The sequence below is a fragment of the Cheilinus undulatus genome, linkage group 4, assembly GCF_018320785.1.
Source record: "Cheilinus undulatus linkage group 4, ASM1832078v1, whole genome shotgun sequence".
In the NCBI taxonomy this organism is placed as follows: Eukaryota; Metazoa; Chordata; class Actinopteri; order Labriformes; family Labridae; genus Cheilinus; species Cheilinus undulatus.
This window is the reverse complement of record NC_054868.1, coordinates 19,376,902-19,521,080: the sequence shown is the minus strand read 5'-3', so window position 1 is coordinate 19,521,080 and position 144,179 is coordinate 19,376,902. Positions and strand designations below refer to the sequence as shown.

Here is a 144,179-nt window from a genome sequence, read left to right as displayed (position 1 = left end):
CAGGATCTCTGGAGCCCAGTCAAAGTGACCACCAGGTTCTTGGTCACCTCTCTTACTAAGGCCCTTCTCCCATGGTTCCTCAGTTTGGCTGGGTGACCAGCTCTTGGAAGAGTTCTGGTTGTGCCAAACTTCTTCAACTTAATCTCTGAGAATTTTGGAGACCGTAGTGCTCTTTGGAACCCTCAATGCAGCAATTTCTTTTTTTTTTTTTTTAGCTTTTCCCAGATCTGTGCAACTTGCACAGATCTTGCAACAAATCCTGTCTCTGAGCTCTGCAGGCAGTTCCTTCATGGCTTTTGCTCTGATATACATTTTCAGCTGTGAGGCCTTCTATGAAGGGGTGTGTTTCTTTCCAGATCATATCAAATCAATTTAATTTACCACAGCTGAACTCCAACCAAGCAGTAAAAACATCTCAGTACAGATCCAGAGAAATGGGAGGCACCTGAGATAAATTTAAAGTGTTGTTGCATAGAATCTGAACACTAATGTCGTTGTTGAGTTTTTATTTTTCATACATTTGCAAACATTTCTAAAATTCTGTTTTCACTTGGTCGTGATGGAGTACTGAGTGTAATATGATAAAATAAAAAAAGGAATGTTTTGACTGTAGTATCAGGCTACTACACAACAACTTTCTGAATGCACTGTAGATTAGTTCCAGATGCTGAGGTCTAGCACTATAGATAGATAAAACCATAGATAGACTCTGCTCTGTGAGCTATAAGAAGTGCAAAAGCATTATCATGAAGTCACCATGATGCAAAAGCAGCATTAAATAAAGGAAGGCAATGATTATAGCATGATCAAGACACAATAGCAACATATGGAGCAACAATTAGCCAAAAAAACAGTAACCAAATTTTATCAGTAGCATTATGAGCTAAAACGATTCAGTAACTACATTATAAAAAGACCAAGAATAGCAGAGATGGTATTCTCAGGATATGTACTATTAAAAAAATTTTGCAACAGAAGAAATCCCAGACCCCAAGGACAAATACTTCTAACTTTGTTGACAGCTTGAATTGAAAACTGCAGCGTTGCATTTTCATCTTCTTCCTGAAAGATTTTCATTAAATTCCCACCTGTACAAAGGTCCTGTTTGTCATCTATGTCCTTTGACTTTTCCTCCACCAGGAGAGGAACATCTGACTTATTTTTTGCATTTTTTTGAGGAACTTTATGTGATGGCTTTTTAATTTTGTTGATGTCTGTATGCAGCATCTTGAATCCCTTATACTTTTCATCTAATTGAATCAAAATGTTATTTCATTCAGTGCTTTTGGTTTGTGACAACCTCATAAAACCTAACGTATTCTTCATTCCTTTCATTCTGTTCATCTGGCTTAACCGCTAATGAGAGTCATTATTGGGTTTTTGAGTTGGTTGAATGGATCAGAATGGGAGATAAATGGGTGTAATGTAGAAAATGTGATTTGGAGAGGATTAGCTAGCATCATGACGTCCAGAGCATTTTAATCAACATTCAAGCTAATAACACTGAAAGAGCAATCTGCAAAAGACTTTTTGTCATCATTTTGGCATTATGCCTTAATCCAGTTAATTTTTCATGTGGTTAGATAAAAAAGAAAAATGAATAAGGTTGAAGGAGTAACTAACGAGAATGAGCAGCAGGAAACAACAAAACTGAGAGACTGTGATTTCAGAGATTAGTTTTTATTCTACTGCAGCTGTGTCCCTGAAACCTTTTCTCTATTCAGAAGTTAAATTGTACAGTACCTATAAGAAATACTCCACATCTTGGATGTTTTGCCTTTTTATTGATTTTTCAATAAGTCAATCACTGTCAGTATTATTTACCTTTTTTGACAAAAAACCCCCTCTTGAATGTCAAAGTGTCCAAGGTCCAGTCACTTGTCACTATAAAGACAAAAGAACACTCCAAACACCTCAAAGAAAAAGTAAATGGAAATTGTAAGTCAGGAAATAAATACAAAAAATTCCAAGACACTGAGCAACCCCTGGAGTTAAGTAAATCCATCATGAAAAAATGGAAGGAATATGGCGCATGTGTAATTAAGGGATGTGCGCGGTTAAACAGTTTAATTAGTTTATCAAATTGGCCAGTGCAAGATTTATGAGTCAGTTAAACTAATTACTTATATTTTTTCATAAACACAGGATTGAAATTCTGGTCTGTAATTCTCTTTTAAACTGTTGTTGGTGGACTACCAGTTCCATCTTTTACCTCACTTGTGTTGGATCTTAGTGTGGATAATAAGTGAGTTATTTTGAGAAAAAGCTGTTAACAGGCAGACAGACTGCTGACACAGAGCAATCACGAGCTTAAAATCATTAAGATCACAGCACTGGTCCAACATTTGCCCACTTTACTCCTCTCTAGTTTCATCTAAAAGACTCAGAATTCTTCTGTGACACTCTGTCATCATTTAAGAATAACAAAATTGCCTTGAACTGTGGCTTTTTAATTGTTTAGGCTTTTTGTTTTAATGGCTTTTTGGCTGACCGCTGAGGGCAGCCCTACATATGGCAATGTGTGTGTCTGAGTTTGTCTGTTCGTCGTTAAGTAACTGAGTGAGTGATGCTTTTGTATGAGCCATATACTACAGAGTTGCGTTTGCCTGGACTGAATGCTGTCACTAATGGCTGCCTCCACTCACTAGGCTCGAGTTAACATCATTTATGTATGGCTCATCCATACAGAGTTGCTCTATGGGCAGGGTTTACTCATGCTGAAAGCCCTGTAATGACTGCCTCCACTGCTCTAAATACTCAGATATAGCTTCAGCCTCTGTTTCACCAGAACTGGGCCACATTTATGTATGACAAAGAATAAAACAACCCTATAAGCTTGTCATGTTGGGAAAGATGTATTTACTCCTCTGCTGAGCTGCTTTGGCATCATTATAGTTGAGGGGGAAAAAGGAACTTGTTGTGTGAATGCTTGTGGACTACCTGAACGTTAGCTCGGCTTTAGCCAGAACAACACATTTCTGCATCACAGCTAGCGTTGACAGCAACACAGGAAGCTTTTTGCGGCAAAAACCCCCCAAAGATGCCGCTTTTCTGCTCCCCCCTGCTTTGGCACAACAATGTGATAGTTCTGGGGGTTGGGTTGGTTGTTATATACAGCTAATGAGTTGTTGTGTCCCAGCTAGTGGCTAGCAGGCCTGTCATTAGTGACTGAGCCGCAGCAGAGCTTCTGTCTGAACAAGACAACGTAATGCAACAGGCAAAGCTAGCAGACTGCCACTGCTAGGCTAACAGTAGCCTCACTTTAAAGCATTCAAACTCCGCAATTGTCCCCAAAAACAGTAATCAGAGGGCACAATCAGATGATCCTATGCTGTCAGAGCATAACACAGCAGTGTGGGGCTGATATGTTATGAGTTTGGAGAGAAAAGTACTAATGAAGCCGCAGGCTATGTATAGCATGGCTATTCACGTGTACTAACACGGAGTCTGCAGCACCAGAGAGTGGTGTTTAACACCAGCGTATTTGACAGAAGCAAAGCTGGAATGAGGATCAAACAAATCCACTGTGGTCAAAACAACTAAGGGTGGTCATTAAAGGGAAACAGTATGTCCCGAGGAAAACATAGGAGATCCACGAGCAGGTAATAACGGTCTCCAAAGGTGTCATGGCCGCCGCTACTTGGACATAAAACGTAATTGTAAAAACAACCCAAAAACACCTCAGATCCCGGTGCTGCACCGTAATCAGGTGTACAAAATCACAATCTATACTGGTCCAGCTAATAATGGCCACTTACGGGGCACCAATCAGAGGAGGCGCCATGGAGAAATGGAGCAGTGAAAAGTTGAAGACTGGGACAGCTGCCCAGAAAAAAGACGTGCAGGACGAGGTGACGTCACTAGTCTCACTGACGCCCTCTGGGCGCGTAAACTACTAACAATCATGACAAAATCACTGCCAGAACACACATTTCAGTCAGGCATTTCACCAAGCATCCCAGATAGTTGCAGTCAGCCACATACTAGGTTTCTACCTAGTCTTGTTATCACATTGTTACCGCTGTTTTCTAAGCTACTGCCATTCAATCTAAGGTCTTGTTTTCCCCCAAATGGGAGCACGGTCACATTAAGTGCAAGTGACATTGCAGTGCTCTTATCAATTAGTGATGGGATTTCCAGCTCTTTTTAGTGATCTGGGTCATTTGGCTCAACTTACCAAGAAGAGCTGGCTCTTTGGGCTTTTCATCTGGGTCCCACTTTGGCTTCATTTGACCTACTAAATTTGGCAACACCATGACATATGACTGTCGGTTCTTAGTATATGGTGTGCCTGTGGTAGAGTAGTGTGTATCAAAGATCATCCCTACTAATCAATCACATAACACACAGACACACAACATATCTAAAATCATAAATAGTATTATTGATATAAACGGCTCTCAAATGTGATCCAGATCTTATCATTCACATAAAAGAGTCAGCTCTTTGAATTGACTCGTTCACAAATGATCCATCACCAGAAGCTTTATTTGTTAAGAGGCTTATGGTTAGCTCCACTTCTTTGACTGCATCAAGATTAATAAAATGTTGGGTGAACGAAGACAAATTTTCAAGATGACCGCCATTGTTTTGCTTCAAAATTGTGTACAGTCATGCTTCCATTTTCATTTTCCCAAAAACTTTCATCTCCTGCACAGCTAGTGGGAATGAAAGAAGTTTTAAGGTAAGTGACTTATGGAGAAAATGAGAGTCTAGCTTTAACATTATGCATCGCAATAAGTAACTCTGTCCCTCTTATTTGTATGCATGCACCAGAAGTTACCCTTGGAGACTGAAAATGGAAGGAGTTTTTTGAGACAAACATGGATTTTTATCAAAAGTTTCTGTGCCATTATTGAATTTTACAGAGTATTGGAGAAAAGATGCATAAAGTGGTAAAGCTTCCCAGCCCTTGTATATAATACTATACTCGCTATACTCCCAAAATGCTTGGAATTCATCTGTGAAATTACAATCATGGTTACATAGCTAATACACATTACTGAGTATTGTCCTTAATGTAAGAAAACCAAGTAAGTCGCAGAGAAAGGTGGAGCTGATCCATCTGTCCCTGAGTGGCTTTAACTCCTTTAAGAAGGAGAGCGATGGACTTAAGAGAGATGAAAAATATAGAGGAGAGAATTGTCTAACCTGCAGCAGCTGTGGGATATAAACCTGCTCTGTGCTGGCTCTTTGTCTCCTTCATTAATTATGTTGATTCAGCTCATTGGCAGACTCAAATCTCCACAGACTCTCATTATATGCCTGTGAATCTTAACATGGCCTCAGACCTCGGAGCATTACTAATGTACAGTCAACACTGACAGAAAAGTTGAAGGGTAATAATTCTGTATCAGAGCTGATGGGGAAAAGTCACAAGAGAGCCAAACACAGACTGCACAAACACAGGCTCATGTATGTCTAAATGAGTTTATTAGAGGGAACCTGATGACTAATTGTACACACATGATAATTAGCCCCATTATTTTCCTCCCACACATGCTACAGAGGCGACACAACTTCTCCCACTACTAATGTGTAACACATTATATCCTTTGTAAAACTCTGGTTACAGAAAAGACACACCTTTATTCATCAGATTTGTGTAATTTAATGAAAGAAATCAGCAACTACTTATTCTTGACAGCAGGTGTATTTCTGAATTATACATGTTTCTCATCTTGGTGGGATTCAAACTGCATAAACACGACAGTACTCTCTGTCCATTTAGATTCACACCCAGTGGAATGCACAGACTTTTTCAAGGGCAGGGGCGAAAAGAAAAAAAAGGGCACATACAGTGCGTTCTCGCCACCGAAGAGGGCACTAAGTTTTGCGTGTTATCGAGGGCACTTTATTTTTATTTTATTTTATTTAACCTTTATTTAACCAGATGAAAAAACCCATTGAGATCGAGATCTCTCTTACAAGGGCGACCTGGCCAAGAAGTCAGCAGCACACGTCATAATAAATACATTTCAATGACAGAGTACAAAAATAAGTTGAATTAGACAATAAATTGGAAAGTGCATAGGTAAATTGCAGATAAAGTGCTGGGAGAATAACTCACAGTAACAAATTTATAAACACAGGCACTGTTCCGTGATCTCGTGTTGTCTGTCATTTAAGACAGAACGAAAAGCCCCAAGTGAAATGAGTTCAGACAATTTCATCTAAGACTGGAAAATATTCCATGCAGAGGGAGCAGCAAAACAGAATGCTCTTTTCCCTAGTTCAGTCCTAGATAAATAGAAAGGAACCAAGCCAAGAAGAGCCTTATAAATCAGAGTCATCCAGTGAGTGTACCTGTGAGCACTCAGAGAAGGCCATCCAGATTTGGCATAGAGCTTGCAGTGATGAGTGAGACGACTACACCCAGTGACAAACCTCAGAGCACAGTGGTAAACAGTATTCAAGGACTGAAGACATTTGGCTGAAGCTGTACAGAACATCACCATAATCCAGCAACGGTAGAAAGGTTGCGGATACAAGACATTTTCGAGCTCTGAGGGAAAAGCAGGATTTATTTCTGTGGTAGAAACCTACTTTCACTCTGAGTTTAGTGACCAAGTTGGCGATGTGTGCTTTGAATGAAAGCTCCTCGATAAGAAAACCCAGATACCTACAGGTAGACACTAGTTCAATGGGAACACCTTGCAAAGTTAAGATAGAAGGAATGCTCCCTGACAACTCACTTTTAGTTGAAAATAGCATAAGTTTTGTTTTGTCTGCATTTAGAACTAATTTGAATTTCTGCAGAAGAGATTGAACAACATTAAAAGCATACTGCAAGAACTCAAAAGCCTGAATTATCAATGTTGAACAACAATAAATTACAGTACCGTCTGCATAAAAATGATATGAGGCATTCGACAAGTTATTACACAGGTTATTAATATAAACAGAGAATAAAATAGGTCCTAAGACCGAACCTTGAGGCACCCCTTTTGAAGACCTCCAGAAAGGAAGAGGTAACACCAGCTATCTGGACACATTGGGATCTACCATCCAGATAGTTTGCAAACCAGGAAGCTGCTTGGTTTGACAAGCCAATATTCTTAAGTACACTTAACAGCAAACCATGGTCTACAGTGTCAAATGCCTTGGATAAATCTATAAAAAGAGCTACACAGTATTTCTTACTGTCCAGAGCCTGGATAAAATCATTTAGGACCTTGAGGGCAGCCGTGACAGTGCTGTTCTTTTTCCTAAAACCAGACTGAAAAGATGACAAAATATTATTTGAATCTAAAAACTCCTTCAGTTGATCACTGACTAACCTTTCAAACACTTTAGCCAGCATACATAATTTGGAAATTGGCCTATATTATTCACTTTCGGGGGTTCACCTCCTTTTAGTAGTAGAAGTACAAAGGCAGCCTTCCATATTTTTGGATTTTATTAGACATCAGACTTAGGTTAAAAATCTGAGAAAGTGGCTCTGCAGTAAAGTTGGCAGACAGCTTAAGAAAAAAAGGATCAAGTTTGTCAGGGCCAGCTGCTTTTCTGGAGTCTGGATTCCTAAGGGCTCTCTGAACCTCAGAGGCAGACACAAGTGAAAAATTAAACTTCCAACCATCAGATATGTTGACAATCTGTTTATCACTATCTGAGGCAGAGTTTGTCAGATCAGGATCAGGATTCAAAGACTCAAACAAGGAACCTGCTGAGATAAAATGTTCATTGAAGTAATTTAACATCTCAGACTTTCCGTCAAAATACAAGAATCCCGTATTAAAAAATTTGGGATTTCACCATTTGACATGGTACCAATGGAAGTTTTCACAACCTGCCAAAAGTTTCTCGGGTCATTTAGATTTTTGGCGGTTTCTGAGAGATAAAACTCGGCTTTGGCTCTTTTGATCAAAGAAGTACACAGATTACGAAGTTGGCGAAATTTAAGCCAGTCCACTTCGGTTTTACTTTTCCTAGCCTTCGCCCAGGCAGCATCTCTGTCTCTGAGGAGATTTCTGATCTCGGCTGAAAACCAGGGGCTGCTGCGCCCTTTGACCCTAAATTTACGGACTGGCGCATGTTTATTTATTAGCTTGGTAAATTCATCAAAGAAGTATGACCAGGCCAGCTCTATGCCATTAATGAGAGAAACTCTGCTCCATTCGATAAGAGCCAAATCGTGGAAAAAGCCTGCTCATTAAAGGGTTTGAAGTCTCTTTTTAGCAATAGCTGAGGCCTGGTCTTGGGAATTTTGGTATTCCTTACCGCTACTACGGCACAGTGATCACTCAGATCATTTGCAAAAACACCCACATTTAAAAACTTGTGGGGCGCCGACAGACCTACAGCCAGTTCTGAGGGAGCCGTGGGCCAAGTGAGGGTAGTTGCTCTGGATGAGCACAGAGGTGGGCGGGGCACTTCTTCAGGTACACCGCCAAGTGTATTGATTACAGTTCCAGATGGTCGAAGAAGGAACAGCACTGGTGTTGAATTCATTGTTACTGTCTCAGCTTAGGATAGACGTATGTTTAAAGTTTGAGAAATGTTGGGAATGAACAGCCGGGAGAGACAGGGTCACCTGAGGAGGTACGCTGAGACGCGCAGCTGACAGCAGGTTCACTGGGAGTCGGTCACCACGACGTAAGATGGCTATGGCTAGCAGCTAGCAACTAGCTCAACAACTAGCTGCCACCGGCTAACTCACAGCCAAACAGCCCAAGGCTAACAGCTAACCAGCCATTAGCAGCAGGTCATCCAGTGGGGATTAGGGCCACAAAGCCGTACAGACCATGGCCAGCCGGCAGCAACCGGTCAGCGATGGCGGCCTCCAGTACAGCCGCACTGCAGGGTTCCTAGAGCATCGACAGGGATCCACATCACTGGACCACTGTCCACAAGAACTGTGTAGATTCAACGTTGGACTGTGAAGAACACAGAAATAAATAAATAAATCCCCAGGGGGTCTGGGGGTCTTCCCCCAGAACATTTTCAATTAAGTAGATGCCATTTCCTGTATTTTAGTGCATTTTAACACCATATTAGCACCAGATAATCCAAACTGGTTCTGTGAGATATAGTTCTGGCTCAGTATAGAACAAAAAAGGGCCCAACATAAAAGTCATTTCAACAGTAGTGTTTTGCCAACCTGGAGGGCACTTAAGCACGGGTTTATACCTCCCAAGAGGGCAGTTTATCATGTTTTAACCAGCCAAAAGGCAATTAAGTGGTTTTTTTAATTCACCCAAGAGGGCAGTTTAGTGTGTTTTGCCAATGAGGAGGATACTTAAACATGCCTTTTTGCCACCCAAGTGGGCAGTTTATCATGTTTTAACCAGCTAAGGGGGCAGTTTAGTGTGTTTTGCCAACCAGGAGGGCACTTTAGCCCACATTTTGGCTCTCGAGGGCACTTCACCATGCATTTTGCCTCCCAAGAGGCCACTTAAGTGTGTGTTTTGCCTCCCAAGAGGCCACTTAAGTGTGTGTTTTGCCTCCCAAGAGGGCACTTAAGTGTGTGTTTTGCCAACCAGAAGGGCACTTTAGCACGCTTTTTTTAACAATTGAGCCACAACGGGGGGCGACCGACCCCTTGCCCCCCCCCCGTGCACACCAATATTCACACCAAACATTTGTTCATTTGTGTTCTTGTTGCCAGCCTCAGGATTGCACCTTGAGAACGGCTGAGAACAAAGACAGGAAGTCACACAGTTGCTTGTGTAGCTTGTTCTGTTTATTAACAATAATATAAATATTGTAAATATTCTCATATACAAATTAGTTCTTGAGTCCTTTGTTTAACAATAGTGCAAAATCACTATCAACTCACTGTTAAGGTAAGTATTTCTTAGTAGACCACAAAACAAAACAAAAGCTTTCAGACAGTGAATTCACTACTAACTTATCAATGCACCTTTAATAAAACCTTCCTATTAACAACAGATCTTATATAATACAGGCTACAACAGTGTTAATCACCTTTCAGTAATAATTGTTGCTAAACTTATCCCTAACAACACATCCTTGAGCCAATGTGACATTTACTACTTCATTTTATCATTTATTCACTTTAGCAATAACTTACTGTAGCTTCTACACATTACTTAGACACATTCATGAACAGTATGCTAGCTATGCACTTGAGTTTACATTGCAATATGGCTACAGCTTCTAGCACTAAGCTAACATATAAGCTTGAAAAAAAAACAGAGTGGCTAATGTAATCTTAAACTCACATTTAACAACATTCTACAATCACCTAGTCACTTGACATTTCTCACATAGTTTATGAATTAACCTGCTGGTATTCTGCACATTTTAAGTGTGCTTTAATATGCTTTTAACAGTTTACTTACCTGAGAACAAAGATAGCCAGTGACACAATTGCTTGTGTAGCTTGTTCTGACGTTTTCATTGCTTCCTACAAAGACCTGTTGTCACTGTGTGTGCAGAGCACCATTTCCTGGACAAACTGAGTATAGCACATAAGCTCAGCAGATATTGGTTAATTCAGTGAATCTTCCTTTTATAAAATACACATGAATTTACACAAACAACAACTTTAACATTTTTAAAGACTTTTTAACGAACTTGTTGATTTAAATAAAATGCAATTTCAAGACCTGTACATTCTCATAGCTGGATGCATTTATTCAAAGTTGATTTGGGAGCACATCCATTCAAGTTCAAACCCAAACAATACCTTCACCTTCAAATGACCCAGCTTCTGTACATGAAAGCAACCTACCCTAACCCGCAATTTCCGCATAGGACGACTGCACTGCGCACTGAAGTGCAGCAGGTTTGACCTCTCAATGACCCTTTGCTCTCGCTGCAGGATGAGACGTAATATTAATATAATGAAGATTTATAACCTGGAGTCCATGCATTGTGTTTTATTTTGAAAGAAACGAATATTCTACACTTGTGACTTCCTGTTTGGAGCTTTCTGATCAACAAGCATTGACAGGGTTTGGCAGCAGGCGGTGCTGAAAATAGACCTGCAGTGTACCTTGTACAAAGCTGAGCAGAATGGCACTCCAGAGGCACGCGCTGCCAGACTGGAACACCGGCTGTGGAAATGCTCGATAGACTAGAGAGGGAGCGATGTGCTCCACAGTATGATTCCCCGTTGGATCCCGGCGTGGTCGCTGGTTGTGGAAATCGGTGGTAACACAACTCAGTGGCAACTACACAGAGACAACTGTTACTGATGCTGAAATTACACATGAAAACTGCAAAGAGAACAGGAGAAAATGGAAGGACAGAGTAAATTGTGAAGTTCTAATGTCCTTAAAGGGATATTTCAGGATTTTTGAACTTGGGTTGTATGAGGTACTTGGCTATAGTAGTGGCATTAGCCTCTAGTGATTTCTGTGATTTTTACGAGCTCAGAGAGATCCGGGGCATAGTGGCTATAAACGGGAACATTCTATCCGCATATGTAGTTTAATGAGTTTTACGAAAATGGGCCAAGAAAATATGTTGGCTCGCTGTGTGGAAAACATACAAAGTGCTTCATTTCTCCCAAAAAAACCCTCTGTGTCAGGCACTATTTTGCGACGCAGCTTTCGGCATTTTGTCTCTTTCTGCCTCCGTGCACTGATCCTCTGATCAGCTGTGTGGGTCTGCGGGCTTCTACAGGGATATTAACACCACACCAAGCTTAAACAAAGATAATATGAGCAATTTCGACTTGAGTGGTGATGATGTGCTGTGTGTTGTGGATATGAAAGAATATCTGTATGACTGAAGGGAGTACACTGAAGAAGAACTTATACAGATGGCGAGTCAGCGGGCTGAAAGAGAGAGCAGAGAAACTTTATTTGAAAGTTTTGAGCAGGAGAGTTCCCAAGTTACCTGATGGTGTATGTTTGAAAAATGTGAACCCATGCTCAGGACCTCTCTAGAGATGTTTAACCTGGTTCAAGTAGGGCTCTGACTGGGCCACCCTAGGACGTTGACAGAGTTGTCCCAAAGCCACTCCTTTGTTATTCTGGCTGTGAAATTAGGGTCATTGTCCTGTTAGAAGATGAACCTTCACCCTGGTACAAGGTCCAGAGTGCTCTGGAGCAGGTCATCATCAAGGATTCTCTGTACTTTGCAGCATTCATCTTTCCCTCGACCCTGACTAGTCTCCCGGTTCCCACTGCTGAAAAACACCCCCATGGCATGATGCTGCCATCACCATGCTTCACTGCAAGGATGGTATTTGCCAGGTGATGAGCAGGCCTGGTTTCCTCCAGACATAATGCTTGTCATTCAGGCCAAAGAGATTAATCATTGTTTCATCAGAGGAGAGAATTTTGTTTCTCATAGTCTGAGAGTCCTTCAGGTGCTTTTTGGCAAACTCCAGGTGGGCTGTTATGTGCCTTTTACTGAGGAGTGGCTTCTGCCCTTCTACCCCGATCGCTTAGATTGGCTGGGCGGCCAGGTAGAGTCCTGGTGGTTCCAAGCTTCTTCCATTTACGTATGATGGAGGTCACTGTGCTGATTGGGACTTCAATGCTGCAGAAATGTTTTAACTATGGGACATTATAAAGACGGGGATGTGCCTTTCCAAATCAAGCAAAGTTAACTATTTCATTATATCTTCAGTTTTCACCGTTGTCTCAGACAGAACACCAGCTCCGATCTGTTCCAAATTTTGCTTTTAAATATGGAATTTTCCCGTCCCACAGACACTGGCACAAGCTGCAGTGATGAGGACTGAAACATAACAAACACTCACAGTTGGGACACATTTTCACTTCATCAGACTTGTGAGGATTTTCCAGTGTTTACATTCCCTCCCCTGAACTGAACTGTAAGCACTGATTCCCTTGGATTAACCTTGACCCTGAACACACACAAACAAACACAAGCATGCACAAACACAAATGAAAGCAGGCTAAATGGGGATGATTAAAGAGGTGGCTGACCGTAAGCCAGCCAAACTGTTTGTCATTAATGAAACATTGCAGAGTCTCTGTGGACATTTTTCTCCAAAATGTGCTACTGTTTATACAGACGACAGCATGAGAGGAGATAAGAGCAGTGATTGAACATCTCAAAGGCGTGCTGGGAATCCAGTGATGGCCAACATTTGGTATAATTTATACTAAATCAGATTGTCTGTTCCAAGATAATTTCAGTTTGAGTCTTACTCTGAATTAAATTCAAGCAGCTTTGAAGTATTTTTCTACTTCCAGGCTGCAAAATGGAGAGTATGAACTTTGACCAAAATCATGATGAAAGGCAGCTTAAACTTATAAATCAAAATCTATTAAGTTCTCTGAAAAGGCATTGTGTTTCCCCCTGATAATGATGTTTACTTTAAATAACCAACATGACAGGATTTTTCCCTTTTGTGTAAAGTGGAGCGATACGGTGAAGATATCATGTTACACTGTTTTTGGCCAGATCATGATTTTACTAACCTTGCAAAGCAGATGGATACGCCTGTTTCCATGTTTCTCACTGGCAAATCCATCTTGCAAAGCTCCCTTCTGAACCGTTTGGGCCCGGTTAGAAAGTGACAGGACCAATCAGCGGCGAGGAGCAGTACTTTGGGCGCGGCGGAGTCGTGACGTCAGCAAGCAGCAACAAGAGGCCTGTGCAGTTATGGCAGGAGAGCTTAGTGTGGACGCTGCTAAAGCGCCAGTTTTATCAGAACTTGATGACATTTCTTCTTCAAAATAAGAAGAAAGAACAGCAGTGAGTTGTTTTCTTTTTCAAAAATGACAAAAGTCAAGTACTTACATGTCTATTGTCGCCATGTTTCGCATTATTCCTCCGTAGCTGTGCACACGCAGCTTGATAGCGGCATGTGTTTTGTTGCTCTGATTGGCCCATAAAGATGTGACAGACAGAACAGTCATCCAATTACCCTCCTTTTTTTTTTTTTATTTACAAAGGCTCTGCCCTTTTCCAAATGCTGTATATGGAAGGTTTTCCAGATGGATGAGTGAAACAAATCCATCTGGCATGTCAGGTTATGATTGTACCACAGTTCTGTTAAATTGTGATGTTGTTTAACATGTAAACATATAAATACATCAGATATTTTCTTTCATCTTCAGCAACAACCTCTTGGTCATGCATGAAATATTTGAATATTTCCAATTTTATAGCTTGCAACATCATTTAGGGGTGTCTGGAGATTTTTCCCCAAATTTTAAGCACTAGATATTTTCATAGGCTATTCTAAGGAGGACAAGGGCCAATGCAGACACAGGGTTGAGACAAAAGTATTTTTGTCAAATTCTGAGGAAAAAAGTGAGAATTCCAAAATTTAAGACTAGAAACTAAAATTGAGACCGAACTCCAAATCAGAATTCAGAAGTCTGTGGGGAAAAAAAATCAGAGAAGAAAGTCAGAAATTCAGAAAGAGTAAAATTTCAAAAATTGAAGTCGGAATTTGGACAAAAAAAAGGCCAAATTCTGAAGTGATGTCAGAATGTTGAGATAAAAGAAAGAATTCTAAAATAACATCAGAATTTTGAGATTAGAGTGATAATTTTGAGGAAAAAATGTCACATTTTTAATGTTGGGAAAATGGTTCTGAGCTTGTAGCCTTTTTCTAGTCATCTGACTATTCAAAGTGCTTTTACACTGCAGGTCACATCTACCCCTTCACACCGCATAACTCCACATTCACACACTGATGGTAGAGTATGCTATGGAGGATTGGCCATCAGTATTCAAATGCATCCATACATTTTGACATGCCACTGAGGAAGCAGTGCAACTTGGGGTAAAGTGTCTTGCCCAAGGACACGTCGACATGAGACTGCAGGAGCTGGGGATGGAACCCACAACCTTCCCGCTGTGGGACAACAGACTCTACTGAGCTACAGTTGCCCAATATTGAAGTCAGAGTCCTGAAATAAAGAATTTCAAGTCAAATTTCAGAATCATGAGACAAGTGTAATAATTTTAAAAAGTCAGAATATTAAGATTAAAGTCAGAAGTTTACCATAAAGGTCAATTCTGGGATTTAAATCAGAATTCTGAGATAAAAGACAGACTACTGAAATACGGTCAGAATTTTTAAATAAAGGTCAGAAATTTTAGAATCAAACAAAAATTCTGAAATAAAGTCAGAATTTTCAGTATCCCCTGCTCTGCTTCTAATTGGCTAGGTCTTGTCAGTGCTTTTATAGAGTGGTGCAGTCATGGCATCATTTTGTAGGCGAAACCCCTAAATTAGCGTTGCATGGGTTCCCTCGGCAATGTGCCTATGAGATTTTTTAATAAGTTTTTGGATAGCTGCTGAAAATAGGATCTGTGTCCCATAAAAGTTTATAAAATTTACTGGTTTTGTTCATAAAGATAATCTTCATAAATTAATAAAATAAGCATCATAATTGGGTTGTAAGTAAAGTAAAAAGCTAACACCATGCTATATTGAACTACGACATGGTTGACTGAATTTAAAGTCATCACCCGAGGAAACGAGTGAGAGGTGGCTCAGTTGCCACACTCGGGGTGATGGCATATAGATGTCCTGCCAAACACGAAAGTCCTAGTTAGCTGCCCTTTAGCAACCGCCTCCATGAAGACGTGAAAAGATACGCAATTCAAAGGTAGGGCACTTTTCAGATGATTTTTATGCTGTAGAACAAAAACATCCAGACAAGGAAACCGGAAGTGCTAAAATGCTCTAGCTTCCATATTTAAGGACTCATTTCTGCACCACTCTGTTGCTTTGGTTGGGTAAGAATATCAGGCTAAACCAATCAGAGGCAGACTTGGGTAGGTCATATTTTGTCAATGGAGTTCACAGCTTTCCATCAGCTTTCTTTCCTCATCATAACTTCCTGAAGACCCTTACTACCTGAAGTCAAGCAGCAGAAGTTTCTGGTCAATGTGCACATGTAAAAGGCCTCTTTTTAGATGCACAGAATATGCAAGAGCAGTCTAACACGGGCTGTTTATTCTTTGCTGGATGTTGGGCAAATGGGTGCACACAGCAAATTAACTATTTAGAATTAAATGCAAAATTACTTTAAGTACTTGTTTATGTCAAATTTATTATAATAACAACCACCTGCTCCAAGCCTTGATGTAGAATTTACAGTCATAATTTCTGTCCAGACAGAATTTAAAGAGGCCACAGGTCAGGCATAAAGTAAAACTTTAAGTGACTATGAGATATTGCTTGCTTTTCCCTCTGCTTTCTATTGGTCTGTAGTGAAATCAGTGCACTTTAATGAGATGCTAAAGGGACTTAATAAAACATATTTGCCAGCTACAGCTAATGGAGAACATGCTGTGGCAGAGAGCAGAGCAGCTCAAATGCTTTATCAAGTTAAATCAGGCTCCTCCTCGTACGATTCAACATTTTTCTAAAGTTTACTAGAACGTAACTGCTGTGAAAAAATCCACATAATATCTTATTCATCTTTCTTCCTCTACTCACAGCAGCCCTCTTTTTCTCTCTCCCTCAACAGGAGCCCTGATTCTTACGTGAGCTGATGCAAGGCCTGAAGCGATTTCTGTGTTATTAATGTGCTTTTAAAGGCAAGTCTATTCCTCCTTCACACACTGTCATTAGGTTGTTCAGTGGTCATTTCAATAAATGTTTATATGTCAAGTCGTTCTGGTGTCCTTCCCTCGCTTGCTAATTAAAATTCAGACTCTGTAGTCAGGTACATACGTTTAAAAGAATGATGTGAGGTTCATCTAGTCGTACAAGGATGTTACAGACACAGAGACACTTACTTTGATAAAATGGTACAGGGCAAGGTGGAGGAGAAATCATTGTACTGACAGGAGGCAGGAGCCGCACTTTGCTGGCAGATGATCTGACAAGTCGTTAGCGGTTATGGAAGTCTGAGCCAAGTGTGGAGGAACTCAGCATCTGTCTCTGTCTGCTTATATTGCTGTTACACATATTAGGACTTCATGAGCCTTCAGTCATCTGCATTCTGTATCAGACGCTCAGTCTGCAGTGCCCATGCTGTTGAGGTACACTTAAAACTGTGTTTGATGGCTCCTCTGGGATTTTCAGACTCTGGAAAACACAAACAGTGGGAAAGTTCAGCCAGAGAACCCACAACAGAGTCCAAGTGTTACGAATGCAACTGCAATTTTGGGTCTACAGTTCAAACTACTTCACAGAGCACTCAGACAGCTAAAAGCTAGATTTGTCTCTCTTTATCTCTCAAAGGCTTCGCTTTTGTCAGCGCAGGGGGATGACAAATGAAGACCACCATCTTCCCTATATTTTTTAGTATTTATGAGAAAAGCAGGATGTAAGAGAAGGATTATAAATGAACCAAACAGATCTCCTGTTGCTGCCAAAGTAGACTGGTTCCTGAACTGTTCCTCGTTTCTCCTCCTTGGTCTCAGTCAGGCCTCATTCTGCAGATCCAGTGGCTCTCCTTAAATTAGTTTGTCTTATTTCACATGTTTACAATCTCAATTTTCCTTCCAGGAAATTCAGCCTTTAACTGCCAAATGTTGTCCTTTATCTAGACTGTGTGTGCGGTCTGTCCTTTCAAGGCCTTCATACTTGAGGCTGTGTTGCTCATTTCTTTGTTGCTAGGCTGACGGGGCTCACTGCCCACCAGAACATACTCTTACATGTATATACACCTTTTTCAAGTGGATTACTTAAATGTATTGCATGTCTGTTCATCCTATGGGAGAGGGATCCCTCTGTTTCATTCTCCCTCCATATTTGTCCTATCACACTTTTTTTTCCTAAAATTTTTATTAAGTGTTGATCGATTATAATTTTGCTTTATCCTCTAATTATTCTGTCACTTTTCTGCTAGTCATCTGCCAAATATTCCCATCAGCTTCAGCTGTATTATCATGTAATTTGTTGTTTAGAAAGTGACAGCTGCTGATAACAAGCTGGATGGTTGTTCTCCTCTTTAGTCCTCGGGACACAGCATCCTTGGCTTTCAAATGGAATTTAAAATTTGATTCATCTGACCACAGAACAGTTTTCCATTACACACATTTCTCTGAGCTTTGGCCCAGAGAAGACAGCAGCCTTTCTGGATCACTTGCTTCCTCTTCTTTACAGCTTTAACTTGCATTTGTGGTTGGCACAGTGATTTGTGTTGGCAGAAAATGGAAGTGTTCCTGAACCCCTGCAGTGATTTCTGGTACAGAGGTGAGGAGAGGAGAAAAGAAGAGAGGACATTCTTGACACACTTTTTAAAAAAAAAAACTGTCATTGTTAAAAAGTAAGTTATCAGTTCAATCTGTCAATCACTGCTGGAGTCATCCCTCAGGTCTGAAAAAGTGCTCAAGCTGTTCCTTTACATAACAGTGATGACAAAAATGATTTTTATAATTACCGACTGATCTCAAAAATGTCCTGGGGGCTTGAGAAACCTAGAATGAAAAGTGTGTTTTATTGTTTTCTTCTTCTAAGTAATTAGTGTCATTATTGAATCAAGAGCATCTAAATTAATGGTCAATAGACTGAAATTTGTATCAAATAGAGTAACATACCATGCTGTTAGAAAGAATACATGTCAGTCTTGAAGGCTTTATGCTTGCAGTGAGTCTGGCCCTTGTAGAAGAAAGGGAGAAAGAAGATATGGAGGATGGCAAAGAAAGCAGGAATAGAGAACAAGATGAGGATGTTGTAGGAGAAGAAAGCAGGAATAGAGAACAAGATGAGGATGTTGTAGGAGAAGAAAGCAGGAATAGAGAACAAGATGAGGATGTTAGAGGAGAAGAAAGCAGGAATAGAGAAAAAGATGAGAATGTTAGAGGAGAAGAAAGCAGGAGTAGAGAACAAGATGAGGATGATGAAGGAGAAAAACAGGAACAGAGAGAATGATTTGGACATTCGAGGAGTAGACAGCCAGCAAGATAAGGAAGAGGAGAAAGCAGGAACCAAAGCTGGGATACAGAGCAAGATGAGGATGATAGATGAGGGTTTGTGCAGAGGAGGAGCTGTTTGTTAGGGTTGTGAAGAGCAGGAGATTACAGAAGATGGAGGTGAAGAAAGTGAGAGCATTATAGATTCATTTTTGCCTGTTAACCCAGGATTATGGTCAGAGAAGCTTGCTAAAAAGAGAGGGATGTTTGTTTGCAGAATGGCTAAAGAACATCAGTGTAAGGTGCTTAAAGAACTATAAAGGGTAAAGAAGTATTGTAAGCATTTTCCTAATTTGGGGGTTAGATAGCTAAAACGGTTTCTTTTGTCTCATATGTTGGGAATAGGCTACTAGACATAAACTAAGGTGAAGGAAATAATACAAGTAAATTTAATTTAACCAAAGTAAAAAAAAACTGCTCCAAAATACATTTAAATGCATAGATATTCGTACAAGGACACATTTTTTGCTTGGCTAGCTGGGGGACCTTATTTTATTTCTGGGGGGCCAAAATCCCTAGCTTTGCCCCTGTCTCTGGTTACCCTCTTGTATTATAGATGCTTCCTGAGTTTCCTTTTTACCAAACAAAATGATTGGTAAATACAAAAGCCTTTTATGTCAGATACACAAATCAAGATGTAGGTGTTTTGGGCTGTCAGTATCGCTCCAAGATGATCAGATGAGAAAGGTTCAATTCTGGAGCACTACATCGCCATCACTTCTTCCTAGGGGTGTAACGAAATAAAAAAACGGCTAAATAGAGGCGCAATGAGATTTGGCCCTCACGCTTGCCATAGCAGCTTACACGCTGCAGTGTTTACAATATGGAGGATGACGTGAAGATAGTAGATGCTCCGTCAACTCATAAGTCGGTTGTGTGGAGTTATTTTGGCTTTTCAGCAATGAGGTAAGAAATGGTGATAAGACTGTGGACCAAACTAAGACTATCTGCAAACTCTGTCGGTACAGTATGGCTTACATCGCATCGAGCACTACGAACATGACCTACCATTTACAACGCTATCACTAGTTCTTTTTTATTATTTCTTAAACATTAAAGTTTTGAAAGCTTTTGTCTTATGGCCTTTATACTTTCAGCTCAAAATGCACAAACCAAAATCAAATCTCTTAGCTTTTAAGAATTATAAAAATTCTGTTTTTAGCAAGTAGATCACTGCCCTCCTGAGACTGAAACTACAGCAAAAAGAAATGATCTAACAAACAAACAAAAAACACCTGAGTCAGGCAGGCCACAAAACCTGGTCTTTTTGTTTTTCAGTCTTTTCCTAACTATGTGCACAAAACAAGCAAGTATTTTGCCATCTTATGCCATTATCCTGTGCAGAATGTTAGAATAAAATGTTAACTTAAGACTAGTGCAAAATACAAACATAAAATTCTGTCTCTCCAGAGGTAAATGCAAAAAAAAAAATGTTTTTGATCCTCCCTTATGTAGAATTACAAACATACAAAGTTATTGCTGCCTGTCTTCAGTACAAAATAAAATGCTCTTTGAAAAAATTAATTATTTGTAGTTTTTTCCTTATTCAGACTACAATGCAAGATACAAACATAAAATCTCAATCTCTTCACTAAAAAATAATAAAAAAGAATTAGTGAGATTTGTAAATTTGTTTTTTTATTCTTTCCTAGTGAAGCAAAACACTTCCACACACTGTCTCCAACTTTTGAAGTCAAATTGTTTTTCCCTAACCCTAACCCTCAACAAAAATTCATTACACAGATCTTGGGTAATTTTTTTTTTTTCATTTTTTATATTTTATCGTGAGTTTTTCATATTGTGAGCCTTTATTGTATTTCATATCGTATCATGAGTTGACTATTTCGTTACACCCTTACTTCTTCCTCACAAACCAGTCAAGAATGGGAAGAGGCAGGACTTCAGACATTAACCTTATCAACGACTGTGAAGGTGAAAGAATCCTGGTCCTTTTATGGGAGCTCATGCACATAGACTTGTATTTCAGTGGTAGGTTTTCAGGTCTAGGTGCTTCTCATGATGATATCATGATATGAATCTTTAACATTGTTTCTCTTGTTTTCTTTGTTAAATTGCCTCAAATGAGAGCAGAAGACTTGGTGGTCAGGGAAGCATAAGGACAGCGAGACAATTTTTGTAACCTAGCAACAGATTCACAGAAGAGATTCGCCCTGAAGTTGAGGTTGTGGGTGTTGCCAACATGAAACACCAAACCGGACACAGGTCCCAAGGGAAGTATTACACAATATTTGATTCATATTCAATGCTGCCTAGTGCTCATGAGAATTTTACACAACATCAAAACCCCGCCCATCCAAACACAGCAAACACACAACACTCTCACGCATTCCTCTAGAACAGACCAGAACAGTGTTTTTTCCTCTCCCTTCATCTTTGTTGGACTGTTTTGAACCTCGGACAGACCTGCCTGTTTTAGACTCAAGTACTTTCCACAATACAGCTGTCAGAGCTGATGGATTTTTACTCGGCTGCCATGCCAGTTTCAGAGGTGTTTTCCTAGAAGCCTAAAATAATTCCTCCTGCTTTCATGTGCCGCGTCCATACGACTTTCTCTCCAGTTGGAACTCACTGGACATCAGGAGCTATGACAACAGAAACAGTCATTCAGAAAATCTGCCAGTGAAGGCTTATTCACACACAAATGCACACTGCATTCAGCCTTTAAATTTTTAATCATTCAATATTAAATCCTGTATATTTAATCATCCATTCAGTAAGCAGTAAGACCTTTGCTGTGAAGATGGCACTCAGTACTGCTCCATCTATTTTCAATCACAGCTTCACCCTCTGCATTCACACCTACCCTGAGATTATGCGACTGAATTTTTGCTGCACTTATATAGTTGAGGGTGAGAATCTAGAGCCTCAATAGACTAAAAGAACATTGCTGGCCCTAATTTCTTTTGGTATGATGAGTGGTCTCAGGGATTCACACTGAGAACCACATGGCACCTGATCACTCCGCCCACATTCAGAAGTGATTTGGGACACACTGTCTACATTGATCTTGCACATATGTATGCCCTGAGCCACAATCAGAACATTTACATGGTGTGAAAAAGATGATCTGACTTTTAAAAACATATAAGCATGTGAGCCCTAGTGAAATCATACTGGGCTGAATTTCTGGTGAACACACCAGGAGTATGTGCTTGGAGTTCAGTTTACTCATAAATGGATTCACCTTAATTGGCCCTGAACTGACCTAAGCATTACGTGACTTCTCAACAGACCTGGATTTGACCTTTAGAAAGCATTAATGTTTAGGGTGTCACAATTGATCAAATTAACCACCATTAAACAAGGTCTACAATTTGTGCAAGAATCTTGGTGGGTTCTTGAGCAAGAACTATGAATCTTTTGAGAAGAGAAGTGAGCTGTAAAGTTGACCACGTTTTCATCCTTCAGCATACTACTGTTCAGTGATGCTGAAGTCAGTAGTACATGGTTTAGTACCATCTTAGCCTAACATCAGCTGTTTAATCCTGCAGGTGGCATTCATGCTTCAAATCAGTGACAGACAAATGACACTGAAGCTCCAAATCTTGTGTCAGTCTAATGAACGGCCGTGTTTTGATACTTTTTGTCAGAGCTTGTGTCAAATGACTACTGTCACGTGACTGATGCCATTCAAAGCTTGAAGCGTCACTGGCGTCACTGCCGCTTCACTCCCTTTGACAGCTTCAAAATTTTGTTTCCTGCATGTAATGCCTCAACGGTGAATGTAAAAGAAAAACATCATTCTGCAGCGTTGGACCACTTGAATCTGATTTTACTTTATGATAAGGTTGTAGAATTTTTTTTCCAGGGCTAGAGAAATCATCTGCCAGAGAAACAATCAAGCCCAGTGATGAAATGCTGTTCTAGATAGAATTAAGTAAAGAAATAAAATGTTATAAAAAAGACTGTTCACAAGCATGTTCTATTTTGTGTCCCAGTCATTCACAAGTGACTGATAAATCCAAGAACCACTGTGATCCCCTGAATGCCAGCAACAGAAAAATGTATTAATATACTGGGACAAAGCCAATTAATGATGGCTGAATATGTTAAATCTCCTGACATTGTAGGCAATTCTGTGATTTAATGGTTACGTCTACTGGGGCAAAACAGACTTTTCTTTCAAGAGGCGGGTTTGAATCCTGCTTTATGCAGATAGCTTTATCTTAGCACTTTATTTTATCGCAAAGAAAATATAGATATATTAATGGCTGTAGATGGCATGGAATGGTTGTATGTAGGATGAATTCAATGAAGGGAACTCGGCATTATATTTTTTTTGCATAGATTTGAGATTAAAACAGTGAGATGTGCCAATGCTTCAGTTCCTCTACTGAACTTCTGTTATTTTAGTATGCTATCTGATGTCACTGTTTTTATCGAGAATGAAACCCCAAAGCTTCATGAAGCTTCATCGGCCAATCACTACTTCAAATTATATGAAAAAATGTGTTACTGTCTTACACTTTTTCACCACAGATTTTATTTTAACTTTCCTTTAATTCAAAAGCTGTCAGAGGAACCTGCATGATGCTGACTTATTTTAATGTATTCAACCAGGAAAACTTTATTGAGACTAAGAATCTCATTCACAGCAGTATCCTGGCCTAGCAGCAGCACACTTGACAGAGTTACAGACATAAAAACAATTACAAACACAGATCAGGCAGTCCTGGGTCATAGAGCAGAAAGTCATCAGTCAAAACATCTAACCTGATTCATCTCCCTCCAATTTTTTGATCTACTTTTAAATAGATTTAAAGAGACCAGCTCCCCTTGAGACAAAGTCTCCCGCAGAAGATTTCAGCCTGCAGAAGCAACGTACCATTCAAAACACCTTTCACCCATTTCAAGTTGTTCTCTGAGAACAGATAGCAAAAGAGAGTGTGACTGAGTTACAGAGTAAAGATGGCCGCTTCAGCAATGAATAAAATCACACAAGTGCTCAGTTTGTGGAGCAGCTGCTCATATGCAGAGGCAATAGTCTTCAACACACTGGTCGTGGGATTGGTTCCCAGTCCTGGCCCATGTTTGGTTTATGTCTTCCCCCACTGTCTTTCCCTATTTTTCCTGTCTTTTTTTGGCTTTCATAACCAATAAAGGCAAAACGACCAAAAATAATCATTAAAAAAATACACACAAGTCTGAGGGAAGCAGGTTCACTATAACCTTAGAGGGAAGGCTAGACTGAAACTTTACCTTTGAGTTTTGAGACTATGTGTTTGCATTAAAGATTGGTATGTAAAGCTTAATCCCACATTTGGAGTTGGTCCTGACGAGACCAATCAATCAATCTTTGATTTAGTCCCAGCATCATTTTTCACATCTGCTCTTCTTTGGCTGCTGTCCAGATTTTTGCTGTGAAATGTAAGCTTAGTCTCTTTATTCCACATATGTTATGGGGGGGGGGGGGGGGGGGAATTTACAGAGGATGTATGCATGATTTTTGAACACTTTAACATGTTTTCAGGGACTCTCCTTTTACGTAACGTATTTTCCACAATCCTCTCTGGGGACATGCAACATCACAGATGCCCATCTGGAGCAGGAGCCGGTCCCAGTAGTTACAAAAACATGACAGGCCCTAAATTATTGTGTTTCCTGCAGGGGTAGAGTTAGGAAAAAACATTAGTTTTGCTCAAGATGTGGAATTTTTAGTGTTGTTTGTTTATAAATGTGAAGAAATCAATGCCTTTTGCCGATAATGCAATTCCTGATAAATATATATATGCACTTCTTGTAAAACAGCCTCCTATTTATGTGTTTAAATAACATCAACTGTCCAGAACAAGCAGAGTTAATTATTTTATGTGCCAATGTTTCAGAAATGAAGGTTGCTACATTTTTAGTGTTCAAGAGAAAGAAAGATTCAGCTTCTAACACTGATGGTGGGTGCCTATGAGCCTTTGCACACAAAAGAGGATAATATGAGACTGAAAGGATTGTTTTTATAGATAGCTCATGATTTCTTAAAACACTTGTCAACCTAAATTAAATTCTATGACAGTGTTGTTTAATTGAACATAGGAACACATCCATTTACTATGATTAATGCTGGGAATTTTTGCCTTTTCATTAAAAAAGCTGCTTCAATCAAAATAGATTTTTAACTTGCCAAACAAATGAGTAAAAAAAGAATCAATGCAGATCAAAGTTTATTTTGAATCTGGGGGTCACGCCTAGTAACTTCTGGAAGCAATCTGTGGCAGATTCTTTTTAAAATGTAGAAATTAATGGGGTTGGCATTTTCAGCATGAGAAGTCACCTTGTTTGGATTTGGTAGTCAGAGCTGTACTAACCAATCACCATCAGAAGACTTTGGCTTGTGCAGGAATAACAGTCCTAGTAGCCAGCAATGGTAAACAGAATGTGATTCATGCTTGAACATCCACCATAGGTAGTCTTACAATGATTTATCTGTCTCTATTAACACATAACCTCTTGAAAGTGCAGTAAGCAAATCAGTGTATAACAAACATTTTTAGGCTACTTGAGCCACAAATCTGCTTGGTGCTTTGCCATAAAAGTAGTAGTAGCTTTCAGATTCCCAGGTTAGTAATTCATCAGAAATGACTTTTGAATTACTGACAATGATGACTGCTGTTGGGCGGTGGAGGGAACACTTTAAGGAACTTCTTAATCCAGCTGAGTCTCCTGATCTTAGGGAAGGCTCAACTATATTGTTGGCAGAGGTCACTGAGGTAGTCAAAAAGCTCCCTGGGGGAAAGTCACCAGGTGTAGATGAGATCCACCCTGAGATGCTGAAGGCTTTGGACGATGTTGGGCTGACAATGCTGACACACCTTTTCAATGCTGCATGGAGGTCAAGGCCAGTACCTGTGGCAGACTGCAATGGTGGTTCCCCTATTTGAAAAGGGAACCAGACAGATTACTCTACAGGGTGCTGGAAAGGAGGCTCCAGCCGAGTGTCAAACCTCAGATTCAGGAGGAACAATGCAGATTCCGACTTGGCCATGGGACAGTGGAGCAGCTCCTTACCCTTGGAGGACTTCTTGAGGGATCATAGGAGTCAGGCTATCCAGTCTACATGCGTTTTATGGCTTTGGAGAAGGTTTATGATTGTGTATCTAGTGGGGTAATGTGGTGGGTTCTGTAGGAATATTGGTTCCTGGGGCGGCTGTGGCGAGGCATCAGGTCCCTGTATAACCAGAGAGTTGTGTCTGCATTCTCAGCACAGTTGGATACATTACTGGTGCACGTTGGCCTCAGCCAGGGCTGTCCCTTGCCCCCTCACTGGAAAGTACAATTCAAATAAAATAACCCTTGTATCGGTTTGTTAAAATTGTGTTCAAATCCAGTCAATTATAAATATTGAATGAATTCATATTAGGGCTGTCAAGATTAATTGCATTAATAATAATAATTAATCAAGTTCCACAATTATGGCACTTTTTTAACGTTGCAATTAATCGCAGACTTTATTCTCCCTTTCAGCACTCTTTGGCTAAGCCACTGGAGCGTCTCCCTGCAGCCACAGTGATGTAAAATAAGTCTACTACTGCTCCTTAATCTCACATTTCACTTTAAAAAATGTACAGCTCAGTGGAAAAGTCTAAAGTCATCTGCACCTCGTTATACTAAACATTTCCCTTTATTTCCTTTTCAATTCCTAACAGGTTCCTTTATCCATGGTTAATGTTAAGATCTGATCTACCTATAAAAGCAGGTCTCTATCCAAACAGGAATGAAATTTTGCTTACATTAAAACAGTAGAAAAATCCAAAATGGTCCAAAACCGGTTTGTAGTACAAAGTATGAAAGTATGAAAAAAAGATGTGATTGACTGCAGAAACTCTGAGATTAAATTAGCAAGAAATTAAAATGTTACTCTTTCGACAACTCTAATTTATAAATATGAAGCACTTATTTGTCACTTCCTTATTTAAACCACCCATACTACCTGTGTGACACAGCCTGCAGCTGTCACATGCTGCCCACACCACCAGTCTCAACGAGCATCGTTAAAGCTCTATTTTCTCTGCAGCACACCTATCTTTATCCCACACCTGTCTTTATGTACAGTGAAACAGCAGGTAACTCCCCAGAGGATCACTGTGAACCTTCCTCCCTCTCTGTACTGTCTGCGTGCTGCCCTGCAGAGAGCTGCCTCCACCAGGTTCTACCATCTTTTCCATGTGAATATCAGCAAGAGAAAGGAAAATGTATTTATGTAGACTAGTGCATAATTCATCCACCGACAACTTGGGATGCTCTGCAACAACACACAGATGAGTCATTGTAGATTCATAATGCATTATCACAAGTAGAAACATGATTGTTATGAACAGGTAGTGCACTGATTTGATTTACAAACACTAAAATCTGAAAATGAGAGATATGCAACCACATATTTTTGTCAAATTTTGTTTGGATAAAGCTGAACAGCCTGTCTTTAAAGGCAGATATCCCCGGTTGTGGAAAGTCTGGTAGCGATGACTAATAACTGTGACACTTTAGTCTCCCTCTCTCATATGTTTAAGTGACACATAAACTGACACTTCTGTGCTGACGCAGTTTGGTTTAATTGGATTCACAGACACATTTAAGACAACATTTTGGCTTTCATATAAAACAATAAGCAGTCTGTCATGGTGTCATTAGCTTTGGCCCCTCATGACAGCAGCAACATTTGAAAATAAAGAACAGGTACATTCATATTTTTGTGAAACAAGAGTCTTTTCTCCTGATAAGAAGTCATGTTAAGATTCATCACTGAGTCACCTGGACTGCAAGCAAAAAACACAAAACAACACATTCTCCACCCAATCATTTTTTTCTGTACATTATTTTTCTTTTATCAGTATTTACAGTGTTCAGTGCTGGCACTTCAAACAGAATATTTGTTTAGCATCCAAAATCAAAGCTCCTCAGATAATTGTGTGACTGAAATACATCATAACTTGAAAGTACCAACAGTTACCTTAATTCAGATATTCAAAACCATTCGTCCCTGCTTTAACTTGTTAAATATTTAATTCCAAAATAAACCATGTTCCTTTATTGTTGTTTTTTTTGTCTAGAAATATACAGCCTGATCAAACCTACAGGTGGATTCATAAATAGTTAACATGCTGTTCATTTTGACGAGACAGACTCTGAAACAAACATGACTGGAATGAAAAAGGATGTTTCTAACTTGCACGTACTTCAGATTGTGTAGAAGATGACTTTGTTTTATGCATTTGTTCCTATTTTTCATAAAACTATCTGACTGAAAAAAGTGGTACAGATTGGAGCGAACTGCAGTCGGTAATTCAAATTTATACAAATAAACCAAAAATGATATTCATAGAACTGTTTCAATTAATCAGCATCTTGGCAGAGACATTTTTGGAGTCTGTATGAGCACAAATTCAGAACAGTCATAACTTTAAATGAAAATATCATCAACAGATAGATTAATTGTTTCCAAACACACGGTAACTACAAAAAGTATTTTACCCGTTTTCTGATAAATCAATCATCGTCAGTATGAGTTGGCTTTTTTGACAAAAAAAAAAAAAAAGAGAAAAAACCTTTAATGTCAAAGTGAAAACAGATTTCTAAAAAGTAATGTCAATTAAAATAAAAAATAATATGTAAGGTAATTTAAGTGAATGCATAAGTATTCAACCCCTTTAAAGCGACAACTTCAGTCAACAGAGGTCCAGCCAAATGGTGCTATTATTCTCACAAATAGTGAAATGGGGATCACCTGAGTGATTGTACTATAAAGACACCTGTATCTGGCAGGCCCAGTCACTGGTTAATCAGTATTTCTGGCTACTGTTACACCATGAAGACAAAAGAACACTCCAAACAACTCACAGAATTATAATATTGAATAGCATAAGTCAGGGGATGGAAAATTAAAAAAAAACATCAAAGAACTAAACATCCCCTAGAGTACAGTTAAATCTATCATTAAGAAATGGAAGGAATATGGCACGAGTGTAAATCTGCCTAGATTAGGCCATCCTCACAAACTGACCCCCTGTGCAAGGAGACTAGTAAGAGAGGCCACCAAGACACCTGTGACTACTCTGAAGGAGATACAAGCTTTAGCAGCTGAGATGACATGTGAGAGACTCTGCATGCAACAACTGTTGCTTCCAACAGTCAAAGCTTTATGGGAGAGTAGCAAAGAAAAAGTCACTGTTACAGAAAACTCATAGTAAATCTGGACTAGAGTCCACTAGCTGGCATGTGGGGAAACTCCTTGGTGAAGTGGAATTAAGTTCTCTAGTCTGATGAGACCAAAATGATGCTTTTTGGCCAAGCACGAAGGTGGCAGCATCATGCTGTAGGGATGCTAATCAGCAGCCGGCCCTGGAAGCCTTGCAAAGGTAGAGGGTAAAATAAGTGCGGCATAATATAGGAAAATCCTGGAGGAGAATCTTATTCAGTCTACAAGAGAACTACGACTTGGGAGAAGATTTGTTTCCTGCAAGACAATGACCAGAAGCATAAAGCGAGAGCTACACAGAAAAGGTTTAAAGACAAGGTGAATGTTCTGGAGTGGCTGAGTAAAAGCCCAGACCTCAATGCAATAGAGAATTTGGGGCTGGAATTGAAAAGGGCTGCTCACACCTGATCACTGTGCAGCCTCACAGAGCTTGAGCATATTACATTTTTTTTTTTACTTGACTGTCATTACTTTGTAGAAATCTCTTTTCACTTTGACATTAAAGAGGTTTTTTTGTAATTTGTCAAAAAGCCAAAATATATTTACCATGATTGACTTATAAATCAATGAAAGGATAAAATACCCAAGGCTCATAGAGATATCTGTCCATTGACCTATATTTTAAAGAGTTGGGAAAGGCTCGTGCTGATGTGCTTTCACATGGTCAGTTAGAGATGTGTCCTTAAACAGACAACTTAAAAAAAGAGAATACAAGCCTGGGGTAAATTGAGCTGGCTTTGTTCCAACTGCAAAACAGTTAAACTGAAGATGCTAAAGGGCTCCTAAGCCCTGACATAGACTGACACTGACACAAATTACAACTAAACAGAACATCCTTTTACTACTGTCTTTTTGTTGCATGTCACTCCCTTCTAGCCATATCAATGTTGATGCTGTCAGTACATAAAGTTTGGGAAAGTCCCCAGCTGACCAGGAGGACTCACAGCTTTCTTACAATAAAGCTTATAAATTATAGTTCTGCAGTCTTGTAGTCATGGATTGAATGTCTCCTCTTGGTAAGTGTCATTGCCTTCAGTTTGTATAAACATTAACTTCTTATCATCCACAAAAATTCAAAATGGGTGGAAACAGTTTTTAAAAAATTACCTTATCATGGTTTATCATTATTTTCTTTCATGGCTTTGGTCACTAAGAGCTAGAAAATGTTCATATTTTTCAGCACAATCTCATTGGAGATAAAAGCATCAGGGTCTATTCACACATTCATTTTTATAAAACAAACGACCCCTTCCTATTTTAGAAGGTGAGCGCAAATTAGAGCCCACTGAGCTAATTAACAGAGTCACAGAGTGTAAACATGCTGCAACAGTACAAATGATTTCATTAGGAAAGGCCAGATGCCAATTCCAAAAAAAGACCAAAACAAATACTGAGACAAAAATATGTGAATGAGTTTTACAAAAGTCTATCAAGTTACACAAAGATCACACCTGCTACTCAGAGGCTCCTCACTGGAACAGACATCTTCACCTGTTGTTACCTGAAGGTTAACCACAAGGGCTGGGACAACATGTGCTGGTACAGATTCTCTTTTTATTAAGATGATTGTGTGCTGATTTCCAAAAACATGCACATCAGTCTTAGCTCTTTGATTGTCTATTTTTTCTTACTCTCTATCAGAAACTCTGCTGCAACATCAAGGAGATGAAAAACATGCAGGGTGCAGTAGATTCCTCCAGTGTTAATTTTGGCTGCTATTTTCTATTTTTGTCTTAGTCTTTTGATGAAATGTCTTTAGTTTTAGTCATATTTTAGTCATTTCTACCCTTTTTAGTTTAAGAGTAGTTTTAGTCGTCGAAAAATCAAAAACATTTTAGTCTAGTTTTAGTCAATAAAAAGTCCCCATATTTTAGTTTTTTACTTTTAGTCCAAGCATTAATTTTCTTGTGTTCTACTCTGCCAAACCTGGGGTCCCTGCTTTTTACAGCTGAGAGGCAGATTCACTACAGATGCATTGTTTTTTGACAGATTTACTCACAGTGAGAAATTTCACAGATTTTGAATGTCCGACATGAACAACTAAATTAAACTTACTTTTGGTCAGTTTTAGTCATCACAGATCTATTTTTGTCAGTCTTAGTCTAGGTTTTGTCGTGGAAAAAAAGGCTGTCAACGAACATTTTTAGTCATAGTTTTAGTCAACAAAATTAACACCGGATTCCTACCAACGAGACACACGATGCTGATTTGACTTCTTCTTCATACCTTTAACCCTCTAGTGTCACTCTGGACATTTTTGTCCAAAAGGGTGATTTTATGAATTGTATTTTGCAATAATTTTGTCCCTGTGTCGCTGCAAATGGCATTTTTTTGTAGGAAGGTTGTTTTCTAGATACATTTTGAAATTTCCAAGTCATTTTTCTTATTTCTCTTTCGTTCTTTTTTTTTTAATTTATTTATTTTTTGTAGTGTATTCTGTACAAATTTACTACCCTAATAGGCCATTCATGACCCTAACACTTTTGAATAGTTTCCATGGATGTTTGCATGTAACATAATTTTGGCTCAAAATTCCCAGCCCTTGGTGCCTTTTCTTTTAAATAAACTTGTTCAGTCTTTGTGTCACAGTTTGTCTTTCTAGCAGTGAGTTACTGTTTTGTAAGATTTTAGTTATTCGACTTCTTTTTCTTTTCTTTTTTTTTTTTTGCATTATTCCTGAATTTTTCCTGTTTTCTTTAATTGAAATCTTGGTGACTGTTGCAGTATGTTTGTCCTTGTAGGCTGCCGTAGCACAGACTTGAGCCAAAGCAAGATTCACAATGGAATAACATAGCAGTACAGATGGAAAGATATGTCTTTGTCGAGGTAGCAGTCCTCCATATGCACATACAAATACCAGCAAACACTGAAGCGAAATAAAATGTCATTTAAAGGTACAGTGTGTAATATTTAGCTTAGTAGCATTTATTGGAACAACCTTGCTAAAAATGATACAAAATATTGATAAGTAAGCCTATCTAATTTACTGTTTAATCACCTGAATATATATAATTGTTTAATCTTTATTAACCTAGAATAACAGTGTGTCCAAAATTGCATACTTCTGTACTAAATACTAAACATTTTGAGTGCAAAGTGGGTTCACACTGAGAAGTATACACAAATGCAGTGTACTACTGGTGCACTCAAAACCGTCCAAGAATTGAGTGTGGAACAATGGACATGATACGTTCTCAATAAACACCATATTGGTGGTATAGCAGGTTATGTACTGTTAGCAAGCTAGCTCACTAGTTAACATAAGCATCCGCTAGTTAGCTATGTTTTTTAGCAGCAACAGCAGACTTCAATCAAAAACGGCATTTAGGCAAGGAGCCCTAACCTATTTTTTTTTACTTTTCTAACACCTGGACTAACTGCCTTAAAAAACTTGTAAAACATCAACCATGTGATCCACAGTCAAGATCTAAACATCTTTTTGTTTTTTTTCAGGACAACCTGGGCTTAGAGAATATGTGCGCTACAGTAATGTCTCTTGATTTTTTTTTTAAGTTATGGGACTATAAATATAAAAGAAAAAAGGAAACAGAAATTAAACTCTAAGATTTTTAGATGTGACACAGTAAGCAATAATGACTAACCTCCAATTTCTACGTACAACGACTGTGCCGGCATCCGCCGACGAATTGAGCTACAGAGCTTTCCTGCTCTAGTCCTGCATCAACTCCTGTCAATCAGAAAGCTCCAGACAGGAAGTCAAAAGCTTGAAATATCTGGTTCTTTCAAAATACAACACAATGCACAGACTCCCGATCGTAAATCATCACTATATCAACATTACGTCTCATCCTACAGCGAGAGCAAAGGATCACCGAGAGGTCAGTGGGTCACAGAGCTACAATGCGCCATTGATGGCGAAAAGTTAACTTTTGAGGACTTTTAGCCAAACAATTTTACATAAAACCACAGACCCTTTAATCAAACATTAACCTTTAAACTTCCTAATGTATTCACCCAGTGGCAGAAGCAATAACATCATGGACTTATACCGGAAAGGATGATAAATTAACCACAAAAGGTAAAATAGTCCGCTGTTGACATACTATCCCTACGTGAACTCGCAGTTCTCCCGTGATCTCTGCCTGCTGATTCGGTATGCATGCCACAGCACAGCACTCTAGACACACCTCCATTAGGCAAGGTCGCTCGCCTTCAGTCGGAGCAAACCCGCTGTGCGCGGTGCTGTTGTCCAGGTAAGACCCTTTTTTGCACAAACTTGTTCTCCCATCTCTTGGAGACCAAAAAGGTGCAAAAAAAAGAAAATTTAGTGAAAAATATTTAAAATATTCACATATTTACAAAAAAAGTCTTTGTGCTTCATTCAATTGACAGAATTTATGCCATTATTCAAAGCAGTTCCTGTCTGCAGTGACAAAGAGGGCCACAAGACAGCATCACAGCCTCTGTCTCTATTATGTGCTAATCAGGTCGTCAACTGAATAGCTTTGAGAGTAAGGATATGTGCAGTTTGTCAAAATATGGCATGACAACAGAACTGCCTGACATTGGTTATTACAGCCTATGCGACAAAATATTACGGTCAACAACATCAGCCACTAGTGGCAGAAACGTTTGAGAAATGGATTCAAAAAATGGATAAGAAGATGTCCAATACTGGAGTTAATGGTGTAGGTTTAATCTTTAAATGCCCCAAAAAGTCCCCCAAGTTCCAGGCTTACTACAAAAGCCTCTTTAAAGGCTGCAAAGACATGGATGGTGTCATTAAAAAAGTAAGTGGCTATGATTTATGGTTCAAAAGTAATACAAATTTTTATAACCTATCTCTTATCGTATACAATAACATGAGTCTCAGAGGGTTGAGCAAATAATGTTAACATGAAATACAAGTGACATGAGTCTACTAGTGAGTGAAAATAGCCATCAACTTTAGATAACAATCACTTTGATTTTTAACTTGCTGTCAAAGAAAAAAAAACATTTCCACTTCCTGTTAGTGCAAAATGCTGGTGCACGATTTGTGCCAATACTAACCTGCCTTGATTAAATGCTCTGTTCTGCATTTAAGTATACAGTAATACAGTATGCTGACAGAAGTATGCCATTTAAGACACACTGTGAGGCTTTTATTTGTACATAGGGAGGGCCCCTTTGTACAGACTTCGCCTTCTTGGATTTTTCCATGATGCACGTACCACAAAAGGGACCAAGTAACAGATATGCAGCTTTAGAATTTGACTGGTTGCCACTGTTTTCACTACCACTGTGAGCATCACAATCTACAATCTGACTTTTCAATGTTGCTTATATCCCAAATATTACACACTGGACCTATAAAAGTCTCATCCACATTTGGGAAACTAATTCCTACTCAAGGTCCCAAAACCAATAAATAATCATTTGCAGCTCGGCAGGTTTAACATTATTTCCTTGAACGTGGTGCAGCGGTGGATGTCTTTTCTTATTCCCTGTCTTTTTGTCCCACCATCAACACTGCTCCAGCACCCGCATTAAAACCAACAGTTTTCAGAGCAGCTTGTCCTCACACATTAGTCTCCTCTTTTTTCAAAGGGTTTCTGCAGCATTGCGTCCTCTCTTCCGGACAAACATCCTCTGTAGCGGTACAGACACGAGTGGCAGCGCCTCTGTGTGGCAGAAAACAGAACTGTAGGGTGTGTCTGCCCTTCCTTAGTCCTCCCTTTCCCGTCCCGTTGCTATAGGAGACAACTAACCGCCGGTTCTCCTCAGGTGCGGCAGAGCATGATGGGCCTCGCTCAGCTTTGTGGAAGCGAGGGGAGTCACCGCTGGGTTCGCTGCCATTGTTGTCATGGAGATCTGCTAGGTTAGCGGTTGCGATGCTGCCGCTCTTGACGTGCGGCGTGTGGCTGTGGGTGTGGCGGTATTCCTCGTCGATATCCTTACCCAGCTTCCACCTCTTCCACTTTTTCAGCATTTCTGACTGGACCTGAGGGTGGACAGAGCACTTCAGATGATGGACATCGCTGCCAACACTACATTTAAAAGTTAAGAGATGAGAAGACGGATAGGACTGTGTCTGTTCTACCCTTCAGAGTAGTAATGAAGACGGATCATTTTGAGGTCTAAAAGACTGATAAAGCTGACAACAAACACTGATGATAAAGTCTAACTCGGCTTCTTCAGAACTGAAAAGGGAAGTGCAGTGTTGCAAAACATTAAATGAAGAAAGAACTCGATATGAAAGCACATCAATCTCACCTCTTTGTTGACAAAGCAGTACAGGATGGCAACCAGGAGGCCCTGAAACACAAGATTGATATCAGTCACTGAAATGAATAGTGCTGGTACCACTCAGTTTCAACCACAAGATAAAGGTGCAGCCTTAAGTGGACGTTTTTTCAAAATTATCAGCAAACCCAAACATCACCTGAGCCTTCAGTCATAGAAAAGTAAACTAAATTAATCCAGGAAAATAATACCATCTCTGAAAGTTTTTTCTAGTCATATCATTCGTATACAGGGACGTTTAGAACCAAATCAGAAGCAGCACAGCTGATCTTCTATCCTTTGTGCCTTGTTTCCGCTTACGCATGAGACTGTGTTACTGTGTGACCATGCATGTGAATGCAAGTGTCCAATACAAGAGAGTGCATATTTTTACGGATGGATAGAAACCTGACAGAATCTACCTGTAGCAATGGGAAGAAAATTTTGTCCATTTGTATTTATTTTGTGCCATTTCTCAGCTTTAAATTTGTGTTGGGGAAATTAAATAGGATTGTGTGTCAAAAGATTGAAAAAAAGATGGCCTTTTTAAAAAAAGATTAAAATACATCTGAACTGTAGCTTAGCCTAGCTAACTCATTTAGTCATCTATATGTACATTTGTATGTTAAATCACAGTTTTTAAAAAATCTATTCATGCCTTCTACATTATCACTTAAAGCCCCTGTACAGTGATAAAAACTCAGTAGTTTAGGTTTTTTGTATGACAGGCCACTGTTATGAACCACTAGGCCAAATTGCAGTCATGAAAAACATCTCTAAGTTTATAAAATAAAGCCTCAAATTAATGAAAAATGAGGCGGTAAAATCTGATTGAGGATGGTGTGGTCGTGTCAGTTAAATGAGCTGAAGCCACACCCACTCAGTAGAACTAGGATCCTCTCAAAAAAAAGGTACAACCTGACTGAAGGAATAATCATCATCATTATCATCATCTGTGTCAGCCACCAGAGAAAAAAAGTTACATTTGCATCTCAACAGGAAACAGTTTAGGGCTAAAAAGTCTCTGTTATGGTCTCATCCTGTATCCAACTCTTCAGGCATTCCTTTTATATCGTTTATATCGAGTTCTCTGAAGTTATGTTTATCAACTGTTTATGAGACATCTTTTTTTAAGTTGCAGCTGAAACACTCAATTTCCTACGGAAGAGTATTAGGGCCACTGAAAAAAAAAGACGAATTTTTTTTTTCACTTGTGAGAAAAAAGTCAGAATTCTGAGATTAAAGTCAGATTTCTGAGTTTAAACTCAGAATTCTGAGATAGAAGTCAGAATTCTGAGAAAAAAGTCAGAATTCTGAGATTAAAGTCAGAATTCTGAGAAAAAAAATTTGAGACTTTTTTTTCATTTGAAGAGTAAAGTCAGAATTCTGACTTTTTTTCTCAGAATTCTGACTTTAATCTCAGAATTCTGACTTTTTTCTCAGAATTCTGACTTTAATCTCAGAATTCTGACATTAATCTCAGAATTCTGACTTTTTTATCACAAGTGAAAAAAACATTTTCGTCTCAATTTTTTTTTTCAGTGGCCCCAATACTCTTCCGTAATTTCCTGATATTGCTCTATAAAATAAAAGTTTTTAGTAATAATCAAAATTAGAGCCTCTTTATCATGACAGAGTTGGCAGATATAGTCCATATCTATTATCAAATACTTTGCTTAACTTTAGCATCACAATACTAACAGACAGGAGGGACTTTGCTGTTGCTGCTTAGAGAGAGACAAAGCCACAGCTCTCTTCTTTTAATCATCCAGGGCACATGAAATGTGGATTAAAACACACCTTCAGCAGGTAAGATGTTTGTCCCTGCTGCTTTTAGTTCAAGTGAAAAAAAGACAAGAGCTCAAGCAATTAGCCTTCCCCCTTATCTTAAGGTGGACTCTGATCAGAGTGCAGCTGCCTGGCTCTGTGCCAGAGCAGAGGGACAGAAGTTGAGGATTAAATTAACTGTTTTCTGGCACAAATCTCTCTGTTATGATGCTTTTAATGACCTGTAGGCCACTGTGGCTGATAGATTTGCCTCTGTAACTTTTTAGCTGGATTGTTGACCCACTGACCTGAGAGCGAGTCACTGTTGATCAGGAAACCTCAGCCTGTTTTTTTGAGTAATCTTTCACTGTAGGACAGACTCTTTGGAGGAAGCATCTATGGTCCATGACTTCCTGATGTGAACTGATTTAAAGCTACTGAGAACTAAATTCCTGCTGCCAGTTATGCTCCATTCACAAACTACAAAGTTTCTGTAAACAAACACAAAAATGGTCTTACAATAGCATGAGCTTTTTGAACCAAAACTGTTTTTGAGCCTGTCTGTAAACATTTTCATGTTTGCTGCCAAAATGGGCATTTTTATTAAGGTGTAAATGGCTTCTGGGGCTTTTAACTCTTCAGCATTGCCTTTATTTTGAGCACCAGAGGTTTCTGCTTGGTTAAATCTCAAAAATACACACAGTATGAGTCCTTCAGAAAACATTCAACTATCCTTATCCATTTGTGTTGTGGTTTCCTCAAAGTCCCTGTATTTCTCCTCAACAGAAAGTGCAGCAAAGTTTTCCATTAGAGGAGCAAGGAGCAGATAATATAAAATTGTATGGTTATCTGTAAATCGCCCTTTTAAATGGCCGTTTTCATGAGAAACACTTATGATGTTATTTCAAACGTTTGGAGTTTGAGGGGATTTAAATGACTGAAGACAAAAATGTATAACTTCAAGTATCTATTTCTTTTATAAAAAAATTTTTTTTCTCTCTGAAACTGTAGATACATAGCCAAGCAATCTTATTATGGGAGTGCGATTTCATTTATAAAGATTCTGTACTGCCTACAGCACCATGGATCATAAATCAGTTGGACTGCTATCTGCTCTCTCAGGGTCATTTTGATGAAGCACATTGGGATTATGTTATCAAAGCTAAAACACTCTGTAAAGGTGTCATGTTCAGTGCAATTTGCTCTTTTTCTTTTGGCCCTGATTCTGTAGAGAAGCTCGGCAATCTGCATCTCTCTTCTGTACAGTTCTGTGCTCTAATCCTTACTGAGATCAACTCCACATTGCCTGCAGTGTGATAAGCTGGAAGGGGAGGAACACTTTTTGTAAAGAGTAAACTCAAAATAAGGGCTAGACTTGAAAGTAGTCCCAAATTTAATGGTTTGTAAAATTGTTGAATTTGGTAATTGATCTTTACATCAAAGATCCAAGAGCATCGGCCCGTGGAGCCCTGGATCAGTAAAAATGTAACATCCAATCGCTAAAAAGTTTGAGCACAACATCCCTTAAAGCCAAAATACACAGGACACAACCAACTCTCAGCAAAGGGTAATCTTTTCTCTCAAACTTTGCATGGCTTAAAGCAAAGTGTTTGTGAATTTGTTGCAATTAGGCTGATTTACACACAAAATAGCCAACATAGCTCAAAATCAATCATGAGAATTCCTTGAATTACATAACCTGGAAGTTCAAACTGCTCCTATGTTTTATGCGTCAGCAAATACACACAGTCCGAAACCCTACAGAGAGATGCCTGATGTCAGAGGATGTCAGGGTGAATAAGTGAGAGCTAAAATGAGCTCTGACCTGGAAAGAGTTGAACAGCAGGTCGCAGAAGAGACGAATGAGGCGCAGCATGGAGCCTTTGGGAACGGACTCGTCAATGACGAAGGTGAAGAGGATGGCGTGAATCCCGAGCAGAGGGATGAGGGTCAGAGTGGACTTTGCTAATCTGGAGCAGAGGAAGAAAGGACTCAGGGAAGATTTGTCATCTTTTACTGTACACAAGGACAAAAAGCAGGATCTCACCTGAACTTGTAGTCAGTGTATCTCATCTGATGAGCCCTCAGTTTGGACATCAGGATTTTAATTATCCGGATAAATATGAAGAAGTTAATCTGAAAACAAAGAGGAAGTAAAGTGGAGAAGAGTATGCAGAATGTTTTCAGGTGAGAATTTAAGATGGAATTATACTTTTAAAAAAAGACAAAAAATAAGTTAACATGTCTTAGATCTTTGTGTGGGGTTTTTTACTGGTTCTGCACACTCACATAGACTCACACCGACACTCACTGTGATCCAGTGCAGAACACTGTCCAATGACAGAGGACATTAGTTATCACAACACTCCAGTACAAGCGCTCCAAGTTTGGTAACTAGTATGTACATGTTGATGAACATCGATGATTTAGGTGTGAATATGTCTGTGTGTATCAGCATGAGTGTGTGTAAACACAGGTTCAACTGCAGGGATGTATTTAGGATTGCTGAAGGATGACGTGACATCTGTTACACAACTGAATGGTGACTATTTTCTGATTTTCCACACAGAGCACATGCCTGAGGACTTACACTGCTCAGGAAATGTGCACATTTCGGAATATTTGTGTGTGTTTGTGAGTGTTTGTGTGTATTCACACGTAGGCCTTGCATGAGGTCACAAAGGTCGCTGTTTCTCTGAACGTGCACTTGTGATCATAAGTGTGTCCATTTATAAGAATGATTGTCTCTGTGGGAACGGCGGGCAGGAAACACAAGAGGAATTCCAAAGATGATTTCTGTGTGTGTCAATGAGCAACAACGGCAAAGAGGTGTGTGACTGCTGGTTTACATAAGTGGGGTTTCCATCCACCAGTATGTATGCATATTTTTAATTTACACATAAAAAAAAACCTGACTGGAAGTGCTGCTTATTTAGAAAAACATAGAAGTATTGCAGAAATATAGTAGCTATTACAACATAATGGCAATGACATGCCATGCTTCCCACAGAATGATACCACACTTGGGTGATACATTTTTATGTTACTACTTTTTTGACAGTATTCATCAATGATACTTGTTTAGAGATGCTCAGACAACATCACTAAAGCCTGGCATACAAAGAGAGATTTTTAAAATCCTTAAAAATTGTGGGTTATTCCACACTTAAAGACATTTAATGATAAATGTAACTGTTTTGTTTTTTTAGAGTGTGGAGTAAAACAAGATGATCAACACAGTACAGCACACACTAACATATTCTGTTCGCTGACTATCAAAGTTTCCGCTCTCAGAGCTCCAAATCTTGATCAAACACAACTTTAGAGTAAACAAGCTAATGTGGCTAGCTGTTAGCTATCTGATACATCCACTGCGGAAGCAATTTCTGTCCCGCTTCCTCCCTTGCTAGTTTGTTTGTTGTATATTTTACATTTGCCACGGCTGTGTTTGTTCCTTTGGTCAGTTTGCTTCCTGATTGGTTATTCCTTAATTCCATGAAACAATCCTGCTCATGTTTGCTCTGCTGTCCTAGTGCACACCACACAACAGGATCAGATCAGATCAGATCAAACAAGTAAAAAATGTACTCTTTACACACCAAAGGAAGGTCTGTCATGGTTACTCTTTAGAACCATCAGATAACCGGACCACAGACTTTTGTCAGACGTTAGCTGACTTTCAGGCAGTAAGTCAGGCAGACTATCAGTAATCACAGAAGATGAGCTGTGTGTGAAGAAAAATAAACTGGATTTAACTGAAAACAACCGACCACGCAACCTGGTTGTGACCCGGTCAAAGTGATGGTGTCCAGTGATTTTAAAAAGTTGTCCCACCAGTATACAGTGGGTTTGACACAAATGCACTTGGGTGTGTAACTGTACAACATTGTACAGCAAAAGTATGTATCACTCGGACTCACACCACCAAACATGACATAACAACCGATGTCCACAGCCACCATTTTTAGAGGTGGCAGAGCTCATTTACAATACCAAACCAATGTAGTCCAGCATTTTTTAAGCATAAAGCATCCTGAGCACAAAAAATGACCTGAGAAACTGATCTGACTAGACTTTTCAAGGGTAAAGTTTCCAGGTCTACAGGTGCTCTTAATGCTAGGACAGGATTCCTTTATTTATTTTCATGTTTTCTTGGTGATGTTTAAGGAGTATTTTAAGTTCACATGGCTATTTAAAAATCTAGCAATAACAACAAACGCTGGTAAGAAGCCCTCTGAAACTGTGGTTATGAGTGCTGCCAGCATGCCGTTATGCTGTTTATGCAAATGTGCAGCTGTACCACATGACATCTCAGAGCTCTCTGTCACCATATTAAATGAACTGCCAACCAAGAATATGACTAACTGGAAAAGCCCTCAGAGAGCGCAGACCTCCACCAATAGTGAAGAATCTTTTAAAGACATTCCTGGATCCAGTAGGGGATCCGGATAACTCCCAAAATCGAATTCGCTGATTACTCCTTCCCTGGTTGGATGGAAGCACGGTGAGGCAAAGCATTGGCTTCGCTACGTGTGGACTGTCATGGTGGAAGCACCCATGGTCTCACCATACAACTGAAAGTCATGGCAGAGGGTGAATATTCCTCTATTCCTCCCAGCATTGTGAGCATTCTCGCTACAATTCTCTGTCTTTCTCTCTGTTACACTCCCACTCGTCTCCTCGACCGGGCGTGCGTCTTTCAGACTCTATAAACTCCAAAACTTGAATAGAAACACACCAAAAACATGCTGGTGGGATTGAAGTTACTCATGTCCGCCATCTCCTGGTGTAAAGTGGTAACAGCAGAGACCTCCGCCATTAGCCCTATCTCCCAATAGTACAGAATCCTTTAAAAAATTCCTGGATCCAGACAGTGATCCTGATCACTCCGAAAATCTAATCAGGTCTTCCTTATGCCATTTCTGACATTTCCTGAAAATTTCATGAAAATCCGTCCATGACTTTTTGAGTTATGTTGCTAACAAACTAACAAACAAACAAACGAACTGACCAATCACATAACCTCCTTAGCGGAGGTGACAATCAGAAAGAGTTGCTCTTACCAGATAAGCAAACAGTATTGGAGAACGAATAATCCACCAGTAGCCCATATTTATGTTCCTCTCCCAGCACCTACACACAAACAGACGTTAATGATGAATTATTACTGTAGTCAGTGTGATGCTCTTCTCTGTATATGGAACTTTTAAACAATTTCAATGGAAAAAAAATGTGTTTTTTTGATGTGAAAGTATTTATAAGAGAAACGTACTCCTCATTCTCGTACAGATATTTTACTGTGATCCATGGCAGAACGAATATGAGGGGTGCACCTGAGATTGACACACAAAAAAAACATTTATACAGTGAAATATTTATGCAACAGTATGTAATATTTTGCCTAGTAGTTCAGTGAAACAAACTTGGTTAAATGGTATTAATAGGAGGCCTAAATAAGTGTTCAATCACCTTATTATATTAAATTCTAGAGTACCACAGAAGGGACCAAGTAACTGATATTTAGTTAAAACTCCATTGGTTTCCAGAAGTGAATATTACAATCTAGACTGTGACTGATGTCTCTAATATTCCCAAATTTATCAGAGTAAATAATCAGAGTCCAGCAGAGAGATCTGGATTCTTTGTAGGAAATGCAGGTGGTCCAAAAAGCTAAAGAAATTATTTCAAGACATGACCACATCCTGTCCTCTGAGTTGGCTTTAATGCCCTCAGGGTGCTGCTTTAGAGCGCCTTAAAGGAAGACAAACGCTAATTCTCAATCTTTCATTCCTTCTGCCACCATGCTGTTAAACCTTTCTAGGAGTCCCATGCAGTGATAACTTTACATTTTTGTTTTCCTTGTTTGGCGTTTGACCACATAGTGGGTCAAACTGTGTCCTAATGCTGGTGGCTCTTTCATTCAATCTATGAATGTAAACTTTAATGTAATCTGTAATGCACCTTAGTGTGTATCTTTTTTTAACTTTGGTCTGCAGCTATTCTTCGTGCATTTTAATCTTTGCCTGGTGTGTCATTACTAAGGGGGCCACATGAGGGGGTCAACGTGTCAAAGAGTATCTCTGTCTATGTACAGACTATTTCTTTAATATTGTCTCTGACATTTCCTGTTTGCTGTTGTTTGTAAATGTACCTATGGTCTGGATAGACTGCAAAAAACTGAATTGCCTTTTGGGATAAATAAAATGATCTGAATCGGACTACTTAATCCTCTGCCTGATGAATTTCAATTTCTCCTTGTAATGGATGTGTGGCACATAGCACTGACAAGCCTTAATCAGCTCTGATATGAATAGTGTTGTCTTTGTGTTAACACAAACCAGAGCGTTCCAAACTACGACATGGATATTATAAATGTACAGTAGTCTCCACTTTGTAAAACAGGCTAAAGAGCTCTGCAGAGCAAGGAAAGTAAAAGATAATCAAGGATATAACCCGTCCCCCAATCTCAACATGAGCCACAGAGGAGGAAATAGGAATAGGGCGACAGGGAAGAAGGTTGTGTTGCATCCTGCTGCTTCACACCCCACATTGCTTGCATGCTGTCAGGACATATGGTACAATAAAGTGTAATAAAGCTGATTTCTTCGGGTGCAGGAATAAGTCCCAAAATGCTAAAGTGAGGTTGCATTTTAGCACTTCCAGTTCCCTCGTCTGGATGTGTATGGGAATTTTTCACTGAGTTTTCGATTAAATGCCTGAAATAAGATCTGTGGTGAGCACAAGCTCAAGAGATTTCAACATTTGTTTTCTACGACATGAAATACATCTGAAAAGTGCCCCACTTTTGAATTTATATGTTTTATATGTTTTTTGTCTTCATAAAAGCGGTTGCTAAAGGGCAGCTAACTGGGACTACAGCGTTTGTGGAGACATTAACACCTAAACAGACCATTCTATGAAAGGCTGCTTAGAGCTGGTTTATAACCTCTTCTGGAGCTTGACTCATAGTAATTTCAATTTTGATAAGACCTCATGAGACTGTAAAAGGTGAAAAGGGACATGCCATGTGATTTTGAGACTACACCCAGTTTTTTGGTAAAAACTTGGTTCCCACTGGTGTGTCTGTGGAATATGTATGTGACTGAGTGGTTCAAGTTAATATTGACAGACATTTTCCTGCCACAGCCTCCACCATCAGCTTGTGTGTCGGTGAATGGGCAAGCCTGACCTGAATTGTAAAAAGCAACATGAGCAGCTGGCTGACTAAAAGAGCTCTATACAAGCTCAAGCCCATTTACCAAGTCCATTAAATTGTGAGTGTATGAGGTAAATGCTGAAATTAAAACCTATTTATAAACCTGAATCTTCTTTAGACATTATCTGTCCCTCCAGGAGACTCACCAAAGTCAGACTGAAAATAATGAAGTTAATATTGTGGCTAGACCGAGATTCATAGAGACGCTCAGAGGAATTTTATTATTACAACTTTAGAGTATTTAAAGTCTCGAGATACAGGCCAAATTCAAATGAGCTCCAAACTTCATTACAAAATGATTATTTAATAATTTATTCATGTAATTGTTCAAAGCTAATGAGACAGATGAAGAGAGAGGAGGCTTGAAGGATTTTACAAAGACTTGTCAATGTTTTGTTTGTCTCAGGATGTGTGTTTGTGATGGGGATTCACACATTTGAAATTTGTCAGAAAATCAGTCGATAGATCATAAGCACATTTGTTGTGTTTCTGCAGCAGGATGTCCTAAATCAAGGAGGGAAACCCTCCACTAACAGGTTGTTTTAGCACTTTGAAGAGTGGGCCAGCACTTGATCCAGGCAGCTATGTGTACTAATTTCACCCCATTTTAAACACAAATGTAGATTTGAAAAGCCACGAATCTATACCTCATCCAGGAGAAAATTAAACAGTTCCACTGAAGAAAAAAAAACATAAAAAAAAAACAAACAAACATAATTTTAGAGCAAACATCATTAAATGTTCTCACGGAGGATAAGCTTTTTTTCTTGTAAGCAGACTGTCGGCTTTATTAAATGTTTTGTAATCAGGTTTTGCAGGTCAGGCTGTTAAATTAATTTTTAGTATCTTAACCATTACCTTAACCCTTACCCTAACATTAAACAGAAGTTTTGAATGATTGTATTTCTAAAGTTTTGGCTTTTATTTCTGAGACATACAGCCTCTCAGATGAACAGTCTGTGACAGTAGCCGTCAGAGATGAAACCGTCTGCAGCCAGACTGTCTTTGACAAACTTCCACTTCTTTACTTCACTACATCTGACATATCTTTTTAATTAGGCCAGAAAATAAAAACAAAAACATTTGCCTTTGTTATTGTTGAGTTGTGTTTCTTACCCCAGCCAATGGTAAGGTAAATGTAGAAATACTTCTTCTCACTAAACACGGTGATGACCAGCAGGCTATGCAGGTAGATGCCCTCCACCAGGAGCCAGTAGTTGTTGGCCATGACGCTGTACTGCATCATCACCATGGCACCTCGACACCATGTCACAGCCTGACACAGAACACAGCACAGGTGGAAAGAATAAAAATAAAAGAATCACCTTCTCTGAATGAAGGAAAGTATCCTGAATCAAGTCAGCAAAACCCTGATGTTGAACAGCAGCTCAGGGATCTCTGATCACTGTCCAGAATTTGACCTGTTTGATCTGGCGAAGAGTTTTTTCCTTTGTGCACAATCTGTACCTCATGAGTGGGTCTGAAGAAAAAACAGTACCTCCTGAGTGGGTCTGAAGCACTACATAACTAAGAAAAGATGATACTGAGGATAATTACTGTAGTGCTGATATACATTATACAACAGCACAACCTCAAGTGTGCTATAGCTGGTAAACAACAGTTTTTTACATGGCACAGAAGTAAATAACTTAGCAGTGTATAATGAAAGGGAGTGATGTTTTATTGAATAAAAAATATAAAAAATAATACTTATATTCTTATATCCTGATCTTATATTTTATATGAAAAATCAGAAGAAATACCAAGTGTTTGTCAGTCTCTCTCTCTCGCTTACAGGCCTTAACCATCAAGAGATCTGATTGGTCAGTGGATACAGGTTTTTACAGGTAGAGTTCTTGAACCAAAAAACACATCGGCACGCAGAGCCGTGTTCTATGATATGACGCGCCTCGTTTGCCGTTCCCAGCACACACTGATTGTCGCACACCAGCGGTCAAACTCCTCACAAACCACTGTTGGCCGCTTGATAACAGAGTCAAGATCCCGCTCATGACTTGCCTCCCCACCTCACTGGGTAAGTGAAAAATAACACTGAGAGCTGTGGTATTTCACCAGCAGCCGAAGCCTCCCACTTATTCTTCACCTTGAACAGGAGATGGCGCTAAATTTTACTATCTTTACACTCACACAGAGCTGCTACTCAGCAGCCAAGACGGACACAACTGTTCACTCAGGAAAACAATCTGCCTGCCTTGGCAAATAAAGCAGTGGCGTAAACTGCGTGGTCAGTGCGTTTTGAGGCTGGCAGTGTGGGTTTGTGCATAAAAAATAAGGAAGGCGAGGTGTGTTTTGGGCTTTATCCTGAACAAAACCTGCTCAAGAACAGGGTAAGTCTGAAAACCTTGCTTTATAGTACAGGCTCTTAGTCAAATTCAGTGTGTTTGCCCTCACTGGTATGTTTACCACAGCTTGTGTCCGGGTGTCACTGCTGTCGGTGGGGTCCAGCGTGAGGCTCAGCAGGGCGTCTTTGACAAGGATGGACACGGCTCTCAGGATGAATGAGGCAAACAGATTCATGTGGATGTTGTTTCTCATACAGTGGAGCTTCCTGGGGCACAGATTGAAGATTTTCTCATGAAAAACTTAAGTCAGACCTTTTTTTTTTTTTTAAATCTTAAAGACACACTGTAAACTATGAATCCATTATTGATTTAAAAGAGCACATTTTGAGAGCATGACTTTTTGATTTTGGGCCATCAAACCTGCCTTTGTGCTTAGATTTTTTTCTCAGGTTGCTTCTGCTCCCTTGTGAAACTGCCACTCTTGTTTTTTTTCTCTGTGCACAATCCAAACCTTTTTCTGAAAATGCTCAAAACTTCCCCTGCATCCATGCAAAATTCTATATGCACTTAAAAACCTTTTGTTGCACATTTGAAATTCTCTCTAGTAGAGAACAGCGCAGCAACAGCACGCAGAGCAAACATGATTGGTCGATCCTATGCCAGAGAAAAATCAGGGTGGAATAATTTGAGAGGAATCAGACATTTTGAGCACAGAGAAAATCTAAGTACAAGGAGGCAGTTTTGAGCACATGCATGTTTTAATGGAAAGTTTGAAGAAAAACATTGGAGCCCAAAATCAATAAGTTATGCCCTCAAAAATGTTTTAATGTGCTTTGAGTTTCTCCAAAAGTCCCTCAAAAACACTCACTCAGAATTAACATCTAATCTATCATATTTGTGAATAAAAAATATAAATGTTGGCATGGAGATGGCTTCAGTTAACGTTAGATGCAATCTTATGGTAGCAAACTAGTAAAACTAGGTCCAATCTCAGTTAAAATTTTTGACATTCATTGTTTTTGTGGGTGCTTTACATTTGAGCTGCAATGAGATGAAAAGAGTGGTCAGATTCAAAATGTTTATATGGCTGACAACTGGGACAACACAGCAATCATGGAAATATGATGGATTCATCTCGCCTTATACCTTACTATCACCTGTAGTTGATCCTACTTTGTATTTTCTTTCATCCCCTTTTTAAAAGGTTGTCTTTTCAGGACTTTCATGCTTTTACTGAGAGAACAGGGCAGTGGAAAGACTCTGAAACAAGCATTGCATGATATGAAGTAATATTCGTAAAGGCTGGAGTCAAACCTGGGCTCACCTCTTTTGTACATTTGATACTCGATTCAAGCTCTGCTTGTGCTGCTTGCTCCCTGCTTTTTAATTATTAAAAGTTGTTCTCAGTTTCATTTTTTCCTTCTATTTGTCCTCTGCTTTCTCCTTTATTTTTCATGATTTTCTTTCTTCTGCCCGTGGTTCAGTTCCTTTATTTAATCATTCATTTTTCTTTTTGAATCCTCTACCTCTATCTCACCCGCTCCCTCTTTCCTCTTCAAACATGTACCTGAAGGAGACAAGGATGGCCAAAGCCAGTAGTAGAGCCCCAAGGGACAGCGAGTAGCCCACTGTGTACATGCTGCGTAACTGACTGAGGATGCGGCCATACTGCTGCTGCAATGTCAACAGAAAACAGAAAATGTCAGAAAAATTGTAAAAAGATGTAAAATGGAGAATTTGAACTGACAGGGGGATACTCACATATTAAGTCATTTCAGATAGTGCATGTTAAATGGCAGTTGCAGACACACCATTGTCTAACCATTTGCTACTACAGGCTTTAAATATGAGAACAGCTATTTAGAAAGGCAGGCTTGGGCCATGGATACAGAAAATGACTGTAAGGTATGCACACACCTCACCAGGGTCGTCCTCACACTCGCTGGTATTCTTTCGAGCCCACTGACCATCTTCATTGCAGACTCTGTAGACCAGACCCTGTTGAACTGTGCACACACATAAAATAAGATAAAAGTTTATCTCCTGCATTGCAAAATTTGCAAATAATATTTGTCATTATTTTTTCAGTTTTGGCTTAAATGAACAAAAAAATGTTTTGAGGGGTGGATTGTTTCAGATCTGACCTAAACCTGCTATGAGCATGCTCCTGCTAAGTTCAAAAGTTCACATTTCCAGTGTCATGCTTCTACAAATGCACCTCCTTACTTTCCCTCCCTAAATCCATAAAAGAGTCCTATCTATCTTCATTATCTGCTAAAAACACCAAATTATAACAAAACGGCAACCTGAATGTTTTGCAAACAGAGACAGATAGTTTAAAGTCCCCGTAAAGTGAAATACAAAATTTGTATCTTACATTTAGAGAAATTGTAATAAGGTTGCTGTCAACATGTGAAAACATTGAGATCTGTGTGTGACATAATTTTGGATTTAGACCATAAGAATGTTTTTCAAACCTTTTCTGGCTTGGTTAAATTTAGGCAGGGCAAATATAGCGACCCACCACATCACCGGTCCTTATAGGGAATCACTGAGCCTGTTAATGCTACAATGATACAAAATCATCCAGCAGTTGTCCCTGGCTCTGGCTTTATTAAAAGTTATCAGCCAGCTGTATGTTGTGTTTTTGTTCAATGGGAGATAAATTTCTGGAACCTACCAGCCACAGTGGTCACTTAAGCCAGGTGTACACTGTGCGGTTTTCCTGTGATTCAGCCACGAATTTGGAGTCACACGACTTACTTTGAAGTCGGGCCGACTCTCAGTCGGATCACCCGGATCGGGTGTCATTGTCATACTGTATAAAGGGGGTACAACAGCCAACCACAGCCCGACTACGACTCCATAACCTGATCCCGACTGGCCGGAAAGATTTCTAGCATGTTGATATTTGGTCGTACGACTACAGACACTTCACAGTGAGAGCAGAAATGCAAGCAGAATAAAAAACTTTGGGGGATTCTTTTCCTTTGTAAACTGTCAGACAATGTCCTACATTACCATGACAACAGCTGGAATTACTTTCTGATGCACCCCCCTATGATAAAGAAAATGAAAAAGCAGGAAATATTCCTACCTGCAGACCTGCAGCTGACACAGAGGTAATGCTGTTTGTTTGTGTGAGACAGAGCGAGATAGCGGGAGAGGTAGAGTGAGAGAGAGAGAGAAAGCGGGAGAGATAGAGGGGGAAAGAGAGAATATGACTGGAAACACTTCACCCTCAGACCCTGAGACTTTCAAAAAAGGGAACTCTGCGAAATTCTGTCACAGTCTGTCCTAACTTCAGTCGCACAGTGTGAGCACTCAGGTCATGCACAACCGTCAGATCATACAGTGTGAGCAAACAACGCATGCGCGATAGTCGTGCATTGTAAATGATTCAGTCATACAGTTTGAGATGACATTCTGCCACAACTGTCGTATGGTCAGCTTGAAATCGCACAGTGTATACCCGGCTTAAGAGTAACATAATGGATAGATTTAAGCCAGAAAAAAGTAAATCTAATCCCCAAATATTGTCTCTGCTTTGGCACAGAGCCAGGCAGCTGCGCCGTGGCCATAGTTCACTGTAAAGCCAGGCAAAAATTGCGATTTCAAGCCGACCATAGGACAGTTGGGGCTGAATGTCAACTCATAAAGTACGTCTGAATCACTTATGATGCATGACCACCATGCACTATTTATGTGCTCTCACTTTAGGGTCTGATGGTCATGCCCGACCTGAGTGCTCACTCTGTACGAGGGAGAAAAGGACAGACTGTGACAGAAATCCTAAATCCCAGTTTCCATTTTAAAAAGTCTCACACACTGAGGGTGAAGTGTTTCCAGTCATATTCTCTCCCTCTCTCACTCTCTCTCTCCCTCTCTGTCCCACACACACAAACAGCTTCACCATCGGTGTTAGTTGCAGGTCCGCAGCTAGAAATATTTCCTGCTTGTTTATTTTCTTAATCATAGTGGGGATGCATCAGAAAGTAATTCCAGCTGTTGTCATGGTAATTTAGGACATTGTCTGACAGTTTAGAAAGGAAAACAAACCCCCAAAGTAGTTTATTCTGCTTGTGTTTCTGCTCTTGCTGTGAAGTGTCTGGAGTTAAAATATTCAGCATGCCAGAAATCCATCCGTGTAGTCAGGGGCAGCTCATGGGGTCATAGCTGGGCTGTGGTCGGCCATCACATGCCCCTGTACACAGCACAAAAAACAACGCCCGATCTGACTGAAAGTCGGCCCGACTTCAAAGTTCAAAATTAATGGCTGAATCGGACAATAATCGCACAGTGTATGCCTGGCTTAAGGTTGGGCAGACTAATTGTTGGATAGTATGTCTGGTTTTAGCTTGAAGCAGACTCAGCAGGAACAAACATCTTACCTACCCCATAGTTGTGGCTCTTTCTCTACATGTAGCGAAAGTTCAATCCTTCATGTCTGTTAGCATCATGATGCTAAAGTTTAGTAAATGATAGAAAGGTTCTGTTCCTGCCCAGTCTGCCACAATAAAAGCCTCCAATCCTAATCATTATTTAAGATGTGTATTATGAATGAGAATATGGAACGGAAACTTTTAAGCACTAATCTGTCTGCGTGTCTTGACATAAATTTGATTGGTTCTCTTGTGGCTTGAAAAAAGACAGTTGTAACATAGCAGCATAGCAGACACTTGATTCCTTCAGTCAAGTTGGACTTAAAACTCTAAGAGGATCGTCTTTCTCGTGAGTGGATGTGGCTTTAGTTAATTCAAACAACACACCCATACCATCCTATAGCAGATATGACTGTCTCATCTTTGTGATTTTGGAGCTTCATTTTATAAACTTTGAGATGTTTTTTAATGACAGAACAGTTGCGTTGTGTTGTTGTTGAGCAGTGGTACATAAGCTACGTGCAAATGTCTCTGTGTAGGTGCACATTTGTTTTATAATGAATGACTGAATCTCTATATATTTCTATATATTGTGAAAAACTGAGTCTTAAGGCAAAGTGGTCTTATCTTTGGCTCTTTGCCCTCTAGGAGGGAGCGAAAGACCCCTGTCATTCTTCAAAGATATGCTCACTTCACATCTTTTCAACCAAAAACATTCACCAATAAGACACCTGAAATTAAAAAAAATAGATGTTGTACTACAGCTTACAGTCTCCTGTGGTTTAAAGTAAGGTAATAACCTCACAATAACAGAAAATATGACCTTAGCACCTCCTCTTCCCTTTCATGAATCCATTGAACTCTTTCAATCATTGAAAATATTTATAGCTTCTTTCCTTTCAAGGACAAGGGCACCTGAGACTATGAGCTGTGTTCAACACATTTTCTCTTCAATCTACAGGATGGATTTAAGAAAGAACACTTAGAAGAGCTCTATCCCACAATCTTTGAATATTTTGTAAGTACTTGGCTGCTGTAGCCTTGCCTTTTCAGCAATAACAACACCTCTGATGTCTGTATTTCTTCTACAGTTTGATCCTTAAGGTTAGAAAACATCACATTATGACAGAGCTGAATGTTTCCTTCAAGGGTGTTTGAGAGAAGGTTCAGCTTCATCAGAGTAATGTTTCTGTGTACAACGTACAGAATGAATTAATGTTAAAGTTCTGAAAGTAATGCCCAATTAATGTACAAGGATTTACGGTTTACTAACATGTCTGTTATGGAATTAAACTGCTAGAGTTTTAATTTGTCCTGCTCTTCTATTTCGTCTTTCTTTACTGATCCAGTAAAACCTCCATAATGTGCACAAAAACCCTGACACACACCTTTGCGGTACCATGGCAGGAACCATGGGCAGGAGACATTGACAGTGGTTCCTGGGAGTCCATCAGGCCAGCAGGCGTACAAGTCAAAGGTCCTGTTACACACCAGCCCTGCAGTGGAGAGCACATCTGTCAAATGTGTGCATTCACCTGCCTCAGACACGAGCTCATGCTGGGAGGAGAGGGGCGCACCTGTGGCGGGGGGCGTGGCGTGGATGTAATCCAGGCACTGGTTTTTGTAGCTGCTCCACTGTTCCTTCACAAGCTCCAGGGAGTTAGAAGAGGAGACCTGCAGGAGAAAGGAGATGCCTGAAGATTCATGTCAAGTTACGACAAGCCATGTGAAAAAATCAACTCCAATTCCAAAAAACTTGGAGCGCTCTGTAAAATGAAAATAAAAAAAGGCAGCATTGCATTAAAAACAGGCATGATTCTGTACCAGAAATCACTGCACTTTCAGTGCTGTCTGTCAAAACAGTTTGCCGTGCCATATGTGAACACGATCCAGAAACGCTGCTGTCCACTCTGGGCCAAAGCTCATTCAAAATGGACTGAGACAAAATGGAAAACAGTTCTGTGGCAGGATGAATCATAATTAGATTTTTTTTTTTTTTTTAACCACAGTTGTTATGTCCTGGGGACTAAAGAGGAGAGGGAATATCCAGATTGTTATCAGCACACAGCTCAAAGCCTGCATCTCTGATGGTATAGGGTTGCATTAGTGCCTACAGTGTGGACAGCTTTCACATCTGGAAAGGCACTGCCAATGAAAAGAGGTTTAAGATCAACATGCACTCCTATCCGGAGAACGTCTCTTTCTGGGAAGGCCTTGAATATTTCTGCAAGACAACGCTAATAATGAATCCATCACAACAGCATGGCTTCACAGTAGAAGTGAAAAGATACTGAACTGGCTGCAGTTTTGGCCTTTTATATACAGAAAAAATTTGGTGTAGCAAAAAGCACAAAGGACTGTTGAGCAGCTAGAGTTCTGCATCAGACAAAAAAATGGGACAACATTCCTCTCCCAAAACTCCAGCAACTGATCTCCTCACTTCCCAGATGTTTACAGACTGTTGTTAAAAGAAGAAGGGATGCTACATATTGTTAAACATTGCCCTGTCCTTACTTTTTTTGGGATATGTCGCTGCCATCGATCTCAAAGTGAGGTAATATTTCTCAAGAAATGGTAAAATGTTTCAGTTTCAACATCTGATATGTTGTTTATGTTCTACTGAGCATAAATAGGGGTTACAAATCATTTCATTTATTTATATTTTACACACATTTTCCAACTTTTTTGGAACTGGAGTTGTAGAAAGTCATACCTTTGTGCAGCTGCAGAGCATAAGCAAAGCCAAGATGAGACACACCTGGGACATCCCACTGATGCTGGGAGGATGGGGGTCGGAGGGGACCAGATCACAGAGAAGGCCCGACTCATGAGGTAGTGTAAGCCCGCTCTCACCGTGTGGCCTACACACATGACACAGAGGAGGTTGTTAGTAGGAACAGTGTTTGTGTTTGCATGTGCATTTCAAGGATTGGTCAAAGTTATAAAGAGTTCTGAAAAATGAACCAAAAACATGACATGAATGGTAACAATCACAAACAATTCTTATGCAAAATAGAGCTAAACTAAGGTTCTTATTTTTACTTCTCTAAAATCATGGCTGCTTAATGTCCATACAAAAACATTCATCACAACCCATCAGATGATTGGATGATTGTATTCGACAAAAGAAGATATGTTGTCAGTGACAGCACGCTAGGCGGTGGAGAACCTTAATTAAAGCCTGCTCAATGTGATCTGCCATGCTATTACTGTAAATGGCCAGCCAGTGTGTTTTTGTGAGTGTTGATTTGCAGAGCACTTCTATTTCCAGCAGCATCACTTAACCATCTTCACCCACGAAGTTGGAGAACAAAATGAAATCTGAAACGTTTCTGCAAAAAACACTTTGACCATGGAAACATTTTTGGCTAAAACGTTTCAAATTCCGTTCTGTTCCAGTCTCTGTGCACCCGCTGGTGTGTGTTTGATGATGATGATGATGAAACTACATAAGGCAATTTGTGGCTGTGTCCATGGCACTAAAGTGCTGTACATGAAAAAGATGCAGGCTAATCTGAGATAATGCTTGCTACCAGAGTAAGAGCGTTAGTTCAGTTTTGTTTTTAAAACAACAGAGCCATCAAGAATACAACAGACCGCTGATGTGCTTCTGCCTCTGTTTTTACACTTACAAGCTCAGATAAAACACATCCTTTGATATGAAACTATTCTAAAATTATAAGAGCGTGTATGATTGACACAATAGGATATTGTAAGTTACAGTCCAATACGATATGAGTAAATACAGTACAGTTAGGATACTAAACTTACTAAGAAAATTTCAAATGTCACAGGCACCTGATTGTCAGCACCTTGGCATACCAGAAGCTCAAAACAGGAGTCAGTTGCAACAGCAAATAAACCATTCAGCATTGGCAGAGAAGATTTGGCAAATTTTTCATGGCCACAACCCACATACTTAGCTCTGCTGCTCATCCCACCAATGCATGTTCCTTACAAATGTGGCACCATTTAAGGGAAATAAACAGATTCTCCAATGGTATACAATTTTTTGCCAAGAAGCATTGTTACAACAATGAAATAATCTATCAAAGACAAATTTACTTTCTTTTTGTGCTAAGTTTATTCAATTTGATTCGACTGGATTTGATACAGGCTGCACAGCGCATGTTCTTCCCATGCATGTGTGGGTTATAGGACATGCTTGTTAGGTTAATTGGGGACTCTACGGCTCCATCTACAAGGAAAGAAATTCAAGACTATAAGCAAAACTTCTTCATCATATCGGTGTTTCATCCACACAGTGTTTTGGGAGAGCGTAAGCGCTACTTTTTGAAAGTGGGGTCCCTGAGTGAACAAATCTGTATACCCCTACTGCTTCATCTGTGTGTCGACAGCCAACCGCTAGTGAAACGAAACCTCTGTACGATTACGTCATACATACCACAGCCCACCTAAGATGCATGCACTGGTCAAGCCAAAAAGCCAAAAAAAGCCAAAAAAAACAATGGCGGACTACAGGGTTGTGTTTGTGCTTTACACGCATGCTACATAATCTTCTTCTCTCTTTGTGGTGCATTTCCATGGCAGCGTTACAGCGCCATTTACAGGCTTGGCATATATACTTCAGCCTATTTTAGTGGTTCCTGCTTACATGGAAATTTCCTGAAACAATCCTGTTTTTATGGAAAACATTTTCGAAACAAAACGGAAATATCGTTTTCGTCTCCATGTGGATGAGGCCTAATTTGGCCATAGGTGTGAGTGTGTCTGGTTGTTTGTCTCTATTTATCTCCATCTCTATATTTGTCTCTATTAATTAAGCATTGCTACTGATTGGTGACCAGTCCTGGGTGCACCCTGACTCTTTCCCAATGACAGCTGGGATAGGCTCCAGCCCCCGCGACCCTAAACGAAAAATCCAGCAAAAAGTCCCTGGGCTGTTGAGCAGCTAGAATCCTTCATCAGACAAGAACCGGACAACGCTTTTCTCCCAAAACTCCAGTAACTGCTCTTTTCACTTCCCAGATGTTTACAGACTGTTCTTCAAAGAAGAGGAGATTCTACACAATGGTTAACATTCTTTGAGATGTGTTGTTGCAATCAAATCTAAAATGAGTTAATTCCTTAGATGAAATGGTAAAATTTCTCGTTTTAACATCTGATATGTTGTTTGTGTTATATTGTGAATAAATATGAGTTGATAAGATTTGCAACTCATTGCATTCTGTTAAACCTTCCACACGGCACCCCAACTTTTTTTGGAATTGGGGTTGTAAAAGCATTTCCAAATTGATGCAAAATATATCCCTTTAAAAGTCTGCAAAAGCTCCAAATGTTTCTTTAATGACAGTCTCAATGGAAACTTCTAGATTTGTGCTTTAAAATGCTCAGACAGTATAGAGAAGTGGACTCACACACTGTCGCTTTGGGTGTTTTCAGTTAGTTTTTGAATTATTTCTGCAGTCTCATCTCTGAAGACGCCAAGATGCAAAAAGAAGCCTTTCAGAGATGAGACTGCGGAGGTCTGCTTCTTTTTAGTCACAACAGATATACAGCTTAGTCTGTTACGTAGATTTGAGTAAAATTGTAACCAAATAAATTGATCTTTAAAAAAATTAATCCACATGATTAATGTGGTGTGTTTAAAACAGCTGAAGAAATATGAGTGTAAGCCACAGAGGAGTCACTTGAAGGTCACAGTATCGTCTGTCATACTCTCAAAACCATTTCTAAGTAATCTATTACATAAAGAACCCACTCTTATAAATAATACAATCAATTTCATACAGAATCACTTTTGATCCACCTTGTAATGTAGTCAAAAAAGAACATCGATCTATAGTTCATGTAATTTCATCTCCTGTCCTCGCTGTATCCATGGTTCCAGATAGATTTATTCATTTCATGGCTAACAAGAGAATGAAGAAGTATTTATGCATGTGTGTGTGGACTTGGGCTGTAAGCTGCTGTGTGTCTGTTTAAATGGTCCACAGGACTAAGCAGAGCTCCCTGCATAATCACAGGACTGTGTACAACTGATAGCCTTATCGATCGCACAGCCAGGCTTTACATTACATTACACATGCTTTCACACACACACACACACACCCACCCCCACACACACACACACACACACACAACAGCAGCATGCAGTGGAATGAGGATGTCCTAATGCCTTTCCCAGCCTGTTAAACGCTCGGTTTTCCAGAGAAATGGTAACGCAGTCTTTAAAAGAAAACCCTTTCTGATGTTTTCATTCAAGGGCTCCCTTACTGTCAGGATTATTCTGCTTGCTGTTAGGTCCACAATATTAAAGATGATTAACTATTTTCACAACATCTGCAAAATAAATTCATTTTAAGGCCTTGGAGGACAGCCATGTAACAGATTCAGAGCTATTTAGCACTGTTCCAGGCTCGATTCTTGAAACCAAAGTGGTTCCAGATGTCTGAGGTCAGTTATCTTTTTTGTCCTTCAATGGCTGTGTCATCTTCTTTAGCTCTTTTGAGCTAACCAGAGTACTCACTCCTTCTGCTCCATAAATTAAAGCTAAAATTTGTGGAACTGAACTGAAACATCTAACTTATTTAGAAAAATGACTACTCTTATGTTATTATTATGAGCTGAGTTCTAACATTATCTTAAATATTTCCAACAGTTTGCAAAACCATGTATTCAAATACATCTACTTCAAAATGGAGTTGTCACCCTTTTGCAGCTACACCTCCACACTTCTTTGGAGCCTTTCCACAAGGTTTTAGAGTGTTTCTGCAGGGATTTGTGCCCAGTCCTTCTGTAGAGCATTTATGAGGTCAGGAACTGATGTTGGACAAGAAGGACTGGTTGCAATCTCTGTTCCATTTCATCCCAAAGGTGCTTGATGGGGTTAAGGTCAGAGCTCTGTCCAAGCCAGTCAGCTTCTTTCATACTAAATGTATCTTTATAGTCCTTGCTTTGCACACTGGGGCATAGTCATGCTGGAATAGAAAAAAAGGACCTTCCCCAAACTGTTGCCACAATGTTGGAAGCATAGCATTGTCCAAAATGTCTTAGCTAAAGCATTATGACTGCCCTTCACTGGAGATAAGAGGCCTAGTCCAAACCCCTGACAAACAGCCCCATACTGTTATCCCTCCTTTAACAGACTTCCTAGCTGGAGAGGTGCAGTCAGCCTGGTACCTTTCTCCTAGCATCTGCCAAACTCAGACTCACCCATCTGACCACCAGACAGAGAAACATGATTCGTCACTCCACAGAACGTTTCCACTGCTCCACAGTCCTCTTGGTGATGTCTTGGTGTGCCTTACACCACTCCATGCGACGCTTTGCATTGGACTTGATGATATGAGGCTTGCATGTCTGCAAGGCCTGCCGCACAGTTTCTGTGCTGCCATTAATCCCAGTAAAAGTTCAGAACTCTTCAGTTATGGAATCAGCAGAGCGTTGGCGATTAGTCATCGACCCTGCTCTGTGATTGTACATGGTCTTCTGTTTTGTGGCTGAGTTTCTGTTGTTCCTGAATGCTTCCACTTTCTAATAATATCACCCACAGTTGACTGTGGAATATCCAGCAGGGATGAAATTCACAAACCGTCTTATTGCAAAGGTTGCATCCTCTCATCGTACCACGTTTGAAGTAGAGATGGGTGATACCAATATTTTTAATTTGATACCGATACAATACTTTTCAATGTAATTAAATCGATATTGATACTGATACAGACATTTTAAAAGAAAGAATAAAATATTGAACTCGCAAACTTTCAAAGGTACAAATTTCAGGCAAATAAAAAGGCATATCCATGTCATTTAAAAATTCCTTAAGGGAGAAACTTTGATAAGATAACATTTTTGTGCAAGCAGGTAAAAAATAAAGTAAATATTATCATAGCACAAACATGTATATAACATTGAAATATCAACAACAGTTGCTGAAATCTGTTACTCATTTATGATTGGTCCCCAAGGTCACATGGTATGAAAGGATTGACATACTGGTCATAATTGGTCTTCAAAGTCATGTGGCATGGACGAGCAGTAAAGCCAAAACAGTCTTGAGGAGAGAGAGGCAGGGAGGCTCTCGAAGGACAAGCAGTGGTGAGAAGTATTAGAAAGTACTCATTTGGTATCGATACTTTGCTAGATGGATGGATACTAAAAGAGTACTTTTTAAATATCGATATATCAGCACTGTAGTATAGATACTCCCAGCACTAGCTTGAAGTCACTGAGCTCTTTAGAACGACCCCCTTTGTATCTCAAATGTTTAAAAATAGAGACTGCATGGCTAGGTGCTTGATTTTTATACATTTGCGACAATAAGTGGACTCCTGTCCCATTATATGAGCACCAGGGAAGAACTGATTTGAAGTATGTCAAAATCCGCTATAACACATAGCAATAGCGCTAGTATTCCAGCACATTCTGAGCAGTGTTTGTAACACACAAAGAGTAGGGTGAAAGGGGCAGCTGCATGCACCTAATGACTCCACATGTCTTTGCCCCAATACAGGTATATAAGTCGACCCCAGTGCATCAGCCACAGCCAACGTTTTAGATGAAAAATAGATTCAAAGTGCAACCTAGTGGAAATATTCTTTCTATTGGAGATTTTGCCAAACAGGGAGTGTAGAAATTATCTGAAGTTGTAGGCTCTGATCTGACTAAAATGTGAGATTAAAATTCCTTGTTTTATGCTACATGATTCATTTATGTGAGAAGTTTCCAAGAAGGAAGTCCTTTAATCTCTGTTCTTTTCCTCAGAGGCACCATTATCTGAACTATTTCTGAATAAATCCTTGCCCCCTTCTTCTGCATACTGTATCTGTTGTAGACCTATTTAACATGACAATTCATTGCGATGAAAAGAAACCCCTCAAACACAAGGGGATTAAAATATGAAATAAAACTGAAGAAAAAAACAAAAACAAAATAACAGTGGGAAAGCCATGTGACGCATCAAAGAGCGAGACGATGCACATATCACTGCCTACTGTATGAGAGCAGCAAGCTTTGTGAGTCACAGCTCCCTCTTTGGAGTATATCAGGATATACTGTATGCTGTTCATGTACAGGAGAGCACGCTTCTATAGGCCAATCTAGAGACAGCAGCTCCCAAGGGACATTTGCTTGACTGAGTTTAATAGATGATATGCATAGCTGCTTTGCCTTGTTCTCTCTCTCTGATAAATTTACACAAGTACTCATTTCTGCATTTTTTTTAATGGAAGACAGAAGGAGGAAAGATAAATCAGAAATTGGTGAGACACACTGATTGCAGAAACCAGGACCAATGCAAAAAACTGTTTTAAAATGACAATGCAGCCAATCCAGGGGTTTTTATTGTACATCTGGCTTCATCTACGGCAACATCAACAATCCCTTAAAATGTCACACTCTTGAATCATCTTGCAGACTGCATGTTGATGTTCATTCTCAGAGATGGTAAGACTCACACACTGTTTTGGCATTTTATCTCATATTTGACTGTAAAATCAAAATCACTTCATCATTCAGGCAAATTCTGTCCAATTATAAAAAAAAAAAAACTCAGCTGAAAAAGGCTTTCACAATATGACAGTTTAAAGCTTTTATACCAGCTGTGTTGACTGAGTTACCGAAAAAAGTATCCAGTTAGTCTTATTAATATACACATGATTTAGTGTTCCTGTGGCAATTTGAGAGCAAACAACTTAAAAATTTCAGATGAAAATTAATTATTTTCATAAACACTTACATTGGATCATAATCAATCACATGTCTAAAAACTTAAATAATCAACCCAATCTTCTGCGCCTTGTGGTGATTTTATGCAGACATATGGCAGGAAACTGTAAGACAGAGACAGGACCTCATCCATCACTCTGAAATGTAAGAATTACAACTGATGATTGGCAGGATTGCTATTCAGATTAGAAACAAAAATTATAGCAAATACTCCATTCGTTTTTTTTGTTTTTTGTTTTTTTTGTTTGTTTGTTTGTTTGTTTTGCTTTCTGGCCATATTAAGCTTCCTTAAATTTTCTTTTATATTCTTTTAAACTTTCTTAAAAAGTCTCATGAGCAGTCAGAAGAGAGGTTATCTCTGCCATAAACTGTAACAACACTGTCTGCCCTCCAGCCCCACATCCAGCACTTACAATTAGCCTACACTAATAACTGAGATGGTACAGCCACGCTTTTCTCAGACTGGGGCAGTTTTCAGCTGACCGCCTACTGCCGCTTCTTTTAGGCTGAAAATCATCTCCTTTTTTTTCTTTTTTACTTCTTAGAGATGTTCTGACACAATTCTGATACCAAGGTGCTGGGTATCAGCCGATAAGGCTACAATATGACCTAAAATTAAATCCCTGATTTTCTTTATAAAAAATATTCAATTTACAATTTTAAACAATTTTTTCTTATACTGAATTTTTCTCTTGGGTAAGATCAAGCTGTAATTTGGTCTCAAAATGCAACTTTTTACTGCAAGGAGAATTTAAATTAACACAGAAAGGCTGCAATTATTTGCAGAAACCTGTGATGGCATACAGAATTCATATCTGAGCATAAAATGAAAAAAATGTTGTTTTTTTTTATTTCTGTATGTTCAGTATTGTGTTACTGCTCCTATAGTTTTAGGTGTCATTTCTGTAATGCCGAGGCTGCAATTGACTACACCTTATTTCACTTAGTTCACTGTGTTATGAAGTCAAATTTCAGTCAAACAAAACATCTCTAATTTTATCAAATCAAGCTTCAAAACATGAAATATGAGGCAGTAAAATCTGCTCCAGGATGGTGTGGGCGTGTCTGTTGAATGAGCTGAAGCCCCACCCACTCTGGAGAAATAAAATCCTCTTAGATAAAAAAAAAAAAAAAAAAGCTATAATCTAAATGTTGACATTATCATCAGAGTACAGCTGCCTGGCTCTGTGCCAGAGGAGAGACAAAGTCTGTTTTCTGGCTTAAAACTCTGTTATGATGCTTTAAATGATCCATAGACCACTGTGGCTGATAGATTTGGCAAATTTACCTCACAATGAACAAAAATGCAGCATCTAACTGACTGTTAACTTTCAATAAAGGCAGTGACATCAGCTAACAACAGACTGGACTGAGATGAACTGCTCTATGACTTTATATTGTGGTGTTAGAGGGGCGGAGTCATTCCCCACTATGTGCTCATGACATCACAAGCCCACATATTGGCCCCGCCCACATGAAACCAAGCCAGGAAAGACGTGAAAAACTTTCTAGCAGTCCAAATACAGAATTCAGTCACATGCAGATCTCAGTCTTTTCACGTTTACAGCAATCATATTCCAACATATCTAGTGTGTTAAGACAAAAACTTTGGATTTCACTTTACACGGTCTTTAATATTTTAAATTAGGCTTATTCCCATATATTGCAAATTGAAATTTTCTCCTTTTTACATGCATGGGAATATGACACCCAGGGCATTGGTTGCTAGGCTCAGCAGTTTGCATGCATTTCTATGCAATAAGCATCAATTTCACATGTGCACAGACTCTGGATCAGACACACTTTTTTGCCATTTGCACAGTTTCTGAAAAGCACACAAAGAACACACTGTTCTCCTGTGGATCTGCCTCGTGTATTTTGCACGTACTGCTAAAAACTTAAAGAATCAACAGATACTACTACTCATCTGCATTTCACTTATGAGCTTACCATTCACTGTAACAATGCTGCATTCCATCCTTTGTATGTATCTTAAAGAGCCTTGAAAAAACTTGAAAAGCATCACTCTGCCCATCTCCTCTCCTTTTATATTCGTCATCCTCCTCAGAAGTTCAAAATGTACCTCTTTTGATTTTCCTCTCTTACAATCCTGCTTTTGAACAAAAGACCGCCCCACATTTCACCCACACATCGCCACTGAAATGCACATTGTCATGTATGTGTTTGTTCTGAGGATTTGAAAAAATGAAACAGTAGAAAAGAAAGTGTGGTAGTCAATCATTTCAGAATCAAAGAAAAGTTACTTAGCATAGAGTACGTCACCCTCAATTAAAACCAATAATGAAGTCCATGAGAAAATCATACGATTCCCCATTGCCATTAAGGTTACACAGGCCATGGTTCCCACTATGAACATCTTCCAATTATGTTGTTTAAATCAATAAGCCCACATTACATGATGAGAGGCGGCTAATTTGGCAGCATGTGGAGAGGATGTGGGTGGAGACAGTGAGCAAAGTGGCTGTAATGGAGCTAAACAGAGCTGTTATTATGTTATTTCTGCCTCAGTGAGTAGCTCTGCCCCTCACAGAGACTGACAGATGACTGAAATGAAACACAATTTATTCTTTATGTGTTTGTGCTCATTTTTTATGTTCTATTTCTACTCTTTTTACCCTTTATTGATTACTGATTACTTGTGCTCTGTGTAACAATGACTGAAGTTTTGTTGTCATATTGTAATCATAATTTTCTGCATGGATGGTAGGATGAACAGCTCCAAAGAAGAGCTGATGTGTGAATCTGAAGCAAAGAATACCACAGTGTGTTGAGTTTGTCAAGCACCAAAAGTTAAAAACATAGAACTTGGTGGTCATTTTTCATGTTTAGTAATGTGCATACATTTATATAATAAGGGAAAGCTTAGTTAACAGAGAGGCAGGTGCATTGTGGCCATTATTTAGCAGGTAAAAGAACTGCTATGGAAAATAATTATCTTACCCCAAAGTCTGGTTCAATTGTTCAGTGTGAACTATAGATGACACAATTCATCTACTGGTCCTATGTGAAAAAAAAATCTTGTTTGAGATAAATTAGTACATGTACGGTGTTAAAATGAACAAATATTAAACAAACTAGAGTTTTTGAACTTATTTGTGGTTTGTAAATCAGTGTCTTAATTCACAGAGCAATACTATTTATAACCTGCAAATGACCACAGAAGACAAACACATCAGGTACAAAATAACTTCTGCTGTAAAGTGAATGATCAGGTGTGCTGTTACCCCGAGGTAGCTGTGTTTGCTGACTGATGTCCAGTGGTCTCTCATCAGTGTAATAAATGTAGCTCGGGCCAGCTGCTCCACTTTAGTTGTCTTTTTGGCTGTCATACAGTTCACAGATTCTTGTGATAGTAGTTCTCCTAGGTGTTCTGTGGTACAGGTCATCAGAGGCGACCTGGATGATGTCTTGAAGCCCCTTCTCGTCAACAGTGTCGATGGTCTGCAGTCTCTAGCGACCCATTAGCGATCGCATTAGGTAGCTCAGATGTTGCTGTTTTGGGGACAAATCCAGGTCTTCTGGACTGTGCCAGTGTAGCTTGACGTTATTGCTTGATAACCGTGTTGTTGTTCGCAATGATGTGTTTTGCCCGGAGATGGTACTTCAGACTCGTTGGAGGAAAAAGCCTTAAAAAAGGAGGAGATGGAGACATTCAAAGCCTCCTTACTGTCTCAGCTGAACCAGCAGAGACAGTGGAGACAGGCAGAAACATGAGAAGAGCGAGCTCATGGACGCTCTAAGGAGGGCCTGACAGAGTTGCCAAAACACCAAGTTTCAGGAGGACAAGTGGAGTCCCGTTCAGACCAAAGACGGTCTCCAGCTGAACCAGCCGAAGAAGAGAGAGAGCTCCATGAGCACCTCTGAAGAAGATAAAGGGGATATGAGAGAGAAGAACTGGTACCACTCTCTGTGCTCATGGATGGAAATCTTTTAGTATTCATACATGAAGCTTAAGGCTGATTTGGTCCATGAAGATTATTGAACAGCTTCAGCAACATCAATAAAAGAATTAAAAAAAACAATGTCTGACCTGTTTGTTGGTTGCTTGTGAGTAAGACTATGTGCTTTCTCTATAGTCACTTGTAAGAGTAATCTCTCATAGTGTCTCTCAGGCGCATTTTCCCTGTTAATACTGTTTGAATTAAGTATAAATTTTGCAAAGAGGCACTTGCATGTTGCATGTAAAAACATGTTATATGAAACAAACTTGTATGTTTACATTAATATAAATATATACATGAACATGAATTTATGAGATTTGCAAATCACTTCATTCTTTTTTATCTGATGGTAAATAAATGGTAAATGTTAATGGACTCAAGCTTCTATTGCTCTTTTGGGCAAGTCACTCTTGGATTGAGAACAGTGGATCAGCTTGAAGCTTTGCAAGATGAATCCATTTGATGACATGGACTCTGGCCAATTCATCTGCTTTGCAAAGTTAACTTGCTCATGTAAAGGGGAAAATCACAGAATATAATCTTTGAAAGCTCTTTGTCCACAGGGGGCACCAAAATCAACAAAATACCTGAAATTTACTCACACTAGCTTTAACCTCTCGTAGCATTTTTTCTAAACAGAACAATTAAGGCTCAGTAGTATGGCAGGGAATAGGCCTGAAAACAAATCCAGTTTAACTTATCCAGCAAATATTCATCAAGGTCATTACAAGGTTTTTACCTTGCGGTCCCATCTCTCAAAAATAACCTGGTGATTTAATTGTTACAATGACTTAAAGAGAGACAAGAAAAGTTGGACCGGTGTGCCTGGGCGGCCTGAAGTTATGAAGGGCGTACTCTACAAGGCTAAATAAAGTCACGGTACAATGTTTAGTACTGCTGCCAAAGCATGGCACATGACTTCACTTGTAAATGTTGGGCTAGGAATGAATGTGCACCAGACATCTCAATGACTAAAACAAAGACAAGAAAGTATGAGGAGTCAAATCTTGCCCTTGGCTTCACTTGTACAGCGCCAGTTAATGAAGAGAGCCAGATCCTTCCTTTTGCCACTTCTACCACTTTGAGATAAGTTTTCAGCAGTCACCCAAAATCAAGACAAACACAGATCAAGACTAGCAGTCTAAGCTTAGAAGTTTCATGTTGCAGTTGCTTTTCTGTTCTTTTCGCAGACAATGTTTAAGATCAATTCTATAAATAATTATATAAATAAAGGATTTTTTTAAGCAAACGGCACAACTGTCCCTTTGCCGTGTGTCAGTTAAAAGTTTGGTATTGACCGGACTAAAACATTTTCACTCCTAATTTTGGCAGCTCTCTTTCTGATATTACTGCAGTGCTCCGTCTTTGGACACACATTTGGTGTTTGTTTTTGTGTTGTGTCTTGTCTTCTGTATTTTTGTAAAGCATCCTTGGATCCCATGAAAGGTACTATATAAATTCATAATATCACAACAGCTGGAAAAAGGTGCAAGTGTTGAGTAAACTTGAAACTACAATGCTCTGACTCCTGACGGTAAAGCATCACTATATCAACATCATGTCTTATCATGTGGCACAGCTAAAAGATCATTGGGAGGTCAGTGGTCTACTACGTCACCACTGATGAAGAAAAGTTAACTTTTGAGGTGTACAACCAGAATTTTACATGAAACCACACATCCTTTGTAGCAAACACACACATTTTAACTTCCTAATGTACTCACCCATAGTAGAAGCAAAGAAAATCATGGAATCATGCTAAAATGAATGACAAGTCAATTCCAAAAAGTCAAAATAATCCACTGTTCCCGTGTGAAGTTGTAGTTTTCCTTAGATCTCGTGCTCTCAGGACTACACTACACAGCACCCTAAAGAGTGCCTTCAGTCAGTAAAGCTACTGCATGGAGGTTGGCAATGCAGCCAGTATATGTGAAGATTGGAGGTCAGTTTACTCAAGGTGATATGTGACAGGCAACAGCTCAGGCGAAGTCTAGTCATCAATCCGTTTCACTCCTACACTCTGTCAGCCTTTAACACAGGCTATGAGCTGCAATGGATAGACTCAGTTCATCTTTAACCCCAGCGCTGCAGGGATTGGTTTTATAACAGTTTAAACAACAGTTCAAAAATCTGTTTCAACAGATGACTTGCCTGTTTACAGTCCATAATGATTTAAAGTAGGCTTTGGCATTAAATGAGCTCAGCAAAGTTGGAGAAGCACCTATAAACACTGTAGCTGCGTACACTCAACAGCACCTCTGCTAAAGCTAAGTAAAAACAATGAAATTATGAAAATGCAACTTCTGGCAAGTTCTTTTTTTCCAGTTAAAGTCTGTAGTTTTTATTTTGATTGAGTGCTTTAACTATGAGGAATGTACTAAGGGGAATGTATCACCTGAACATGCACTTAAACGTGTTATCTCTTGTTTTTGAAATACCACAATATAATGCAAAAAGAGCAAAAAATACAATGATAAACATTTTATGGTCATATCACCAAGCCATAGTGTCAGCTGAAGCAGGTGCAGGGTAAATCTTAAAGAATGAATCCTTGTTTTCAACAGAAAAGCTCAGAAAAATTATCAAAATTTTAGCTCCTAAGTCCTTTTAATTAAAACATATCTTTAAAACAATGCTAGCACATAAAAGAAAAAAATACATTAAAATTATAGGCCATTAAAGAAAGAGTATTGTCTTTTCAAGCTGATAGAACTTACCCTGTAACTCTTACATAAGACCATGAGGCCGTGTCCTTTAACGACCCTCATAAAGCTCTCTCTCCTTGTCCTCTTCAGTGACAGTAGTTAAGCAGACTGGGTTCAGGACAATAATACCTCTGTATGTGCGGGTGTGTGCATGCAGGCGTGTGAAGCAGCCTGTTATGATTAACAGGGGTAGGTGATGGAGGTGAACGAGAATCTGCTCCTTCAGCAGATGTTTCGCTTCACAAACAGAGCAAGAACCATGCTTCTCTTCTCCTTGTCTCTCCCCCCGTGTCTTGTCCTCTTCCCTCAGGTTCTCCTTGTCCTCTTCTGACTCTTCTCCTTTTGACCACTCACATGAAAACTGCCTTTTTAGAAATGGGCTTTTTCCATCTGCAGAATCCTTCAGAGAATTTTGCCCTGCTTCCTTCCTTATTATTTCTTTTGCCTTCTCAGGGGAGAGTTGTCTGACCATCTTGTTTCCTGTCTGATTTGGCTCGTATAGGAACTCAGCACAGTGGGAAGCAAACACAGAAAGCAGATGAAGATCTGCCAGGGACAAACTTCGTCTTAGGTTTTCTTCAGAGGTATAGCACTTTCATATACAGTTTACATTTTCTTATATAACATAAATACATTCTTGACATTTACTTACTTTGTGACTTTCTAAGTCAAGCTCTGAATGGATCAAATGCCTTTAAAAAAATCCTGATTTTAAGTTTTCATGTCTCATAAATCCTATAGTTTGATGGCTGTTTGATAAAATGAAATGGTGAGTAAAATTCATCAGATTCACGCTGCAAAGCGAGTCCATGCTGAGGTGAAAACATGCATGGCACAGACCTGGTATGGGATTTGGACGTGTTGTGCGCTCATGTCAAGACTGATAAATGCAGATCTGTGCGTGGAAATATGTGTACACCAAATTTCTCACTTTAAACACCTTGATTTGTCTGTGTATTATGTAGATATTAACCATGGGACACAATCAAAAGTTTGTCCTTGGCTACGTAACAAAGACTGAATTAGAGTTGCTCTCCAAACTTTACAAAGCGCTATGATGCAAGAGCTGGGTGTCTTATGAAGAACGTTGTCAGGATGGATAGACACAGTGAGGTTTCCAAGGTATGAAAGAGCCACTGAATCGTCTTCACTCTTTTTCCTCTCCACAGTTTGAAACAATTTGCCACATTATATGAATTTTCATAGTGCATGCAAATAAAATGAAGCGATCAAGGTTTGAGTGTGTGACTTTTTTGGGGGGCTATGGACCACAAAAATACATCTAAAAATAACAGACTCAGTGTACAAAGACCTCAAGTCCTGCAGACCTTCATCTTCATGGGTAGCTAAATGAAGGGAGACAAGTCTTGATGAGTCTTTTACTGAGCTAACAGGCTAGCTGCGCTCCTTTAACAGCTTTTCACCCTCCTTTTGTTTAAAACATCCTACTGTTTTATTCTATTGACCAAATAAACCCTGAGGGGTAGGTGTATAAGTGTTATATCAATGCACTTTTAAAAAGTCAAACTGGTACCAAAGGAACAATCTGGATTCAGCCAGTAGCCTGGCCCTTCTTACTGAGCAGAGCCAAATGATCCAAATCTTGAAAAAGAGATGAATTTCTTTCATAATAAGCAGGACTTGAAGGGTACTGCTGTGGAAACGCAAACAAGATCAGGGTTTACCGTGCCTAACTATGACCGACTTCTAACCCAAACTGGACGATACACAAGGTTGTCTAACAATGCTCCTCCAGGTTTTAGATGCTGTTAATCCATGCTTGCTGCTACTTCTTTGGCTACCAGGTTTGAGAACCTCTGCTTTAGAAGATCAGTGCACTGCAGATGGAGGAACACATCTGTGGTAAACCACTGCAGTGTCAAAACAAAGTGGCTTATAAGCAGAATACTAAAACACGTGTTTTTTGTACTGTTTCCATGTATAAACTAACATAATTTTCTAGCTCAGTTTACTATTAACAATTGCTACATACAACACCACAAAAAAAAGTATGCCTTTAAGAGATTAGAGTGTCTCCACTTGTCATTGCATATAAACACAACATGCCTCTTGTATTAAAATAGTGATAATATTTTAGCTTTGCACCAATAAAAAAGTCCAAAATTATCCCTATTTCTTCTCCAGAGACATCTGTTGGTGCAGCTGAGCCACTTGCAGATGGTCCGGCAGCTTTGTGCTTGTACTAAGTTCAGACTAAGGTTTTGTTTTGTGATAAAATGGAATAATGGCAGCGTTACATCGGTAGGCAAGTGTCCAGCGGTGTGTGGAATAACCCAGCATGACCAGATGAGAGTCGTAAAATCTGTGTGTGAATGTGAGGAGACAGAGAGAGGGAAGGCACAAGGGGAAAGGGCTTGGCCAGTACATACCATTCTCAGTGTCCCATGGAGAATGCCAAGGGCCAGACCCTAAATCCTCAACCATTCACTCCCTGGACGCCTCCATAAAAATGCTTCACTTATACCACTGATATCCTGTTTGCTATATATTCTTCTCTGGCCCCGCATTGCTCTCTTACACATCCTCTCTACTACAGACAAAGATGACAGCACATTCACCTCCAACATACACACACGAACACTCTACTTGCATATTCAATTGACTTAATACCATAGATAGAAAATAGATTGCCAAACGTCACTGATCACAGCTTTAGAAAATGGCTGACTGGAACCATAAGAAAATCAGATAAATACTTCAATCTTACATGCACTTACCTAGTGTCTCCCATCAACACCTAGATCATGACACTCCACCATAGTCTAATTTCTATCGCCATAGTCTAATTTTCCCCTCCAATGATACATTTCAGCCTTCATCCCAGCCTGCTTAGCAGTGAACCCGTATGTGAATGTGAGCCATGGTGTCTGCACAGAGTGTGGCGAGGACGAACGCTGCGTGACTGAGTTTCAGACACTCAAGCTACAGTGGAAAAAGCTTTGGAAAGTCGTATTAAAACAATGGTGCATGTGGATCATATTAAATCTAAATGCAGTACCTTTGACTGTCAGCCTCGAGGGAGACGGAAAGGGGGACTCTGTCACGTCTGTAGCTGGGCCAAAGCATTAGTAAAAGCCATCCTCAGATGGACTCTAACCTCTTCGTCTGCTCAGTTGCGTTGTGCAAAGTGCTCCAAACTTTGTAGTAGGTCCCATCAGTTAAAAAAGTAGTCCAGCGCTGAGGTCAGTGCTGAAATTGGCAGAATAGACATTAATTAGCACACTTAATGAGCTAACTAACAGGCCATATGATGCTGTGTTCCAGGTCAGCTGGGATACTTGAGGATTAGAGGACAGGGTATCGATATGACTATACATATATATATATATATATATATATATATATATATAAAATAATCTCGTATTTGAAAAATGTATTTCAGTATTTTATTCATGAAAGAGCTTTTGGGAGGAGGTTGCAGGATTGTTGCTGATTTAAATGTAATTATTTAGCCTTTTTATTTTAATATATATTTTTTCTAAATGCAAAAAAGCAGAAAATTATGAAAAAGAAATTCTGAGTTTTGCTGGCTTTTATTACTGTACTGAAAATGTACTGAACCGTGACTTTCACACCGAGGTATGTACTGAACCGATGTTTTTACGTACCATTACTCCCTGACAAATGACTGCTCTCTAGAATGTGAACTAAACACATGAATTAAATTCATGTACCATTTATATAGAATTTGTTTATTTAGGCTAACAAACATTAAATATTAGCTACAACATATCATGGAATAAAAATTAGCATTAATGCAGTCAATAAAATCTGCGACAGGTTTCTGGTGGAGATTAGTCTAAGCTAAAATCCAAGATGGTCATGTGACCTGCTGCAGTTTATAAGATTTTTTAGAAAAACATAAAAATCCATTAAAGACCAGATAAATAGTAATCTTAAGATAACAATAACAGATTTTTTTAAGGAAAGAAAATCTGTATCATTGTCTTTTAGAGCAGATGAGGAGCAGCTAAAGCCAGTGAGTGCATACTGCTCCCATAGTCTGAGTTTTTCCCTACAAGCTGACAGTCAAAGGTACTGGCTTTTGGTTTAATTTGAGTCATAATGCCAATGTGTTTTAAGCTTACAGCTGGAGTACTCTTTAGACTTATCTCTTCATCTGTGTCTATGCTCTGAAATCTGACAGCGCAGTACGTGGTGCAGTCGAGAGAGCAGAGGAGAGGGACAGAGCAATGCCTCCTCCTCCTTGATGTTTCTTTACATCTCCAGGCTACCCATGGATGTTTTCCCCCGCCACCTCATTAAACAAACCTACCTAGCATACTGTCTGGACTTATTTACTGTAATATTAAAGTGCAGTTATCACTTACAGTAATAATGATGAATAAAACATAAATGAATTATAGCTGTGGGGTTATTTCGTCAAGAAAATCATAAATGCCAGTAACCATTTCATCTCTGTCAAGAGATATCACATCAAGCGAGTCTGTTAGTGTGTATCATACCCAAACTCACCACCCAGCCTGCCTGTCATGCATCTGCTAATGCCAAACATACACAACACACACCATCACACCTGGGACAGTGACAAACATGTAAGAGCTTAACTGTTTTTTCTTTCACCGTACACACAACGGCAACTACACTGAAGAAAGAAGGACCTGCAAAAAAAAATGCAGATTAAGTGCAGTTTTTATGGCTTTATAATTCCTAAAAATCTAAAATGAAACAGCCAGATGGTCATGAACAGCTCAACATCCTGTACCTTTAAGAAGAACAGCAGCTCTGTTTCCATTAGTTAACTGTGCGTGAGTGCACCTCCATCCTGGCACCCATATTGTGACCACAGTACATGAAAATACACAAAAGATGATGGAATCAACACAACTGTCTAGTTTATCTGACCAACAAACAGAAACTCACAAATTCTGAATTAATATTTAACCCTTAGAGATCACACATCCCATTAAAAATCCCTTGGTTATGTTTGAACCGTAAGTCGTAGGCACTTAATTGTTTAGTTTTTTTTTATTATCTGAAAGCTCTTTGTTGTGCCTTTCTAATCATGTTTTCCATGCATTCGTGGCTCTTACAGAACATTTTCTTGTGAGATTGGCTGACTTTCTGAGGACAGTGTTGCTGTAAATAACAAGAAGTGACAAGTTTATAAAAACACTAATAACTTTTAAACCATAAGTCATAGACACTCTATTTTCCTCTGAAAGCTGACTTTCTTATTGTCCACTACCCTCATGTCTCTGTAGCTCAAAAGGGTACCGTTTTAGCAAGCCCAGAACTTCGGGGATTTCTCAAGGCCTTTATAGTTTGAATCCACATAGTTAGATCTGATAACAAGTGTCTTTTTCTCAATTTTTAATCCATTTTCTATCACTTACTTTGGCTTTTTAATAACTTTGAGCTCTAATAGTACCTTAGCATAAGAGTACAGCACTAAGGTCTAAATATACTGTGAGTTGTTGTTCTGCGGATTTCTGATTCCCTCACTTGCTGGAAGAACATTTGGGAAATGTATTATTTCATATTAGATAAAATGTGCGCAAAACTCTGCAATTTCTTTGCACATTAGAGGTGGAAGGGTGATATTTGAAACAGAAACAAACTGAAAAAGCAGATTGAAAATCAGACCAGAGCAGTCACACAGAACAACATGCCCCCAGCATCATCCCACTCGAAATAAACCGCCACAAAACGCACAATCAACAGGCGAAGAATGGCCGACACATTATGAGTACACAATTTTGCAGAGACAGAACAAAATGTCCTTGAACAAAATGGTGTATTATAAGCACACAGAACACCTCCACATTTCTCTCTGCTTTGTGATATTTTCAACAAGCACAGTTTTACTAGACACTAAAAGCTCTGGCAAATGGGTTATAGAAAGGGGAAAACAAATACAAACAAATATTGCATTGTGAAGTAACACTGGTTTAGCCCTGAAATAACATTGTTGTGTTTGAGGTTGATGGGAGAATCATTACTGTGGTTCTCATGACAGCACTGAATACATAACATCTCTATACAGGATGAAATCCCTTCTGTGGATCATTGTGTAGGCAAGTCAGTGCTCATAAAACAGGGTTTTTCCTGCATATTAAATGACGAGGTCGCCTCCAGCAAATTTTGTGACACGTCCAGCTCTCAAAGCTCTGACGTCATGAGAAACCGTATTTTCTGACAAGCATTACAACCATAAGTACTTTAGTGGATGACATTTTAACTGAAATTATGGTATTATGCAGATTGGGCGGCGCTGTATCAGCAACACCAGGAGTTGCTGCCAAAAGAGTTTCCTAAATTTACTTGATTTTCTTCCTGACAGAGGAATGCATTGGATGAACACAGCGCAGATGAACACATAAACTGAGGAGATTGCGATGACGCTGCGCACTGTGTGTTTGTGAGTGAGCTAAAGACACAACTAGAGGAGACCTTAGGCTTTCCCCTATATATGCATTTGCCCTGCCTGATCCTTTGTTTGCGTTTCTTGAGTTTTTGGTCTCAGTTTTGACACAAATGTCAGGTGTGGGCGGGCTTTTCTGGGGCGTATCCCTATTGGCCAATGAGTTTTTGAGTGATGGCTTAGTTACTCCAGATGCTCCAGAAGTTGTTGTTCAGCTAATGTTTGGGATATTTAAGGAAACCAGCAGACTATCGTTTCTGCATCAATTTGACTGAATCATTTATGCTTTATTAAATCTAACTATTGATTAAACAGGTTTATTTGTCAGTGCAGTAGTAGATGTTGTATTGTTTCGTACACATACTTGTTTTATCAATTTTTAGGCCACTTCAGATGCCGTCTTCACTTTGTATGTAAACTATGTCATCAGCTTATCAGGTAGCTCAGCAGTAATTTAAATGCCTATTACTCAGGGGACTGGGGTTTGCATCGCCGCTATTTTGTAATTATTGGTATCTGTGTGTATTTTTTTTTTGTTGTTTGTTTGTTTTTTGTTTTTTTTTAAATGACTTTCCGGAATAAAAACTGCTAAAAAACTAGTGAATTCTGAACAGTTTGTACTTTAGTTAACAGTCTGAGCCCCTTTACTGGGCAGATGACCAGGTGTGTGTATTGGGCACATGAGCGACAGATTAGACCGCACTGTGCTTGTACTGTGTTAAAGCCAGTTGACCCCCCTCCCCTGCCCCCCCTTTGGCCTGCACTCACACTGTTCAACGCATACAGGTCTGAGCAGGGATACGCCACACGTCATCACAGAATATATATTACCTATTACCTAACAGCCTAAAATTACACTAAATATGGTTGTTTAGGCTGTAAAATAGCAGCCGATTTATACGATAGCTGATCTGGCATCGGCATTACCTGACCTGGGATCAGTAGAAAGGGGTTCATGGCAGTGTTTGTTCCAGAAAATCATATTAAAAAAAACCCCACACAGACATCAATAATTACAAAATAGCAGAGACGCAAACCCCGGTCCTCTGAGTGATAGGCATTTTTGTTACCGCTGAGCTATCCGATAATCTGATGACATAGGCGTAGTTTGCATACAAAGCGAAGACGACACCTTAACTTCCGAAGCATCTGGAGTGACTGAGCCGTCACTCAAAAACTCGTTGGCCAATGGGGATGCGCCCCAGAAAAGCCCGCCCACATGTGACAGCTGTGTCAAAACTGAGACCAAAAACTCAAGAAACACAAACAAAGGATCAGGCAGGGCGAATGCAATACCCGAAAGCAAGAGCAAAAGTCTGATCACTGAGAGAGAAAAACAGAAACTGTTAACAAAAAGACAAGATGTTCAAAATTCAAAGACTATAATTTGGTTGCTATTTTAAATTTGTTCTCTTGTGAACATTTCTTTGATTGGATCACATATTTTTGTTCTCAAATGCTAATTTTTGTTTGATACTGAAAAAGTTTTGTTTGAATCTTTTTGACACAAATCTCATTCCATACACCTGTGAATCAGACTGCAGAAACATGAAAACTGCCAGATGATCCTAGGGTCTGCATGGAAGCCTGGCTCCTGGTGGCCCCCTTTCACAGCTCCACGCCAAAGCCAGCACACTGGACCTGGTGTACCGTGGCTCTGCGCAGTCAGAGGACGGAGCTAGATCCAAGGAGAGCCTCTTCACCACCTCAGCTCTCCCTCTCAAACCACTTCACAGCCCTAACAGATGAGGCTCTGGTATCTGCTGATTCTGCAGCACTCCCTGTTCTTCCTGAGCAGAGTGATCCTCCAGATGCTTCTGTGACGGCTTCATCTCCTCCCCAGGTGAGGAACATTAGCCGCGCTGCATGGCCCGCCTCTACCAGGATGACCCGTGAGAGACTGCACCGGGACCCTACCTCGAACAGACACCCCCTCTCCACTCCACTCTGCTCCGCAGAGGGAGCAGCAAATTTAAATGCCTTTTTTCCCCATTTCAGTTTTGACCTTTGGGACAGACAGCAAATATAGATCTTGGGAACAAAGATTATAAGATCCTGTACTCTTCTGAATGATGTAGGTCTGAAGGTAGGAGGGAAGAAGGCCAAGAATAGCCTTGTAGACAAGAATATGCCAGTGTTTTAGTCTACATGTAGACAGTGAAGACCATCCCACACAATCATACAACAAACAGTGATAAGTGAGGGATTTAAAGTTTGTTATGAACCTCAAAGCTCCATGATACATGGTGTCTAGAGCATGTAAGCTCTGAGAAGAAGCATGCATGTACAACAACAACAATTGCATAACTATATGAAAAACCAATAAAAACCATTCAATTACATGTACCATTGACAATTACCATGCCGACATTGCATCACTGTGATTTAATAACCTAAGAAAAAAATTAAGAATACTCCGAAGCAGTCTTACACACATTTGCTGAATATACCAGCAAAATATCATGTTGTTTTTTTCATTAATTTAGCCCATTTTTTATATTACTTAAATAAACACATGATTTATTTCTAGTCAACTTTTATTTTGCACAAGCAATGATTGATATAATCTGCAAGATGAGAAATTGTGAATATAAACCAAGAATTAACAAAGAAGTTTTAAAATGGTGAAAATATTATTTTTCCGTCAATAATAAAGACCTATCCTTAGCATGGATATTTTAACAAAAAATCTCTCCCAAGCTCCATCATTTTAGGATGAATGTACAATCAGATAAATCAGATGAGACCTGATCTCTCATCTATTTTCACAATATTTTCCCCAGATTTAACTTTTTCCACATAAAATGGTCACTTTTTCTCATTACAGCATCACACATCTATCCGTCTATCAATCAACATATCTGTCTAGCTATCTATTAGGGGTGCAATGGTACCGAAAAATTTTGGTTTGGTACGTACCTCGGTTTTGAAGTCATGGTTCGGTACGTGTTTGGTACGGTGATTGAAGCGGATAAATAAAATTTAACTTAAATTTTTTAATTAAATTGTATTAAAATAAATAGGCTAAATATATTACATTTAAATTATAAATAATGCTGCAACCTCCCTCCAGTTCTTCAATGATTAAAAATATTAATAAGTTAATACATTTTTCAATAACTAGGTTATTTTCATTGATATATTGACATATTTATACCCATTCTTTAAACTCTAAAATTTCCCAGCTAACTTGAACGCATCATCACATAACCGCAAGTTAGCTTGTTAAGTATGCAAATTAACATCTTTTTTGCCAATTTCAACATGGACTTCAGCACTGGGCTACTTTCTTAACCAATGGGACCTACTACAAAGTTTGGAAGAACTTTTCACAGCCCATCTTGAAGGATAAAGAGGTTAAAGCCATGGATCTGAGGTTAATTTTACCTATGACACAGCTGCAGAGTCCCTCTCTCGCTCCTCTGAGGCTGATAGCTGAAGGTAAAGTTAATATGATTCACAGAGCCAGAGCACCATTGCTATACGGGTGATTTAAATGAAGCCAGCGGCTCTTCTAACTCCACATGCGTCATCACTCTTCTTCATTTGTTTTTATAACTGCTCCTTCTAATGTAATGACGGTTGCTGGCAGCTTTTAGGCTCATTGCCGCCACCTGGATTGAAGTGAAAACTCGACTATTTTTTAATATACACTAAGACGTATTCGTCGTATTACTGCGAGCATCAAACCGTGGCGGCCGTACTGTGATGGTACGGGATGAATACAAATACCGTTACACCCCTACTATCTATCTATCTATCTATCTATCTATCTATCTATCTATCTATCCATCCATCCATCCATCCATCCATCTATCTATCTATCCATCCATCCATCCATCTATCCATCTATGCATCTATCCATCCATCCATCCATCCATCCATCCATCCATCTATCTATCTATCTATCTATCTATCTATCCATCCATCCATCCATCCATCCATCTATCTATCTATCCATCCATCCATCTATCCATCTATGCATCTATCTATCTATCCATCCATCCATCCATCCATCCATCCATATTTTGTATTCTCTAGTTAGACATTTTGTGATGTGTCATATTCTATTTTCTTGCAATATATAGATTATTGGGGTATTACTGTATCGTGATACTGTCGGAATGGTGGGCCATGTATCGTGTCGTATCGTGAGTTACCCTGTGATTCCCACCCCTAGTCCTTTGCGTTTTCCAGTGCTCTAAACACAGTAGCTCGTTCGTGCAGTGTTTCCCAGCAGCAGAGAAGAGTAGATCTCTGGTTTTTGACAGTAACATTTTGAATGGAAAACAAAACAGTATTGGATTGGGACATACATTTATATATTTAGTTGTCTTTTACACTTGGAGTTCAGTGCATGATGGTTTTTAAGTTTCCTAACAGCGTTCTACCTCTCAGTTTGATCCTGTGTGCCTTCTGTGTTTGCACACAGCCCTGCAGTCTCATGCCCTTATATGGGCATAAACGAGTCATTTGTCAAAGTAGGTAAAATGGGGTGAGCGTCAAGCACAACACATAGCATTAATCAATTTAGGTACATGAGTGTGAACAATTCAGCAGTTTAAAAATGGCTTCATGAGTCTGCCAAAAACTGTTCTTAGTATCTTCTTCAGAATAAATCTAATAAAAATCTTAAGAATGACTGCTCATTCTTTGCTTCCAAGAGAACAAGTCTTGGAGGGCGGATCTTCAGACTTTGCACAAATGTGCACTCTGACTCAATGATGAACTGATACAGTAAAATCACAAGAAAACACCACATCCTTTTTTCTTGATCAACAACTACTTTGTTGTCCACAGTAGATACCTCTTAAAGGCATAAAATCTTTTAAGTTTCAGATTTTTTTTCCACACTGTAGGAACAAAACTGTTCATTTATAATGATCTGTTGTTATGCGAGGGCTATTTAACATCTATCATAAGATCTTTTTAGTTTTGGCCAGGCTTAACCTTCAACCTGTGGGGCAAGGGCAGCAGCCTTTAAACTCTGGGCATTCACTCTCACAACTGAACCAAATCAGTGCCCCAAATTTGTCACTTTCAGTGAATGTGTTGACGATCATGAAGGAATCTCATTTCCATTTGGAACACTGCATCCCATTTGAACCCCCCCCCCCCCTTACCAGATTACCAACTTTGATTCATGATGTCATGCCACAGGCTGTGTACTGAGGCTTTCATTCTAAAAGTGGAACCCACAGAGAGAATTAGAAATTTAAAACAGGCTGGATCAGCTGATGCACGCAGAGGCTCTCCGTGATGCTTAAATGAGGTGTTTGTGGACAGGACGTCTTTAAAGAGCGTTGGGCTGTTCATCTGGTGTGGCCAACTGTTCACATTTGTTCATGTTGTGTTCAATTTTCCTCATAATCAGCATTAGTGATGCATAAGCCCACACATGGAGGCCGCTCAAGCACACAACTCTGTGGGCACATAATTTACAGCAAAGCCCTGCAGACATGTTCTGTGCATGCAACAAATAAATTTGCTCTGCACACACTGAAATAACAACCTCCTGATCACGCATGTCGTATCTGTGCATTGGCTCATCTATTCAAATACTATCTGTGATCTGTTACAGGAAGCTGTGGGTACAGCGATATGTAGAAAACCCTCAGAGCAAGCAGGAGGAGAGAACCATCTGTCGACTTAAGGGAAGCACCACTGCAGAGTCTGAATTAAATGAGGACCCCAAAGGGAACAAAATGAAATTTAAAGGCTCTGTACTGGAACTGAACTGTCAGTTATGTGAATGGATTCAGGCATAGTGTTCATGCTGCACCTTTTCTTCAAAGCTAATAGAGAAACTCCTCCTCCATCTAGGGATTGTCCAATAATATCTTAAAACCACCGAGGGCAGACCACAGACAGGCATCCTGATCCGTGGAGACTGAGGAGACTGTGTTCAGTAAGCAGAGTCTCAACCAGAAGGTCAGAGGTTTGATCCCCAGCTCCTGCAGACACGTTAGACAAGACAGTAAGTTTGCTCTAAAGGATGCATATGAATTGGATGTTAGTACTAGATAGTCACAGCTGCAGCTCATTAGGTGTCACAGCTACAGCTAATCCTTGGCAATCAAGATCTGCACACCTTGTGATGAATTTTCTAACACCAGTGTACTACAGCCTCTGCTAAAACCTGGGATCCCTGCTTTCTAAAGTTAGAGGCAGGAAAGATACAGATGCATTGTATTATTACAGATTTTCCATCAGTGGAGGGATGTCATGGATCTGAATGTGCGATGAAAACTAAATAACATTTTAGTCTAGTTTTAGTCATCTTGACGAAGACCAAACTTACCTTTAGTCAGTTTTAGTCGTAGAATCCAGCGGTAGCTTCAACAGGCTTGTTTGATCATATTAGCCGTTAGTTGTAATGCTATCGCTATGATGTCTAGCTCGCAGATTCTTTTGCGTTGTCAGTATTTCAGTAGAAGTCGCTCTGGGAGGTAGGCACGAGCAACCGGCTCGCACAGACCAGAAGGATTGCATGATCTCTAAAGACAGTCAAGTGCCTGCCGCCAACTAGCGATCAGGGGATGAAATTAAACCACCAATTTTTTTTTTTTTTTTGACTCCTGACTGCACCTGCACAACCTACAGGCACGAGACGCTGCAAACGCAACTTATCTTGACAGCCAGTTAGGGGTGCTGTGCAGAATAAAACATGCAAACCTTGTCATATTTAGCATTATTTCTCACAACAGCTTGTACTTTAGATTTCATGTCCGATACATCGGCTACTGCCATTGGTAGATGTCACATGCTACTCCAAGTTTTCTCCATTTGTGGATCATGGATAATAGCGTGGTGAATGTACAGGTCACAACTTGTCCACGAGAGCGCTTTGGAGTTGTTGGATTGTGTATTTGATGAGTTTGATGAGGGAAAGCAAAAATTCCGTCTGCTAAAATAACATTCGCGGTGCAGCTGGTTCAACGGTCCCCCTAGATCTAGAAACAGCTTGCACCGACAACTAAAGGAAACGGACCTATTACTAAGACTACAGGAATTATGGCAATGGGCGAATATCCCTTTAAACCTGAACTGATAAACAGTACAACTAAACCACCACGCACATAGATTTTCATCTGAAAAGGTGGTCTTAGGGTTTAATTACTCTGGCCTGTCAAGAGATCTTAACAGATACAGCGATGGTATCCAGGAGACAGACCTTAATGCATTGTCAGTGTTCATTGAGGTTCTTTATGTTACTCTTCCCTATAAAGGAACACTCCAGTGTAACCTGAGAGTCAGAGCTGGTATGTTGCATTGTTCCTTTAATAATCCCCCTCTGCTCCAGCTTCATCCCACTGTCCATTATTCATGGAGCAGAGAATGCTCTGCACAGACTCAGCTACGACAAACTGCTGCTACACACATTTACAACATTTACAAAGCACGCAGTGTGTGTATATGCAGCAGTGTATGACTGTGTGTGTTATGGAGTAAAAGTTGTGTCAATTGGCAAACACTCTGTTGTAAAAGCAGAACTCTGCATGTGTGCAAGCAGGTCAGAGCATCGATTCGGAACGACAAACCCAGTGGGAGCTTTGCTGTGTCAACAACACCAATCAGGGTGGATCGAAAAGCTAAGAGACCCAACATGAAGAGAGCTTGGTGTGGGTTTGTGCATGACAGAGAGAGTAGGATAGTGAGAAAAGAGAAAAAAAGAAGCATTTGTGTAAGATTTCTCTCAGGTGTGAATAAGGGCAGTCCCCTTTGCTGTCTTGCTCTTTATTTTCTATTTTGACAGAAATAAATGAAAGTAAAGAACCAACAGCTTTAGAGATTAGAAGGAAACTTCGTCCAAATACATCACTTACCCTCACAGCTTACCCCTCCTCCTATACTTTGATCATTCATGTCTAGGACTAGGACAGAGGTGGACTTTACCATTAGGTAAACGTAGGTAATTGCATGGGGCCCTGGACTACTAGGGGCCCTGAAAAGAAATAATTAACCCTTTTACCAGCCGCTATTCTGAACCTTTGGAATTTAAAGGGCTTTAAGCACTCATTAAGTGTGAAAGATGAAGTCAACTTGGTTGTCATAGACATTTAAAGAGAAGAGGATCTGAATATTCTTATGAAGTCCACAGACACAACAAAAGAAACTCGCTCTTTAGCAAGGAAAACACTGCAGAAAATCAAACTCACAGTGCAGGCCTTCTCTGTCATACAGTAGTCTGAAAATCTGTACAACCTGGTTAATTCTGGTGTCAGATGGAGGTAAGGGTCCAGAAATCAAAAGTAGCAACTTCACTTAGTCCCAAAAACAGTGGGAGGTGTATTTAAAAAAGTTCACCCTCTCTGTGTCTCAAACACTCTTAGGAGCAAAACAAGCACGTCCACATGATCCTGTGGCCTATTTTGGCTGAATAATGGCCACCTTTTAAGAGGTTTTAGTAAAACAGGATCAAAAAGAAAAAAATAAAAATCCAAAAAGGAACAAGTATGTTTTTTCTTTGAATAGTTTCATTTCTTCATTGAAATAAACGTGCAAATTAGGATTCATGTAGCTCTAGTGTTATTAGGTCACAGGGTGTCAATTTATAATCTCCAAGCAGACATTTTGAAATCTGATTGGGTATTATATATAAAAACATTCATCCTAAATGGCCTTTTTTGGTTGTTGTTGCATCAAATTTTAACTTGAATATGATCAGGCATGTGGCAGTGGCTTCAGTAAGTCTCTAAGCTCAAATATCACAACCATGACTACAAAACATTTGACAGAGTTAAAAACAAAATATTGAAAGTATTAGAAGAGCTTAGAAATTAAATATGTTAGACCCACTTTTTAGAAAGTAAATGCCATCATGACCCAACCTCTTTGTCTTTACATTATTGCTCATTCAGTCTTCCCTCTGTGCCCTCCTTGGCTGGTTGGTTGAGCTGATAGCCAGTGTTCAAATGGATAACGTTAATTTCAGACTCATTCTGCTGACCTGGCTCTTTCCATTTAATGCGCCTGGAAGGGGCCACTTTACCTCAGTCACACCAGCTTTTTATGCATGTTTAGCCCCTTTGGGCCTTCAGAGGCTGTCTGGTCTGCAACAATGCGTTTCTGTTTTATTAGCCAAGCATCCTTGACTGTGAGTTTTTTATTGTAACAGGTTGCTAAAATTTATATAGCTGCATTTCCTCCTCTTTCTCTCTCCCTCTCTCTTTATCTCTTTGTGTTGGTGGAGACGAAGCCCTGAGCAACAACACATTGTTTATGTTTTTCTAGTCCAAGCCCAGATATCCTTACATCATTGCTGTGTACAGACTGATTAAAGAAGGTTCAGGTAGCGCTTTCTTTGATAAACAATTTAAAAAGGGGAGAACAATGGATGTGGAGGGCCCCTATGTCTGTTTTTGCCTTGAGCCCCAAATTTCCTAAGTCCACCACTGGGCCAGGATGTCCTGATGAGGAATGCATGCAATTAGCCGGCTTAACAGTTAAATTTGGATCCCTTCATCATAAGTTGGTTAAACTTTTATTGATCTCTTTAATCAGTTCAGGCCCACTATCCCAGTCAAGCACTCTGTCTAAGATGTAACGCAGCAGGTTGCTCTTTAATGTTATAATAACTACTGCTAACTGCTTTAGCACCTACAGCATCTTGTAAGAACAGGGTAGTTGGGGTCCATGGGAATAAAGTTGTCTTAGTCAAGTTCTACTAAAACATAACTGAAGTACTGAGTGATTATATTCAGCTCAGGAGTGTTAACCTGCACGGAGAATCTAAGACCAGAGGTGCTAGCAATGCTAACGTTAGCTACATTCTTTAAACCAACTTCACTCTGTTAAGATGTAATGTTGTTTACTATTGCAGTGTGAAGTTAGTTTACAGGATGTCTTTATTTGACTTACGACTAGTCAGCTAAAACCACTTTATGTTTAATTGGATGGAAGATTATACACCTGTGGACATCACTAGTCCTGATTCCTGGTTGAATGATGGGGTAGGAAGTTCACAGAGCACTCAACAGAGATTTAACTGAGGTTCACTCAAAGCTGAGTGTTATGGGAAATCTTCCATAATGCCTTGCAAATCATTATGAAGACAGTCAATCAAGCGACAAAATGAGTGTAGAAATGAAAGGCGCTCCTTCACTCACAAGATGTGAATATTCTTACCATTATCATAGTGTCTTGATGTGTTGTTTCAGTGCATTATGGTCCCACTGTAACTCTGTTCCTGGGGGGCAAGGGGGCACTCAAAAACAAGAAGTACGGTAAAAATTAGAACTTAAACCAAGCCTTAGACCAAGACTCCATTAGGAACCTGTTGGCACCCTTCAAAAAATGTCAGTCAGAGCACTGAGTCATCAGTATATTATCAGCTAAAATGGGCAGCTTCATTAATTATCAGCATGACATCCAACCAGCCTGAGGCTCTTTCTGTCACAAGATTAAGAGGCAGGAGAAAATGACAGAAAATCAATTATAGTGAGCAGAGGAGAGGGGCCTACACATGAGACAGGCTGCTGGTGAGAACACACCAATAAACACAATCTGTGTTCACACATGCAAATTAAATTACAAGGCTCTGGCAGAAAGAAGTTAAATGATGCTTCAATTATCAGAGGAGGCTTTTTTGCATCGTATTGAAGCTTTAAGAGGACCATCTGTTTTATCTAACATAGTGGAAGTGATAATGAGTCATTTTTGGTTGAATTTTTAAAATTTCAAATTATACCTCATGTAACCCAAACTAAGACCAAACTATCACTTTAAAGTTCCATTTGGTTACTTCATCTTCTTGTAAACCACAGTCTGGAGGATCGATGAGAGTTTGGAAGCAGGTTTGCATTTTTATTTGTACAAAAGAAATCTTTGAATCAGTGACTTTCTAAATGACTTTGGATCTATAACACATTTAAATAAAATTCACATTTAAAAAGTTTTGAGGTTTCTAATTTCTCTCTCATGGGTGGCTATTATCCTACAACATAGACATTCACAACAATGTCTGGTAAGACAAAAACAAATCTCTGCCTCTAAAAGGATACGACCATAATTGTTGGTTGGATACAGCTTTATGAGTCAAAATTCACATTTGGACATAACAAAACGTCAGTAAAATATCTTTATCTTTACAATAAGTAATAAAAAATAATAAAGTATAGCATTATTTACCACTCTGCAGAAGCAACATGATCCAAGCAGCCTCTCTGACCTTTGGGTCCAGTATTATTCTGGACTGAATGGTCACTTTGAGGGAATCATAGAATGGTAGTCTTTTCTTAATAAATTCTTTGCCACAAAGTCGAATTATAATTTGGCGAGGTTTAATTATAAGCCCTTCAGGTTTCATACATCACCAGCAAATTCTTCACTTTACCCTTTCCCTGTAAAAAACATATCAATGTCACCAAAAATGATCTCATGTGCAAATAAATCCTTTTTTAAAAGTAGATACATAAGTGAAATAGGGTTTTTTTGCTTTTAGAAAAGGCAAAAGCACTAAAGACAAAAAGAGAGGCTTTTTTTCTCTAAAAACTTGGCGTGCTTCATGGTAAGTTTTCAGACTTTTGGAATAGGAGAGTAATTTATCTTAACAGCTTGATGCTGACCATGTGGTCCGTGCTGTGGAGAGAATAACTCTCTCCTCAGTGTTTCTGACAACTTAAATGCTTCTGCAAAGTGAGAGTAAGGCCACTTTATTGTAGAAGAATCTCCACAGGTGTTCGGATAAGAAAACAAATAATGTAGAGTCTAAATCATGATAGCATCACTGTGAATCCCTGAGGTTTTCAATGTTTGGCATAAAATATGGTTAAACAGATATCCATTTCTAAAAACACAGATTTAAAAGCTCTACTGATAATGTTTGTCCATTTGCAATGATTGTGATCCTGAAATCCAAACCATCTCAACAGTTGCTGTAAGGGCTGCTATGTTTTAAAGACATTGTTTCCTGAGAAAATGTTACTGTGTTATAAAAACAGGATGGGAAGCCTTGAAAAAATATCAAAACCCCTTATAATAGCACAAAGACAGACAACAAGGTCTTAAATCCGAGAAGTTATACTATTATGAAAAAATTATAAATCACACTACAGCCCTGTTCTGAACTTTTTTAATCATCTTAATCCTGCTCATGCCAGATTTCTGACAATTGCCGCCAACTCCTACAGCGTGCCATCCACTCCCGCCCACACCCACAACAGGTGTGTCCAATCCTTCCTGCATCCTGCACAGATTCCAACAGTCCATGTTAATATTCAACATTGTCGTTGTGGTATCAAAATATGAGATTTGAATGTTTTTAAATACAAATTCTGTCTTCATTTACATTTCAGTGTGGTTCAATTTACATTATTGAAGTAGATCACCGATAAGACACCGTTTTATCTCCCTGAAAACCAGCTGTGCTGCTTGTAGACAGGGCTCAGTCGTCATGGAGGAAAGAATGAGTGGTAGTCTTCAGGTCAGTATTTTCTTAGTGGTTAGTAGGAAATCAAAGCAGTGAGGTAGATGTGCTTTAGGCTGTGTGCACATTGTATTGACATACGAGGTAATTGTATCCTGGTGGCCTGAACTCAAACACGTAGGATGCCAATGGAGATCCTAATCCTTTAGTAGGAATGAGCTTCCACACTGGTGTCGATGGTGGCCAGCTGTGCTCCTGAAGATTAGTTGGCTGATCAGGGTCAAATAGTTCATCAGGATGTGACAGAGTTGGTAAAACCACCATGAGTGGCTCTTAACAAACCTCAGCTGAGATTAAGGTTTGAAATGAGATGACTTCTTGTTACCCCAGAATCAATATCCTCGCTTGCTGTGTGTAATGACCTCTCCAAGGACCACCACAGACCTGGGTCTTCTCTTTAATTATGCATCATTAGAAACCAAAGCTGAGCACATGCCGGCAGTTACAAAGACATCACATAATCAGCAGACAAAAGAAGGGGGAGTAAATGCATTAAAGTCTAAAGTGTACCAAACTGTCACCCATGCCACATTCCTCTTTGCACTACATCCCAGAATACTGAAGACACCAAATATAATCAACTTCCTCAAACTGGTCTTGTCTCTTCCTTTTTCCAATTCCCTGTTCCTGCTTAGCACCAGCTGACCTATTCTAGCAACCGTCTGGGCTGCTAATCAAGCTCAGATCCTGTAAGGATATCCTTGTTTTAAGCAGCAAAACAAAATTCTGAATTTTCTATTCCATAGTTTTATTTTCCTTTCAAAAATCTTTAGCCTATACTGTCATTAAGGCAAAATAAGTGTCTATAGCAAGGGTGTCCAAACTATGGCCCGGTGGCCAAATGCGGCCCTTGACCCATTTTTAATTGGCACGCAGCAAATTCTCAAACATTAGTTAAAAAATGGCCCACGTTAGAACATAAAGCTTGTGTTGGACTGTATATTTTATCTGTTTTCTTTATGGACAGATGAGTATAGTTTTGTGTTACCTTAAACTAGTAAGCTATCTTCTCTAACTCTCCCATTACACACAATCCAATCTAACCCACCCTAAATTACAGATGCCGATTCTCACAGGATTAGAATTAGCTGTGGACCTATGTGTGAGCTGAAACTTAGTAAGTAATTTGCTGCGGAATTTTTATGTTTGCAATGTGGTTATTTCATGAAAGTTACTGCCAGACTTTTTTATGAATAAAGTTGAGTTTTCAAGAAAAATCTCAAAACACATTGCACTGGCTCCTCAGTTATGCCAGAGACGGCGTCTCATATGAACGCTCAGTGAGAGTGGCTGTCATAGATGAACGTCTGCAGCCAGACTGTGTTGAGAAAAGTAGAAATACAACAAAAGTTAATATACACTTAACCCCACTCAAAACTACCGTAAAGTTAGAATTAAAAATCCAAAGATCTTGGGGATCGGGTGGCTTGGTGGTTAAAGGCGCTCCCCATGTATGCGGGCGGCCCGGGTTCGAATCTGGCCTGAGGCCCTTTACCGCATGTCTCTCCCCCACTCTTGACCCTGTTTCTGATTCTATCCACTGTCCTCCTCTACCTAATAAAGGCACAAAAATGCCCAAAAATAAATCCTAAAAAAAAAAAAATCCAAACATCTTAAGCACTCAATCAGATAGATATTTGTGATTCTACAGTTGAGTTACACCATCTCCTCACCATTCCTCTCCTCAGTAATTTCTCTCATCTTCACTGTCTGTTGCTGATTAAATCTCTGCATTGCCACTCTGATGACAGGCTGCACAAAAAACCTGCATGTTCATTGCACACTCAGAAGGACGGTGCTTGCATGAACAGACAATGTTGAATATCTATGACACATTTATGCAGAATAGTTCACTCTGACTGGTTGATTCTGCTATTTCTCAGTAAAAGACAGTTGCTAAAGGTAGCTCAACAATGCTTGGGATGCAACTGGCATGGACAATTAACTCAACTTTCACCGCAACCACAATTTTGACCTTCATATGATTAATGAAACACAACTGTTCACAATTATTTACATTAAATTTGTGCTCGACCCATAGAAAATTCTATGTGATTATTTACTGAAAATATATAATGCTTAACAAATTTATAAGACCACCACCCAAAGTAAGGTTTATGCCACAGCTGCCCTAAATTAACAGCATTGGTAATTACCAAAATCATTTTTTTATGTTTCTGCAATGGTTAATTTGCTCATCATGCCTCTTATCACTTCTCCTCTGCTCCTGTCGGTTTTCCTGCTGCTTCTCTTTTTCTCTATTCATAGAAACTGCTCTGTTGACAAAAATTAGCTGTTATGTAGACATTCACATGACACTACTAGAGTTTAAACAACTTCACTGACGACTGCATTATAGCGCACGATCAGTCTGAAATTAGAATTCACTTTTAGTTCTTTTCTGTAATTGTGTTCACCATCATAACTGTTAATAAACTGTTTTGTTTTTCTTTAAAAATAAGAGCATTTTCCAAACAGGAAGTTAGTCTACTCTGAGTATGTACATTGTATAGCCCAACACTGGAGCAATGGGTTTATTCAGGAGCTGCTGCTGTAACACTGACCAACTGTTGAGCCCAGTTCAGACCAAAGATTCACGACGCAGTCACTTGCCATTAAGCCTGTCAAGTCACAGACAGCTGGTTTCAGAATCTTGCAGGTAGACAAATGGGAAAAGGGGAATATAAATCTCATTTTGAAAGGCTATAACACCAATTTTGTTCAATAAAGTCATGCTATAAATCTTGGAAAACATGGCATTCATCCTTTTTCCCAAGTTTCCATACTGAAACTTCAGCCCATCCTGTCTCCTCCATTGGCTGCACATCATCCTTAAACCCAGAGCTGATGGAGGAGACAGGAGTGTTTATGGGCTGAAGTTTCCATTTGAAAACTTAAAAAAAATACAATGCTGAACAAATTTATAAGACCATCACGCAATGTAAGGTTTATGCCACAGCTGCCCTAAAGTAACAACACTGGTAATTATCAAAATTATTTTTTATGTTTCTGTAATGGTAAATACATCAGTATGTAGAAGCTCTTTAACTGAAATGATAGTTTTGAAACAGAAAGGAAGTAAATCAATTATCATTTCTTAATTAAGATGTCAAATTTTAGTTCTTTACTTGCATTTCGGAGAAGAAAAACTAGTTTTAGAGGTTGAATGTTTTGCTTGATTAATTTCTGACTTTCTGCCCAGTGAGCTGGCTCATATTTGGGCATTGGTCTAATAAAGTTGTTCTTTAAACTACAAGTTTTGCTGGAGATTTCTGTTCTCTTCAAGACTCTTCATCCTCCATGCACCTTGGAAGTTGGGGAAGTTGTGCCAGATTTTCCCACTTCATATTTCGGTATAAAAAGGTGGATTCGTTTTTTTTGTTTGTTCAAAATAGTAAAACATAGGGACCTCACGAAAATGAAATAGTCTGCATTAAAGCACGCCATGATGCTGGATGGTCTCTGAGACAAATAAAGACATAAAGTGTTCCAACAGTCTGGTCAAGTATGCTTTGAAGTCAATTGCTGAAACTGGTACTGACAAAACGAGCCAAGGAAGAGGCAGGAAATGAAAGTTAACTGAAGCAGATGTCAGACACCTCAAGATTTTGAGCACTAGAGACAGAAGGAAGACCACTGCTGATCTTCAGATAGAGACGAATGACCCCAAGGACACTTCAAAGCTGTGCAGCAGAGACTTTTTGACCAAGAAAAAGGAATCTGGAGTACTGGGACTGATGGACTGGCCAAGTCAAAGTCCAGATTTGAATCTTATTGGGCTCTAAACATTGCACTACCACCCTAAGATGGTGATGACCAGGGGGATTATGATTTATCACTCTAATGCATCCGTGTATGATATAAATGTTATGCATGATCATGACGACACAAACACATGAAAAAGACCCATTAATGTGCAGTACTGGCTCTCTTGTAGAATCAGGTTTAGTGTGCAGTAACTTAAAAAGCGTCGTCTCCTTCAGTCGCAGGGGTGTGAACTGGCAGGTGTTAAGAACGTCGCAGTACAGCCCGTTGCTGTTTCAACTTATTTTGTTGCAAATCTTTGATCTGAACTGGACTTTAGGGACCAACTGGGCCAAAATGCCATCGCACAATTTTTGTTCCATTCTAGCCCTGGCAACAGGTAAGTACAAGGATGTAGGTTTTTGAAAATTAAAAAGTGCATTGAAGAAAAAACAATCAAAATTATTTTGGCCAAAAATGTTGCATCCTTAAGCTCAACTGTTCTCACAGACTATAGAGGACTGACTGTCGTCATATCCACCCACAGAAAAAGTCAAACTACAGACATTAAATGAGACAAACTGGAGAAGAGGCTAATATTCAAAAGGAAAAAAAAAAAACTCGGCTAAGACAAAGAAAATTACGAAATTGATGACATCATAAAGGACACAAATCTAATGCAGAAGTTTTAAAAAAACTGATGAGCAGGAGACAGCGTCAACAGTGACAAGATGGAAACCCTCAGTGCCGCAGTTCAGTCAGACAATTCCTGCTGTGGCAGTCCTCCCAGATTTATTCTACATGCAGAATTTGAGGAGTGATGAGAATCCCCCTGTAGGAGCCTACAGGTGGACACTGTGGTTCTGGGGTGGGGTTGAAAAGCATGAGGGCTAATGCAAGGCAGAACTAACAATTCAAGAGCAGAGAGAGAGAGACGGGAACTCTTGAAGCTTGAGTAGATTACCAATAGGAGGATGTTTGAGAGGTAGGCTAACTGATAAATGATGCATGTCAAGTGTGAAATCAGTGCAGCTCAAATCTGCCTCGATTCGCTTTCAGGCCAATTAAACAAGCTGAGTTTAAAAACAAGTTAAAGAGTCCACCATTGCCATGGCCACAGTCCCAGCTACAGAATCTACAACTATTTTATTTTGCAAGAAAAGCAATTTCCTTGCTTTTGATAAGATTTAAACAGATGTTTGGAGTCATGTTCCTGATTTCATACATAAATAGCCATGTTTGAAGCGTGATTCTGCTCCATGTTGGTCTACTTTTGGGTTTCATACCACTTTAGGAACCTTCTCATACATTATTCCTTATCTCACTGATCAGAAAGAGAAATTACACATGAGACTTATGTTGCTGGCTTTTTCTACAGAGAACCAAACAGGACCTAAAATCTATTTCATCAAAATCTGTGGCTGTATGAAAAACATTCCAGCTGAGAAAAAAAAACAGCTGGGCTATTTTTCCTTTGTCATATACTTCTTAATGAAAAATGGAACATTTCCTTGTGTGGATGTAAAAATGATGGATTGAGAAGAGAAATGTTTCTACTGAACCTCTCCTGCTCTGCCTGAGGAAAAATGGACATTGTGACTAATATGAGAATGCCTCTGTGGCAGATATGCATATACATGCATTTCATTACTCTCTGTATAATGGTAGCTCTTTCACTTCCACTGTAGGCTCTTCTGCATCCATATTTGTGAATAAGATTATGAAGTTAATATGCTGTGATTATTTCCAGCTTTATAAATCTGCTGTCATTTAAAGAAATATGAAATCTATGTACACCGCGTTTCAAATTATTGTGCAAATTGGATTTTAGTGTCATAAACATTTAATTGTTTTTTCTCAGTTAAACTCATGGATGGTATTGTGTCACAGGGTTCTTTGGATCACAGAAATCAATCTCAGATAATTAGTTTGACAGGTGAGCCCAGTTACAGGAAAACTACTTAAGAAGGACGTTCCACATTATTACACAGGCCACAGTTTTCAAGCAATATGGGAAAGAAAAAAGATCTTTCGGCAGCCGAAAAGCATCAGATAGTGCAATGCCTTGGACAAGGAATGAAAACATTAGATATTTCACTAAAAATTTAGCGTGACCATCATACCGTCAAGAAATTTGTGGCTTCATGTTGGACCCAACTGGAAGACCTCCACAGATAGGCGACCAGGGGGCATCCTGATCAGATGCCCGAACCACCTCTACTGGCTCATTTCAAGGCAAAGGAGCAGCGGCTCTACATCGAGATCCCTTCCAGATGTCCGAGCTCCTCACCCTATCTCCCAGGCTGAGCCCAGCCACTTTTCCTTTAGAGATGACTGTAAAATTTAGTACATTAAACACTTTGCTGTCCCTGTGTAAATGTGCAGCAGCAAACACTGACGTCAGGGGGTAATTCACAAGTCACAGAAGGACCACAGGTAATACTAGTCCTGTGCGAACAGTACAATAGTAACATAGCAATTTTCACAGGGGACAAGATCCACTGCTTTCCCTTGCACCACCATGCTGATGTGAAAATGTATTCACTGATAATCTAGCCAATCATTTGTCATTGCCAACATGGTTTCACTTTTCCGATGCTGTCTGTGAGCAGCTGGTTGGATTCTTCAGCTGTTTGAGACACAGCAGATAATGTTTTTCCAAAAACAACAGTAGACATGACGACAGACAGGCAGCATGGCTAAAAATAGTTTAAATAGAGATGCAGCGATTGTTAAGCTTAAGTCTGATACATGTCCTCAACCATGCTTTTTTATGTGTCTATCTAAGCTAAGCCCCTCAGAGGGTTGAGAAAAGTGCTGGGGAGTGAGTAAATTCATCACACACTTTCAACTGTCCTTTTATGAAACTAATTAATGAGTCAGTGGGGAAGTGACTTTGTCAGTTGGGATTAATCCGTGTCAGAAAACAGCAGCGACAGCAGATCACTGTTGATGGTGTCAACGTGTCTGATATGACTTATCCAATTTCAGTAAGACATCAGAGACAAACCCTGTCTATCCCCCTTCCCCCTTTATCCCCTCCCAGCTGTGTACGTTGGATAACATTACATTTTATCTCTGCATGTATAATGGATCAGCTAAGAGGCAGGCATGCCTTCAGTCCATGTGCTGCACTCAAAAATCACACTGGGCATCAACATATGAAACAAATAATACTGACTCTACTAATCTTAATTCCGAATGGGTTGCACCGTGCTCAAGTTCAAAAATATTCTAGTGGAGAAAGTCTTCAATTCAGAGATGGATTTTATGCAATATTAACATTTAAGGCTTTTCACAAGCTAAGATAGTTCTATTAAATGCAATAGTTACTGTTAGTTGATGTCACCGCCTTTATTGAAAGCATCAGTTAAATGCTATTTTTTGTTCATTGTGAGGTAAATTTGCCCACTCTATCGGCCGCAGTGGTCTATGGATCATTTAAAGCATCACAACATTGATTTGAGCCAGAAAACGGACTTTGTCTCTTCTCTGGCACAGAGCCAGGCTGCTGCACTCTAATCATAATGTAGATCAAAGATTTTAACATGATCTAAACCATGGAAAAAAGAACTTGTTATGGATCGTAAAGAAAATAAGTGAACAGTAACTGGTAATTGATTATACTAGGTGCAGATGAATTTTGACTTGCCCACTTAGCTTTCTGAGGTTTTAAAGTAAAATGAGACATTGAGGAGCTGTGGTTGACCTATTTGAAATCAGTGTACAGGAACAATAAAGCATGAGATTGATCAGGATTTAAAAAAAACAGTGTACAACCTGTGGACCTCATTTTATCACAATAAATGAGATTCATCTTGACAGCCCTAGGTAAAATACACTGCTGGTTATAGAAATATCTGAACTACAGCAGTGCTTAGTGGCTCTGTCTGTTTGCACTTGTCTGTCAAATGTGATGGCAGTCTAAAGTCGAGGTCAAGTGAAGGATATCTCAGGGTCTTGTCCATGAGTGAGGTTAAATTGGATTGTCAGCGACTGATTGATGCAGAGTCATCAGTAATGTGGGACAATGTCCCAGACAGTTGACGTGAAAGGGAATTGACCTGGCAGAAAAGGCCTTCTGTGTATCAGTCAGTCATTTAAAACCTCACCTATGCTTTAGGCAGTGATCAACATATAGAGATTAAAAGCAGTTAAAACTATAGGATGGCTTTCTTAGCCGTATAGAAACAGTAAGGTCAGGCATGTGAGGTCAGGCCCCACAACCTTTTTCAAAGTCAGGACAAATTGTTTGCCCGACTGTGCCGGAATATGCAACAGGTGATCACTGGCTGATCTGCTGGGGGGGCTGGAGCTTTTCCCAGCTGTCATTGGACAAGAGGCGAGGTACACCCTGCCCAGCCAATCGCAGAGCTGACATATAGGCACTCTCTATGGACCAGGCACTCTCACATTCACACTTACAGCCAATTTTGAGTGATCAATCAACCTAACGAGACAGTGTTTGTCTCTGATGAGGGAGCCAGAGTACCAGTAGAGAACACGTGCAAACAAACTTCAAAAAATAGATTGGAAAAGAAAACAAATGTTACAATATTTACCTACCAATCTTGGCGGGAGTTACACTGGTAAGTGTTTTCAAGCAGCTATTAAACCATCAACAAAGCAAAGGAAGTAGCCTGCATATTAAAACACACAAGGAAGAAAAGTTTGTTCCCTGCTCCCACTGCAAGAGCAGTGGAGCAGCGAGGGCCGCTGCTCTTTTCCTCTTTGTTGGTGATTTGATAGTGGTTAGCAACCACACTTACCAACATTACTGCCGCCAAGATTTGAGGATAAATACTGTCACATTTGTTTTATTTATTTAATGGTGTGGACATACTCATCGTGGGACAGTATTTACGCTGATGAGACATCTGATCTGACTTTAACTTCAGTCTGGAGGAGCTTTCTAAAGACACTGACAAATCAGACCATAGGCTATGAGTACATAATGCATGAGCTTTAGCTGTGCATCGTAAATGTTGAACTCATATAGTGTTTGTTGACATCCTGCCATGATATTTTTACAACCACACAGTAGATGCCTGCCTGAAGAAGCTCAGAAAGCCAAAGGGAGCTTGAAAAAGACTTACTCCCTCACATGAAAAGGAAACACTAAAGAGTGTTGGTGTTTCTGATTAGGGCACATCCTGGGAGCTCCCTTTGAAAGTTTTACAGGCATGTCTAACTGCAAGGACAGCCAGAGCTACAGCTACAACTCACTGTGGGGATAATATATCCCTTTTAGCTGGGGAACACTGGGATTTCCCTACAGGAGCTGGAAGATGACATCTGGGATGGGCTTAACCTGCCACCATGACCCAGTAGAGGCTGGACTAAAACTGGACTAAAACTGGAGGATTGGGACTTTCGCCCATCATTTTATTTATTCATCTCTTTTTTTAATTATCCTTCTTTACATATTATTTTCTGCACAAGTGTGCTGACTGAATGTCATTCCCTCCCATTGTGAGTGACCTTTCCACACTCCACAGATGGCACAATGATGAGCACATCACCTGCAGCCACTGCATTGTCATCACCATATTTCATATCTTTTGGCTCTAATAACTTCACACCAAGCATGAATGAAAGAATCACTGATTGTAAGGTCCAAAGGACCTTAGAGAGGCCAAAGTAAACCTCACAAGGCACCTTAATTTACACCCAGACAGGTTGGTCAGGCTGGTAAGCATGTCCGCTAGTTTGAAAGAACCTAAGCCATCAGAAATGGATGTTGTAGCAAACAATAGGGAGAAGAAGATGAGAGTGAGATCAAATTTATAATGCCCTTTAATGCACTTGTAATTTTAGGCATAAACTAGAACTATTTTAACCCTGCACAAGGTTACATGTACTCCAGAGAAATGTATTAAAATGAAGATGCACTAAAAGTGGAGAAAAAAATTCCCTGTCATTTTAAGCTGAATGGCAACACACTTTGTACTTGGCAAATTTTTCTGCAAAGAAAATACAAAAGCATAGGCTCTACTTAGTCATATCCACATTAACCCAATGCTAAATGTCACATTGGCACTTTTATTAAAAGCCAGCTGCACAGCGTCAATATGGACATGAAAATAAACTACATATCTGTGGGACAAAAAGTCTTTCATTAATCTAAATCAAGACAAATGAAATGATGTTTCAGCATTTTCCCAAACGTTTATATAATATCTTCTGGTGAAAAAGCATTCTCTTTGTGGTTCTTACTGTAGAGATTAATCAGCCTCTCCACTCACTTGACACTCTAATATTCTGTTTGGCTAAACATCGTGCTGACTTTGCCACGTTACTTGCACCCAAACTTTTTGTCTTTGCCAACAGCTGTTCTTGAACAAAAATACTGGACATCTTTATCCTGCGTTCCTGCCATTCATTTTGAATAACATTATTGTTAAAGTCTCATTCAGAGGCAGTATTGGCAGCAACAGGTGTCAGTGGATCATCAGACTCTTCTTTGGGTGGAGGCCCGACCACAAGCTGCCACATCTGGTTTCATAAAAGACTGTCTGGGGCAGATGAATGGTTTTAACTCCGCTTTTCTTCTCTCCTCCATCGCAGTGACTGCACACATTCTGAGGTGTGGCATGCACCACAGCAATGCATTTTTAAGGTGCTATTTTGAATCATCAATTAAAGCTGTGAGTGGTGGAGAGGAAGGCAAAGGACAGAGGCAACTGATGAGAAGTCTCAGAAAATTTAGAAGTGGCAGAACTGCAATCTGGAGCATACTGGCCAATAAAAGCACTTTCAGTGACATATTTCTCTGTTAAACAGTATTGTGCTTTTAAGTGTCAAATAATAATTCACAGCTCTTTAGTGCATAGCAGACTTGAGTAGATCCTGAAATAAGGAATGGACGGTAGAGTCTTGCCAGGATGGGCTATCTGACAATGATTACCATTATTTTTACATCTCAAAATGCTGTCAAGTATGATCATAATTAGTTCCTTAAAGCTTTGGGCACATTTTTCCTCTTTTTTACCTCTTCATTAGCCCAGATGTGGACTTGTTCTATGGCAGATGTGTCATTCTTTAGTCTTTTGTTATACAAGAAGCATAGAAGCATGTATCCATTGATGTCAGCACAGGTCAAGGCAGATCCAGGTATTAAATGAAGATAATTGTGGGTCTCGATTCTGAACTCAGGTGTGGGTGGATGCAAGTTTGCAAAATTAGACCCATGCAGGGCTCTGATCGGCAGTATTCATTTTTAATGCTGTTAAACCTTCCTGAAATTTTCCCAAGTATACAGTATTACCACACCGCATTCCAAATTCCAAATTGCAAATAATATTTTTCTCTGAGTTTCCTAAATAGTCGATGCAAATGACAGTCGGTATAATTTTCAAGTCATTAGCTGTTATAGCACATTCAAAATTTTATTGAACAAACCTCCCAATGATAACTTTTTTTTTTTCAAAAATACAAAAACTCAAAATGCACTGTTCCAAATTATTTTGCACAACAGTTTTAAAACATTTTTAGGTTGTAAAGAACTAAAAATGTTCATTTGTTAAATTTGCAGCATTAGGAGGTCATATTTACTGAAATCAAAAGCTATTTCAATCAAAAACATCTTAACGGGCCAAGTTACATGTTAACATAGGACCTCTTCTTTGATATCACCTTCACAATACTTGCGTCCATTGAACTTGTGAGTTTTTGGAGAGTTCCTGCTGTTTTGATGTGAACTGCCTCCCACCCTCATAGATCTTCTGCATGAGGATGCTCCAAAGGTTCTCAACAGAGTTGAGGTCAGGGAAGGATGGGAGCCACAGCATGAGTTCCTTTTATGACCATAGCAGCCAATGACACAGAGCTATTCTTTGCAGCATGAGATGGTGTATTGGCATGCATGAAGATAATTTTGCTACGGAAGGCATGGTTCTTCTTCTTGTACCATGAAACAAAGTGGCCAGTCAGAAACTATTTATATTCTGTACTATACACGAAAATCCATGTTTGGATGTAGAGTTGTTCTGATTCTGATACCAGTATTGGAAATACGTCCAGTATCAGAGATACTGCTTAAAATGGAGGTATTGGTATCGCCAAGTACACGAGTTTATGCACCAGTCTGATACTGTTTCGTTCAACTTTACATCTTTCCTTGTTTAGCCATGCTAAATGTTAGCGCTAAAAACTGGAAATCAATTCTTCTTTGCTGCCTGAAAATACTGCATGCACAGGCTAACATTTGTAGAGCAGCGAAGAAGAATCAAAGCACCCACTGTAGCAGTAGACTGGTGGCAGCATGACAGTTTTTCTCTAAATGTGATTGTTAAAATGCCTTCCAGCTGGCACTGTCGTACAAAACAAGAAGTGACACCGTTTATCAAAAGTTACATAACTTTCTAACCATCAAGGATGGATGATAATTATCAGAGGATTTGGGGAATATTTTGCGTATTTTAATTTGGCAGATAATAAAATTTTAACCATTAAAATCAATCTATAATGATGACGCTCATTTGCTTCTTCTCATGACTGCATGTTCTGAAACATAAGGTGGAAGTGGGTCTTCTGCTAAAACACAGAAAAGAGGGTCAGCTCCATCTGTGCAGCTGCAACAAGCTTGTGAAAGACTCAACATGGCGTCATCAGTGTGGACATCTTTTAGTGTTTCAGAGTATGTTCTGCAAAGATTTCAAGAGGAAGCCTAAGTCCTCAAGTTCCAATACAACGCATCTTATAAGTCACATTAAGATTTGTTAGCAACACGATGGACTATTAAGGAATACGAAGCAACAGTAGGTGCTAGCATTAGCTTCATGCTGAAGGCTGCTGCCATTGGAGTTCCAATTTAGCAGGCATTTGAAAACTGCAGAAAGTTTGCCAGAGACAGCTAAAAAGCAAAAGCTATTAATGACAAAATCACAGAATTCATTGCACCTGATGATCAACCCTTCTCTGTAATAGAAGACCGGAGACCGTAGCCCCGGTATAGTTTTCAGAGTCACTGCTACTTCTCAGACGTATGCCTACCTGCCCTGTTTGATGTGGTTTCCACACACATTCACAGCCCTAACTGACAAGAGCACCAGTAACATAAGTTTCACCATGGACATATGGACCTCTTATGTTAGTCCAGTGAGCGCGCTTAGCTTGATGGCCCAGTGGCTGGATAAAGACTTTACTGCATGCACAAGAGTTTTCTGGCTCACGTATAGAATCAGTCATCGAGACAACGCATGCAATATGACCAAGGCTATGGAGGAGTAGGATTTAAAGAGCCTGGGCTGTATGGCACACACTTTGCAGTTATAAATTAGGCTGTTGTGAGCCAAAGAAGTGTATTAGACCGTGTTACAATTGGCAGGAAAATTGTAGGACATTTCAAACACTTCCAACTAGCTTCCTCTTGTCTGAAAGATTTGCAGACACAGCTTGGAATAAAAAATACAAGGCTACAAAAAAGATGTAGCCACACGATGGAACAGCACATTTTATTTGCTGAGGATTTTGTTAGAGCAGAAGTGAGCACTTGCAGCATGTGGAGTAGATCATAATTTATCTGCCTCTCTAAGTGTTTACCAGTGGGCCCTAATTGAAAACATGCTGACCATCCTCGACCCATGAGAACAGTTAGCTCGAGATATCAGCTCAGGTACAGCCACAGCAGCAGACCTGATCTCCTCTACTGAGGCCTGTTGAGTAAGACCGCTGCAACCGACCAGAGTGAAAACTTCTAAGAGCACCCCTGTTACAAGCACTCAACAAGTGTTTAGGTCACATCCATACAGAGCCTCTGTATTACCTTGCAACTATCTTGGATACAAAGATTGCTACTTTAATGTGGAGTGCAAACGGCAAGCAACAGAAATGTTAAGCAAAGAGATGGATCCTTGTAACCAGGTCTGCACAGCAGCTGACAAGCCAGATGAACCACAAGCAAAGAAGACTCAGACAGATGCCAACAACTCCTTGATGGACATGTATGACGAAATCCTTGAGGAGAACACTGGCTTCAAAAAAGAGCTGGCGAGCAGCCAAACAGAAATGCAGGTAATTTATATCGTCTAATTTTTTACATTAAGTTTTAAGTTTTAAACATAAACCAAATTAACGTACTAATATTGGGATTTTGTGATATTCACCAGTAGCCTATGTGTCAGAGCCCTTGATTCCCAGGACTGAGAGCTCTCTGGACTACTGGAAAAGCAACAGACCCTGTGTTGACAGTGCATGTTTGTTTTCTGCTGCTGCTGCGTGATGGATGAAAACAGAAACCAGATTGGATGTGAAAAGGCGGAAATGTTTCTTTCATCAAGAAAAACCTCCCCTGATGCCTTCTGATTAACCTACTTACCCCTGGAATGGACCTTAATTAAAAAAGATCTGTAAAGAGAATAGGAGAGCAAAAGACTATGTAAAGCCTCTCTAATGTACGACTTGCATCAAGGTTGTAGATAAGGGAAGACAACACCTACAAAAATCTGCTGAAAATGTGAATTCATAAAACAAAGGTGTTTGCAAGGATTTTTGTAAGCATAAACAACACTGACACTAGTCTACTACATTAATCTACTTTACACCGTTTTGTGCCTCAGTGTGTCAGTCTACAGAGGCAGCAGCCATATGGTTTTTCTTTTATTTACACTATTAATTCATTTTGAATACAGGTTCACATTAATTTGTTTGATTGCCTCTAATATGCCTTGTAATGTCAGTGCATTTAATTTAACTTGAATTTTTGTGAAAAACATCACTTTTTTTGTTCCCCAAGCTCTTACTTGTGCACTAAATTAGATCAGGTGTCCCTCAAACTTTCTGTGATTCAAGCATCACAGTATGTGTGCATATTATGTTTATCTGTGAATTAATTAACCACAGGCTTTTAGTTCCTTAATTTTGTCTTGAAAAATGCACTCTATGTTTTCGAAGTGGCCCGTTTTGTACAGTGACATATCTGGATATATTTCAGTTGAATTCTTGTTTGCTTAATTAAAATGTCAGATTTGACAGTTTGTCAAAAATGTTTTTAATTCATAGCAAAAGCCACAAAAAATGCTTGTTACCAAAGAAAGTTGTTCTTGGGTTTATGATGTACTTTATTCAGTACAGACATAAACATGCTAATATAAATAGTTTGAAAGTTAGAAGTTTTCTGTTTTTTGTGTTAATATTACTTGTGTCACTAAGAATTAGTTATATTTATATTTAGTATCTAGATATTAATCTTATTTTTAACCCTAAATGAGCATTAGTTACTATTAATGAACCGTGTAATTTAAAAAATATTATAGGTTATCTTATCGGTATCGGCCATCAAAAGCAGGGAATTATTGGTTATCGGTATCGGTTCCAAAGTTTTCTTAAATAGCATCCCTACTAACCATAAGCCACTGTGCTGCCCCATTGATGCTATTAATGCCCTTGAATCCCTTGCAGCAGCATTTTCAGCGAGCCTGGAAGTTGTGGGACTTTTCGGGACTTAAATGATTAAATCCCCACCGGTTAACCTGATTAGGGCTGGGAAATTAATTGCAAATTAGATTAAATTGCAATATGGCCTGCTGCAATTTACAAACCGCACAAGTTGCAATATTTCTTTAACTCAAAATGTGTCAAAATACCACTTTAATAAATCTAATTTTTGAGCTGCAGAGATTTTTTTGCACATAATGCAAACATTCAAGTGTCAAATTTTTCATAATGGTTTACAAAAATCCTACTTTTCATGTTTTATGTATGTTTTTCTTGATCAAAACGATTGACTTGAAAATGAAAATGTCCTTCAATAAAGCAAATGACATCCAATTTGCAAAATGAGCAAAAATCATTAGTTCATTCTACCTAAAACTGATGAAGCTTAGGGATAGTTCATGACATTCATACCCAAAGCTGCGAATAGCTGATAGCCAGCTTCATCTCCCCCACCTTAGCCGTCTCCTTTATAGCTTAACGCTTGTTGCACCCTCATATTCAGATTCATGCTACTATGGATTAATTGCTTCTGTAATAATTCCACTATTTTAAATACACACTGTCATAAATCCATCTATCCATATGAGGGTTTCGAGCTATTCACTCCCTGGAAAGTCAAAGCATGCTGCTGACTAACCCAGGGAGCATCTTTTGAGTGGAGCCTTCTCTGCCAAGTAAAACTCCATATTCATTTTGCAATAAAATAGTTATGATGAGAGTGTTCCTGACTGAATGTAGGTTATAATATTGAATGATTTATTGCTTGAATTTGTTGAAAAATACATAAAAAGATTAACCTAATAATGATCACATATTAATTCACAATTGCAACATTGGGGGGAAAATATCACAATAAAATTATTTTTGCAAACTGTTCAGCCTTTATATTGGACGTCTTTTAATCCATTTTAATCCAATTATAATCATTTATTACCGCTAGCTTGAATGCTAACTGTCATATTGTTTACCCTTTGTGAGGGTCTGTCAGCCAATGGCAGGCTGTTCCTTAATCATAATGGCATAATGGAGAGGAGGAGATAGAGATGGCCTCCGGTGCAGCCCCCTGTATGATTTTTATTCTAATATTTCGCTCACTTCTATCGCATCTGTATGCAGACAGTGGTACTACTGCTAGAAACAGACACAAAGGCATGTATCATGAATATTACACAGCACTGTCTTCATGACAGAAATTAAAGCAATACGGTGGCTGTCTTAAATACTCTGGGATACAGTATTACCATATTACAGCCCACCTACCTGAAATAAACTAACATGACAAACCCTCAAAATTAACCATCGCTGCCGCAGTCCACGTTTTTAATCAACCATACTAACACATCACTATAATCCAGCTGCTAAAGACAGAATGTATCGCTAAAGTTATCACTGTTGTTAGCATTAAAATCATTTTTTGACGCTGTCCTTTTCTTCATAATTTGTAAATAACAGCTCAGGTTCAGTGTAAATCAGTCTGACTAAACATAACCCATAAATTAGCATTGCCAAAAAAGAAGGATGTGGTTCAACATAAAAACAATAAAACTGATAATAACAATAACACTCATGGTAAGTGCAACAACTTATTCTCTATTGCTGCAGCTTAGCTTGCTTCATTTCTCCTTGAGTGTATTTTTGGTGTTGTGAAGCTTATTATTTTGTAAAGTAACTAGAAGCTTAACACACTCATTTTTCAAGCAGCTAGCCCAACCCAGTTATTCATTCAAGCAAAAAAGGAGATACATGAATAGTAAATCTCTTGACAATGAATCATCCTGTTGTTTCTTTACACTTGTCTTAGTCTGACTGTGTCTCATTTGGCTTCATTTGTACCAAAGTAGTGCATCCTGTCACTGTGATTTAGGGGTCAAAAATGTCGAGAATCCAGACTCCAGGAGCATAAGTGAACAGATCACAAACCCACACACAAAATGGGATGTGCAGGGGCAGAAGCAGTTCAATTTTACGCTTCAAGGAAAAGAGAACAAAAAAAAAACACAAGGAGATATGGACTTGGGCAATTTGAAAGTGAGTGTTGCAGAAAGAGTGAGAGAGCAATGAGATGGTTAATGTGGAGTGTGAGGAGATAATGAAATAAAGGGAGTAGAGGGAGACCAAGTGTCACAACAAAGGGAGTCTGTTTAAGAGAGTCTTCTATTACTCGGGATGTAAAAAGGGAGGATTGTTACCAATAATGGAGGAAATGGGTGAGATAAAAGACTTCACTGCTGGCAAGGAACAGTGGTGGAGCGAGAGATGAGGCAGCTATGTAATGAATGTGAGAAGTGATTTCAATTACACTGTCAGTCAGAGAAACTCACCGAATGGTATGAAGATTAGATTCATTCATACGGTTGTCAGTGGTAGCATATGCTGCAGCACTGCAGAAATATGCATGAACATTATAGAATGCATTTATAAAAGCTACTAGCTGCAGTCACATGTCTGTTAAAGGGCCATAAATGGGAATTAACAAGCTAATTTGCTGTAATGACCAAACAGCAGAGTTCATGCTCTATGTGGTGGGGCTCTATGTGGTGGGGCAGGGGGGGTTATGCCATTGTATTGGAGGAGTGGTTTAAATGGGCACCTTTATTTATAACAGCAACCACACTCTTTCCATCCAGGGTTTGACCTGGCTTTAAATGAGGTTGAAATAGTACCTTTCTATGTTCATGCATGCTGTGCACACAAGCTTGACTGAACACATGATACAAGACAGGATTGGGCCATATCCAATTGTTGATACATTTTCCCACATTATCAGTGTTACAGCCATATGTTTGAAAACCACATTATATCAGAGACAGGTCGCACCAAGCACTTGCTGGCAGAGTGCATGACTCTACAGGTGATTCATTCAATCCTTTTATAAAATGCTCTTGAGTCCTAAAAAAACTACAAAGACATAACTATTACAGGGAACTGGAGGTGATTAATCATTGTAGACTCATTTTCACACTTCACAGGTAAACTGAGGGACATCAGGACATGAAATCAAATGAAGTTTTGTCTCTTTTTCTCCTCCCTCTGTTCATAATGGCTAGGCCTGAAAACAGACCCACAGACTGAGCAACTGATTGGTCATTGGGGTTCAGAAAAAAAAGGACATCTTTTTTTTTTTAAAAAGCCTTGCACATTAGCACAAGATCAATCAGTGACTGGTTCCTGCATCCTCCACGTAGTCAAAATGAACTAAAAAATTAACATAAACTTTTTGGAGCATTATTAGTTTTACTTCATTATATTTTATCGAAATAAAAACTGACTTTGAGCCAACCAGCATCCACCTGCCTGTATTCATAGGCTATAATCTCCATGATCAATACACAGTAACTATTTAGAATCATACAGGCTTCCACATATACTCAGATATAAGTGTTTTTGTTTAAATTTATAAACAATAACAATAAATAGGACCACTCACACTTAGGGATGAGTATCGAAATCCGGTACCAACATGGCACCGGTAGTAACACATACCTACCAGACTGAATTACAACACAGATATGGAAACTTAATTTTGATACCCCAACACCCCAAAGAAAAGTCAAGAAAATTGTTGTGGAATTTGTGTGATTTATGTGTTAAGTTACACTGGTTTACTTTTCTTGTGCCATATTTGACTGGCATCATATAAAGACATTTCTGTGAATCATTTACTATTCACAGACAATTTTTAGTCTCCAGCTAGGTTTAGGAGGCAATTACTTTTTCCACATAGGGCCAGGTAGGTTTGGATGGCTACTAAATAAAAAAATACAAAATTAAATGAAAATTAAATTAAATTAAATTAAATCAAAATTAAATGAAATCAACATAAAAACTACATTTGTATTGACTCAGGTTAGCATTGTCTAACATTAAAATCAAAAAAGTGATAGCTGTCTCAAATAAAACGTACCTCTGCAGGTATAACATGTTTGGATACCACCTCTTTTTTTTTTTTTTTTTTTGACAAAACCATTATCAGTGACAGTTTAGTGGTTGCGGGATATTGATAGAGGCATGCTGTTGTAAAACGATAATGTACTTCATGTTTAAAGTTGAACATTGCTGTAAAAGACAGGTCCATCCACTCCTGGCAGAGATCTTCACTCTGGTTATTTGCACAAGCACAAGCAACACGGTGTTGTGCTAAGCACTAAAAAAGCCTGTTGGAGAGATAGAACATGTATTTTTAGTTTAGGATTTCTTGTTTTAGTACAAATTTTGTCCTAAACCTATGGTGCTTCACGTATGACATCCACAGAATGGGGACAATAGGGTGTTTAAAGCCAGGTTTTGGGGGGGGGGGCAGAACAAGGGAGCAGCAACCACTGCTCCAAACAGTCAACTGGTTGGTCAAGAGAAACCCATAAAGTTGACAGAAAATAAAAAAGGATTTAAATCAATGATCATTGACAAAGTTTTGGAGTCAGTGTACCAACATAAATCTGTGTTAATTTCAGCTGGAAAAAGACAGTTGTACACACCATGTGCATTGCCTTTAGCACTGCATGGCAGCACCTGTGTCCAACTGGACTTGAAGCCCTCTGTGGCACTTACTGGTGTTGTTTCGTCATGTCTATACCCTTTCTTAGGTTGTACTTTCTCTTAGATGTATGTCACTTTAGACCAAAGCATTTGCTAAAAGACTTTGTAACCCTGTAAAAACAGACTTAGTGTGCAAAGGCTTTAACTCCTTTCACCTGATGCTCAGTGATTTCAAACATCATCCTCATGTCCTGTTGCCCTGAGGTAATTTCATGCATTAATTAGTCACAGGGAGGGGATCTTGCCCTGATGACATCAGAATCAGAATGAATGTGATTTTCACTGACAGCTAAAGTGTCTGTTTATCCAGGCAGAGGCAATCTGCTCTTAATAGGCTCTATATGTGTGTTTGTGTGGCTACATGTGTGTGGGTGACCACAGCGTGCGTCACTAACCAGTCTGGGTCAGTGTTGATCAAATAAACAGTTGTGTTTATAGAGCAGATCTACAGCAAGCATGCAGAAAAAACAGAGAGAGATGCAGCACGTCAATCTTCAGTCACACTGTCACAGCTTTTGGTTTTGTTTCTTCTGACAGAGAGACGAATCATGACCCCTGTTTAAATCAGATGACTATTAATTAAATATCAAACATCAGATTGTTTTGCTACTAACATGTGGTGTAGCCAAAACTGTTTCTGGTTCATTAACTTTTATTCATTTTAACACCACTATTTTTTTTCACACAGTTAGTGCACATACATTCTATGTGACCCTCAACCATCCCGTAGTTTGCAACATCAGGAAGCGATGCTGTAGTGATGTTGTTGGTGGCAAGCAAGCAGAAATGGATGAAGGACAGAGACTCTGAATGGCAAGTTGAGCTCTAAGATCATGCCAGATAGGACTGAAGTAATTTACACTTACTGTGGACATGAACTGAGTTACCCAGAGTTCATACAGTCTTAAATACCCCGTACCACTTGCTGGTGAAGCACACCGCCAAAGCAGCGATGCTCAATTTGAACTTCAATGTCTACATGCCTAATTGCAAAGTAGCTGGTATATAATCAGTTGATTGGATATTTGCATAATGAGCAGTTGGGCAGATGTACCTGATAAAATGATCAACGAGTATAAATACTGCTCTGAAAATCAGATTTAGATTTAGTTTTAGGATTTTCATATTCTTGGATGAACTGTTTTAGAAAATAAGTAGTGAATGCATGTCATGTCCGCAGAAATCTTTATATGCTTTGGAAATCATATTTTTGATCTTTTTTACATCAAATGTAAAATGATGCACACTATATTTATCATGCACTATCAAAGTCAGTTGAACAAGATTTCAGCACTTGATCAACTGTGAATAAATGCATCCATCAGTAATGCAGCAAACAGCTGTGTGGGTAGACTAAATGCACTACACTATTTTAAGTTATTTCTAACATCAGGCTGATTTACTTTAGTTCTCTTTGTATAGATACGATACTAAAATCCAAACCCTTTGAAGCATGGTTTTTTAACATAATAATACCATGTACAGTCAAATGGTCATTGATGTATGTCAGAATGTGTTTAAAGGGGTGTAACAATCAATTGATGTACATCAATATATTTATTAATTGATGTAATCAGATTGATAGTCAAAAATTGATTTATGCGTCACCTTTGAGCTATGCTTTAATTTAGAAATTCCTTTAGCATGCCTGTTGACAGTTCTCTGTTTCCAGTTTTCTGTGCTCTGAACAAGCTAGTGGTAGCAGCAGCATACAAAATAAAGAGGATTTCCCCTCCTCTCTCAGCTGTGTGGACATATTTCAGACAGAGACTACACCAGACAGGGCCTCTTGCCTTATTTTGCTGACTACGTCTGCATTTTTATCTGTAAACATCGGCCTTATGAGATCGTTTTCCCCTGGCTGGAGTTGCACAAGTGGTGTCTGCTACAGGCTCTGTGGATAAACAGAGGGGGAGAGGTCTGCTGTATCATGCCTCATTTGATAAACTGACTGTTTGCTGTCTAACTTTCAGTTTACAATGAAAGTATAAGCTGTCTGAAGTCGACATGGTTCTAGCAGGACTGCTGCTCTCTTTATATTATCCCTCCTCTTTCTCTTGTTGTGCAGCTAACCATAACAACAAAGCAAGCACTAAAATAAAATTTTGTCCTAACTCCTGCTTTTTGCCAAATCAGGATTGCAGTAAATCAAAAATAATGTAATTAATCACTGTAGCATCACAGATTTAATCTTATTAAAATATCACAATGTCTAACAAAACTACGAATGAATGATCTGCCACTTTAATAGTCCTCTTTGTAAAGTATGAATAGCTGATATAGAGAAGAAATATCTGTTAAAGACCACAAGTGTGTAAATGTGTTTAAAAATAAAATCTAAATTAGGAAAACAGAGGTCAAAAGACTTGATCACAATCAAGAAAGGTTGCAGAAAAAGTTTATATTGGTGCTTTAGAGTAGACAGAGTATTTGAGGAAATTTAAATGTTTATACTTCAAGTATTTGCTGTTATAAAATCAGCATATTTAAGCACAAATGTCAACATTATGTTTCTAATTTACAGGTAATCAAGGGCCCCTACTTTAAAGACATTTAATGCAATAAAACATTTGCAACATAACATGTTACTGTAGTGAAGTGCACATTTTTGTCCTTTTTGATAAAGGTGATTGGTTTTTTTCCATTAAAGGTCACATAGTATGCAAAGTACACTTTTTCAGCCTTTTCTAACAAAACTCTGTGCCCCTGGCCTGTCTACAGACAGACAGCTTATAAACATTTAAAGCCGCAGACACAGAAACAGCTTGTTCTGAGCAGGGCTGAAACAGAGGGGGTTTTAGACCTGCAAAAATCCTATACTGGAGTGTTTTTTAGAAACAAACTTCACAGGTATATTTTGGGGGCCTCTGAGCCCAATATTAACTGGTCTTAAAGGGGTAAAATATGTGACTTTCAATTACCAAAACTATTTTTTTTTCTTCAATTTGTGCATAAAATCATCTGATAATGATTGCCATGAAACAGGTGATTTACGTCCCTAGTGTATCACCCATCATTTTAAAACGCTAGGGATGGGCAGATCAAGCAAAGTTACGATGTGCATATGATGAGGAGGAAGGAAATGTCTACCAACAAAGTAATATAAAAATAAATAAATAAATGCATAAAAATGATGTAGCAGAGTGACACTTCTAGGAATGACTGGAGTGTGTGCAGTGGAATTGCAAGGATTGACTTGAAAGGAAGCGATATGCAAATTCTAAAACTTACAGTGAGCCAGTGTAGGAAGCTCAAATGGGGTGATGTACCCACGTCTGTTAAAACCAGTCAGCAGAAGAGAGAGAGTCCTTCTTTATTGATACTGGAAAGGAGTTAGTTACAGTAGTCAAGTCTGGAGAAAACTAGGGCATGGATTAATTTTTCAAGGCCTATCCAGGTGACCTTGAAAAAGTTTATTTGAGCAATTGTTCTTAAATGAAAGAAGCGTGACTGTAGGACTTTGTTTATGCAGGTTGTGAAGGTGAGGTCGAAGTCAAACACCACTCCTAGATTTCTGGCTGTGGAGCTGATATTTTCTGAAATAGCACCAAGGCTTGGTTCAGTGGGGTTGGTAGAGTTTGGTGTATTCAAAAGTGTTATTTCAGATTCTCCATGAAAGAAAGGAAGGAGTTGAATAAACATTTTTTAACACTTGTAAGGATCATAATAATGGCAATGTCAGAGAGTAAAGCAGTTTATAGTAGTGCTGTTTCTTTCCAACTATACAAACATATTAAAGCTAAACTGTGTTATCTTCATACTCTGTGCCTTTTTAAATAAATCAATAAATAGATGAAGTGTAGCACTAACACCGGATGAGTCTTCTACTCATCTCTCCACACGGATGCTGCTCAGCCACGTTTTACATGCATGTTTGACATCATGAAGATCGATGTCAACACACATGACATTTAGACAGCTAGTCTGGCTCTTTTAAACCCGGAGAGGCCTGGTATGTGATAGCATTATAATTAATGAATGACAACACAGGCTCCCTCCAACTAGTTTGATCTGTACACAGTACACCGCAGTGAGGCCGAGCTTTCCAGCTAGAGCAGACTGACACTAGTCTCTCTCAAGGGAACCAAAGCATACACTACAGAGGAGATACAAGCCCCCTTAAGAGAATAAAACATGAAATATTAATTATTAGCTATAATAAGACTCTTTTCTCAGAGGCTGATGCATGAAGGAATTCAAAGACATGCTCTCTGGCCAAACAACATATTTACTGTTTGAAGCACATATATCCTGTGTGGCCGCTCAACAAAACCAGAGTCATATCTAATATTGTATCTATAATGCTGACAGAATGGTTCCTGTGTTCAGGTTCAGCTTCAAAGTTTCAGACTATTAAACATTCAAAAAGAGATTATGCTTGGTGTGCGCAGTAGTCGTGCATATATTGTGTATATTTTCTTTTACAGACTGCTCTATTTGATCTTGTTGTTATTTATTCATTGAGGTCAGCAGAGGTACAGTGTGATTACGCAAGGAACCTCACGTTACTCACTGTCCCCTTCACACTTCTACCAAAACTTGCGCATTAACACATCAGCATGCATGAACATACATAACATGGGCACACATGTATTCATTGTTACAAATGTCATAAAATCACTTCTACATTCCTCATCATCATCATCACTACTATGGTCACTCCTCCTGATCATGTATGCATGTACCTGTATCAGAAAAAAAACAGAACAAAAACGCCTGCACATTCAAGAGAGAGCTGGATAACATTAAAGCTGTCAGAATAATGTACTAATCAAGGTTATTTAATCCCATGAAAAAATAATGTGTTTCATAGGGATGGGACATGATCTTTGAATATTGGCTTTGATTTATTTTTATTTTTTTCAATTATGCAACTTTTATCTCATCCTAATTAATTTCCATACCATCAGTTTTGTGGTGCCTGGTTGTACTGAAGGTGGCTGGTGTGCATTTTAAGTTTTTTTGCTAACCAGCATTAAATAAAGGAAGAAGAAAGCATTAGTGCCTGAGTGACTGTTCATTTCTGATGAGGCGCTGTAAATCTCCAAATGGCTTAAATTTTTGAAATAGAATCTGGTTAAACTACCGTTTGGCTTAGGGTTAGGGTTGAGGTAAAGGTTAAGATACCAAAAGTAAAAAGTCTAAAACTTTACCTGAAAAACCTGATAAAGAAAATGTTTCACAAAGCTGAGTAAACAGTTTGCTGACAGGTAAAAATATTTCAACACAAGCATAGCTTACATAGCTCCATTAGCTGCATAAACTACGTAAACGCTACAGAGCTATGTAGCTAAAGCTAAGCTCACAAAGCAGCTACGCAAGCTATTTATCTGTGCAGCTATGTTAGCTATAGATATGTTTGCTTAAGCACACATTGCCAAAGCTAACTAAGCTATAGGTAACAGCACTATGAAGCTATGTAGCTAATGTAGATAAAGCTCAGCTCACAAAGTAGCTAGGTAAGCTATGTGGGTACAATATCTACGTAGCTACATTAGCTTTGGCTTTGTTTGCTTAAGCTCACATTGCTAAAGCTAAGTTAGCTACATTGGCTTAAGTTGCTAGAGTAGCCTTGTTAGCTTTAGCTAAAGTGAAAGGGCTTTAGCTAAAGTAAAGGGACTCTGCTTCCTGCTTTCTTACAGTGCAGACGCTTCGCTGCTTGCTCCCTGCTTTGCTTACATTCTTTCGATGATATTTTTTGTTTATTATTTTGGACTAGAAGTTGCGGACAGAAGTTATCTGGCATTCTTAATCACTGGAGGAATACTTTTTGAAAGACAAAGGAGTTTTTTTTCCCCATTTTTCAATGTTTTATGACCTCTGCAGTAGTACTTGACTGTGGCCTGTCAACAGCACAAGCTTGTACCAAAGCACTTGGAAACACAGTGCTCAGCTAAGCTAGTTAGCTTCAAGATGCCTCCTCTATCTACAGACGACTACCACAAACTTCTACAGAAAATTGCCATGCTGGAGACTAGAATTCACCACCTAGAAGTTAGGAGTTAGGAAGACAGAACTGTTTCTTGGTCTGTTATGTTTGCAGTGTGGTTATTTCTTTATAAAAAAAAAAAAAAAAAAAGACTCAGTTTTATGAATAAAGTAGAATTTAAGAAAAAAAAAATTGAAAACTGGAAATACACTGTACCCAGTGGTGTAGTGTTGCCTTAAGAGGTGGGTATACTCTTAATTTATGCTTCGCATTTTTAGCAACCCATTCGGGAAAGGAAAAACAGCTGGTGTTAGACTGCTCTTTGATTTAAAGTACACCTAAAAACAGGCCTTTTGCATTTGCACATTGACAACAAACTTCTCCTGCTTGACCTCAAGTAGTAAGGATTATCATGAAATTATGATGAAGGAAGCAAGCTGAAAGAACTAGTGCCATCAGCTCTAGTTCAAAGACAATAATGAGGACTAGCAAATATTGAGACAAGGCAACACAAGTTCCCTCTCCATCCTAGGGCAAAAAAGGCAGAAAGCTACTGAATGATGTGCATCAATGGGAATTTAGGGGTGGGTTTAATCTATGGAGACTGCAAAATAAGTGAGTATACTCCATGGAGAGGAAATAAAAAAAGTGGGTATACTCAGTATACCTGCATGAAACCATAGGTTTAGCCGGCAAATTGGGACTCCTCTTTTGAGATAAAAGGCCTTTTCAGATTAATGGCCTCTAAGAGTGGTTAAAATGTGCAGTCTGCAGCCAGACCCCTCTGAAAAATCAAGCCCACAAGCTAGCTAAAATGAGAAATAAAAAATAAAATAAAGTTTTTTGGAGAGCTTAAGTTCAATGAGGAGAAAGGAGCAGAGTCTACGACCGCCAGAAAAAGAATGCAGCATTTAGAAGATAACACCAGAAGTCCTACTTAAACTTTCTTTGTTGTTTTCATTTTATTTCAGCGTATTTATTCCCCACACACTGATGGCCAGAAAATTTTGTCTTTCATTAAACCAGCACATGGCACAAAAAAAGGTTGGGGGCCCTACTACAGTACTGTGAAATTACAAACATGAAAACCGTTATCTGGCCCTTGTTCTGATCTGTTAATCTTGTTGTAAGCAGCAGAAAGAAGAAACATAACTTGTCATAACACAGTAATCAAAATTACATCATGTTCTGTAGCCTAGAAATTAGCCTTACTCAAAGACATAAGTCATAGCTGGTTTAATCCAATAAAATCAATGCTTCCTGTAGTTAGGTCAGATCAGGGTTTGGGTCCTGTTCTTGAAAGAAAAGAGGACAGAGACCCATCTTGTTGAGTAGCATCTGGCTGCAGACCTCTATGGGGGGCGTTTTGGGCTCAACTATTGCAGGCCTCTACAATGGGGTTACCTTGACTGTGGGGCGGAAAGTGACGTACTAACCCCTTGTTTGTGGCATGTTATCTTTAACCTTAACCTTTAGGGTTCAGGTGCCTAACCCTAACCCTCTTGAGAGGCATCTGGCTGCAGCCCTCGGGCAAACCTCTATGCTGGGGCGTTCGGTTGGAGACCTCTACGCTGGGGCAAAACCTCTACGCTGGGGCAAAACCTCTATGCTGGGGCGTGATGTATATTACCCACGACTAAATTTCAGCTGTATCCGCTTGCCAGTAGGCTGACCCTAAACCTAACCAGTAGGATTTAAACGCCTAAACCGAACCAGTCGGGGTTTAATAGCATAGACCCATACGCTGGGGCTTCGCCTCTTGACCCTCTTTGGGTTCTCCTCAGTTTCGGCGATTGCTACTGCATGGTCCAGCATTGACCCATACGCTGGGGCGAAGAGGTTTCGCAGCGTAGAGGTCTCCAACCGAACTCCCCAACGTAGAGGTTTGCTCGAGGGCTGCAGCCAGACCCTCTTGACCCTCTTTGGGTTCTCCTAAGTTTGTGGTGTGTTCAATTTAACTTTCAATTTTTAAAATCCTACTGTTATGAAAAATAGCCACCAACTGTATCCTCTGACAGCCAGTGGAAAATCTTCGTCATTCAGTATGTCATCCTGCTTCCAGCTTGGGTAACATTCTCCACTTCCTGCCCCACGGTTGAGGTCACCCTTTGTAGAGGTCTGCAAGAACACCCCACAATCACTCCATCAGTGCAGCTGTTTGGTCCACACCAGGGCTCAGTGGACAGAAAAAGAATCACCCCAGCTTGGCAAACAGCCTTGCGTCTGTTTTAATTTTTTAACATTTATTAGAAAACACCCTTTTACACTAGATTTAAAAGTAAACGCATCGCTGTATCAGAGCAGTCATTAAAGAGCAACAAGCATGCATAAAACCAGTAGTAGAGGTAAAGAGTTGGAGAGGATATGCCCGGTCTAGTGCTGCTTCTTTATGAAAGGGTATTGTTTCATGTTGTGCTTGACTGATCTCCTTTATACATCACGCTTCAATCTGCTTTCACCTGATCGTCCTTGGCTCTATTCAACGCCTCCAACTCCACGTCCAAGAAATGACAGCACAACGCAGTTGACATCATCTGTGACCAAGCGTCCTTGTGCTGTCTTTTTAGGCATTTAAGTGAAGCACTGCTGTGCCTGAGGACAGCATGATAGAGCTGCTGGAATGACTATAGACACTCATGTTTAGTTTCATGTGGCCTGACCTTCAGCAGTATTCATGTTTACTTTAATCTGCTGTTTATATTACCCAAAGGCAGACTTTTCACTGAGTCAAGCTGCGTGAGGCTTCTTCTTTGGAGTCCTAAGATGAACAAGGTAACACAGATTCAACATACAATTAGCAAAAAGTGTGCCTCACTAAGCAGAATTATCCAGTAAAAGAGAATCCATTATCCTAATGGATGACAGGTCAGGGATCACAGCCATCACTGTCCTCTGACGCTAACCCCACAGGCAGCATCTACGGTCATGCAGAAAAACACCCACTCATTTCTAAAGAATGCTCTTTATTTATTTATGAAAATAAAGGTTTGCCTGAAGGACCCTGACTCTGACAAAAGTGGCTGTGTCAGGAAGAGAAAGTAAATTGAAAAGAAACGCATTAGCTTACTTCTCCACTTCTCATGTTTGAAGACCAGTGACTGAGAATCGATATCTCTCTTTTGTAGCCGTCGCTGTGCTGCATGTGCAGCGGCTCAGTCTGCACAAATAAATCCAATCTCTGTCCATCATACCTACACAAAAGAGTGGACTGATTTCTGACACAGAGCATTCAGACAGGACACAGGATGCCGAGAACACTAGAGGACAATGAAGAGACGCTGAGAGAGAGAAAGGGCTCTCCTTTCTAGAAATTGGGTGCCAGCACAAGCGCCTATAGTTCCTGAGAGAGGAACAAGTGCAAAGCGGGTTTCCTGGAGCACTATCTGAAAATCAGGAAAAGGACAAGTTTCAGCAAAAGCCAATCACATCAGCCTTTACCATCCTCTATTTTTTTAAACTAAAGAGAATTTCCAAATGGCCTTGGATGAAAGTCCAGAACAGCATCTCTGTGGAGAAACCTGCCAGCAAGGTGTGGAGAAGAATACAAATAAAGCTACCCTGAGTTTACAGCGTGAATACAGAGAGCCACAGAGGCCACAAGTGTGAAAAAATCTCCAGTTTTTGCTGGTTTATTGTTATTGTGTTTTATTGTGATCACAAAAGGCTGCAAAAAAAACCATCTTATTCAGGATTATCTGCTGATTTTTCATTGATGGATTGATTTAGTAAAACATTAAAAAGCTGTAAAAATACTGGGGTTTTTTGCGTTAGTGTGATTTTTATTGTCAAATTGCTTGTTTAATTAAAATTAAAATTGTTCAATTAAAAACTGTTTACTATTACATACAACAAAATAAATGTAGAGGCCAGGCAAACTGGTGAAGCTGGACAATGTGAATAACAGACATGTTTGCTTCAAAAGGACTAAGACAATGGAATTATTGAAAATAGTCTAAATTTTACAAAGATGAGGTTTGTGCAGGAAAAAATGATATCAAACATGAGCATGGTAAACATTTTCTAAGTGGTTTATAATGTCAAAAGAAAAGAATGGGCAAAACATAAGAAATAGCCTGTGGACTTCTATGAGGTTAACAAACATGGAGCGTTGATGTTACACATCTGCCTGCTGAAAGACAGAGCTGCAGATGGGGATCACTTCAAGGAGCATCTATGTAAATATAAATGCATTGAAATTAACGATTATACTGTCTGAAACATTTTTAAATAACCACTGAAGTCTGGGCTTAGCAGACACCACTGCAAGACTACGGTATGAAAAATTTTCACTTGTGATTCTGTTATTCTAGCAGGTCAAGCCACATGTGGAGCAGTGGAGATGATTAGGGCAGCAACAAACGATGATTTCAATCATCGATGAATGGGATGATCATTTTCTTGATTAATCGATGAATCAGATGTTTCCTGGGAGGCAGGGTCCCTTATTTAAAAATTTAACATGGATATTCCAAAGCTGTCAGAATAATGTTACAGTTTAAATGTCTTTATTCTAAAAACTAAAACAAAACAAAACATTTTTTTTTGAGTTCTGTTCAATTAAATAACTTGAATAATCCACAGAATAAACACAAAAAATATAGTTGTTTTTAAAAATTAAAATGATATTTTCGTTGTTATTACTTTGTCTCCCTCCTCACAAACATACATAAACACTTTCAGATCATACTAATGACAACAGCCTGAGGATATGATTTGAATGAAAGACTCTTATAGTGGGATTCTGCATTTATTACATCTTCTTGCAATTATTTTTCCCAGAGGAGCCACAGATCAGCCTCTGCCTCTTAAAGTTATTGATATTATGATAACTTATAAACATTTATCACTCACGTATTCAACAAGCTAACGTTAGTTCGTTCATGCTTGTTGTCAGATCGACCCGCACTCACGGATGGTCACACAAACTCTCTCTGTCACACAGACACACACACCCAACAGCCATGTGACTGCAGCTCAAGCTTTTCCTCCTCTCTCCTGTTTTAGCAGACATTAAGAACACAAAGTGAGGCAAATATGACGGATTACATGAACGTCTGACGGTCCAGCGCAATTGTTTTTAATCCAGTCTCAAATCGTAACAGAAACAAAACTTAAGTTCCGCCGGAGTTTTTACGACAATGAGCTATTTTTAGATCGCTAGCATCTCATCTCTGTCACGAGACACAGTTGATGATGAATATATCTACTTAATTTTTCCGCTAATGACCGGATTATAATCAGAGAAGTACTAAGCCAAGCCAAAGTAAAGTTTATCAGCCGTCTGTGTGTGACATAAACAGCTCTGCGTCACGCCAAGTGACGCCATAATCGCGCAATACAACGAATCGACACATAAATTCGTTGCCAACTTTTCAAATTATCGATTTGTATCGATTTAATCGATTCGTTGGTGCAGCCCTAGAGATGATTGTTAATAAATTGCTAAAAAATGAAGAGCAAAATAATATACAGAATATAGTTATGATATAATAATAATATAGATCTGTCTCTGCCACACTCTGTGACACATGGTCATGTCATCAAGACTACAGTGTGTCTGGTCGCTCACCTGTTCAACTTAAAGGATGCTGTCTCTTGAAATTGTCAAAAAAAAGTTTGCATATTTTGTGCAGGTTGTGCAAGTAACTGTTCTTGAATCCTTGCCGTTTAGAAAATCCCAAAGCAGCTCCATATAAACCACTAAGAGCTCTGGTTCTTAAGTTACAGTTTCATTTTTGTCAATGAGTCCCCGCTCTGCAGAAGGGAACGGGGGGGGAGCCTGATCACACTCTGTACAGGAGAGGAGCGACTGCGTCTGAAAAGTTTCATGATGTGTTCAAGTGAGCTTGGTACTCTGAAGTTTCCGACTTCCAATGTAAATATGTGCGCTGTGACGCTGCTTAAAGTCGGACCTCCAACTCAGAAACATGGAGGAAAAAATGTCTATTGGACATATTTGATCAAAATGAATGTTCATGTTATGTTCCCCGTATTTCATTTAGAAAATACAAAGTTTTGAACCGAGAAATCCAGAGTTTTGAGTTTCATTGAAAGCAGCAGCTCAGGCTCATTGCAGAATAGAGACAGGCATTCCTTTTCACCTTTGTTGCAGAATCTCTGTGTAAAAACAGCTTAAGAAGAAGAATACAGTGTAGCACAAGCTTCTTGCTCTGTTGAGGACCATATTTAATGCAATTTAAAAAATATTTTTGGGGGCCAATCAAAAATACCCCCCCCCCCGGGCCATCGTTTGGACACCCCTGATCAAAGATCACCCTTTTGCACACCCATACTGCCAGCACACAAAACGGCAGCTGGGGACACATGCCCTTAAAGCAGCAACAAGCTTAGATTTTACTTCCTGTTCAAAGATTTAGACTGGTTTAAATTTAGATCACTATCTGAGACTGGACTAAATTAATCCCATCAGAAACATTAATATGTCCGCAGTGGCCACTGTGGGTTACTGTAAACTAACTACTGATGACTGCAGGGCCACATTCAGCCCCTGAAGGCACATAACACAGATTCAGGCTGCAGCTGCCTTACAGGCTGTAATAACTCTCCTCTGCAGATGTTCACTGGAAACAGCAGAGACGGTTTATCTGTACTGATTAAGGATGATTCAGAAGTGTGCCGTTTATGCACTGATCACAAGACAACAAGACAGCTATGGTTAAAAAATAGGTAGAAATAGGCATGAAAAGATTCAGCAACACTACAATATAACAGAACAGGCACAGATTTTCAGCCTTATTCAACTTGTCCTTCAATCTGCACCTTCATCTGCAGACACAAAAACACCAAAGCAGTGTACTGACAGCATAAAGGCCTGCATGAGCTTAGTTTTAGGTATGCTGACAGAAATTAACAATCCAGATATGTATGGAAGTCCTGAGATGACAAGCATCCTTACATGTTTGTTTTCTTCATGTTTCTGTGACAGTGTGTAAATTTCAGGGTTTTTTTTTTTTTTTTTGAGATCTTAACTTATTTTCTCATTATCTTGGCATAACAATGTTTATTTAGTTAGCATGAGCCATTATTGGAGATCTAGAAAAATTAACTTATATCACACTATTATTTCAAACTAGCAGCCTGAATATGTCAAAGTCTCTGGGAATCAAGGGGAAATCAGCTAACGTATTACTGCAGGGAAAATGAGACAAATAAAATTTATATATGATTGTCCTCTTAGGGCTTCCATACATATAAGCCTTACCTTGTGTTTTAATTGTCAAACTCTGTCTTAAAGAAATACAACTCTGTATGTCTTTGACATTAATAGGAGAAAAAAATCACAACCATGACTGTTAGCCTGGGATACTAATAAAATACTAATAAATTATTTTTTATTTGCAGGTTGAACACCTCAGAGCAATTCAATCTTGACAGAGGAAGCAGAATGTTTAAAGGTCTCTAAATGCACCTTTATTGAAATTTTACCCCATTTTTAAACCATAAAACCTCGGTTATGCTAAAGAACAATGGTAGGCTACAAACTCTTAAAAAGAATTAGCCCACATCTATTTAATAAGACAGGTTTATTATAGAAGAATAAATAAATTTAGGTCTGTCAGCACTAATGCATTAATCAATATTAATTATGGTCCACAATTAACTTAAATTCTTTTTTAATCCCTATTGATTGCTTTATTGTCCCTTTCAGCATGCTTTGGTGAAGTGACAAACCACCACTGCTCCTTAATGTCTCATTTCATTTTTAAAAGCTCACAGACAGCTCAGTGGACAAGTCAAGTCACCTTCACCTTGTTATATCAAACATTTAAAGACGGTCTGGCTGCAGACCTTTCATTTCTGGCAGCCACTCTTATAGCGTCTTTATCTGAGACCGTGTTTATCTCAGAATAGAAACTTAGTCTTAATATTTGCAATGTGTTTATTTTGTGTGTGTGAATAAAGCTGAATTTAAAAAAAATAAATAAAACTAGAAATATGTTGTACCAGCAAATGACAGCTCTTCCTTACTGAGATAGAGCCGACATCATGGATGAATAGTCTGTGAGAACGGTCATCAGAAATGTAGGATCCTCAGCCAGAACCCTCCTGAACATTTAGCAACCTATTTCCTCTATTTCCTTTTCAATCCATAACAAATTGATCTTTGACATGGTTAAGTTCATGTCATAATCTTTGTTCCTTATAATGTTATTTTCTTTCAGAATAAAAGCAGATCTGACAGATCTACATTGAATTGATTATCCATAGTTTAAGACTAAAAATCCAAAATGAAACAAAACTGTTTTCAACACTGTATAGTGCAGTCAATTGTGATAAACCACAGAAGTCGTGAGACTGTGATCGAAATTTGAATGTTTGACAGCACTTGGATCCATCAAAACATGCAAGCACACTCCTGCATGCAGTCTAAATTGCACATAGCCCATACGTTTGTAGCACATCGGTGTGCTGACATGTTATCAACACAGTGCAATTTATAAAGTTTAATGACAGTTTTATTCCAACTAGGATTTCTGTTTCCATGGTATTGACACAGGTGGAAATATTGTTTTTTACGACTGTAACCTTTTGTGAGATAAAATTTCTGGAATCATCATCATCAGAGGACCAACATTCAAACAGAACAAACTCAGCCTGAGTTTTAACAGAAGATTAGAGCTTTTCGTTTATATTACATTCATTCATATTCATCCTGAAACACTTCAGAAACTCGAACATTCGCTCACCCAAAAAAATGTTAAAAGCCTTGTCACAACATCTCCAAGCAAACCAACACGCTGAACAAACAGCAAACACAAACAGAGCTCTCTCACCTCAGCGTGCAGATCTCCTCTCGCGCCCCTGGCACCCCAACACCTCGCGCTGCTCATCCCCGGGTCCGACCCATCACTCAGGTACACTCCACGGAGCTCAGCTGACACGCGTGACCGTGTCCCAAGGAGGAAAAACAGGAGTAAAAGATGGCAAGCACTTAAAATAACTAAAGCAATAAGATGAGAGAAGCGAGAACGGCTGGACTTTTACTTCTAAAACTTGCTTTTGTCCAGTAGGGCTTCCGTCCAGGCTCACTCTCAGGTATTGTTTGTTTGTTTCTCGGTGAATGTATCACTCTCGGAGTTCAGCGTCGTTTCCTGAGGCTCAGGACTGGAGTGAGTCAGACTGGCTGAAAGGTCCGCTCATGTGCTCTGCGCTTCTTTCTGTTTTGTTCTGTAAAGCTTTTCCAAATGAAGACGACGACTTCCGGTGTGACATATCAAAATAAAACTTGGGTAATAAACGTGTTAGAAGTGAAAGCAAACGTTGTTTTGTGTTGCTTAATATCCTACACAAATGAAAGTCTAATTTCAATGCAAATATTTTTCTCCCTCGTGGATGAAATCTGAAAGAAGTATTGAAACTAGTAGACCTTTACATTATTTCTGAAGTTAAATATAGCCAATTAGGCTAATGTAATGTTAATTTGGTAAGAGAAATTATTTGGCTCAACTGTTTAAAAGTACTTAGATATCCAAATTAGGCTACTCTTAAAAAGTCTCCAGACATTATACTTTGGGTGTAACTTCTAAAACCAACGCATATTGTCTTCATTCTCTGCCGTAGCCATCATGACCACCAATAAATGAACCACCTGATATCTGTGTTTGCTCTGTGTTCATCCATGGAGATGTACAACACAGGAGATGGAAAGACCAACAACAAGCAGAACAAAAACACAGCTCTCCTCCTTTAGGTCAGGTTTGAGGGAAAAAAGGCAAAATCAATAGCAAAGCAGGGAACAGGGGCATTTATAGAAATAGCAAAGTCAAAGATAAAACATTTGTCTTTAAAATATTATGCAATAAAAAGTTATAAGCTTAAACAAAATTCAATTCTCAAGTAAAGTGCAGATATAATACCCTGAAGCCCTTTAGAGTTTGCTATCAGCATCAGAAAATACCCAGTGAGTTCAGAGATGATCGTTAATCAAGCAAGGCAATATTTGTTTTATCATTTTGATTGTATTAAAGCGCAGAAAAGTGTTTAGCTTTTACATTTGTTCCTCAAGACTGATTGAATTATGAAAAATACAGAGAGTGTCCTTTAATTAACTTCAATCAGAACCCAATAACAGCTTGATGTACTTTTCATTTCCAATCTGAAGTAACTGTTAGCCAGGACGCTCACACCAATGCTACTGACCCAACACACATGCAATGGTATCATTAATTCTAGATGTGACGTTTCGGGCCTAAGCCCTTCATCAGACAATGAGATACAGGGGATACACCTTCATATATGTATGATCTGGATCACCTGACAAGTCATGTGACAAAATAATGTCGGTGAAAGGAAAAGCATACCAAGAGCTATATACACCCATCTACAGGATATGATCAAAGCTTTTGAAATGAGTCTACAATGCCTCAACATGGGTGAAAGCCATCTTAATCATCGTGACATGTAAAGGATATATAGAAAAAAAGTAGTGTACAACCCCTGTAAATCAAAGACAAGTGATAATAACACAAAAACCATATAAAAATATAAAAGTATTCTTGCTACAGGTAGTGTCTAAATGTAAATATCTCGCCATGATACTCAACACCAGTCGACCACCGACCCAGAATATGATTCGGAATCCAGCAGTGCATACTCCCACAACAGCCGGTCTTTTTTAGACAACACGAAAAAAGACGAACATCTTCCACCACGGACCGGAGGAAGAAAAAATGCAGGCGAGGGAAGAAGACCTCCCTTCAGAGAACCATATCGGACTCACCAGACACACAAAAACAACAGGTACAGAATGTGATTAATCTATCCAGTAAAGAGCTATCTCAACAGTGTCTCAATGCCTTAAGTAAAGGACTCTCTTTTGTCCCCACTACACAGTGTAAAAACTTTGATACGATTGTTGATCTGCATAAATTTTTTCGGACATTGAGACTTAAAGAATTCTACAGTGCTCTCAATAAACAGCCTTCTCATCCTACTCGTCCTTTGTCTCAAGGTATTGATGCGCCTGAAAACCCACCCACACCAGAAGAAACCCTAGATCCCAGATCCTCTGCTGGACCCAGAACCCCTTTCAGAGGTAAAAGCACCTTCATCCCTCCTCAAAAAAGAAATGCCTCTCTAGATACTTACTGCAGACTAGTTGAGCAGGATGTTGCCCTCCTCCTGAGTAAGAAAAGACAATACAGGGTCGCTAATAATTTAACCAAGCAACAAAGGGATGAGTTGGATAACCTAAAAAAAGACAAATCACTGGTCATCCAGAGTGCTGATAAGGGTGGAGCCATCGTTGTTATGGATCGTGCAGCATATGAGGAAGAGGTCCAGAGACAATTGAACAACACTTCCTTCTATCGAAGACTCAATCATAATCCTACACTAGACTTTAAACAGCGAATAAAAAACAAACTGGATTCCCTCCTGGAAATGGGTGAAATTACTAAACAAGAGCACTGCTTCATGGTAGTTGAATGTCCAGTCACTCCTGTCCTCTATATTCTCCCCAAAATCCACAAAAGCTTCACCCACACACCTCCTGGTCGCCCCATTGTTGCAGCCATAGGTTCCCTTACAGAGAACATTTCGGCTTTTGTTGATCATTTTCTCCAACCTCTTGTCACTGCCTTACCATCCTACATCAGAGATTCTATGGAGTTCATCAAAATGATTAAATCGATCCATCTGAGTGACAACTCCTTTTTGGTAACTATGGATATAGAATCACTCTACACTAATGTTCCTTTTGAGGGAGGATTACATTCTGCTGAGTTTTTTCTCGACCAGCGTGTTGACTGCACTCCTAGCACTCAATGTCTAGTGGATCTTATTGAGATTGTTCTTACATCGAACTTTTTCCTCTTTGGCTCCGACTTCTTTCTCCAGGTATCAGGAACTAGCATGGGAGCTAAAATGGCCCCTAGTTTTGCCTCACTCTACTGTGGACACTTTGAAAAGGAGCTGATCATGAACCCTCACCGCAACCCTTACCTCTCCTTCATCTCCAACTGGAGACGATACATCGATGACATCTTCTTCATCTGGACAGGTACTGAGGCCCAACTGAAAGAGTTTCACACCTTCATGAACACAAACAATCATCACCTCAGATTTTCTATGGACTTCAATGCATCTAAAATGAACTTCTTGGACATTCTCATCTATAAAAACTGCAATAAACTAGAAACCACCCTGTACCGCAAAAGTACAGACAGAAACTCTATACTGCATGGACAATCATTTCACCCCATTCCTCTCAAGAAAAGTCTTCCCATCTCTCAGTTCAGCCGCATCCGTCGCATCTGCAGCACAGATGAGGACTACCAGGCTCAAGCCTCAGACCTAGCAACACGGTTTGAACAAAGACATTACAAACAAGAATGGGTTGAACAAGCACGCAGGCGCTTTGACAATGTAACACAAGATGAATGTCTGGAGAAAACTAGAGTCAAATCTTCTGAACGAAGAGTCAATTGCATTGTTCAATATTCTCCTCTCGGTAACAACTTGCAGTCCATTCTTAATAAACACTGGAATATTGTAGCATCTGATCCATCACTTAAAGGTTTCACTACACCACCACGCATAGTGTACAGGAGACCTCCTAACCTCAGAAACTCTTTAGTACGTGCCCACCTTCCATCTATGACACAGCCTCACTTTTTACAGTCCATCCCCTCTGGTAATTATAGATGTGGTAGCTGCCCCCAGTGCAACTTCACCCATAAGACCTCCATCTTCAACCACCCGCGGACTGGGAAAGTCTTCAACATTAAAGGCGTCATTACCTGCAACACCAGAAATGTCATTTACATGCTCAAGTGCCCCTGTGGCTTAGCATACGTCGGGAAAACAACAAGAGCCCTAAAAACGAGAATCTGTGAACACAGATCCAGCATTCGTAACCATGACAACAACAGCCCGATCGCACAACACTTCACAATTTGTTCACACAGTGTCTCCACTCTCAGATACTGTGGCATTGAACTGGTTAAACCACCTAGACGTGGAGGAGACATCAATTCGATGTTGTTGAAGAGGGAGGCTTTTTGGATTTATACATTGGACACACTGTCCCCAAGGGGGCTTAATGAGGACTTTGATCTTAGGCCTTTTCTTTAATAACTTTAGGATGTTATTGATATGCTTTTTTGGTCCTTTTGGTTGTGTGGATGTCATTCCCCCAGTCAATGATTTAAATGTGTACATCGTCTGTTTTCCATTCACTGTGGGATAGATATTTACATTTAGACACTACCTGTAGCAAGAATACTTTTATATTTTTATATGGTTTTTGTGTTATTATCACTTGTCTTTGATTTACAGGGGTTGTACACTACTTTTTTTCTATATATCCTTTACATGTCACGATGATTAAGATGGCTTTCACTCATGTTGAGGCATTGTAGACTCATTTCAAAAGCTTTGATCATATCCTGTAGATGGGTGTATATAGCTCTTGGTATGCTTTTCCTTTCACCGACATTATTTTGTCACATGACTTGTCAGGTGATCCAGATCATACATATATGAAGGTGTATCCCCTGTATCTCATTGTCTGATGAAGGGCTTAGGCCCGAAACGTCACATGTGGTGATAATCTCGATTAAATAGCCCTTGGAGCAGCTTCTGGTGTGCGGACTCATTTACCTGTTTCATTTGATTCACTCTTTTGGTCCAGCACCCAGTTCTCAACTTCATGGGATGTGCGTGCCTACGAACCCTTTTGATCATTAATTCTAGATTCATTCTGGTTCTGTTCTTGAACTGTTTCATCAAAGTGAAGAGAGCTTACAAAAAAATCCTCATTTGCACTCGTCCATTCAGGCTGAGCAGTAGTAGCTTGTGTTTTGGATACGATTTCTTGACTCTTTTGAAATGGATTTTTACTGACAATTACAACTTTTGTGTCATGGACTTATGATTTCCTAAAGGAAACATAGTTTTTCTCATTGACACAAACTTTCGGTCAGCTGGGATTGAGTCCAGTCCACTGTTTGCCTTTGTTTTTCACTTTTGCTAAAGCTTTCATATAAAATGTCAGCACCAAATTATTGAAAACCCTTTATATCATCATCCATAACAGATGCTAAAAAATCAAGAAGAAGGGCATTTTTAAAAAGCCACCCAGAGTCTAGAGGGCTTTAGTCCTTTCAGTGCAGTGTGTCCACTTCTCCCAGACTTCCAGACCTTCTCCTGGACCACACTGACTCCGCCGTCCAGCCACCTGAGAGAGAACATGCCTTTATAGTTATAGTGCTTATTTCATCTTGATTTTTTGGCCTCCTTTATTCACATTTTACTGCCTTTTTGTGCTCTTATCTCTGTTTTACTTTTATTCATCTTGCTTCTCCTTTCGTTTCTCACAGTAACCATAGCGATGCTACTATTATTGTTAATGTAAAAAAACGGAAAATAATTTAACAAGATCATAATTGCTGTCTCTTTTGATCATTCAGCAGTGATTTATTTCCTTGCTTTTTTCTGTACTGCTGAGTCTTATTTTGAAAATTGATAATTCCAACTTCTGGTGAGATCACCCCTGAATATAGCTAGCTTTACCTACGATTCTGGCCACTTCTCTTAATTAGCTGTGAGTGTTTTTTTCCCTTTCTGCTATGAAAGGCCAGCTAAATTGATTTTACAGTGTTGGTAGAGTATGCCTCTATTTTTGATTCCTCCCTGTGTTTTAAAAAATGAATATGGACTATGTCGTGATCAGGATGGTATGGTGAGTGTGGGAAGAAGCACAGAGGTGGGAGTAGGATCAAGGGTCAGGGAAGTGTGAACCTCAGGCAGGTGTGGGCTGAAAGTCAGCAGCAGGTAGAAGTATTCAGAAAAAGTCTGGACTTTGACTAGGCCACTCCAAAACTTTTATTTTGTCTTTTATCCATTCAGAGGTGGGCTTCCTGGTGTGTTCTGGATCATAGTCCTGGTGTGTAACACAAGAATGTTTGAGCTTAAAGTCATGAACTAATAGACGGTCTTTCTCCCTTAGGATTTTTTTGGTAGAGAGCAGAATTCATGGTTCCATCCATTACATCAATTCGCCCAAGTCCTGAGGCAGCAAAGCAGCCTGAGACCACCAAACTGCCACCATGTTTGACTGGTGGTATGATGTTGTTGTTGTTTTCAGATGTAATGGGATGTTCACCTTCCAAAAGTCCACATTTTGTCTTGTCAGTCCACAGAATATTTCCCCCATAGTCTTGGAGATCATCAAGATATTTTTCTCCCATGGATGCCCAGTCACTTTCTTATAGTTGAATCATGAATTCTGACCTTATCTGAGGCCAGTGAGACCTGCAGGTCTTTAGATTTTGTTCAGGGTTCTTTTGTGACCTCCTGGATGAGTCGTCGATGTGCCGTTAGAGTCATTCTGGTTGGCCGGCCACCCCCAGGAAGGTTCAGCACTGTCCCAAGTTTTCTCCATTTGTGGATAATGGATTTAAATGTGGTCCACTAGAGTTCCAAAGCCTTAAAAATGGCTTTATAATATTTTCCAGACTGATAGATGTCAATGAATTTGTTTCTTATCTGTTCTTGAATTTTTTCTTTAGATTTAGGCATGATGTGTTAGTTTTTGAGATCTCTCTCTCTCTCTCTCTTTTTTTAATTCACCAGTAAGTGCATACAAACAAATATATGTGAACAGACAGATAAATGGGTAGCAATGTGTAGTGTTGATTTACAAAATTACATACATATGATGAAAATAAATAAGACAAATTGCCGTAGACAAAGAAAAAAGGGAAAAAAAGAAATCAAGGACGAAAAGAAAGAGGAGAGAAAGCAAGCAAAATAATAATAATAATACTAACAATAGAATAGAGAGATAAGAGCAGAAAGACAAAGGAAGAGAGGAAACAAGGCAAAAAGTGATCTTGAATGAGACAGAGTGGCATTTTGACAGGTATTTCATGATGTGTTTGTTCTGGTAAGTTTCCTTTTAGATTCATATAGATTTCCATTGTCAAATTCCCCCATTTTTTTTTCTTTCCCCTTCTTCTTCCCCTTCTCCTTCCTGTGATCAAGCCTTTGTATACATATGCTGTGGCATTAATTCACCAGCATCGAGATAGTGGTGAGAATTGTGGCGTATATATTGTTCAATTCTTGTAATTGAATTAATTCTTGTGGGTTGCTGATTGTTGTTCCATTGATATGTGTTGTGTAAAGAGATCTAACCATAGTGTTGTTGTGATTTTTTTTTCTGTTCTTCCAGTTGAGTGGTATTGTTTTCTTGGCAATAGTTAGGGCTACAAGAAGGGGTATTGTGATTTGTTTTGAGTTAGTGTTGAGTTCTTCTAAGTTTCCAAGAATGCAAACGGAGCGTGATAGTGGGATATTGTGGCTAAGGAATCAGGATAGGGTGGTGGTTATTTGTTTCCAGAAGTTGTGAATTGATGGGCAGAGCCAGAGTGCATGGAGGTGGTCGTCGGTGGTGTTGAGTGTGCAGTGAGTGCAAATGTCTGTGTCAGTGAGTCCCATGATGTGCATCTTGTGCTGTGTGAGGTGTGTTCTATGGATGATTTTTAACTGTATTAGCTGAATTTTTGTGTTGCTGGACATGGAGAATATGTTGGTGCAGACTGGGTTCCAAATCTGACTGTTAGTGTGGATGTTGAGGTCTCTTTCCCATTTGTTTGTTGGTATGTGATGTGGGTTGTTGTTGGAGGATATGACATTATATATTGTTTTGAGAGTGTTTTTTCTTTGACTGTGTTATTTTATTGACGCTGTATAATAATGGTGGATGTTCTAGGTGGATGTTTGTGATATTTACTTTTGTTTTGATTGACTCTTTGAGTTGGATATATTGGAGGAAATGTTTCTTGTCAATATTCTATATGTCAATGAGCTGTTGGAGTGTTAGTAAGGTGTTGTTGTTGCGGTTGCTGGGTTTTTTAAAACAGTTGTGTTTTTTGATTGTGGTACTGATAAATGGAAGGTCTCTGATTGAAATGTCTTGGCAGTCTGTCTGTTCTTTATCTAGCCAGGGTGATGGTGATGGGTTGAGTGGATCCATTTGGTGAGGTATTGTAACTGATTTGATAGGTAGTAATGATGGAAATTTGGTGCTTCTAGGCCTCCTTGTAGTTTTGACTGTTGTAGTGTGGTTAGTTTTATCCTGGATTTTTTGTTTTTCCAATAGAATGATGTTATTGTTGTGTCTAGTGTGTCAAACCATTTTGATGTGGGTTGGATGGGGATCATTGTGAATAAATAATGAAGTTTTGGCAGTATCATTATCTTTATTGTGGAGATGCGTCCTATAATTGAAATGTGTCATCCATCAGTTTAAGTAGTCCTGTATTGTTTTTAGTTTTTGAGATCTCTTGGCCAACTTCCTGCTGTCAGACAGATTCTGTTTATGAGATTTCTTGATTCAACAAATCTGGCAGTAATCAGGGACGGCTGTTACAAGTGAAATTGAATTCAGCTTTCAAAAACATAGGGATAAACATAGTTAAGGTTTGGATGGCTTTATTCCCTAAATAAATGAAATCATTGGGTTATCTTTGTCTAAAATTAAAATCTGTTTGATGATCTGAAACATTTCAGTTTACAATTATGCCAAAAAATAAGAAATCAAGAAGGGGACCAACAATTTTTCTCTGCTCTTTAAAGTAGCTCACTGACTTGGAATGTTTTCCCATGGGATTTAAATTATTCATGAGTTTCCCATGCATTCACTAAAGGTGCTTTTATTTCTATATTTGCCAACTTTTCCAAGTTTTCTTGATTAAATATAAAATTATCATCAATGATTGATAAACTAGAAGTTAACTCTTTATCCCTTTACCTAGTTTTTGATGCAACAGAGTCTGATTGCTCTGGAGGTTACTAGAAACAGAGAAAGACATCTGATTTCAGTTTTCCTTAGATAAAAAGACTTGGTACAGCATTGGAGCAAGATGGTCAAGAGAGCAGATGCATACAGGCAGAAGGAGGAGGTGATAATGTCACCGGGGTCCAGAGCTAAATTGGTGTGAAAAAAATCTGTGTAAGTCATAGATTAATCATGAGGGTGTCGATTATTTATGTGCATGCTTCTCAAAGCAGCTCTCTCTCTCTCCTACTCTTTTAATTTAATTCAAGATACCGATAAATCTGTTTCCTGCAGATGTGCTATAGCTGATAAGAGCTTCAGTCTCTGTTCAGAGGCTACTACTCAGAGAGGCCAGGTGGTGGTAGGCTCAGCTTGTGCTGAGTGAACCTGGAATTTCGTGGCTTTTCTGATCATACAGTGCCATGACAAAGTATTTTCCCCCCTTTCTGATTCCTGAGTTTTTGCATATTTATCGCACTTCAATGTTTAGGGTCATCAAAACAATTTTTATACTTCACAAAGACGACCCAAGTAAATAGAAAACGCAGTGTCTGAATGATTATTACATTTTTTAAGGGGGGGGAATCCAAACCTATCTGGCCCTAATTGAAAAAGTAATTGCCCCCTGAACCTATCAACTGGTTGTGCCACCCTTGGCAGCAATAACTGAAATCAAGTGTTTGTGATAACTGGTGATGAGTCATGAACTGTCCATTTAAGGTCACACCACAGCATCTCAATTGGATTTAGGTCCAGACTTTGACCAAAACCTTAATTTAGTTTTTCTTGAGCCATTCAGAGGTGGACTTGCTGGTATATTTCGGGTCGTTGTCCTGCTGCATGACCCAAGAGTGCTTGAGCTTGAGGACATGAACTGATGGCCGGGCGTTCACCTTCAGGATAGACAGCAGAATTCATTGTTACATCAATCACAGCAAGTGGTCCAGGTCCTGAAGCAGCAAAGGAGCCCCAGACCATCACACTGACACCACCATGTTTGACTGTTGGCATGATGTTCTTTTATCAAATGCTGTGTTATTTTTACGCCAGATCTAACGGACCGCACACCTTCCAAAAAGTTCAACTTTTGTCTCGTCAGTCAACAGATTATTTCTCCAAAAGTCTTGGGGATCATCAAGATGTTTCTTGGCAAACGTGAGACAAGCCTTTGTGTTCTTTTTTGTCAGCAGTGGTTTTGGCCTTGGAACTCTCCCATGATGCCATTTTTGCCCAGTGTCTTTCTTATGGTTGAGTCATGAACTCTGACCTTAACTGGGGCAAGTGAGGCCAACAGGCAGTAGTTGATTTGTAAAAAAACAAACAGGGGGAATGGTCAGGGCTGTAGCCAGGGTTTCAAAATTAGTGAGGTCCAGAATTTAACACACCCCCCCATATTTATATATATATATATATATATATATATATATATATATAAATAGCCATGTTTTTCCTGATTTTTGACCATTTTTCTCACATTTGCCCATTTAAGTCACTTTTACACTTATTTTTTGCTGTTTTTCTTGCTTTTTGACCTTTTTCTCTCATTTTTGCCCACTTAAGTTACTTTTACACTTATTTTTGCCATGTTTTTGCTGCTTTTTGACCATTTTTCTCACATTTTTTCCCATTTAAGTCACTTTTACACTTATTTTTTGCTGTTTTTCCTGATTTTTGACCTTTTTCTCTCATTTTTGCTCATTTAAGTTACTTTTACACTTATTTTTGCCATGCTTTTGCTGCTTTTTGACCATTTTTCTCACATTTTTGTGAGCTTTCAATGATCATATTTCTTGTTGCAATAATAAAGATGATATTTTTAATATCTATCTGACTTTTTCAAGAGTTATTTTCATCATAACATTAATCCCACATTTTTTAGCTCTGTTTTTTGGGGGTTTTCCTCAGAATGAAACTAGCATAAACCAGGATTCTTACCCCCTCATCCCCCCTCAAACACACCCCTGCACCCCTGCCCCCTCCCCTTCCCTCACACAGCAGCTCATCCGTTTTGCTTCTGTATCTTTCTCACTATGTTTCTGTTTCTGTGTCATTATCAGTAGGCTTTATTTTGTTATATCACCTTAATATATACCTACGTTTTCTTTATTTGTTTTCACCCCAATCCGATTTTAAAACAGCTGATCAGCGCGAGGAAGTTCTACGACGTCAATCAGAACCAGTGCGGGAGCTTTATGGAGATTTACCATAAATTCACAAACTAAAGGACCTACTACAGCTTCTTCTATAGCAGAAGCTGACTTATGACAAGAGAGGTTGCAGAATAACAGGTGGATATACAGGCCACACGTGATTAGAGTTTCTGTGCTGCTCAGGAGAGAGAGAGAGAGAGAGAGAGCGCACTTGACGCGCACCTCATTGATCAGGGATGGCACTGATTTCCAAAAATAGATGTCGTGGGGGGTTGATTTACTAACGTAATGACCAGGTAAAGTTTTTGTTTGATCAACACTGTATATACATTAGCAGCAAGGAAAACTGAACTCAGCTTTCCAAAACCTGTGGTTTAAAACAGTTAACTCATGATTTAACAAGGGGGGCAATAACTTTTTCACATAGGGCCAGATAGGTTTGGATTTCCCCCCCCTTTAAAAAATGTAATAATTATTCAGACACTGCATTTTCTATTTACTTGGGTTGTCTTTGTGAAATTGGTTTGATGATCTGAAATATTTAAGTGGGATAAATATTTAAAAAACTCGGGAATCAGAAAGGGGCAAGCACTTTTTCACGGCACTGTATTCAGACAGAGGGAATTTAGACAGAGAGAATTCCCCCACTTCTACATACCAGGTTCAGGCAGTTTTTGCGGCCCTTTAGGATTTACTTATGGAACAATCTCAGGGCTGATATGTAGAGACAATCATGCTCATATTCACACCTACAGGCAATTCGATGTCACCAATTAACTAACGAGCATGTGCCTGGACTGTGGGAGGAAGGAGAATATGTTCACTCTACACAGGAGGATAGACTCTGTCCTGATTGTATATGATAATACATGATTGCACTGCTTATTCAAGCTGTTAATCACTTATACTAATAGCTTTGTTCAATATAATCTCCAGTGTGAGGGCTTTAATGTGCTGCTTCGTCACAGGGACTGGATCCGCCAACAAAGGCACTAATTAAGATAGCGTCACCTGGGCTGTTCCTGCAGTGGCAGTTAAAACTGCTCTACCTTCTCTCTACCTCTTCCCTTCTACAGATGGGTTTTTCCCCTCATTTATTTATCTCTCTTTATATTATGAATAAACATCACAGTTTTTAAATGTCATTTTTATAGCTATGAGTCAGTACACAGCCTTTATCCCTCCTACTCAGTGTCTGAAGAAATTTTATGTTGGAACACCTGAGACACGAGCTTTGACTCATAACCTTTTCTTTGAGAAATCAGCACACTCCATGCATGATTTTCTGCTTCATCCACATACTTTTTACAAGTAGGATGGAACTTTTGGTTTCATTTCAAGTCAAATATTGGCCTCAAGGCAGATGAGACATGAAGAAAGGAGACTGGGGTTGTATCAGAGAGCTCTCATGCTGATAAAGCACCGAGGATCATGGGTAAAATGAAACTGGAGATCTTGTTTGTTATCTGTTCCCATGACTCTCTGCTCCATCCATTGGCTGTTTGCCTTCCATCAGGGAAAAATGATGACAAATATGGAAGCTCAGAGATGCCAATAATCCAATAAAATCACTACATCAGATTAAAAATTGTGTGACGTTTAATGAAACCAATTTAGAATTATAGTTTCATTTTTGAATTTGTTTACTTGAGATATAACTAAGTGATTTTTCACATGTAAAAATGGCAAGCAGATCTAGAGTATTTCTTGGTTTATATTTCTACTTTTATATTCAGGATGTGGACACAGGAGTTATACATTTTTTAATCATGCAGAATAATGTTGTTTCAATACTGACATATCTGTTATTAATATAATATAACACTGAATTTATAATTTCTGTTGTTTAATATTCAACCAGCATCACTGCCCCCTAAGTGTTCCCATCCTATCATTAGTCTAATGGATATTCTCAATAAGTAGCAGCATAATCTTACCACCAGCATTTAGAGTTTTATTAAAGCCTCAATAAAAAGGTACGTAATGCATGCATGTTTCTAATGCAACACATTTCATTTTGTGTTAACCTTTATCAACAAAAATAAGCTACTTCTTATAATCACTCCCAGATCTGCTGTAAATGTAATCACTGCAATGATTTTTGTCTTTGTTTTTAATGTATTCATCCTTTTATTTCTTTTAGCATAAATCAAGACCTTACGAATCGTTGCCACAGCCTTTGAATAACAATCATAAGGAGGGTCTAGGATTGCCTGAATCTCATTTCTGCAGTGACCTGTTGATGCAAATGAGATTCAGTTAATCTAAGGTCTGGCTAATTACTCTGGGAAGATTAAACACAATTTTATCAGAAGCTGAATGATATCACTGCCAGTCATTATTGTCTCTTTATCCCTGCCCCCCTCTGTGCCATAATAAAAGTATCATTATGTTGATTAAATGTCACTTAACAGCCTACGTATATGGAGAAGTTAATGTCCATGCATGCTTTGCTTAAGCACTGGTTAAATAAAATCAGGAGACACAGTGTACACAAATAAACATACTGGGACGCTTCCAAACATTTTGGCTATGTTCCGTCCCCTAGTCATTTAAAAAATGTACCCAACATTCACATCACACTATAGCGCTCAAGTTTGCAGGTATCCTCCTTATTCTTAGCCTCACTGACTCTGCAGGAATCCTGGCTGTGGCTTCTGGTGCCTTCTGTCAAACTGGCATTTTTCGTAGAAATGAGACATTAATCCTGATTATAAGACCATTTCAGAGATTTTTTTTTTTATGAATGTCATCCGTTTCACCTCATATGGCATAATGTGATCATTCGTCTGCCTTCTACTATCAACCAATGAGAAGAAGAAATGACCTCAGTTAACACGACCTCAATATCTCTAAGCAGATATAAAGCCTTTAGTTTGTGATTGTTCTGAAAGTCTTATTATTTCACAGACTGTGAATTCATATCCATGATGTATCTGTTGCCTCCTCAGGATAATAAATCTGCAATTCTGTTTGATAAATGACAAATTAGTTTGAGTTTGGTGTAAACGGGCACTGAACATTTAGCAGAACATTACATATAAGGATACTTCATTTAAGATGCTATTTACAAAGTCATTTTAGCTCATCTTGCCTCATCAATACCAACCTTGCACAAAAAGAAAGAAAATGATGTTTGGTAGATTATTTCTTTGTGGTTACAATACTTCTTGGCAATCTTATATCATTGGAAAGCCTTATTATTTCCCTTTTAAATGGTGCCACATTTTTAAGGAACATGCACTTGTGGAATGAGCTGCAGAGCTGAGTATGTGGGTTGTGCCCATTAAAATTTTGCCAAATCTTCTCTGCCAAACAGCTGATTCTACTATTGATCCGTGTTTGGTGTTATTTGGCGGATTGGATGATTGAAGTCTGAAGAAACAAGTCATATTGGTATTTAACCATTTAACAAACAGGAGTCCCAGTAGCATGTGGAGGAACCATACACAGCCACAACAGCCTGGTCACACACTGGTGTGGGATCGCATCCCATTCTTCAACCAGCATTTCTCTCTGCACTGAGATCGCCTCCAGTGATTACAACCAGGCGCCTGATTGTCAGAACCCGGGGGGACCAGAGGCTCAAACAAGAGTCAGTAGCAACAGCAGAATAATCTGGTTGGCACTGGCAGATAAGATTTGACAAATTGTTCATGGGCACAATCAGCATGCTCAGCTCTGCTGCTCATCCAACAAATGCATGATCCTTACAAATGTGGCACCATTGAAAAGCTAAATAAACAGGCTTTCCAGTGGTGAAAGATTTGCTGCCAAGCATTGTTACAACATAAAAGAATCTACAAAATACAAATTTCCTTTCTTTCTGTGCATGGTTTAGACATTTAGTAATGAAAGTAATGGAAAGCCACTGAAGCAGCTCTAGAATTACATTAAACAGAACATCTATTCTATAATCCTCTCAAAACCTTTAAATGAAACTATTACATTTGTGATCATTCCTGAGTTAAATTTTTCCATCATTAACCCACGATCAGGGAAAATATGAATCTTCATGCTGGGTAAAAATGTATGGTTCATTACACCAGGAAGTCATCATGAATCATCCCTCATTATGATTTCAAACCTCACCTAAACTGAAAAAATCAGACTCATAGAACCTTTCCCAGAATCCTCTGTCAGTGATATTTTTATTCTAAACTGCCAAGCTGTAACAATATGTAGGAATGAAAGCCAAAAGTCTTTTCTCCTGTCTCTTATTAAGTCTTCAGTGGGATAATTGTAGACATATTTTCATCTTCAGCCCTATCTTATCAAACAGTAGGCTACAGCACATCTAAATGTTTATGGTCTATGTCTCAGTTTAGAGGAAACATCTTTTGGAGAACGCATTCAAAGGCTGAAAAAGTCACAGTGGCTCACTGGGGACCCAGGCCTGGATCCAAGTTCATTTGACCATGGCTCATCTGTTCAGCATGAACACACGCGTAACTTGAAAAGGGGGTCTTGGGCATGGTACATGAAGAGATCCAAATGCAACTAGGCTGAGTACATGGTACTCATCAGCAAGTAGACTTGTAAAGTCCAAAAATCACCTGCATCTTCAAAAAGCACCATAACCATGCAGCATCAGCCCTTTTCTTCGTCTGTGTAACGTTAGATGTGAGAACTGGATGAAGTTGGCAACCTTAAATTACCAGAAACATCTATAGTAGCCAGCAGGATAGACTTAGTGGGATGGAGCATCAACATGTGTCAACAAGTGGTTGCCAGGGAGCAACAATCAAGTCACTATGGCAACCTCAACAGCTGCACCACAATAAGCTAAACAGGCTACATAATGTAAACATATCCATAATGATAACTGGCATATTCAGTTGTTTTCAGTTGTGTTACCTGTTGCTCTGAGCTGTCTGACACTTCTTGATTAACAGTATAAAAGAGTGAGCCGATGGCTCTGTGGTCAGTTCAGGTACAAGTTAACAACCTATAAGTGAGTTATTTATGGGGGTTTTATTAGGGTATGCACATTAAATTGGTTCAATTACATGTTTGAAAAATGATGTATCAAAGGGAGTGCAGTGAGAAAGCAAACAGCTCACAAACATGACTAAAAACCCTTTCAGAGACTCCGATTGGCAAACCTCTATTATGGGTAAAAAATAAATATTACAGAGCAAAGCTGGAAAATCCTCTTCCTGGCATGAAATGTGCTTTTTAACAATTGTTTCAGTCACCATCATACAGGAATTAATGCTGTTCAAACAAAATCTGTTTGCTGTGAATGTAAGATGTTGGACATGAAACAAAACACGCATGTATGAGGATCATCATATGCATGTATGCAAATGATGTGTATTCCTTTGTTCTCCTGCAGGCATCCCCTCATATTTCCTTTGAGAAACTGTTTAATAGTCATATTACTGCATTAGTTTGCAGACCCATGAGACAATGTTATGGTGTTACAATAGCCTAAGTATAAGCACAACTTAAAAATGAAGGAATTTTAGGTTAAGAGCAACTTTCACTGGCAGAATTCTGAAATCGTTAATATGTACAGACATGTGCATACGTTTTAGGTATATAGGGCACTAAGGAAACATCATGGAGCCAGATGGGCCTTGTCGCCCCTGGTGATACAGCTGGAGAACAATATATCCAGCCCTTGGGACATCAGCAGCACAACCAGGGGCTCATGGCAACCCACTACCTGCCCGGACGGTACCCTCGGCCATGCTAACTTGTCCCATCAACCCCTGACTCCACCGGATGGTATCCTCAGCCATGCTAACTTGCCCCATCAACCCCTGACTCCACAGGACGGTACCCTCGGCCATGCTAATTTGCCCCATCAACCCCTGACTCCACTGGACCCTCAGCCATGCTAATTTGCCCCATCAACCCCTGACTCCACTGGACCCTCAGCCATGCTAACTTGCCCCATCAACCCCTGACTCCACTGGACCCTCAGCCATGCTAACTTGCCCCATCAACCCCTGACTCCACAGGACGGTACCCTCAGCCATGCTAACTTGCCCAATCAACCCCTGACTCCACCAGACGGTACCCTTGGCCATGCTAACTTGCCCCATCAACCCCTGACTCCACCAGACGGTACCCTTGGCCATGCTAACTTGCCCCATCAGCCCCTAACTCCCCCGGACAGTACCCTCAGCCATGCTAACTTGCCCCATCAACCCCTGACTCCACAGGACGGTACCCTCAGCCATGCTAACTTGCCTCATCAACCCCTTACTCCCCCAGACGGTACCCTCAGCCATAATAACTTGTCCCTAACTGCCCGCCCACTAAGCACGACTTCCTGTCAGCTAGCTAGCTAGCATTCTGGTTGACAGAAATGTAGCTTCTGCCTGCCGAGCTATCTGTCAATCAAATGAGATGCGCCGTACGCACAGTGTGCCATACATGTGCTCTCACTGTAAAAACGTACAGTGAGAGCACATGAAGACATTAGCTAATGAGACATGTTTGGTTTTTTGAACCAGGCTGTAAACCAGTTTATTTCTAGTGTAAAAAATGGCTTTTTAACAGATGTCCAGACGGGATTTCTGGTGTTTGTGCAGCCAGCCTCAAGTGGACACTCGTTGTATTGCAATTTTTTGCACTTCAGCATTGGCTTTATTTTTCAGGACCGGAGGTTGCTGCTTGGTCAATACCCGTCGATAAGAAAGCTCCAAAAAAGGAAGCCACAGGCATAGAATATCTGGTTCTTTCTAAATACGACACAATGCACGGACCCCCGGTCGCAAATCATCACTATATCAACATTACAGCCCATCCTGCAGCGAGAGCAATATGGAGCTATTATTGTATGGAGCTATTATTGTTGCAAAAGTATTTGCAAATACGTGCAAAGATCTGCACACAAATCCACAAATGCGTGTACAGATCTGTAAATGTGAGCACAAATCCACAAATGCATGTACAGATCTGCAAATGTGTGCACAAATCCACAAATGTATGTGCAGATCTGCAAATCCATGTAAAGATTTGCAAATGTGTGGGCATGCGCAGGCGGTAGATGACAGGTAGAGGGAGTCTTCAGCCGTGGACAAAGAGTCATCACGCTGGCACTGTTTGTGCTGCAGGTGCAGGATCAGCACCTCATTGGGCAGAGCCAGGAGACTCTGAGGTCTCTAATTTCAGAGTTTTTCTGGTGGCCACAGCAGAACTTTAGCTTTTACATTTTTATGTTGGGATTCTTTTGCTCACGGGACTGCAGAGGGATTTTCTATTTTAAAGGCAGCTGACAGAACTATCGGGGTGATGTCAGAGCAAATGATCAAAATATTAAAATGACTGTGTAGTGCGAACTGTAACGGACTGAAATGAATATTTCATCAGGCCGATCGTTTAGATCACACATTAAAGCAAATTTACAAACTTTAATATCAGTGGAGTAATGTCATTAAGATGTCAACATTGGTGGGTGCTGTTCAGCTCCGTGTATGGCCATCAATTTTTCTCTTCCCCTGTTATTTATATAAATATAAATGTTACAGACCACTCTATCGATCTTATTGCTCATACAGCGTCATAATGGGGACTTCTGTAAAATACAACACATAAAACCCTGTCTTGTAGAGATGGTAATTCAACCACAGCTCTGACATGATTTTGGAGATAAGGAAGTCATTAATTTATTCACTCTTTCAATCAAAATATGAATAATAACAATAACAGTATAATACAATAACATTTCTCCTTCCACACTGAAGCTATATAGAGCCGTTACTAAGTCTTAACTGCTGCCTCCTGTGTGATTCCAATGTGATGAAAAAGGCAGCCTTGCCTGTGAGCCTGCGCTGAGGGCAACAGACCCAGCCTTCTTACAGATCTCAGTACACGCTTACGGATCTGAGTACAAATCATGCGTGGTACAAGTGTTGCAAAAGTCACGTGTGTATGACAGCCAATTAAGAGGCAGATTCTGAACCAAAATGAACTAAGTCCACAGTTACAAATTGGTCTACATATTTGCAGATTAGTGCACGCATTTGTGGATCTTTGTACAAATTTGCAATACTTTGCACACATTTGCAAATCTTTACACAGATTTGCAGATCTTTACACACATTTGTGGATTTGTGCATGCATTTGCAGATCTGTACACACATTTGTGGATTTGTGCACGCATTTATGGATTTGTGTGCAGATCTCTGTACGTATTTGCAATACTTTTGCAACAATAATAGCTCCATAGAGCAAAGGGTCACCGAGAGGTCTGTGAGTCACAGAGCTACAACAGTGCTATTAACGAGAAAAAGTTGACCTTCGAGGACATGTAGCAAAAGAATTTTACATAAAACCACAGATCCTTTAAGCAAACATTAACCTTTTAACTTCTTAATGCACTAACCCAGAAGTAATAATATCGTGGACATACTGGAACGATGACAAATTAAGCCCAAAACTTAAAATAGTCCGCTGTTGACATACTATTCATGAGTGAACTTGCAGTTTCCCCGTGACCTCTGCCCACTGATCAGGGCTGCATGCCACGGCGCAGTGCTCTAGACTCGCTTCCAGTGGCCAAGGTCGCTCGCCTTCAAATGGAGCAAACCTGCAGTGCTTCAGTGCATGGCGCAGTCGTCCTATGTGGAAATTATGAGTTACCTTAGCTTCAATTTTTGGCCGAAACATGCCTTAAAGTTCTACACAGTACTGTATATGACACAATATAGAGCAGTGGTTCTCAAATACCCCTGGGAGTACATGAAGACATTCCAGGAGGTACATGAGATTTCAAAATAAATACATTTGAAAAATAGTACCCATGCAAGAATCCTTTAAATCAGTAAACTATAAGTGAAAGTTCTTTAACTGAATTTTATATTCAGAAGGCTTTTCAATTTCATTATTCTAAAAAAATCCCAAGTTTCCCCCATGACAGGATGGTTTGCCCCACCCTGGCTCCTGACATCACCTGTCAATCACTGCTGCCTTAAAAACTCAAACAATGGAGTCTTGGGTAATACGTAGCAGCGAGGCTGCTGAAAACACAGGAAACGTGCCAAAAAGGTAAAAGCATACAAAATTTTGTCAGTATTTCAAAGAAAATATTTAAATGGGATTTCCATCTTCCAGCTGTGTACCAGACCCTTTTTTGAATGACAGGCTGTCCTTAATTTCTTATAATCTGTTCCAGATAGAGCAAATACAGGGAGAATAGCAAAGGCCCTAGGATCAAGCCCTGAGGTTCACCACAAGAGAATGAAATTTCACCTAACATTTCAGGGGCATTCAAGCTATAAAAACAATAATGAATGGATAACCATTGATAATTCTATATTAATGATCAACAAATGTACACCATGAAGATTTTTGACAGGTGCTTTAGATTAACTAATGATAGAGGTCAGATTGTCTCAGGGCTTCTGAAGCAACCAGTGACACGCATGTATGCCACAAGGAGATAACCTCATCTCTTTTTTTATTTCCCTGTGATCCCTCATGATGCTCTCAATCACCACACTTAAAACACACTAATTCCCCACCTTTAACACCCTCCATGCACAGAGCTCAGCATGTTACACAGAAAAGAGGACTAGTAATTACCCCACACAGAAACGGCTCATCATTAAGCCATTCAGAGTCACTATTCATTCAGTGACAAGAGAGACATAAGAGTGTGAGGCTGGGTCAACAGGTTGAACTCCCAGGCCGTGAAGCACAGAGCCTGAGGTTTTTCTGAACCCCGCTCATCAGAGGTGACACACACCACCTGCCTGCATAAACACAAAGAGCATCAACAACATGTGAATTCTGCAGCAGCTCTGATGAAATACTTATTCACTCTGGGCTGAAATGTAATGTGTGAGTGTTTGTGACAGTAGGAGAATTTTCTTCCTGCTGTGCAGATTTAGCCCTGTTACAGCAGAGACATCGGTCTGAATGATTATGATGAAGTGTGAGCTGAATATGTGCTCTGGTTTGTGTGTGAGAAAGAAACTCACTCTTCCCCAGCGGATGTCATGTTCTTTTCTTACAATGAATAGCTCTCAAACAACTCCATATTTCAGGCGTGTCTGAAATGTTTTCAGTCTTCTCATGGAAAAACTGATCAACAGTCTGCTGAATCTCTGAAACAGGGGTCACATGAAGGAAAATGGTATTATAATGTTGTGAATGTTGCCTCCTAGACATGCAGAGGGCTGGAGATGCTGTTATTTCTTTTGCAAAATTGTCTCAAACCTTTTGAATTTGTTTTATTCTTCAGGGATGTTTTGAAATGTGTTTTAGTCTGTACATTGTTGGTTTAATCTGCATTTTTTCCCCCTCAAGATGTTGTTTGATATTTGAATTTAGCACCAGATTGACTGAAGATGATCTCCTCTTTCTGGGTTTTGGGCTGCCAGCCAGATTATTAAACTAGATAATACATTCAGTTGTTATCTAATAAGATTAGTATTGTTTACTCTCTACATGTTCTTCACTAATCCCATCAGTACAGTCCACAAGGAGGCTGAAGTTTGCATCACAGCAGTGGCTCCAACAGCCTGACATACCAACTTGACTGCTTTATTTACTTTCTTCTTTATTTGACTCCAATAATAGCCAAAACGGCAAGACAGTACAGTATGGCGTTTCGTAAGGATGTGCTAAAGACAAAGACAAGACAAACTCGATTCCCTGCAGTTTGCATACAAAGAACACATTGGAGTGGATGATGCCATCCTCTTCATGCTTCACCTTGCCCTGTCTCATCTGGAGGAACCTGGCATTTACGTGAGAATCATGTTCTTTGATTTTTCAAACGCATTCAACTCCATTCAACCTACCATACTCAAAGACAAGCTCACGGAGATGGGAGTGGATCCTCCCTGTGTCTCTTGGATCACAGATTACCTGACAGGAAGGCCACAGTTTGTCAGTTTGTCCTGACTCCATTCCTGTATACATCAGACTTCATATACAGCACTGAGTCCTGCCGCATTCAGAAATACTCGGATGACATTGCTATCATGGCATGTATCAGAAATGGACAAGAAGCAGAATACAGGGATCTGATAAGTGCCTTCAGTGACTGGAGTCATAAAAACTGCCTCCTACTCAACACCTCAAAGACAGAGGAAATGATCATAGATTTCCACAGATCCAACACCCCCCTCTTCAACCAGTGAACACCTGTGGCGTGGACATCGAGGTGGTGACATCGTATGAATATTTAGGTGTACACCTGGATAATAAGTTGGACTGGGAAGACTCCGATCATTAGACATTTGCAGTAAGATGCTGCAGATGTTTTATCGGTCTGTGGTGTTCTGTTTCATGCTGCAGTCTGCTGGGGAGGCAGTGTAAAGCACAAGGATGCAAGGCGTCTGAACAAACTGGTTAAAAAAGCTGGCTCTGTGGTCGGAATCAAGCTGAACTCATTGGAGGATGAGGTGGAGGGACGCACAATGAAGAAGGTGAAGGCCATTCTGAGGAACATGGATCATCCACTTCATATCTCCCTAAATGACCAAAGAAACAACAGTGGTGGACGGCTCCTATCCCTACGCTGCAGGACAGAAAGATTTAGAAAATCTTTCGATCCATCGTTATAATTCTACAGTAAACAGATGAGAGAGACTCCAGACAATTGAATTTCCCTGCGGGGATAAATAAAGTTATTGTATTGCATTGTATTGTAAAAGCTACATGAGTCACAAACTCTGTCACAGCCATTACTGTCCCATCGGAAACTACAACAAGTAGGAACTAACGTTCAGAACAATGGAAAGGGGACATACAGAGTAACTTAAATACTGCACATGTAAACATTAAAAAAACTTAGAGTACAGCGAATGAAAATAAATTCAGCACTGTTTATAATTGTAAACATACTTCTGTAAACCATAAATAAAAATGTAGAATCATTCCTGCAGTAATATATCAAATTCAGTGCAGTGTATCACCTATTTTAATAATCATCATAAATTAGTTATACTAACTCAAGTAATATTTATTAACTTAAAAATGTACTCTGTGTACTAGTAATAATGGTTATTACAGAATAACAGATGTGACAACAGTCTGACAACAAACCGGCCAGAGGCATACAGTATTATGCACAGGCTGTGTGTAATACTTTTATGCCCTATACAGTGTTGGGTGTAATGCGGTTCAAAGTAACGTGGTACTGTAATGACATTACATTTGTCAATAACTTAGTAGTGTAACATGTTATTGCTGCTAACTTAGTTATCACATTACAGTTACTGTAGAATAATGAGCTCATTATTTGCATTACTGCAAATCCTCCAACTACGTGTAAAACATGAGCACAGAGAAAACTAGAATGGCTGTCTGAGGCGGCAGACCCACACCTAAGAAGCACCACCGAGAAACTCACGCCCCTTCAAAGTCCGACAAAAAAACGAACAGGTGCACAGATCATCACCAAAATCTAATCGATTCTTCCCTGTCACTATCCCAATATTCCCTGAAAGTTTGGTGAAGATCCTACTTTCCGTTCTCAAGTTATCTTGAACACATAAAACCAAACCAACAGACAAACAAAGATACAGAGCCCTTTACATAACCC

At 39.4% G+C, this 144,179-nt stretch overlaps 1 protein-coding gene across 2 annotated transcripts; it reads right to left on the bottom strand.

The window, feature by feature from the left end:
• Window positions 1-32,877: 32,877 nt before the first annotated feature.
• gcgrb (glucagon receptor b) lies at window positions 32,878-120,593 on the bottom strand. Of its 2 annotated transcripts, none has more exons than XM_041785724.1 (14): window positions 120,508-120,593; window positions 53,591-53,738; window positions 52,455-52,551; window positions 52,266-52,373; window positions 48,413-48,501; window positions 48,063-48,169; window positions 46,605-46,761; window positions 45,309-45,468; window positions 42,249-42,309; window positions 42,040-42,109; window positions 39,024-39,112; window positions 38,802-38,946; window positions 35,201-35,242; window positions 32,878-34,928 (listed from the first exon to the last, which is right to left on the bottom strand). In XM_041785724.1, exons 2-14 carry the CDS (start codon window positions 53,642-53,644, stop codon window positions 34,506-34,508), a joined length of 1,602 nt encoding a protein of 533 aa, XP_041641658.1. In that variant the 5' UTR covers window positions 53,645-53,738; window positions 120,508-120,593; the 3' UTR covers window positions 32,878-34,505. The 2 variants fall into 2 exon arrangements, with proteins under 2 accessions (XP_041641658.1, XP_041641659.1); XM_041785725.1 differs by having other exon boundaries at window positions 46,617-46,761.
• Between the last annotated feature and the right edge of the window lie 23,586 nt (window positions 120,594-144,179).

Coding starts and splice junctions, on each gene's coding strand:
- gcgrb (XM_041785724.1), bottom strand. CDS start 53,644: ATGTCCCAGGTGTGTCTCATCTTGGCTTTGCTTATGCTCTGCAGCTGC. Junction 42,310..45,308: donor TTACCTTACCATTGGCTGGG/GTAAGAAACACA, acceptor TGTCAATCTCAG/GTGCACCCCTCATATTCGTT. Junction 42,110..42,248: donor TATCTGTACGAGAATGAGGA/GTACGTTTCTCT, acceptor GTTTGTGTGTAG/GTGCTGGGAGAGGAACATAA.